The 124,315-nt window shown below is 41.2% G+C and overlaps 4 protein-coding genes across 6 annotated transcripts; 2 read left to right on the top strand and 2 right to left on the bottom strand.

Moving 5' to 3' along the window:
- Positions 1–4,291: 4,291 nt before the first annotated feature.
- On the top strand, positions 4,292–14,180 carry parp9 (poly(ADP-ribose) polymerase family member 9). Its single transcript, XM_042336264.1, has 12 exons — positions 4,292–4,338; positions 5,019–5,261; positions 5,535–5,677; positions 6,375–6,399; positions 7,041–7,927; positions 8,079–8,309; positions 8,417–8,632; positions 9,080–9,167; positions 9,423–9,977; positions 10,747–10,898; positions 11,467–11,644; positions 13,329–14,180. The coding sequence occupies exons 2-12, from the start codon at positions 5,069–5,071 to the stop codon at positions 13,616–13,618; spliced, it is 2,958 nt and encodes a 985-aa protein (XP_042192198.1). The 5' UTR covers positions 4,292–4,338; positions 5,019–5,068; the 3' UTR covers positions 13,619–14,180.
- Positions 14,181–14,238: 58 nt separating this feature from the next.
- On the bottom strand, positions 14,239–27,491 carry faima (Fas apoptotic inhibitory molecule a). Of its 2 annotated transcripts, none has more exons than XM_007903048.2 (5): positions 27,078–27,491; positions 23,543–23,668; positions 20,605–20,833; positions 20,349–20,398; positions 14,239–15,783 (listed from the first exon to the last, which is right to left on the bottom strand). In XM_007903048.2, exons 2-5 carry the CDS (start codon positions 23,651–23,653, stop codon positions 15,634–15,636), a joined length of 540 nt encoding a protein of 179 aa, XP_007901239.1. In that variant the 5' UTR covers positions 23,654–23,668; positions 27,078–27,491; the 3' UTR covers positions 14,239–15,633. The 2 variants fall into 2 exon arrangements, with proteins under 2 accessions (XP_007901239.1, XP_042192199.1); XM_042336265.1 differs by lacking the exon at positions 27,078–27,491 and adding an exon at positions 25,219–25,237.
- Positions 27,492–28,005: 514 nt separating this feature from the next.
- Positions 28,006–53,914, top strand: cep70 (centrosomal protein 70). Of its 2 annotated transcripts, XM_007903056.2 has the most exons (18): positions 28,006–28,171; positions 29,523–29,620; positions 31,279–31,304; positions 37,437–37,533; positions 38,174–38,297; positions 38,816–38,996; positions 39,684–39,859; positions 40,720–40,764; positions 41,364–41,475; positions 45,460–45,530; positions 46,266–46,374; positions 47,132–47,230; positions 47,914–48,069; positions 50,718–50,876; positions 51,126–51,282; positions 51,721–51,835; positions 53,370–53,449; positions 53,707–53,914. In XM_007903056.2, exons 2-18 carry the CDS (start codon positions 29,593–29,595, stop codon positions 53,760–53,762), a joined length of 1,791 nt encoding a protein of 596 aa, XP_007901247.1. In that variant the 5' UTR covers positions 28,006–28,171; positions 29,523–29,592; the 3' UTR covers positions 53,763–53,914. The 2 variants fall into 2 exon arrangements, with proteins under 2 accessions (XP_007901247.1, XP_007901248.1); XM_007903057.2 differs by lacking the exons at positions 51,721–51,835; positions 53,707–53,914 and having other exon boundaries at positions 28,007–28,171; positions 53,370–53,387.
- An 857-nt stretch (positions 53,915–54,771) lies between these two features.
- LOC103184846 (extended synaptotagmin-3) lies at positions 54,772–107,928 on the bottom strand. Its single transcript, XM_007903058.1, has 23 exons — positions 107,332–107,928; positions 96,431–96,472; positions 95,564–95,698; positions 92,682–92,758; positions 86,129–86,198; positions 83,401–83,490; positions 82,354–82,409; positions 74,403–74,523; positions 72,960–73,136; positions 72,742–72,824; positions 72,045–72,093; positions 71,626–71,715; positions 71,115–71,195; positions 69,894–69,962; positions 69,084–69,158; positions 68,204–68,290; positions 67,743–67,892; positions 66,372–66,718; positions 65,552–65,650; positions 63,673–63,804; positions 60,571–60,676; positions 58,115–58,164; positions 54,772–57,459 (listed from the first exon to the last, which is right to left on the bottom strand). The coding sequence occupies exons 1-23, from the start codon at positions 107,692–107,694 to the stop codon at positions 57,408–57,410; spliced, it is 2,601 nt and encodes an 866-aa protein (XP_007901249.1). The 5' UTR covers positions 107,695–107,928; the 3' UTR covers positions 54,772–57,407.
- Between the last annotated feature and the right edge of the window lie 16,387 nt (positions 107,929–124,315).

The raw sequence follows: 124,315 nt of genomic DNA, 5'->3' as shown, positions 1-124,315 counted from the left end.
GTAGACAGTTAGCTCTCATCAGGACTCGATGTCCAACAGACATTTTGTCAGGACAGCAGAGTCGATGGTGGAGGCAGAGAGATAGAATTGGGTGTCATCCGCATACATATGTAAGTTGACCCGATGCCTGCGGATGATGTCACCAGGAGGGAGCATATAGATATTGAAGAGGAGGGGACCAAGGATACTCTGCACCCCAAGATCTCTCCACCATGCTGAGGTTATGTTGATCAAAAGACTGGGGAGGAAGTTCTTACTGTTGTGATCTGCTTCATAACTGAAATTTAGAATATATGTGAAGGTAAAAGCACTATTTTAATTGCTAGGAACACTCAGCGGATCAGGCAGCATCTATAGAGAAAGGAGAAACTGAGTCAACTTTTCGGATCCACGACACAGTTCTGACGAAGGGACATGGACCCTTTCTCCTTAGATGCTGCCTGACCTGCTGAGTGTTCATAGTGACTTGTTTTTGTTTCGGAGTTCCAACATCTGCAGTATTTTGCGTTTTGAGCACTATTTAAAAATAAACAAGGTTCAGTGCAGCTGAAGGTTGTTGAAGATGTTTTCCTATAACAGTTCTGTAGTTTTATCAGATTGTGGCCTTCATGCTCTATGTGGACTTCTTGCTTTAAGGACATGAGAACAAACCAGCCAGTAAATTACTATCAGTTGGGAGAAAGTGGGAAGATTTTGCACTTTCATCCTGACTATGGAAAGTCAATTATAAAAGACGTATGGCTGAACTATACTTTGTTCAGTCCAGGGTTGGTGCAGGTCAGGCGGGGTGCACACGAGTCATCCCTTGTGTTTAATCTGATGCAGTGAAGCAAGTGTGCTTTCTTTGGGGTAAAAAGCTGTGACTGTTCCATCAACTTTTGTTGATTCCAACAATCTCAGGAAGAAGGAAAACTGCAGAAGATACTAACAGAACGGCTGAAAGCGTTGGAAAGCAAAGGGAGGAGAGGAATAACAACAAATCACAACTACAAAATAAAGGAACACAGCTCAGCTGTTACACCATTGAAGATTTAACTTTGACTTTGTAATCAATGAACCCAAGCAAGACGTTTCTGGTCTGAAGCAAGAGACATTTCGTCTCTTGACCTGTTTGTGAATTTACAAGCTAACTTCACCAAAAAACAAAGATTGTAATGATTTGTGGACTGACTAACTACTGATTCTGTTAGTTTGATATGGACTAATCTGTTGGTTGTATTAATATAATAATAATAATAATAATCCTTGCATTTGATATAGCGCTTTTCACGTCGGGAGGACGTCCCAAAGCGCTTCACAGAACGCATTGTAAAGTGAATTGACTGTATATTTGTGGGTGAACGCGGCAGCCAATTGCGCACAGCAATGTCCCACAAAGTCGTAGATTGAAAATGACCAATTTATTATTGTTTTTGTTCTTTTGGAGGGATTATTATTAGGCTCTGTGTGGAGTAAGGAAACTTGCCCAACGTTTCGCCCTGCCTGGAATTGAACTCAGGTCTCTCACTTGCAAAGCGAGTGCTCTAACCACTGAGCTACAGGACTCCACTTATATTGTGATATAACAACAACAAAGTTACATTTGTTAAGCACCTTTCATGTCGGGAGGATGTCCCAAGGTGCTGGACAATCAATGTTTTGGACCAGAGCTGGAGGTCGGGAACAGGAAGGGTGGAGGGCAGGGGTGAAGGAGGGTGATTGAAGGCATAGTCAAAGAGGAGGGTCTTGAGATGAGTTTTGAAGGAGGCAAGGGAGGGGGCAAGGCAGAGTGACTCCCAGTTCTAGAGGATGGGGGCAGAGTGGCTGAAGACTCGCCTGCCAATAGTTGGGCGGGCGAGGGGGCGGGGGAATGTGAAGCACACTGGAGTCCGTTGAGCAGAGGGAGCGGGCAGGTTGGTAGGGGGTTAGGAGGCCATGGAGGTAAGGGCTTTGAAGGTGAGGACCTTGACCTATATCCTCTGTGTGATGGGAAGCCAGTGGAGTCGGGCAAGGATGGGGTAAGAGGGTCACAGAGCCTGGTGCGGCAGAGGACATGGGCCACAGAGTACTGGATGATCTGCAGCCTATGGAGGGAGGAGTTGGGGAGGCCAACAAGCAGGGAGTTTGCATAGTCAAGCTTGGATGTTATAAATGTGTGAATGAGGGTTTTGATGGCCTGTGGTGTGAGGCACTGGCAGAGCCAGGGGATGTTGCAGAGGTGGGGGAAGGCAGAGTGGGCCATGGCACGGATGTGGGGTAGAAAGGATAGTTAAGGTCAAACAAGGCCCCAAGCTTCTGGACTGACTCAGCAAGGTGGAGTGTGCATCCTTGGATGGTGATACTGTCAGCACCTGAGGTGAGGAGGTGCTGACGGGAGCCAATCAGGAGAGCCTTTGTCTTGTTGATGTTCAGCTGAATAAAGTTAGCTCTCATCCAGGATGTGATGTCTGATACACATTGTGTCAGGACAGCAGCGTTCCTGGAGTCGAGGGTGGAGGCAGAGAGGTACAGTTGAGTGTCATCCGCATACATATGGAATCTCCCTGTCTGTGGATGATGTCACCAACGGGGAGCATATAGATACTGAACAGGAGGGGACAAGGACAGGACCCTGAGGAATGCCACACGTGACAGTCCGGGGGCTAGAGGAGAAACTGTTTGTGGAGATGAAGTGGGGACAGTGTGAGAGGTATAATCTGAATCATTCAAGGACAGAATCATGACATTTGAAGTGAGAGGAGAGGTGGTGGAGGAGGATAGAGTGGTCAACAGTATTGAAAGCAGCAGAGAGGTCAAGGAGGATGAGGAGACAGAGGGAACCCTGGTTGCAGATGGATAAAATGTCAGTTGTCTCTTTGATAATTGAACAAACAAACTTTACATGCCTTATTAAATAAAGAAACTTTAAAGCACAAATTGCTGAGTTCCTCTGGTTCCTCTGTTCCTTAATTTAAAGTGAGTTAGAAAGAACAAACTGGCCTTATTCTGCTCATACCTCAGAACCCAACATTACTTAGGATCATGGTTGCTGGAAGGCATTAACTGGGGTTTGGGTCCATGAGCACACAATGATATTTGGGATCCAATAGCTGACTAATGTGATATGTATGTAGATGTTTCAGTAACATCTGCTGAAACATGCACCAGACTGATCACTTCTTTGTAATGGGCCTTCCATAGGTTCTCGTCAATGTGAGCAATGACTGGTTTCTAAGCGCTCTGAGACGTTAGCCTACACAAAGGGCGCTACATAAATGCAAATTGTTGTTGTTCTGGTTTTTTTAACTAAGTATTTTTAATGTGTTTACACAATACAGATGAAAAACAGGTCAACAATTACATGCAAGTGACTCACCAATAACCTTCTTCATCCATAACATTTTTTATGAATGTTTATATGGCAACAGCGATAACAATTTTCGCTGGAGAGCTGAAGGGGTGAGTGTCCCTTTAAGAAACGCTATGAGCATTCCCTTCAGTGTAATAATCACAATCGGTGACGTACAACTTCAACAAAGATCAGGTTTACAACAGTAAAAGGCGGCGGATCCCGTCACTGAGATACATCCACACAGACACCTCCATACACTTCCCAGACACCTCCCAGACACCACCATACACCTCCAGACACCACCCAGACACCACCATACACCTCCAGACACCACCCAGACACCTCCAGACACCACCCAGACACCTCCAGACACCACCAGACACCTCTAGACACCACCATACACCGCCCAGACACCACCATACACCATCCAGACACCACCATACACCTCCCAGACACCTCCCAGACACCACCAGACACCTCCATACACCATCCAGACACCTCCATACACCACCATACACCATCCACACACCACCATACACCTCCCAGACACCACCAGACACCTCCCAGACACCACCAGACACCTCCATACACCATCCAGACACCTCCCAGACACCTCCAGACACGTTTTACATTTGTAAAGGAATCGGTGCTTCACAAAAAACAACAGTTTGCGAAGTTGATCAAATCTTAAACAGATTGTCATAGAGTCACTGTTCACGGATTGTAAACTAATTGTAAATTAGAATTGTAAATTTCGAAGAATTGAGCGACGCGCGTCCCCTCGGCTCAGGTTTACGTTTTTAATAATCTTTTGCGCTAAGAAAGTAAAAGGAGAGAGAAAGTAAAGAGAGAAATAGATAAAGGAAAAGGAGAGAGAAAGTAAAGAGAGAAATAGATAAAGGAAAAGGAGAGAGAAAGTAAAGAGAGAAATAGATAAAGGAAAAGGAGAGAGAAAGTAAAGAGAGAAATAGATAAAGGAAAAGGAGAGAGAAAGTGCGGAAGAGAAAGAGGATTTCGATCTCAAAAAGGTAGAAATGGAAGCAGGAGAAGCCGGTGTGAGGCCCCGGAGCCCCGGGCTGGGGGGGGGGGGCTCGGGCTGGGGGGGGGGGGGGCTGGGGGGGGGGGGGGGCTCGGGCCGGGGGGGGGGCCTCGGGCTGGGGGGGCTCGGGCTGGGGGGGGGGGGGCTGGGGGGGGGGCTCGGGCTGGGGGGGGGGGGCTCGGGCTGGGGGGGGGGGCTCGGGCTGGGGGGGGGGGGGGGGCTCGGGCTGGGGGGGGGGGGGCTCGGGCTGGGGGGGCTGGGGGGGGGGGCTCGGGCTGGGGGGGGGGGCTGGGGGGGGGGGGCTCGGGCTGGGGGGGGGGGGGGGCTCGGGCTGGGGGGGGGGGCTCGGGCTGGGGGGGGGGCTCGGGCTGGAGGGGGCTCGGGCTGGGGGGGGGGGGCTCGGGCTGGGGGGGGGGCTGGGGGGGGGGGGCTCGGGCTGGGGGGGGGGGGGGGGGCTCGGGCTGGGGGGGGGGGCTGGGGGGGGGGGGGCTCGGGCTGGGGGGGCTCGGGCTGGGGGGGGGGCTGGGGGGGGGGGGGCTGGGGGGGGGGGGGGCTCGGGCTGGGGGGGGGGGCTCGGGGGGGGGGGGGCTGGGGGGGGGGCTCGGGCTGGGGGGGGGGACCGGGGTCCTGGGCTCCACCCTGAGCCCCAGTGGCCGCTTTGTTTTTCAGAGTAGTCTGGAGTTTGGAGAGAAGGGATCTGAGTGAGTGTCAGCGCGAACATGGCAGTGTCATTCCCTGACGGCAGACCGTCCCTGGTCGTGAGTTGGGAAGAAAATATCAAGTTTGAGGACCTGCAGTCGGCTATTGACGAGCACTTCAACCAACTGGCGTTTAACATCGGAACAACCTGCGATGTGCAGCAGCTGCAGTCCCGCCAAGCCCTGGTGTCCATGGGGTTAGCGGCCAGAGAAGGTGCAGCCCTGTACTTTCATCTCTTTCTTATCCCTTCCCTTATCGTCTTCCTTTCACCGTATTACAACTTTATATTTAAGTGAGAATGTGATGTTTTTAGTCTGTATTAATCACGAGGATGTAATGCATTGTACGCAGTTAGTTAGCCTTTTCTGATGCTTTGGGATACGTAAGTGTAAATTGTATGACCACTTGAATAGTATTGTTCTCTGATTAATACTGACTACCTTTATCATGAATGATACAATAGTGACCTTTTTTTCTGCTGTTTAGTCCTACACACCATGGTGACTCTTGGGAACACGTCAGTCCTGTTTAGAAATAAACAAATCAGACTCTTCATTGATATCCCTAATGCTGACCTGGATATTTCAGTTCCCATGGAGCAGGGTCCAGACAACTTTACAACTCCAAAGGTAAAGTTACATGATTTTGGAGGCCTGTAGCTCAATGGTTAGAGCGCTCACTTGGCAAGCGAGAGACCTGGGTTCAATTCCCGTCAGGGTGAAACCTTTGGCAAGTTTCCTTACTTTACATGCCTGATAATAATCCCTCAAAAAAAAATTGGTCATATCAAACCACGACTGTTTGTGGGAACTGCTGTGCGCAATTGGCTGCCGCGTTTCACCCACAAATATACAGTGAATTCACTTTACAGCATATTCTGTGAAGCGCTTTGAGACGTTGAGAAGACGTGAAAAGTGCTATATCAAATGCAAGGTTTATTATTATTAAAGAAAAATGAGAGAGATTACAAATGTGATGCTTGAAACCTATATGTTTCATTGTTTAATTGTCACTTCATTTTGCAAAATACATCATTTAAAATAATGTGGCTTCTGCACATCCTTAGCCCCCCCTGCTCCAGTGCTCCAAACTCTTGGGACTCCCCAATCCTTCCACCTTGCCCCCTCCTTTCCTGTCTTCAGCTCACACCTGAAGACCTTCCTCTTTTTTCTACCCAACCTCCCAGATGTAGCCTCAAGCTCCACAACTGTTCAGCTCTCCAAGACATTACCCCAAGTGAATAGTGCTGTATAAGTGCAAGTTGCTGTATATTTAAACAGTATAAATATATTATTGTAAAACTGATCTGTTTTCATTTATTCATAGGGTCCCACCACTCGAGTCCAACAAGGTAATAATTTGAAGAGATGATTCTTTTCCCACAATGCCATATGTTTACAATGGACATCACTCAAATACATTTCTATTAACTTTGTGCATATGTGAACAGCTGATAAAAAACTGGGTTGCTTATACAGTAAGGTACTTACGCAAACATGAAATGTCATTTGCTACAAGACTTGTCTCTGCACTGTCAGTCATCTTTTTATTCCGCCACCCGCTCTTCAGCTCCCCCTCACCCCTCCTCCTGCTAATGAACCCAGCCAGCTATGTAAAGAACTTTGAAATAGTCTTCTAATTTGAAAAGTGTTATATATAAATGTAAATTGTATTGTTTATACATTTTATCCTGTTGTTTTTTGGTACCAGTAACATTCTGCTTATTGTGAGTTATGCATTGCATAATAACTGTGGATAAGGTAATACCCCTCAGTAGATGATCCACTGTTTAATTTGTTAAACCAGATTCCTTATTTCAAGGATAAGAAACACCAATCTCAGATTGCTTCATACATGAGTTCAAGGCAAGACTTGACATTTGCCTTCTTGTAGGAAATGGGCTAGTGGAATCAGAAATACATTATTTGCTTGTATCATTTGTTTCTGTTTTCTTTAAGATTGCTTCATAATCGTGTGTTGTTTTTTAATCAGGTAATCTGAATTTGGAAGAAGTCTATATTGATATTTCACTTGAAGATAACGTTGCTCAGCTCCTTCAGCCTAATGAGAATATATTAAATTATATCATGGAAGCAAAATTTGGTTGCCTTGCTATACTGTGCTTAGAAAACACAGAAACAAAGACCGAAACTAGCACGGCGAATCAATCCGTTAAAGAGTCAATTTCACATGCTTTGCCTCCTGGAGTTTGGTATAGGAAGTATCTACCAGAAGGTGTTACTGTTGCTGTAGTAATAGATGATCTGACAAGGTATAAGGTAGATGCCGTAGTAAATGCTGCCAATGAAAGCTTACGACACGCTGGTGGACTTGCTAATGCTTTGGCAAGAACAGCTGGACGTCAAATTGAACTTGAATGTAATGACATTATTAAACGACAGGGGAAGGTTCAAACCGGTACTGCAGTAGTCACCACCTCTGGGCGACTTCCATGTAAGAAGGTCATTCATGCAGTTGGACCTGTTTGGAAAAATTATTCACCTGCTGAAAATGACACTCTACTCAGTAATGCCATCAGAAATAGTCTTAACCAAGCAAATATAAACAAAATGACTTCTATTGCCATACCTGCAGTGAGTTCTGGATTATTTGGCTTCCCATTAAAAAGATGTGCAGAAGTTATAGTAAGAACAATTGAAACTTTTTACAAGACCATAAAGACAACAGATACTCTGAAAGACATTCGTTTGGTAAATTTTGATGACTTAACAGTGACAGCAATGAAGAATGCGTGCATAAATATACTTGGTGAAATGAATGAACTCAAAAGTTCATCTGCTATATTTTTGACACGTGATAACGTTCGTATCTACAAACTCAATATACGAATCAAGAGAGAAAACATTGAAGACCAGCGAGTATGTACTTTTCTTTTTAAAAGAACTGCTATGTTTTGTTAATATTATTTCCTTTTTCTACCATTCATAGAAATTTACAGTACTTTGATTTTAAATAAACAACCTTTAACATGCATTTGGGTGAAAAAAATGAAACTTTTTTTTAAAACAGTGTGACGTGATTGTGAATTCCATATCCAAAAACCTAAATTTGGAATCTGGAACTATTTCTAAAGCAATTCAGAAGAAAGCTGGCCCGGAACTTGAAAAAGAAATTTCAAGAATTATAAAGACAAATTTATTGCCTTTGGGCAAAGTAGTAAAAACTCCAGGATTTCAACTTAACTGCAAGTATTTGTACCATGCAGTGTGTTATGAGCAGGCCAAGGCTTTGCCTGAAATGGTAAGTTGCACTAAAAAAAAGTCCACAGAATGTCTTTAAAACAATATTTATTGTGTAACTTGGGAATTTTTATTTGGCTCATGGTGGTTTGTTTTACTCGTTTGCAGATTTTGCAGAAAATTGTAGGCTCATGTTTGGAACTTGCAGATAGAGATGATCTTTCCTCTATTGCATTTCCTGCAATAGGTAGCTCAAGTTTACCAAAAGCAAAGGTAGCAAAGATTTTCGTGGATGAAGTTGTCAGTTTTGCTGAACAAAATCGAAACACCAAACTGAATGATGTTTTCTTTGTGCTTCAAACAACAGAAACAGAGATTTATGAGGTAAGAACAACAAATCAATGTAATATTAAATCTTCTATACGGCTCACTTTTGGATCTGCTGCAAATGACTGCAATTCATTTCAAATATAAATTCAGAGTTAAAGGTTCTTGCGAGCAAGGGTTCTTTCCACTTAGCTCCTTTAAACCCTGCAAGCCAAAGCCCTAAAGGGTACGGCTAGATAAAGTACAAATCCAGCAGTTGGAATTGTGCTCTCAATGATAAGTTGACCTTGGGAAAGCAAAAGGCTTTGAGACAAACTCAAGCAAAGGATCATTACATTCCAGCTAACTGCATTACTTTTGATGACCTTTTTCTGAGCAGTTTTTCTCTGAATCATACTTAAAATATATTGGTTTGAAAGTTCTAAGTTAAAAGCTTGCATTACATTTAGTATTCCACAACATTTGCTGACTTATTTTGTAACTTTGATGAACTTGTTTGTTTAGGCTTTTCTACAGGAGATAAGTATCGTAAAACGCTTAACTCAAGGAATTTCAGAGCCCTCAACAGCTGCAGAAACCTTAGGTGGTCCGAGTAAGTAGATCCATACATAACCCAGTGGGTATTCTAATAAACACATGCTCGAAGTTGGAAATGAGATTAGCAACTGATAAATGAAAAATGGCAGTGATCAAATTTCCAAAATATGCTCTGTGGTATTTTGTAACTCTAGTTTGCCTAACAATGAATATTAACTGTGTTATCATTTGATTTTTTTTAATAGATTAGGTCCCTAATTGCTTGAATAAAATGTTTCAATCAATACTGAAATTGATTTTCTCTCTATAGATTTAAAAACTACCAAACGTAATGAGAATAAAACATACCTTTCACTTCGTGCCAAAGATTATCCAACTTTGGAATGTGCCAAACATTGGTTTACGAAAAACATTCTGGAACCTCAAGGCCATTTTATCATAAATAATCAGAACATCTGTTACATTACAGTACAGGAATATGCAGCCTTATCAAACATTAAAACTGAGTATGCGATAGACATCGCAGGAAAAATAACTGACTCTGGGGTACAGATTGTTTTAAATGGGCCTCGCTTGATGGTACTGAATGCAATACTCAATATAGAAAAAATGCTTTGCGAAGTACAGGAAAAAAATACAAAGAAACGAGAAGCTGAGCTATTGCAGTCCCTAGTCTATTGGGTCTTCAAAGATGGGGGTAACATAATTGAGTATGATGCTGAAGTGAACTTTGCCTTAGAAAAGGCTTTCCTGGATAAAGAGCCAATTGTAAGCGTTGAAATGAATGGTACTAAGCACACAGTAAATTTACTACAGGGGACAGCATCGAGAGACAAAAAACGTTCAGTGAAGGTTGAAAGACACTGTGAGTAAAGTTTTTTTTCATTCCATAAGATTTAACAGAATTATTCACGATAAAAAACATAATTTCCTTCTGCAACAAAGTCTCACTGTATTCTATAAAATTCTATGGCTGAATGCCCTACATTTTAACCAGAAATATTTCTTAATGACCGTAAGATTGACAACATGTTCAGGAATTATAACTTTAAAGAACATAAAGATACAGATTTATTTTGTAATAACGGAAAAGCTACAAAAACGCGAGTGTCAAGTGTTATGATTAAAGTGGATTGGATGCTTTACGTTATTACAATAAACATATCAATCTACTGACCGGGGAAACTAATCTCACTAGTTTTAGCAATGCTGTTATGAAATGACAAACCTAGAGCTTGGGTTTTACTTCAGCTTCTGAAGGCAAGTACAAGACAATGGTCCAAACCATCCTGAAGATGTTTCTGAAGTGAAATCCTGAATAACATGCTATATAATTTGTCAATACAAAACCAGATCCAGAACTCTAAACCCCTATTAGTGTTTAATAACATACATGTTTTCTTTACTTTTTCATCTTAAAAAATTTAAGTAGGAGCCCAATTAATATATTTTATTCTATTTTGCTTCTCCATTCTAACTTGTAAAAGCATTCTGCTAAGGAGTGTAAATGTATTGCAAGGATAATTGTAAGAAGAAGGTTGTGTACATTGTAATTATTCTCACGAATGATCATTACGTTTTTATGTTATCATTAAATATTTTATAAAAATACCTACTTTTTCTCTGTTTTTCAGATAAAGGTCATGAAGATTATGTGAACAGTGTTCCAAGTAACTGGGTTACAATCACTGGCCTAAATTTTCAGAATGTATTAATAGATCCAAGCACCCATGAATTCAACAAAACGAAAAAGGAATTTTCAAATGCGGGTTTTAACATTGTGGAGGTATTATTAGTTTCTATCCATTCTTGCAAGTAGATATAATTTACAAGAACAAAATTACATGAATTATTTTCCTTTTACTCCTGCATGATCATAAAAGATGTGAAGTATGGCAATAATTTATAAATAGGAAACGGGCATTGAAAAAGTATATCAGTTACTTTAAAAATCCCAATTTATCATGCAAATTAAATTTACCTGCTCATTTTATTGTTATTCATGAACTGTTTCTGGCTCAGATTAGCTGCCACATTTGTCGATATAAAATCATTAATTTCTAATAATAATAATCCTTGCATTTGATATTGTGCCTTATCATGTCTTCAAGATGTCTCAAAGCGCTTCACAGAATATACTGTAAAGTGAATTGATTGTATATTTTGTGGGAGAAATACTTGTGGATTGAGTGACCAATTTATTATTATTATTTATTATAATCAATTATATGTGATAAAGCATTATGAGAGCTTTTAAAGAAATATAAAATATGCTATATAAAGGCAAACTATTATTATTGTTGTTGGTAAAGTGGCATTCTATAAGATTTATTCAGAAAATTGTTCAAACACAGATTGAAAGCATACAGAATCCGGTTTTGTGGAATTGCTACATACGTAAAAAAGAAATTGGACAGACGAAACCTCCAGGGAATGATACCAGAGTTGTTTCACTGTACCATAGATCACCAGCCCATTTATGGAGAGTGATATGTAGAAATGGATTTCAGAGAATATACTCAAAGCAATCTGGTAAGTATTTTTTGTTATTAAAATACTCATTACAAACTTGTTACATTAGACCACATTTTAATTATTTTAATTGAACCATAATGGTTTCAAACATTTGTCCAAGCCATTTCAATATTGATAAACAAACTGATATGAAAAACATTGTTTGTGAAATGGCTTTTGCTTATTTGGAGGAAGAGGTATATTCTACCTCTTCACTTTTTCTCAAAATACTGCAGTATAACTCACACTAAGGTGTGTGCAAGAAGAATCTGGAAATGAATATTTTTCTTTTAATATACAAGTGAAAAACTCAACATCAACAAATTGCACTTAGGTTGTGCCTTTCACGTCAGGAGGAAGTTCCAAGGTGCTGGCCAGTCAAGGATTTACATCCAAACTGGGAGTCGGAATAAAAGGGGTTGGGGGTTGGAGAATAACCGAAGGCAGAGTCAAAGAGGAATGTCTTCAGATGGGCCTTGAAGGATGCAAGGGAGTGTGCAAGGCAAAAGTACTCCAGGATGGAGTTTCAGAGGGTGGGAGCATAAAAGCTGATGGCCTCACTGCCGATGGTGGAACGGGCAGGCTGGGGAACATGGAACTGGCTAGTGCCCTCTGATCGGAGGTAGAGGGGAGGTTTATAAGGTTTTTTGTAGGTTGTAGAGGTTGGGAGGAGCAAGACCATGGAGGGCTTTAAAAATGAGGACGAGGATCTTAAACTCAATTCTCTGTGATATGGGGAGCCAGTGTAGCCGGGCGATGATGGGGGTGATTGGCTGCTGGAACTTGGTACGGGATCAATGTTTTGTAATAGATTCAATATATTTAAAATTGTTATAAAATCTCACATTTCCATCTATCCCTAAAAGGGATAAACCCCTAACTGACATAAACCCCTAACTGTAGCCCCATAGTTGAACTCAAAATTGATTCAAAGATGCTTGCCACCTGCTTAATTCTTGTTCTTGACCAACAGCCAACATTTCAGTGCCCCTTTAATAATCCCTCCAAAAAAAATAAAACAAATAATAATTTGGTCAATGCATGACTGTTTGTTGGATACTACTGTTGGCTGCCCACAAAATATACAGTCAATTCAATTCAGTGTATTCTGTGAAGTGCTTTGAGACATCTCAAAGACGTGATAAGGTGCTATATCAAATGCAAGGATTATAATTATTTTAATGGTTGTGCCCTCTAAAAATCATTACTGATTGCAGCGTGTCAGTGCTCATTCAGTAACTGCCCTGAAATAGCGCCTTTAGAGTCGAGAACTAAAAATTTAAGCCATTGGCAGGAAACCATGTTGACAACATTTAAGTTCTTGGTACTGGCTTCAGGCAAAACCATTGGGGTGGAGGTGGGGGAAGTTTCCCACTAAAAACAATCGTTAGAAATTTATGGGAAAATGCAAATTTTCATTACATAATGCTCCATACATATTATATATGTGTATCCTGTTATATCACTTCGTAATAGTGAAGAACCTAGCATGACTGATTATTGAGAATACTGTTTGGAATCACATCCATATAGAGTAGTCAATTTAGTTTCCTGAGCTGCTTGTCACTGTAGTGTTAATTGAATTTGAGGCATTAAGCAAATGGAAGATTTCACCAGGTGAGCGGGTGGAAAAAGGCTTTTCTTTCAGAAGTTAAAAGATCCAATGAAGAGGAAAACCCTTATTTTTATTTTTATTTTGTAGAGAGGAAGTACGGTGAAGGGATCTACTTCAGTACCAATGTGAGAAATGTATTGAGAGGCCATAGTGAAATCAGTGATGAAGAGAAAATTATTTACATCTTTGAAGCAGATGTTTTTGTCGGCAAATACGCACAAGGGAGTCAATCACTTCTTTTACCCCCCACCAGAAAATCTGAAACTTTTGAATTATTTGATAGTGTCGTGGATGACAAACGTCTACCCAAAACGTACGTTATTTTCAACAGTTCTCAAGCTTATCCAAAGTATCTTATAAAATGTGAGAGAAAATAAGTACATTGATTTATCATGTTAATGTGGTAAAGGCAAAAATTATAGACTTCTTGATGATGTGCAAATGCTTAGTATTGTAACATACATCTGGTCAACTTCACTTATAAATGGCATAAACTTATGGGCCTTCTGATAGAGAAGTAATGGAATACAATGTACTTTCTTGCACACGTTTGACATATTCAATTTATTTTCTATCTATAATGGCTTAAGTGACAAACTGTTTTGCACCTTTTTAAATGACTGAAAAGAGTTTTTAGTTTTATTTTGCTCCAAATTTTTTGGAGTGCAGCCATCATTTACAATGAATTACTTGAATTAACAAACTTAAAAAACTTATTCTTCAGGTGAAAATGGGGTTTAAGATTATTAAATCTGAATTGCTGTGTTAATTATGACTTCTAGTTTTGAACTATAGGATTGTGAAATTTACCTGTGGGAATGAATTCCAATAAAAGTCAGCTATCAAAACACTGGCTGAAATTACTGAAGTGAGTGGTTTTGATGTGGATGGGTCTGACTGATTTTTTTTACCAAAAAGGATTAAATAATCCTAGATGGTTGATAAATAATTACTGAAATAGATTTGGATTTCATTCTCAGCAAAAAAAAACACAAACTTGCAATTTATTTGACATTTATTTGTATTAAATATTCTATAAAAAAATCAGTCTGCATCATAAAATTCAATTGGAAACAAAACGTGCATTATGCATGCTTAGACATAGATACCAACCAAGTATATTACATAAAACCTCCACAAACATTTACACAAGTTAGATTATCATTCTGTTTTAAAGAGCTGAATTTTCCCTGGCAAAACTATGTCTGGATCACTACAAATATATAATTTGTTTTGAATTGGGATATTTGATAAGTGACAAATATTGAAATTAAAAACTGCAAATATTGGAAATTCAGAGGTTCATCACTTTCTGATGCATTCATAATTCAAGCATCTTCATCATGGAAGGGTCTTATCTGAAACTAATTTATTTTTCTCTACCACATGCTGATTGTTGGGCTCTGAATTTCTTTAATGTTTCTCTATACCTATCAATGTAAATGTTAGATGATCAGCCTAAAAGGCTTTGCTCGTTTCCCTACTTTATTTTTTTTGTGTCTTCATTTAAGAAATTAGGAATTCAGTATACTGTTAACTTCAGTACAAAGTAATAAATAGTATTTAATATTACAATATAATTATGAACTTTTAAAGTAAAAAAACCCTGATTTTTTTAAAGCTTTATCAGCTTCTATTCTGGCTGATTGATGTACTAATTGTAATCTTGCAGATGAAATCTTAAGCCTGCAACAGTACACACATGTACAAATGCACAGGATTGTGTGTACATAACATGCTTCAGGACAAGTATGTTATTTTGTGACACAATGGCTTGCATTTGTTGATTGTGATCTGAGAGTGAGGAGCTTTTGACTTATGCTTCGAAAAATGCTAGGTTCCATGTCTTCCCTTCTATTTTTTTTCCTGATTTGGGTTCTTGTGTGCATAAAAATCACTGTAATGGTGCTTACAAATAGCACAAAGATTTTGACTGAGACCCACATAGAAAGTCAAAATGGGTTTTGATTCATTTCCAGGTTTTAATTATGAAACACTTTGAGAAGATGTGATAAAGTGCTATATCAAATGCAAGTATTATTAAAAAATATCTGAAAGCTGCAGGACACCATTTATTTTTCAAACATATCCAATTCATAATGCATCATTTCTTTCATTTACAACTTAATACCACAGGTCATGACTAAAGGAACTAGCAAATTTAGAAACGAGATTCATTAAAAAAAAGCTAATTTTGAATGATTTGGAATAGCATCACAGAGCTACCATTTCTAAAGGTCACAGAGACGCCTAATAGTTTTTGCACTGAATTTGCATTTCCTCATTTGTTTTTCCTCACATGCTAATTTCCTTTGTTACAATAAGTTTCACCATGGGCCATATAATGTTCAAATGTATTGTTTGCAAGTGTGCGCAGCTGGAACACAGGAAGTTACTCTGTAGTTTCTGGGATTTCCTGGTCATCTACAATAAGAGTATGAATAATTCCTTCTCTTCGCTTCCCACTGCTGACTGCTTTGATGCAGCATTCATGGTTACCAACAGTGAAGTGGGTTTCTGTGCCATCTTCCACAAATTCACCCTACAAAAATAAGATAAGTGATTACAGTGCAGGCAATTGATAAACTTAATCTCACTGTTTCCATTACTACTGAATTAATGGAAGTTCCACATTTCATACCATCTTGCATTTGATGTAGCACCGTATCATGTTGTTGAGACATCTCAAAGTGCTTCACAGGATACTGTAAAGTGGTATGACTGTATTTTCTGAGCAAATGTAGCAGCTAATTTACACACAGCAATGCCCCACAAACATCCATGGAGTGAGTGACCAATTTTATCTGGAGGTTTGCTGGCTAGGAGAAACTCCCTTCTCTTTATGAACAGTGCAATGGGATCTTTAACGTTCAGCTGAACAGGTAATCATGACCTTGGTTTAACATCTCATCTGAAAGATGGCACCTCTGACGATGTAGCACACCCCTAAAACTGTATTGGAATGACAGCATAGACTATGATGGGTTCCAATTCCCAACATGGGACTGAGGCCTACAACCTTCTGACTCAGTTGAGAGGGTTACAAACTGAGCCAGGCTGACACACCTACAACCACTAGTTATGTTTTTAGACAACCAGGAAATCTAGTACTCTTTTTGTGGTTTATCAGCAACAACAAATTGCACTTATTGAGCTCCTTTCATGTAGGCAAATATATATATATGTGCCTTACCAAGTGGGGGTGTGGAAGGTAGGAGGCAAAAGGTGTATTCAAAGGCTATTTAGATGGATTATTGTGAGTGATGGAGAGAATAGGATGGAAGGATTTCAGAAGAGGGTTTCAGAAGGTGGGCACACAGTGGTTGAAAGCTCATCTGTTGACAGTGGGGTGGAGGGGTTAGGAAACATGAAGCAAACCAATCTATCAAAAGGAATACAGGAAGTGAGTAGTGTGCAGGACATCACTGAGGTCAAGTGGGGCAACGATATAGAGGCCTATGAAAGGATATGGATCTTAAAGTTGATTTGTTGAGCGATAGGAATCCTGGCAAGAATTGGGTTAATGGGCTTGCAAAGCCTTGTGCAGCTGAGTAACTAAATCATACAGATGAAGGCCCCAGATGATACCTGGTCCATGCTAAATCATCTTCACAAGCCTGATTCCGATCTAACTCCCACTGCTGGATCATCTGGAGAGTGAAATATTCTACCAGCACTAAATAGTGACCCCTTGAGTGAGATACTGAAGTAAACCAGCATTTACAGAAGTGCAAATCTGAGAAATAAGGAATCATGACTTCAGGAAGGAGGGGAGGAAATTGGCAAAGAAAACACAAAATTGATTCATAAACACCACCACCAACAACATGCACTTATAGAGTGCCCTCCACGCAGGGTAGCGTCTCAGAACACTTAACAGTGGCGGAGCCTGACTCCTGAGCCAGTGGGTGGGGGGGGATCAGGGAGATGGCCATAAGATGGTCAAAGAGGAAGACTTTCGGGCAGGACTTGAAAAAGGGGAGGGAGGGGGCAAGGCGGAGGAATTGAAGGAGAGTATTCAAGAGTTTCAGGGCGCAGTGGCTGAAAGAGTGACCTCCAATGGTGGGGCTGAGAGTTCGAGGGATGAGCAGGAGGCCGGTGCCAGTCTAGCGGAAGCACCAGGTAGTGAATTGGGAAGTGAGGAGGTTGGAGAGGTAGGGAGGTGCAGAGAGTGAAGGGATTTGAACACGAGTGTGAGGATCTTGAAGTCGATCCGTTCGGTGATTGGGAGCCAGTGGAGTCTGGCCAGAACTGGTGTGTACGGAGTTTGGTCCGGGTCAGTATGCAGGCGGCAGAGTTCTGAATGAGCTGGATCTTTTGAATAGTGGAGCTGGGGAGACCGGTGAGGAGTGCGTTTGTGTAATCCAGGTGGGAGGTGACAAACGCATGCACGAGGGTTTTGGCTGCATTTGGGGTAAGGTACGGTCGGAGATGGGCAATATGGCGGATGTGGAAGAAGGCGGCCCTGATCAGGGACTGGATAAGGGGGAGGACGGACAGCTGTGGGTTGAACTGGATGCCTAGATTGCACACTGGTTCGGTGAATCTGAGGGAGAGCCCAGGGTTGTTGAGGAGTTCAGATCCACAGGAGTGAAGAGGTTGACGGGAGCCAAGGAGTATGGTTTCTGTCTTGTCCACATTCAGCTGCAGGAAGTTTACACTCATCCAGGCCCTGATATCTGCCAGACAAGCTGATAGAACATCGGCAGACCTGGAGTTGGTACTGGAGGAGACAAAGTAGATTTGTGTATTATTCGCACGCATGTGGAAGTTTACACCGTGATGATATCGCTCAGAGGGAGCATATAGAAAAGGAAAAGAAGAGGGCCAAGGATGGAGGGAGAGGAGATGACCGTTGTACCAGGGTTGGCGGGTGGATATGGAAACAACCCAGGATTTCAGGGGAGCCAGGGAATTGAAAGTTGTGGAGAGACAGTCATTCAGCAGCTTGATGGCTGCATCAGGATTGCTGTAGGTGTAGGGCCAGAAGGAGAGGAAGTCCGAGGAAGAGAGGGCATTCGTGAGGGACTCAGGGGGAAGCTTTTTTCAGGGACGGAAAAAAAATGATGGAGGGTTTGGAAGAGGGGAGGGATTGGAAGAGGGTAGGGCGATGTGGGAGGAGAGGGAGATGAGGAAATTGTCCGAGATGGCCTCGTCTGTGATAGACAGGTCGGAAATGTCAAGGCCATGTGTGGTGATGAGGTCGAGGGAGTGACCACGGTTGTGGGTTGGCAAGTTGATGTGGAGGGTGAGGTTTAGGGAGGAGGGGGGCAGTGAAATCCGAGGAAGGGGCGTTTAGGTGGCAGTTGAAATCACCAACAAGCAGGTGTTCAGTGCAAAGGGACAGGGATTAGAGGAGATATCAGTGAGGAAGGAGCCAGGAGGCTTGGGGTATTATTTCTAAAGAGGTATTATTTCTGAAATGAAATGTAAACGTTTATACTTTTTGCCCAAATCTATTGCAGCAAAAAGCAAAATCTGGAAGCATTGCTGGTGCAGCTGAAGCTGTAAATCAATCCAATTCATTCATTCAGTTGCAATAAAAACTGCTGAATGCTAAATACCTACTACAACACAATTTACATTTATATAGTGATTTTCACATCGGGAGGACAGCTCAAAGTGAAACAAGTAACAGGATACACTTTACACTATTTTATGCTGGCAGATGGGCAAGGTTATACTCCTTTGTGCAATCAAAAACACAAGTTCAAATCCTGGTGACATGGAGTCCTTCCAGGATTATTTTTTCTTAAATAATTAGATTAAGAAATACATATTCCCCTTTCCCACACTTGCTATCCCAACAGCAACTTAATCTCCCCAAAGAAAATGGTGGACATGAGACAAAAACACAGAAGAGCACAAGATGGAGCCCATTTAAAATTTCATATGATGGTATCCTGAAATTTTGGCGCTCAGAAGCTGTACAATATTTGATGCAATCTAAGTAAGATCTGTGCATTTTTAACAGCAGAATAACTAATTTAATGAGATATTAAAATTGCATAACATTTAACTCATGTTCTCTTAATAGCTGTTGGTCTGTAATTCTTTCTATTATAGGCAGAATTCAAGGAGTGATTTAAACACATATACTTCAAATATAAATGAGGTGGGTTTCCCTTACACTGTGTGAGCTTCTCTGTAAAAACTCTCAGGCTGTCCCTTAGATTCTTTCAAACATTTACATACAATTACTTACACCTAATTTGGGTATCCTGTGTTTGTGCAAAAACAATTCTCCCCTGAATTTACAGCTATGTAGAGCAATAGTTTAAATTGAGCTCCCTGTTTTACATTATTATATTGCCAAAGTATCTGCAGCAGGTAAATTAAATTGGTGTAAATCTTAAATGCTGCACAGAATAGAAGATACAAAGGACAAAACTATTTGGGTTGACTTCAGTACCCAACCCAAAGCAAAGCTAACATTATGAAGATGACATTTAAGAAGCCGTTAATGAAAAAAGGAATAGAGTGGTTACTTTGGTGACATACCCTTGTCTTGGGTTAAGATTAACATATTACTAGAACTGGGGTTTGTGAAGTTGCCATCAATTGAGCAACTCGTGAAATAAGGCACAAAAGGCAAGTTTTATATTCAACCTCAAGACAACACAGTGGATTATGGACTTTAAGGGGTTTGTAATCTTAACGTTTCCTGAGCAAATGAGTGAATAAATTATTTCTGGATTACTGTTGTAATGCAAATTTACACTGATGAGCAACATTTAAATTCTTGATGAAAGGTTTTTCCTGATCCAGGAATTTAGCCTCTCCAAAATCTCAAAAGCAGTGAACATATATGTCTATTATAACATAGAATCATACAGCACAGAAGGAGGCCATTCGGCCCATCGTGTCTGGATAGCTCTTTGAAAAGAGCTATCCAATTCAATCCCGTTGCCTTGCTCTCTCCCTATAGCCCTGAAAACGTGTCCTCCCCAAATAATTATCTACTTCTTTCTTAAGTTACTTCTTTAAATAAAATATTAATTCTGACTTCCCCATAAGAAAGCTTAGCAAAAGTATCTTTGATGATCAACATATACAAGGAGAGACTTGGCTACCAAACAAAATAATGTATAAATTTTAAAAACTCACAGCTGTCTCCATTTTGTTCCCATTGCACCAAACATCCATGGTGTCTTTCTCTGAAAAGAAACAAAATTATCAAATCTAATATTCAGAATGTGAAGTTTAAACTCTACATTGATTTCTACCATTACTGGCAAGTTACCCTATCTAACTTTCTACTCTCCAGTTTATACAGCAGCAAAATCTCAAAGCCTACATTAACTAAATATTTTAATAATAAATAGTAGTACCAAAAATTATACCTACCATAAGGCGAACTCACCCAACACTACTCGAGAATCCACTCCATCCAGATTTAACAACCATGTATTTGTGGTCTTTGACCTGTTCTCCATGTATTTTTTAAGGCTCTTCCCATTGATCTCCAATGTGTATTCATAAGCAAACCCACTAACTGCATCAATATTGATTGTTGCTTTTGTTTTAGTGGCCCCAACATTAAACGTTTCTTTCCCAACTAGTTTAAACATCCAGTCCTTACGCATCACTTCCTGAAAATAAAATATAATCCACATAAATAATCCAGATAAATTAAGAACATCAGAACATAACAAATGCTATCGAAAAATTATCCCACGATTTTATTTTCTAAAAGAAAACTATCAAACCTGTGTTTGAAAGAATCAACACTTCCTGCTTCAACCGTCTCCCTAGAGAGCCTATTCCAAAGGTTCACTATTTGTTCACTGAAATAGTCTTTGCATAGATTTGTTCTGACATTACCCCCCTTCAATCGCAGGCCGTGTCCTCTGGTCTTACTAATCTGGACAAGTTGAAACAGTCTGTCATGATCTATATTGTCTAGCCCCTTTAGAATCTTAAAGCAGCAATCATGTCACCTCTCAATCGTCTCTTTCTCTTTGACCGTGCCTTCAGCTCCCCTCTCGACTCTCTTCCCCCTCCTCGCTCCCTCCCTTCCCTCCCCTCACCCTGACCATTTCCCCCCTCCTTGCTCCCTCCCTTCCCTCCCCTCACCCTGACCATTTCCCCCCTCCTCACTCCCTCCCTTCCCTCCCCTCACCATTTCCCCCCTGCTCGGGTCATGACTCAACTGTGCAGCGCCTTGGGACGTCCTCCTGATGTGAAAGGCGCTTTATAAATGGAATCTTGTTGTTGTTGTTGTTGTCTCTTTTCCAGCGTGAACATGCCAAATTTACTTAATCGTTCTTCAGCTCAGTCCTTTCATTCCCTCAATCATTTTGGTTGCCCTCCTCTGTATCTTCTCGATTTCTCTAATATCCTTTTTGTATCTTAAGTATGGTCTCACCAATGATTTATACAGTGGCAGTCGGTAAGTGTGCATCAGTGATGGCTCAACAACAACTTGGATTAATATAGCGCCCTCCGGCATCTCAGAGTGCTGCACAGTAACGGATCCCGGGGCCGAGCCAGGGGGAGGGGGAGGAAGGTGACCAAAGGCACGGTCGAAAAGAAAGGTCTGACGAAGGGAGTTCCAGAGCCTCAGGGCATAGTGGCTGAAGGCACGGCCACCGATGATGCAGTGGAGGACTCGGGGACAAGGAGGAGGCCCAGACCCTGTGCAACAAAGGCAACGAGCACTGTTTTGAGGAGAGAGGTCAGAAAGGTAGGGGGGTGCAGAGGAGTGGAGGGATTTGACGACGAGGGTGAGAATCTTGAAATCGATCCTCTCTGGAACAGGCAGCCAGTCTGGCAAGGACTGGGGTAATCAGGGAAGCGGAGTTTGGTGCGGGTAAGAATGTGGGCGGCAGAGTTTTGTATGACCTGGATTTTATGGGTGGTAGTGGAGGAGAGACCGGAGAGGAGGGCATTTGAATAGTCCAGCCGAGAGGTGACAAAGGCATTGACCAGCATTTCTGACTAAGTTTCCCATGATTCAATAAGTCTTGACCGGTGCCGCATTCTCACTGTTGGAATCGCAGGTAATCATACAGATCAGAAAAAGGCCATTCGGCCCATCGTTCTTAAAAGTTGTTATTGAATCGGCTTTTAGGTAATGCTTTCCAGATCCAAACAACTCGCTGGGTGAAAAATGTTTTCTAACCTCCCCTCTGCTTCTTTTAACAATTATCTTAAATCGGTGTCCTTGGGTTACTGACCCACATGCCAGTGGAAACAGTTTTTCCCGGTTCAACCTATCAAATCCTCTCATGATCTTGAACACCTCTATTAAATCCCCTCTTAATCTTCTCTGCTCTAGGGAGAATAATCCTAGTTTTGCTAACCTCTCCACATAACTAAGGTCCTTCATTCCTGGTACCATCCCGGTAAACCTCCTTTGCACTCTCTCCTAAATTAAGTTCTTCTGCGCATAAATCAACAGATGAAAATTACGTTTCCCATGATTCAGTGCAGCCGGCCAGTAAATGTGCATGCGTTGACAGATCAAGATATCATTTCACGTGATTCAATGCAGCCGGTAAATGCGGGAATAATGGAAGAAAGGGGAGCGGCGTTTCAAGTTAGGAGATGATTAATATGACTAATGCAAAGAAATGCAAGTCGTTTTGAAAAGAAACTGAATGGGTGGATGTACGACTTAGGTGATCATACAATATGATTCATAAAGATAAGACTTATGTGAGTTTTTGTTAAACAGAAACCTGAAGTTACAGTAAATCATGCGATACATTGAAAGACTATACAATAAAATGAAAGGACTGAGCTATAAATCAACTGATTTTGTACATTTCAGGCATCAGAAATCCAGTACAGGAAGCGGTGTCTGTTCCTTCCAAATATCTCAAAACAATACAATGGGATCTTTAACTGGCAGCTAGGATTTTGACTTAATATCTCATCTAAAAGGAAGTTACTTTCACAAATGCTGCCTCAACACTGCACTGCAGTTGCAAAAAAAACATAATTCTTTTCAAGTTAAACATTATTCTATGTTTAAACGAAGCATTTTATATCTGAAAACAAAAACAAAAAAACCCAAAATAATAAGAATTTGGTCACTCAATCCACGACTATTTGTGGGACACTGCTGTGCACAATTGGCTGCCACGTTTCATCCACAAATATACAGTCAATCCACTTTACAGTATATTATATGAAGCGCTTTGAGACATCTAGAAGACGTGGAAAGCGCTATATCAAATGCAAGGATTATTATTACATTATTATGAACACAACTCACTGCAGTAATTTGCTGGTTTTATTGAAACAAGCTTTAAAAATAATTAAATATGAACTCTAATAGTGACTGATTATTTTACCTTTCCGTCTATATATATCACTCGTTTGCCTGAAGTAGTGCCATGCTCGAATTCTATTTTGTGCACACCGTCACTCAGCGCTACTTCCCAGACAGCCACAAGATCAGTCATTTTCTTCAATTGGGCCTTAGAAAAAAACAAAGAGCATATTTTCTATATGCTGTAGCATGATAGGGTAAAAGGGTACAGAGAAAGAGCAGGAAATTGGGATTAGGATGGGTGTCTAATTGGGGGAGAGAACCACCAAATTGAAAACATGGTTCAAATAGATTTCTAATGTGTCGTACATTTCTATGGTTTATGATGCAAAAGCCTTCCAATAACTTTCCAACAAACCAGAAATCCAATTGTTTGCTGTACTGTGAAAGTAATCATCATACTCCTCCCAAAAAAGTTTTGTATAATTTCTATAATTTGGAGTCCTGTAGCTCAGTGGTTAGAGCACTCGCTTTGCAAGCGAGAGACCTGAGTTCAATTCCAGGCAGAGTGCGAAACCTTGGGCAAGTTTCCTTACTCCACACAGAGCCTAATAATAATCCCTCCAAAACCAAAAACAATAATAAATTGGTCATTTTCAATCTACGACTGTTTGTGGGACATTGCTGTGCGCAATTGGCTGCCGCGTTCACCCACAAATATACAGTCAATTCACTTTACAGTGTGTTCTGTGAAGCGCTTTGGGACGTCCTCCCGACGTGAAAAACGCTATATCAAATGCAAGGATTATTATTATAACAGCATTACGTACTGCACTGTAAATCAGAAAATTCATTCATTAGCATCGTGCACACTGTATATGATGATAACACCTTTCAGCAATGGAAGATAATTATTGTACAGTACATCTTCATATCTAGTAATCGCCTTCCATAACACCACAGTAAACATTTTATCAGGTTCTAATCCAATTAGCAAGCAGAATAGATAAAAGCTGAACACAATAAATAAAACATCAGTAAGAAAATAGGTGTTTTCATTCAAAGAAATTTCAATGTGTCTTCATAAAATGAGTTACTGACAAATACATTTCTACAGAATAAGTATTTTCCTACAATTCGTAAAATTCTTAGATGCCAAAGAGCATTCAAATGACCAATAAAAGTTTATTTGCAGACAAAACACATTTGTTACCAAAAACAGTGACATTCAAGATTCTCAGGGTAAAATGTCAGTTTAATTATAAGTAGAACTTTGGAAATATTTTGTTTCACCTTCTTTAATACAGCGTTGATCAGTCATAATATAGAATATCTTAAAGTTTGCTAATACCCAACTAAGTTTTTCTGATTTAATGGCCTATTAAATTCAGTTAAATTCAGTTAAATTCAGTATCTAAAGGCAATAGATACATTTGTGTAATTACAGTTTAAAAACTCACAATAAATGCTCATGATTACATTATACTGTAAATTTACTAGAATATTACTGCATGGATCATTGATTTGTTCAGCAGAGAAATGGCATTGGATAAAATGCTTTCAGAGGACCAATCACATTTTACGTGAGTATCAGAACCATGCTTTCAAATTCTTTTCAAAGCTTTTGGCGTCATACATCACTTCTGTGCATTAAGCAAAACTATGTATCCAGTTTGTACCAATAGCAGGATAATGGCATAAAGGACTGCCTACTATAGAAATAAACTACTTTAAAATAAATGTACAGTACTGAATTACCTTCAAACTCTGAAACAAAAAAACAGAACTGGGAACACTCAGCATCTATGGAGAAAGGAAAGTGAGTCAACATTTCAGGTCCACGTTTAACTCTGGTCCACGTCCACTCCGTTTAGCTCTGACGAAAGTTCAATGTCTAAAACGTTGACTCATTTTACTTTCGCCATAGATGCTGCCTGTCTATCTTCAAATGCTGTTTTGATCACTGCTAGCTGGATTAAATAAGACACAAACTGAAAATACAACTTTGTTTATATTACTGAATCTTGTTTAGAAATATAAAGCAAGAATTCGTTCATTCACACTGTGTGAAATTTCTATGACACTATTGAAACTGGGAAGTGAGTTTCTCTCGATATCCTGATCAACAATCCTCCAAATTAACTGGCACGGGGTCGGATTATAGTATCTTGTGATGTAATAGCTGAGGCTTTGTCTATAAAAAGACGTGGGAATTGACAGTCATTACTTATGAAACGCTCTAGAACTCTACTTGACAATAAAAATCAAGGTCTTTCTTTCACAACAAAAAGTGTAAACTTTTCTGCTGATGGCTGTGACATCAAGAGATTCTGGTTTCTTCAACATAAAGATCAATATGTTGAGTGAGACATTTCTTAAACACTGGTTTAAATAAACTATGTCCTAAAGTGCTGATATGTTTGTGTGTATTTAAAGATTATGAATTATTTTAAATCAATTACTTAAACCTGTCTAATGAATACTGAAGTCAGAAACATACGTTATACCTTGATAAATTATATTTGCTGTCTTTAATTGGATATACTATACGGTATGTAAGAAGCAATTTTGACATGGTCAAGAAATCTCTAGTTTGAATTTCCCAGGTGAAGAAGTTGGCATTGAGGAATTAAAAGTAGGAGCTTTCATTTGGATGTTGCTGCTTGGAATAGTTCAAGAATTTTCACTTAGCAGTAAAAATACTATAAATATTGGGAAATGTCTCTAAAACTTGCAGGACTTAAATTTTTCTACATAGTGTTTCAATTAGTGTAGTTGTCTGGATTGAAGAGGGCAAATTCAGTAGGTCATAGAATCATACAGCACAGAAGGAGGCCATTCGGCCCATCATGTCTGTGTCGGCTCTTTTAAAAGAGTTATCCAAGTCAATCCCACTCCCCTGCTTTCTCCCATTAACTCTGCAAATGTGTCCTCCCCAAATAATTATCTAACAAATAAATTGCAAATACATGTATTTGTGTCATTATATTATGCATAATTGAATCTTTATATATTACACAACAACAACTTTAGATTTCACATCAGGAGGACATCCCAAGGAGCTGAAATACCAATACTACATACTATATGGTGTACAAAATCTAAACAACATTGTTTGTCCATATATTTGTTTTGATATTAATATATAAAACAACATTTAGGTTATTTGTTTATCCAGAACTTTGGCTCCAAGTAATTCGAGTCTGATGAGAAACGTCATTATAGGATATCAGTGAAGCCAATCAGCCCAATGCTCACTGGTTCCACTGACTCCCCATCCCCCAGAGATCGAGTTCATTCTTTCATTCTCACTTTCAAATTCTTCCCTTCCCCAAGTAACACGAGTTTGCTTCATGTTCCCCATCCTTCTGCCTCACCATAGTCAGGTGGGCTTTCAGCCTTCCCTGAAACTCCATCATTATGTCTCTCTGACGTCCCACCTCCTTTCAAGGGATATACTTTTTTCACTGCACTTCTGGTCATCGTTCCCCTCCCCAACCCCCTCAGGTTCCACCCCATCAGCTCCCCCCCAGCACTGTGAGCGCACGTTGCCAACGTGAAGGCGCTATACAAGAACAGGTATCATTTTTTTAAATAAGAAAACCAGAACACCTTACATTTTAAACCTTACAAAAGAATCAAATGATCAGCTTTGTAAAAAGGTGAATTCTGCTCCGGGACTTCCGAGGTTCCCGTAAAAAACTCAGTTCACGTATACAAGAAACACACCGCCCGTTTCTCCGCTTCCAAATAAGAATGAACACGGAGCTTCTCCAGGACCCGCGCCACCGCCGGGCCGGGCCGGGCCGCCCCCGGGCTACAGGTCAGTCAGGTCAGCAGGTAACTATGGAAACGCCCAGCTTCTGGCTTGGGAGCTGTATAGGCCGTGTTCTTCACAGGCCAAACCGAGATAACCAGCCACTTGTTGCCTTATATCCCACTTGTTCGTTGGTAACGTTATGAAAATGTTCCCGAGAAAAGCGGTCACAACAACAACCGCCGAGAGAAGCCCGGCCAATCTCGCGAGATCACAGCCAGACCAGCTCGGGTAGGCTGTTTGTATCAGGGCCAGAGCGTAGGAGGTCTCTGATTGGATGGTTTGTCGGAGCATTGACGGCCTCTGATTGGATGGCTTGTCGGAGCATTAACGGCCTGTGATTGGATGGTTTGTCGGAGCATTAACGGCCTGTGATTGGATGGTTCGTCGGAGCATTAACGGCCTCTGATTGGATGATTTGTCGGAGCATTATCGGCCTCTGATTCGATGGTTTGTCGGAGCATTAACGGCCTGTGATTGGCTGTGTTCGATCTCGGCGCCCTCGAAAGAGACCCGGCTCTGGGAGGGGGGAATGCGTTCGGGGGGGAAGCGCTCACTACCAATGACTTAAAAGCAAACAATCACAAAACGTTGTTCCTAAATATAATATTGTGATGGCAGTACAAAAATAATCAATATAAACTTAGTCCCGACTCTTCATTCCGGTATGATATTTAACTTAAGATGTTCTTATTTAGGCGGCGTTCCCCTACCCTGTTGCCCGATGGTAGGCTCCTCCACAAAGGCAACTGTCGCTGCTCGGCGCGCGGTCCCTCGCGCTGTTAGAGTAACAGTCATCGGGTTGTGGTTCGCACTGGTCTTCAGGGTCGAGCTCAGTAACTGTCAGTCGCTGACTCGCCTGTGAAATCACTACTGGCTGCTGTTAGTTAATTGGTGAGTATTGGAGCAGCGAGAACACAAGAGTCGGGTTGTTTGGCATTTCATCAGTTCCTGTCAGATCCTGATATCATAATCTCTGCTTCTGTCTCCACATCAGTCTGTATTTGAGCCCTCCTGTACCCGCCCCCTATACTCCTCATTGATTGTGCATTTATGGTCTTCTGGGCACATTCTCGCACCTCTTTGTGCAGTAGTACTGTACTTAATCCTGTCTTGTTAAACGATCGAAGATGGCTATTCAGCATGGAAGGCCTTATATATATATATATACACACAAGTTGTTGGTCCATTTGCAATAAGATTCAGCACCAATTCAATCTTTTTATAATATTTCCATTTGATGTAGCATCATATCATGTCTCATCATATCATGTCTCAAAGGATTTTAGAGGGTTTGCTGTAAAGCATTGTGTCTGTATTTTGTAGGTGAACCCAACAGCCAATCTGTGCTCAGTAATGTTCCATAAACAACCATTAAGTGAATGATCAATTTTATTGGCAGGATTCTTGGCCACGAGAAACTCTTCCCTTTTTAAAGAGTGTCGTGAAATCTTAAAACGCTCACCTGAACAGGTAGACAGGACCTCGATTTAACGTCACATCCAAGCTTTTTGATTGCTTTCTCCACCTACAAACTAATTTAGAATGTTTAGAAAAGGACTGTGGGATGGAGGGAAGAGAGGCTGAAAGCCCGACCACCGATGGTAGGGCGGGTCGGGCGGGAGACTTGGAGCAGACCGGAGCCCACTGAATGGAGGGAGTGGGCAGGTTGGTAGGGAGTCAGCAGGTCAGAGAGGTAGGAGGGGGCAAGGCCATGGATGGCCTTGAAAGTGAGGACGAGGATTTTGAACTCGATCCTCTGGGGGAATGGGGAGCCAGTGGAGTCGGTGAGGGTGATGGGGTCACGGAGCCTGAGAGTACACGAGCTGCAGAGTTTTGGATGATCTGCAGCTTGTGAAGGGAAGAGTTAGGAAGGCCAATGAGGAGGGAGTTTCCATAATCGAGCCTTGATGTGACAAATGCATGAATAAGTGTTTCGGCAGCCTGAGGGGTGAGATAGTGGCAGAGTCTGGCAATGTTGCGGAGGAGTGGGTGGGCAGTGCCGGTCATGGTGTGGATGTGGGGGAGAAAGGGCAGTTCAGGGTCAAACAAGACAACCAGGTTCCTGACTGACTTAGTGAGGTTGAGTGTGCAGCCGTGGATGCTGATGCTACCAGCGCCCGAGGTGCGGAGGCGCTGGCGCGAGCCAATCAGGAGGGCTAATTGTTGATTTCAGCTTTAGAGTTGTAAATATCATCTTGAATATACTGACATAACATGCATATTGTTTATTTTGCTCAACAAGGAAATAAAGCAGGAAAAATCAACAAAGAGTTTATAATCAGAGATGAGATGATCTTTCATCAGATTATGAGATGACTTCCATTTGCCATTTGCTCTCAGGTATACATTTACTTTTTGCTAAGGAAAATAATGAATACAACCCAACTAATTAAAACTTCAAAACTGTTCAAAGGTAATGAGTCAAAATTTACTTATTATATTGTCTGGACTTGGGTATAGCAAGTAGCATTTCCAAGTTTGCGGACAACACAAAGTTAGGTAGGGTGGTAAACAGTGAGAAGGATAGTAGCCAACTGCAGGAAGACATAGACAGAATGGTAAAATGGGCAGATACACGGCAGATGAATTTCAATGTGGAGAAATGCGAGGTAATGCATTTTGGAAGAAAGAATGAGGGGAGGCAATATAGGCTGGTAATACAATCTTAAGGAGGGGTAAAAGAACAGAGAGACCTGAGGGTGCAGGTAAATGAATCATTGAAGGTGGCAGGACAGGTAGATACTAATCCTTAATAATCCTTGCATTTGATATAGCACTTTTCACGTCGGGAGGACGTCCCAAAGCGCTTCACAGAACACACTGTAAAGTGAATTGACTGTATATTTGTGGGCGAATGCGGCAGCCAATTGCGCACAGCAATGTCCCACAAACAGTCGTAGATTGAAAATGACCAATTTATTAGGGGCATAGAGTACAAGAGTCAGGAGGTTATGATTAACTTATATAAAACGCTGGTTAGGCCTCAGTTAGAATACTGTGCCCAGTTCTGGGCACCACACTATAGGAAGGATGTTAAGGCATTGGAAAGGGTGCAGAAGAGATGTACAAGAATGGTACCAGGAATGTGGGACCTTGATTATGAGGAAAGGCTAGTGAGGCTGGGATTATTCTCATTGGAGCAGAGAAGGTTACGATGAGACCTAATAGAGGTCTTCAAAATCATGAGGGGATTTGATATATATAATATAATAATCCTTGCATTTGATGTAGCGCTTTTCAAGTCTTCTCGACGCCTTAAAGAGCTTCACAGAATAGACTGTAAAGTGAATTGACCGTATATTTGTGGGCGAAACGTGGCAGCCAATTGCGCACAGCAGTGTCCCACAAACAGTCGTGGATTGAAAATGACCAATTTATTATTGTTTTGTTTGGAGGGATTATTATTAGGCGTGTGGAGTAAGGAAACTTGCCCAAGGTTTCGCCCTGACCTGGAATTAAACCCAGGTGTCTCGCTTGCAACGCGAGTCTCTGACCACTGAGCTACTGGACTCCACACTCCTGATAGGTTAGAAAGGGAAAAACTGTTTCCACTGGTGGGTGTGTCGGTGACTCGAGACACAGATTTAAAATAGTCTCTAAAAGAAGCAGAGGGAAGGTGAGGAGAAATTTTTTCACGCAGCGAATTGTTCGAATCTGGAACGCATTGCCTGAAAGGGTGGTGAAGGCCGATTCGATTACAACTTTTAAAAACGCGGTGGATGGGTATTTGAGGATGACGGGTTTTCAGGGTTATGGGGAAAGGGCTGGGGAGTGGGATTGACATTACATTGCTTTTTTCAAAGAGCCGGCACAGACTCGATGGGCCGAATGGTCTCTTTTTGTGCTTTACAATTCTATGATTCTATGATTGTCGGTTCTGTGTAAGTAATTCTTTCAAATTGGGTTTAAGTAGGCTTCAGCCAAACACAATTGCCAATTCTACATTTGGTCTTGGGATACCTTGTATGTAACTATTTGCTATTTGTTTCTTATTTCAGGAGAGGATGAAGATTATTTTGTACAGGTATGAACTCTTTATGTATTCATAATAATTATTATATCCTCATCCACACCAAACTCTGCCCACCTATATCCTCATTCCTCACCAGGCAATAATGTTTCCCTGTCTACCAACAAATTGACTTCAAGATCTTGCCTCTAAGTCTCTTCACTTCATAGTGCTCCCAATATCGGTGATCTCCTGCTTCTCCACTTCTATGTTTGCCCTCTCCACTCAGCTAATTTTGACCAGTACCTCTGGAACTCCCTCCCGCTACACCTTGGGTTTGACTTTCTTTGTCTATCTTCAAATCCTGCCTTAAAACCTTTCTCTTTGTCTGTGCTTTGTCTCCCCCTGCTTTGTGTTCAACCCATTATTATGTCTAATTCATGGCCCTATATAAATACAGGAAATATCCCTTCCTCTCTTCCAAGCCCTCCACTATCTTTTTCCAACATTGGAAAAAGCTTCCACTTGAGCCCCTCACAAACTTCTCTTCTTTGGATCTCTTCTCCCTCTGGACTTCCACCAGCAGCGATCCTGATGCAGCCTTCAAACTGCTGAACGATTGCCTCTCTGCAACCCTCAACTCCCTTGCCCCCCTGAAGTCCATGTCTGTCTCCAAATCTACTCACTCCCCCTGTTATAACAGTCACCTCTGTTCCCGCAAAACAAAAACCTGGACGCTCAAGCGCAGATGGCACAAATCCGGCCTCACAATCCACCACCAGCTGTGGCTTGAGAATCTCTGCAATTATCGCCTCTCTCTCTCGAAGGCCAAAACTGCTTTTTACTCCTAAACCATTCTGGAGACTAAAAACACAGTTCTCCACCATCACTTCCTCCATCACTTCTTCCGCACAGCCTTGCAAACTGCCTCCATCCTCACTTCAAATGCCAAGTGCGAAGAGGTCCTAGACTTCTTTGTGTCAAATATTGAAAATGTCCTTTGTACTTTGCAACTGTCTTCACAAAAGAAGATGATGCCACAATGCCACAATATCGCAGGTGTGTGAACAGAAATTGGATATGATAAAAATTTACAGAGAGGAGGTACTAAAAAGGCTATCGGTGCTCAACATAGATAAGTCACCTGGTCCGGACGGGATGCATCCTAGTTTACTGAGGGAAGAAAGGGTGGAAATAGCGGAGGCTCTGGCCACAAACTCTTTGGACACTGGAGTGTTGCCAGAGGACTGGAAGGTTGCAAATACTACTACCCTGTACTAAAAGGGGCAGAAGGATAAACCTGAGAACTACAGGCCAATCAGCCTAACGTCAGTAGTAAGGAAACTTCTGGAGACTATAATCCGGGACAAAATAAATTCTCACTTAGAAAATTATGGTTTAATAAAGGACAGTCAACACGGATTTGTTAAAGGCAGATCGTGTCTGACAAACCTAATAGAATTTTTTGATGAAGTGACTGAAAGGGTGGATGAAGGTAGTGCAGTAGATGTAGTTTATCTAGATTTTCAAAAGGCATTTGACAAAGTGCCACATAAGAGACTTATAAACAAAATAGAAGCCCATGGGACTGTGGCAACATGGCAACATAAAGGGACTGTGGCAACATGGATCCAGAACTGGCTAGGAGACAGAAAGCAGAGAATGGTAGTAAACGGTTGCTTTTCTGACTGGAGAGGGTGTGTAGTGGTGTCCCTCAGGGGTCGGTATTGGGACCACTGCTCTTTTTGATATATATTAATCTGGACCTGGATATAGGGAGCACAATTTCCAAATTTGCAGACGATACTAAGCTAGAAAAAGTAGATAATGGTGAGGAGGAGAACACCAGACTCCCAAGAGGACTTAGACAGATTGATAAAATGGATAGAAACGTGGCAGATGAAGTTTAATGTGGAGAAATGCGAAGTGTTGCATTTGGTAGGAAGAATGAGGAGAGGCAGTATAAGCTGATGGTACAAACTTAAAGGGAGCAAATGAACAGAGTGACCTGGGGGTCCACATAAGCAAACCTCTGAAGGTGGCAGGACAGGTAGATAAAGCTGTTAAAAAAGTATACGGGATACTAGGTTTTATAAATAGGGGCATAGAATTCAAAAGTCAAGAGATTATATTGAATATTTATAAAATGCTGGTTAGGCCTCAGTTGGAGTACTGCGTTCAGTTCTGGGCACTGCACTTTAGGAAAGATGTTAGCGCATTGGGGAGGGTGCAAGGATGGTACTAAGAATGAAGGACCTTAGTTATGAGGAGAGGTTAGCGAAACTAGGATTATTCTCCCTAGAGCAGAGAAGATTAAGAGGGGTTTTAATAGAGGTTTTCAAGATCATGAGAGGATTTGATAGGTTGAACCGGGAAAAACTGCTTCCACTGGCATGTGGGTCAGTAACCCGAGGACACCGATTTAAGATAATTGTTAAAAGAAACAGAGTGGAGGCTGGAAACAATTTTTCCACAGCGAGTTGTTTGCTGAAAGGGTAGTGGAAGCCGATTCAATAACAACTTTTAAGAAAGAGGTAGATTGGTATTTGGGGAGGACAGGATTGCAGGGCTATGGAGAGAAAGCGGGCCAGTGGGATTAAGTTGGATTGCTCTTTTCGGACCCGCCGCAGACGCGATGGGCCGAAGGGCTTCTTTCTGTGCTGTATGATTGTATGATTCTATGATCCGCTTGACTGCATCCGCCTCCCCTATATCCCCTTCCTCGCCCTCCAGACCTTCTACACTACCTTCCTCTCAACCACCATCTTCCAGATGAAGTCCACCACCTGCTTCCTTGACCAATCATCCCACCTAGTTGCTGGTCATCCAACTGCCCCTTCTCTCCCCGTTGCTGGCTGACATAGTCAACCAGTCCCTCTCCTCAGGTACTTTTCCTCTCAAAAAAAACACTCTTGACCCCTCAAAAATTACCATCCCATCTCCAACCTGTCTTTCCTTGCCAAAGTTCTGGAATGCTAACTAGCTTTGCTCTCACCTCGCCCTCCAGTCCCTCCTCGAGCCCCTCCAAGCCACCCTGCCCATAACACAGAGATGATGCTCGTCAAAGTCACGAAGGACATCCTCTCTCTCTGTTTCCGGGGCTCCCTCCCTCCATGTCCTCCTGGACTTCTCTACTGTGTTTGACACAGTCACCCATGGCATCCACCACCTCTCCCCCCTCATCCACCTTAGTGGGACCACATTCGCCTGGTTCCAGTTCCTACCTACCAAACCGCCTTCACTTTATCTCTTTAAACGGTGTCTACTCCCGCCTCCGCCCAGTCACCTGTGGCATTCCTCAGGGCTCCATCCTTGGCCCCCTCCTCTTCCTCAACTGCATGCTCCCTCTGGTGATGTCATCGGCAAACACAAGGTAAACTTCCACATGTATGCAGATAGACACACAAATCTACTTCTGCTCCTCCAGCTGCGTCTCCAGTACCACCTGTCGACTCTGTCGACTTTTTTTAGCAGACATCAGGGCCTAGGTGAGAGCAAACTTCTTACGAATTTTGAAGTGGTGACAAGACGGATGCCATACTCCTTGGCTCCCGTCAATGTCTTCTATCCTGCGGCTTTGACCTTCTCAACCACCCCGGCCTATCCCTCAGACTCACCGAACTGGTGCACAACCTAGGCATCAGGTTCAACACACAGCGTCCTTCCTTCCCACATGTGGTCCCTGACCAGGACCACTTTCCTCCACCTATGCCACATTGCCCGCCTCCGACCGTACTTTACCCCAGACGCAGCAAAAATACATGTCCATGCATTTGTCACCTCCCGACTCGACTTTTCAAATACCCTCTTCGCCAGTCTCCCCAGCTCCACTATGCACAGGAGCCAGTTGATCCAAAACTCCGGCGCCCGCATACTCAAACACACTAAACTCCATACACCCATCACGCCAGTTCTAGCCAGGCTCTACTGACTCCTGAATGGATCGATATCAAGATCCTCACACTTGTTTTCAAATCCCTTCCTGCCCTTCCTCTCTGACCTGCTTACACCCCCAACTCACAACCCGCTGCCTCTGTTCAACTGGCTTCGGCCTTATGCCTATCCTATGCCGCGCTTTCAGCCACTCTGCCCTGAAGCTCTGTAACACTCTTCCCAAATGCCTCCGTTTATCCCCTTCCTTCCCCATCTTCAGGTCACGCCTGAAGATCTTCCTCTTCGACTGTGCATACAGGCAGCTCCCACTCCGCTCGGCTCAGCGTCATACTCTGCCACTATCAAGTGCTCTGGGATACTAGCCTGCGTGAAGGGCCCTTTGTAAATTCAAGTTGTCATTGTATAGAACTGTCGGAAGCATAATTTGAAGTGTATAAGCTGTTCATTTTCTATATGTAAAATTACCTCCCAAAATAGTTATTGAAGCATTATTTTTTAGGTTTAGTTGAGTTTTCGCAATGTTGACTTATTCATTTTAACTTTTACAGTGCAACATGAAGCAAACTGAATATTGCTATTGACAATCCAAAAATGCAATATTTATCTATTTCACTTGTGATTCTAGGTCATTGAAAATATGTATATACTGTAATGTGATATACTGTGGAGTCCTGTAGCTCAGTGGTTAGAGCACTCGCTTTGCAAGTGAGAGACCTGAGTTCAATTCCAGGCAGGGCGAAACCTTGGGCAAGTTTCCTTACTCCACACGCCTAATAATAATCCCTCCAAAACCAAAAACAATAATAAATTGGTCATTTTCAATCTATGTTTGTGGGACATTGCTGTGCGCAATTGGCTGCCGCGTTCGCCCACAAATATACAGTCAATTCACTTTACAGTGTGTTCTGTGAAGCGCTTTGGGACGTCCTCCCGACGTGAAAAGCGCTATATCAAATGCAAGGATTATTATTATTATTATTATAATGGAAAAGGAATCATCATGAGCTATTTCTTTCGGGACGTCCTCCTGACGTGAAAGGGGCTTTACAAATATAATTTTGATGTTAAATGGTGAAAGAATTGTAAACCACTCAAATTGTTAACTTGATGATTGTGCTACAGTATGGAATACTGTACCAGCCATCTGCTGCGCTGTAATAGGATCAGAGGATTTGAAACCTTAGGAGTTGAGCATTCTAAAATGACTCACTGCAGGTTACTTGACATAGTCTGCTGAATGGTCTTCTATTCTGTAAATTCCTGATTGGTGGGATTCCAGCTTTTTGAACTATTGTTTACTAAAAATCGTCAGTCGAAGTGTGAACCAGACGTCAAATGCTATAGGGTCAATTTCGGGATTAGAAAATTCACCCCATTTTAAAGTACAGTAAACCTTGCATACGTCTTTATAAATCATATAATCTCCTAAATTGTACATTCACCCTTGTCCCATTCAGTTTCCTATCAAAATCACTTAGATACCTTTGCACTATTAATTATCTCCTTACTCGTAACGCTGCTCTCCTATCCTCCATTACTCCCGCACTTACCAGCTGTCTTGAATCATGGGAAGTGATATCCTGACCAGTCGATGTATGCGCAAAAGAACTTCCTTTCTGTGATTCAATCCGATTCCAATGTTTGCAAGTGTGCATGCAACCACGGGTCAAGATGCATTGAATCGTGGGAAATGTAGTCTTGAGCTGTCACCGAATGTACACATACTGCTGCAGACAACCTACCCCGTGGGCATTTATAGGCTGCATTGACTTACGTATGTATAACGTAGATTATTGATGAAATTGGATTTTATACAATTTATACAGTTTGCTTGCAAGTCGGATTTCATGTAAGTCATATTAAATGTTATAGTCGTGACTTATGTGAGCTTTACTGTAATGTATATTACTTTAATATTGATTTAATATCTTGATTTAACGCATTTTGTTTAACAAAAATACTTTTAACAAGTTCCAATATTGACCAATTCAATATTGTCATATTATTTTCGAACAACTTTTCCAATTTGGGGAAAAAGCAATTTGGTTGATCAATCTCACTTCTTCCACATTGTCAGCCTTTCATAGATTTCTTTGTCTCCTTTGTTAATCCTTTAATTTCAAGTATTCTACACCTTTAAATTTTTTAAATGATCTGTAAGCCATTACACTTCCCACAGCCTTCAATTCCTTTTCTCAATAGATATTGATTTCCTTTTTTTTAAAGGTGTCAATTGACAGACAGTTAACTAACTGTTCTTTTTTCATTCTATTTTGATGTTTACTTGTGGACCATTATTCTGTTCCTTTGTAGCATGAACAAGTGGAATGGGAGATTCTAAATAAACTCCTTCAGCACCATGGATTCAACCCAATTCATCTTGCAGATCCACAAACCAAAGATTTAACAGGTAAATAAATCATGGAAAAAGACAGACAGTATTCCTAATCCTGATCAGAATCTATCGACTTGTGCAGAAAATGCTCACATGTGGAAGTAAAGTGGCTTTGTTATTGTCTTTTTTTAGATATTGATTTGTTCAAATGTTATCTAATGATACCTGAGGATATTTTCATACAAAACATAGAATTGCTTAAAACATCTAGTTTGAAAATGCTGAGTCAGAATCTGATTATACAGTATGAGAATTGTCATTTTCTGTCATTATCAGTAATCTTGTAGAAAGTTTTGAAGCTTGTGAACATTTACAAAGTTTGGAGCATACCAATAGTTTGCTGACATAACATAATAATCCTTGCATTTGATATAGCGCCTTATCACGTCTTCGAGATGTCTCAAAGCGCTTCACAGAATATACTGTAAAGTGAATGTTTTGTGGACCAGGTGACACGGAATTCGCACACGGAATATATATTCTAATTAGCAATAATTATACAATTTATTTCATTCAAAGTTGTAGTCTTCTTTCAAGATTTAGACAGCTATTTTAAATTATTCATGCTCCTGAGGTTTAACATCCAGTGAATCAACATGAATATTTCCTTATTTTGAAAGTTATGCTAACTATGGCTTTTTTTTAATGATTCTAGCTGTGGTTCTTCTGGGCAAACAATCAGGAATTGAAATCAGACATGTGGTGGCAACTCTAATAAAAGACACTGAACGACGTCAGGCATTGATCCGGGATCTTATCCAGTCCAACAATGAATTGAAGTAAATCAACTATCTGACCATTTGTTTCATTATACACATGAATGAGCCATTTATTTTGAGCTGAAGGTGAGAGTGTTGGTGCTGAGAAAAGAAATGCTTCCCCACTTAGAGGCATTAACATCAAGCACTCTCAGGTCAGGTACAATTAGAAGAAGGCTTCCTTCTAATCTGCTTCAGTCCTCAAACTCTAAAGAACATCTCTGATGATGAGAATCTAGTATTTTCCAGTTCTCATATCAGGTATGCTGATCTGTCGATAGCAATAAGGAGCAGGAATCCTGGCTGATTTTCTTTCTTTCCTCTTTGTAAACTAGGAATGCTGAGGTAGCTATCGTAGCACATCACAAATTGGATGTGCCCAAATTCGATAGATGGAAAATGGAGGGGCACATTAACCAAAAAAAAGTTAGATTAAGAAAAAAAAGCATTCATTTTACCACAAGGCAACAAAATACAATCTTACCTGTTGTATCTTAGTGTATATTGTAAGTCAAGAACTATGTTTCTTACTGTTTCAGGAATGATTTGCGTCAGCAGCAAAGTAAAGCCTCTCGGTATGAACAGCGAGCATCAGACCTGGAACATATCGTTGAAGATGTTAAGGGCAAGATTCAGGATTTGGAGAGTGACTTCTTAGCCAAGGATTCACAGCAGAAAAATCTAATTGAACAGCTAGAGCGAGAAAAACAAGACAGCCAGGTAAGTAAAATTGATGCAAACAGCTTACTTATATATTCAGTTTCGTTATTAAAGTCATAAATGTTTCTGCTGAAGAACATGGATAATTCATTTGGGTCTCATAATAAGCAAGTCTTCCAACCTTTATTTTCATGATTAGTTTAGGAAACAGAATTCTCAAGACAGTTTCTCATTACAATGAGGAAACTACTATATCCACCTTAGCAGGGCAACATTTATAAACTGGATCTACACACTGTTTAAATGTATTTTAACAATGGCACCCTAAATTGAACTAGAAGTTACAGTCATATTTTTGTTTTTATGGGGGATTTATATTTGTACCATGTTATTGACTTAACACCCTCTGAAATGGTCCAGCAAGCCATTCAGTCAGGGCAACCAGGGATGGGCAAGACATGCTGCCCTGCCAGTTTTCCCCACAACCTGAGATAAGAAAAGAAAAATGTGCTTTGTTGTGAATTGCTGCACATTCCTTGTACCCACTTAATTAAAGGTAACTCAGCAATTAATAGATTTTTTTTGATAATTTTTATCTAAAACTTATATTTTGAATAGGTGAGGAAAAAGAAAACAAGATTGGTCACATACTGTATTTGGCTGACTCAATATTTTGCGTCTGATTAATTTGCTACATCCTCTCCAAAAAGTATATAAATGTTGAAGAAGCTCATCTTGTAATCTTAGGTTCATCACCAACAATTGAAACAAAAGTTGCATGAACAAGAAGAAACTATTTTGCGATTGCAGAAAAAGTTGTACATGGTAGTGACAGAGGAAGAGCAACGCATTGAAAGACGGAACAAAATATTTCACAAGTTTCATAAGCGAGTTCCCAAAACACATTCTGCATTTGATCAACAGTAAGCAAAACAGTTTGTCTGAACAACAACAACAAATTACATTTGTAAAGCACCTTTCATGTTGGGAGGATGTCCCAAGACGTTGGACAGTCAGGAATTTGGACCCGAGCAAGGAGTTGAGATTAGGCAGGGTGGAGGGCAGGGAGGGTAGGGTTAGGAGGGTGACTGGAGGCGCAGTCGAAGAGGAGGATCTTGAGATATGCCTTGAAGGAGCCGAGGGAGCAAGGTGAAGGGAGTTCCAAAGAGTGGGGGCAGTGAGACCGCTGAATGTAGGAAGGAGCAAGGCCGTGGAGGACTTTGTAGGAGAGGCGAGAATATTGAGCTCTATCCTCTGGGGGATGGGGAGCTAGCGGAGACGGGCGAGGGTGTTGATGATAGGGTCGTGGAGCCGGGTGTGGGAGATGACACAAACTTCAGAGTTTTGGACGATCTGCAGCTTGTTGAGGGAAGAGTTGGGAAGGCCGACAAGCAGAGAGTTGACGTAGTCGAGCCTAGATGTAACAAATGCATGGATGAGGATCTCAGTGGCCTGAGGGGAGAGGCAGTGGCGGAGCCGAGCGATGTTGCAGAGGTGGGGGAAGGCAGAACCGATCATGGCATGGATGTGGGGCTGGAAGGACAGTTGAGGGTTAAACAAGACGGCAAGGTTCCAGACTGGCTCAGTGAGGCATAGAGTGCATCGATGGATGGTGATGCTGTCAGCGCCCGAAAGTTAGCTCTCATCCAGGACTTAATGTCTGACACATATTCCATCAGGACAACAGTAGACTAGATCTGTAGAGTAATTAGTGTATAGTATGTTGAACTACTGATATGATCTGAAAGCATTAGAAAGTAATAAACCATTCTAATTTCTGCAGGTTACTTGACGAAACGCAGAATCATCGCACCCAACAGGATTGGAGGTTAACTCAGGGAATCTTACATAGCTTTAAATTTTATGTTTTTATTCACATGTAAATAAATGCTTTGCTTATGCTCTTGAAAATGATTTGAAGAATAATTATGCACAGTAGAGATGGCATTACACAAAATAAGGTTGCTGTGAAGAATTTAAAGATTGATGTCTGTGAAGCATAAGGATAATCACTTCCTTAATTAAAATTTAGTTAAATTCATAAGATACAGTAAATGTGTCATAAAAGTAGCAAACATAATTTTTACATGTTGTCAATTTTCTGTAACCTCCAACCCAGAATATGAAATTGAAATGTTTTCCAAATTTGTGGTGGGGGGTGGGGGGGATTTTCTCAATGGAATTCAATTTGAGGCAAAGTCTGTTACCCGGAGAGCAGTATGATAACATCACCTGATGTATTGTTTGACTGCTATCAAACTGTACATGGTCATACTTTATACTAATGTTGTTCCTCTCTTGATCATTTTGTTTTAAATCAATTAAACTACAAAATGAATAAACATAAAGTTAAACAAGTATTTGTAACAAAGGATAATACTGTCTCATGCAATACCCTTGGGAATTGAATTGATAACTGTTTGGCAGGAAAGATGAGGTTGATGAAACTGTTAGAAAAAGAAGAGAACACTCAAGAAACAAAGGCAAGAACAAGTATTCAGTTCCAGATACAATTTCCAATCGCAAGACATTGGTGAAGGTATGATATTTTGTGCAATTAAATTTGCGAGATTTCTCAATATATGTTTACTATTTTTTTTTCCACACTCCAAAGTTGTATTACCTTTATAACTCTTTATAATGCTATTTCAAAATTATTTTAAATTCTCTATCTCCTTGTTTTTCCCAATTTGGAACATTTGTGCTATGGTTATGTCATCTACTTTTCAACAACAACAACAACAAGATTTCATATAGAGCGTCTTTCACGTCGGGAGGACATCCCAAGGCGCTGGACAGTTGGGTCAGGACCCGAGCAGGGGTGAAATGGTCAGGGTGAGGCGAGGGAAGGGAGGGAGCGAGGAGGGGGTAGAGAGTCGAGAGGGGAGCTGAAGGCTCGGTCGAAGAGAGGCCTTGAAGGAGGAAAGGGAGGAAGCGGCGAAGGCACTGGGGGATGGAGTTCCAGAGCCTAGGGGCTGAGAGGCTGAAGGCCCGGCCACCGATGGTAGGGCGGTTGGGGCGGGGGATGTGGAGCAGACCGGAGTCAGAGGAATGGAGGGTACGGGCAGGTACATAGGGGGATAGTAGGTCGGAGTGGTAGGAGGGAGCAAGGCCGTGAATGGCCTTGTAGGTGAGGATGAGGATCTTGAATTCGATCCTGTGGGGGATGGGGAGCCAGTGGAGGCGAGCGAGGGTGGGAGTGATGTGGTCGCGAAGCCTGGTGCGGGACAGTACACGAGCTGCAGAGTTCTGAATGACCTGCAGCTTGTGGAGGGAGGTGCCGGGAAGGCCGACGAGGAGAGAGTTCCCATAGTCCAGCCTTGAGGTGATAAAGGCGTGGACCAGAGTTTCAGCAGGGAGTGCCGTAGTCTGGCGATGTTTCGGAGGTGATGGAAGGCGGTGCCAGTTGTGGTGCGGATATGAGGAAGAAAGGACAGCTCAGGGTCGAACAGAACACCGATTTCCTGACTGGCTTTGAGAGGTGGAGAGTGCAGCCTTGGATGCTGATGCTGTCAGCGCCTGAGGTGCGGAGGCGCTGATGTGAGCCAATCAGGAGGGCCTCAGTTTTGCGCACGTTGAGCTGAAGAAAGTTGTCTCTCGTCCAGGACTCGATGTCAGACAGGCAGCTGTCAGGACATCGGTGGTTGTGGAGTTGAGGGTAGAGGAGGAAAGGTAGAGTTGGGTGTCATCGGCATACATGTGGAAGTTAACCCCATGTCTGTGGATGATGTCACCAAGGGGGAGCATGTAGAGGGTGAAGAGGAGGGGACCGAGGACAGAGCCCTGAGGGACACCACACCTGCGGGGGCCGGAGGAAAAACCGTGTGTGGAAACAAAATGAAGACGGTGGGAGAGGTACGACCTAAACCACTCAAGGACAGGGCCTTGAAGGTTGAGGTGGGAGGACAAACAGTGGAGGAGGATAGTGTGGTCGACCGTATCGAATGCTGCCGATAGGTCGAGGAGGCAGAGGGAGCCCTGGTCGCAAATGGTCAAGATGTCATTGGTGACCTTGACCAGGGCGGTTTCTGTACTATGGACAGCACGGAAACCCGACTGAAGGGGTTTGAATAATGCATGGGTGAAGAGGAAAGAGCGCAGCTGGGAGGCGCCCACTCTTTCAACGACCTTGGACAGGAAGGGGAGGTTGGAGATGCGCCGGTAGCTTGATAGCTGCGACGCATCAAGGGAGGGTTTTTTCAAAATGGGAGTGATGGTGGCAGTTTTTAGAGGAATGGGAACAGAGCCAGAGGAGAGGGACAGGTTGATGATGTCTGTGATAAGTGGGGCAAGGAGGTGGAGCTGAGAGATAAGGAGTGGAGTGGGGATGGGGTCAAGGGAGCAGGTGGTGGGTTTCAGGGACATGATGAGTTTGGTGACAGAGGGTGGGGAAATGGGTTTGAAGGTGTGTAGGGGAGGATGGGTAGGAGTCGGAGTGTGGGAGGGAAGGGGTGGGGGGTGGGTGGAATTTGGAGGGGGAGTGACCGCGGAGCGGATTCCCTTGATTTTGGATTCAAGGAAATCCAGCATCTCCTCGCAGTGAAGGTTGGAGGAGATGACCTGCGCGGGGTGGCGGGGGGACAGAGGAGTCAGGATGTGGTAGAAAACAGAAGCCTGGGTTGTTCTTCGCCTCCAGGATTATCCTGGAGTAGAAGGACGACTTGGCCGAGGCGAGAGTTTGAGGAGGTGCAGCCAGATTTGTCCGTGGACCGTTAGGCCAGATTTGAGGCAGGTGCGTTCAGCGGCCTGCACCTGGCTCTTCAGTGAGCGGAGGTGGGTGGTGAACCAGGGGGAGGAGCGAGAGTAGGAGACAGTACGGGAGGTGATGGGGGCAAGAGTGTCGAGTGTGGAGGAGAGGGTGTTGTGGAGGAGGGTGAGAGCAGAAGAGGGGTCAGTGAGGGATGAAGGCCAGAGGGAGAGGACTCCAAGGCAGCGGTTAGGGATTGTGGGGGTAACTTCTTCCAGGGGTGGTAGAAGATGGTGGTGGAGGTGGGGAGGGGGGTGGAGGTGGTGAAGGAGATGAAGTGGTGATCGGAGACGGCCTTGTCGGTAATGGTGATCCGAGACACTGAGGCCCCGGGTGATCACCAAATCGAGTGGGTGGCCGTGACTGTGAGTGGCGGAGTTGATGTAGAGGGAGAGGTTGAGCGAGGAGAGCAGAGAGAAGTTCGAGGAGATGGAGTAGGAGGGGGTGAAGTGCAGGTTGAAGTCGCCCAGGATGATGAGGCGATCAGAGCAGAGGCAGAGAGATGTTAGTAGGGTAGAAATATCGGAGATGAAGGTGGGGGAGGTTTTAAGGGGCCGGTTAGAGGAGGAGGATTTTGAGTGAGAGAAAGGAGGGGTGGGAGCTCAAAAGAGGGGAAAGAGCCAGAGGAGTAGGGGGATAGGCAAGTGGTGTCCTTGAGATAAGGGCTGCACCACCGCCACGGCAGTTGGGGCGAGGGATGTGGTAGGAGGTGTAGCCGGGTGGCGTGGCCTCCATGAGGGGGAAGGTGTCGCTTGGGGTGAGCCAGGTTTCCATTAAGGCCATGATGTCAACTCTCTCATCAAGGGCCTTGTTACAGAGGGAGCGGACGTTTTGGACTCTGATGTGGAGGGAGCGGTTGACAGAAGGGTGTGTGGGGAGGGAGGGGGGTCCAGGTTGTGAGGCAGGGGTGGGGATAATGGGAATGGGGATAATAATAATAATAATAATAATAATCCTTGCATTTGATATAGCGCTTTTCACGTCGGGAGGACGTCCCAAAGCGCTTCACAGAACACACTGTAAAGTGAATTGACTGTATATTTGTGGGCGAACGCGGCAGCCAATTGCGCACAGCAATGTCCCACAAACAGTCGTAGATTGAAAATGACCAATTTAATTATTGTTTTTGGTTTTGGAGGGATTATTATTAGGCTCTGTGTGGAGTAAGGAAACTTGCCCAAGGTTTCGCCCTCTGCCTGGAATTGAACTCAGGTCTCTCGCTTGCAAAGCGAGTGCTCTAACCACTGAGCTACAGGACTCCACACATAAGGGAGGAGAAGTTGGCTCCCCGGGTCTGTGTCTGGGGTGGCTGGCGAGTGTGGTGGGGAATGGGGCAGTCGGTGTGGCTGCTGCTGGACAGCCAACGCCGAGTGCCACGGTGAGCCCGGTGGCAGATTCCCAGGCTGGAACAGAGGGAGAGTGTGGGAGGGTCAAGTGGGGATAGAAGGCGAGGGGGATGGAGAGAGAGGAGGACAGAGCGGGAGAGATGCAGAGGGGGAAGGGTTTGGGGGGAGAGAGGAGGGGGGAGGGAGTAGGGGGTGAGGGGCTCGGGTCAGAGCGGCAGCCATAATGCGCATGCAGGGACCGGGAGTGAGGGGAAAGAGGGGTGCATTTTCATGCACAAATTTAAGGAATATATTGCAAGATGACTCGCAAAAGCTATTTATGAATGTTCTTATAAGTGCTGCAAAAGTGAGTAATGGAGCTGATACTGGGATTTGGGAAATTAATATAGGAGGTGGGCCTGCTGAAAGGCTTACTTTGGTTTTTTTTCAGGTATATGAAGACTATTTACAAGAATCGAGAGCTAAGAATGAGAAGATTTTTCAGAAACAATGGAATTATAAGTAAGTTCTGGAAATGAGATGGGAACGATAAAATGTTCAATATTTCCACAGCTGTACCTTCATCTGTATTCAGGGTGCAACAATTAATAATAATAATAATCCTTGCATTTGATATAGCGCCTTATCATGTCTTCAAGATGTCTCAAAGTGCTTCACAGAATATACTTTAAACAAAGATTTGCTCTAATTTAGCTTAAAATGTTCTGTTTCACTCCTTGAATGATTTGGTTGGTAAATGTACTATATAGATCAGAAATGTTCCCGATCAATTGATGCAAATCTGGACAGAAGTAATGATAAATAATTTCTTCAACCTTGAATTCCCACTGTTTTACATTAATTTTCTACATGTGCAGTTTTTTAAATACATATCCAACAACAAATTACACTTGTATAGTGCCCTTCATGTCAGAAAGACATTCCAGGGCACCAAACAATCAGGGGTTTTGATCCTGAGCTGGGAGTTAGGGTCAGGAGGGATGGAGGGCAAGGAGGTTTGGGGTTGGAGGTTGGCCGAAGGCACGGTTGAAGAGGAAGGTCTTTAGAGGTGCTGATGGGAGCCGAGCAGGAGGGCCTCTGCCTTGCCAACATTGAGCTGGAGGAAGTTGGCTGTCATTCAGGACTTGATGTCTAATGAACAATTAGCCAGGATAGCAGTGATTACCTTTGTGCCTTCCATATGTTTTAGTTAAACAAATTCATTTTCTTTTGTTGTTTGTGATAATTTGACCCTAGGTTTTTAGGTAATGGTGATGGAAAAGATGAAAAGGAAGGAAAATGGGATAGTATGAAAATTGAAGACATAGATTACATGCAGGGAAGTGATTGCAAACGGTTCCTGAAGGTATCGCTACATATTTATTCTTGTGAAAATCTGCAAGGACACATGCTTTCACTTAACAGAGTATTGCAGTAGGCTTATTATATGAGAATATTATCTTAATTTCTTTATTCTGTACAGTTCAGACAATGAGTGCCGTTTTAAAAGATTCTAAGTATGAGCAGTTTTTTTTTAGTGAAATGAAAAGTTAAAAAGCTATTTAAAATAATTGCTACAAATAGTCACGCGAGACATGCAAGATATGGCTTTAATTGACAAAATAGTTGGCTACTGGAATGTTTATATCATCCCTTTTTCTAATGTCTGATAGCTTTTGCAAAGAATAATATTATTACTTAATCTTGTGAGTACTAAAGATGGTTATAGAGAAAGGACTGGGTACCATGATGGAATAGAGTGGTATTCTTTCAGCACTAGAGCTTTGAATCCAGCTCAGACTAAGAAGACCAAGATCTGCTAATCGAAAGCTATCTTGTGAAATGCTTTTATGCTTGACTGAATGCAGTTCTTAGTAATTATTTGTTACTGTACTAAACTGCTCAGAACATTCATTACATATTTAAATCTCATTGAATTTCATTCTTGAGAAGCTATAAGGACAGTAAGTGTGCGAAATGGAAACATTTATAATGGTATGGAAATACAATCGCAATTTTCAAGTGAATAATGCTTTTTTTCACGTGTCAGACAAGTAGTGAACCTTTAGCAGGAGTGTCATGTTTTGTGAACCTATTTGTTTTTTTTCCCACACTTTTTCTAGAATCTTTGCAAAGAGATACAAATCCAGGATGTAAATAATCTTATACCAGCTGTCCGTGAAAGATCGAAATTAGCAGCAGCATGTCCCAAACTGCAGAAGGTAAACAAACAACTATTTTAAAGAACCCTCTTCAATTTTGTGTTCTAATTTTCTTTCCTTCTTCTCCCAAATGACGTAATGCACAAAAGTAAACCTCACAGTGAATGAATAAATAAATATTCCTTCATAAAAATAAATAAAAATACAATGACTAAGAATTATAGTACAAACAATTGCAAGCGAGAGGACCTGGGTTCAATTCCCAGCAGGGTGAAATATTAGGCAAGTTTCTTTACTCCGCACATGTCTGTTTACCTAGCAGTAAGTAGGAACCTGGTTGTTAGTTGATTGGCGGAAGGCTTTTCCAGGTTTAATCCTTAAAAAAAATGAAAGTGGGACACTGCTGTGTGCAATTGGCTGCCATGTTTTGCCCACAAAATATAGTCAATTCACTTTACAGTAGATTGTGTAAAGTGCTTTGAGGCATCTCGAAGATGTGATAAGGCACAAGGATTATTAATATTATAACTTACATTTATATAGTGAGCTTTTAATAGGTTTAATTTTTGTGTTTATTAGAAACACAAAAAGAAAAGCTTCCAGTGTCAACAAATAACCATGTGTTGGACTTCATTGTGTATGATTCTTTAAAAAATTCACAGGAGTGGAAAATTAGTTATTGTTTTTCTGTGCTATTTTAAAAACAATATTACAAATGGTTTTATTATAACTTTTCTCTTCAGATTCTGAATGATATTAATTCAGTTGTAAGCAATGGAACCAAAAGTCAGAAGTTGTTCTTGCAGTCTCATGCAGAACTTGGTGTAGGAAATATATTGATGTATGAAAATCTTGTCTCTACGGTAGAGAAATGGGCTGAACAGTTAATGGCACTGAAGGTATGGTGATTTTTCTGTTGTATGTAATGTAAGGCAAAACTAGTGATTATAGTTTTATGTTTTTAGGAATATCTATTGTATTCAAGTATAGAAGTTGTATGAAAAGATAAGGTATTATTTGGGATGGAATGAGGTGGGAAATGGCAGATATATCCTGTTTCGTATCTATTATCTACTTTTTTATGTATTCAGAGATGCTATTTAGTCATCCTATGGACGCTTTCATTAACTGGGTTTACCAGTCTGACTGTCTGTATTCAGCGTTCATCCTACAAAGCAGTTTTAAACACTTTATATGAGCTTCATTCACGCATAAGAAGGAAGTGTGCATGTGTGGAACACACACACACATTAAAACTGCTTATTTGGAAGTGGAGACTGTCATTAATTTGGTTATTGCAGCTTCTATATTGGTGGCAGCTCTATATCAGATGTTTTTGGAATAGATAAATCTATCACAGGGGGATTTTGTAATTCCATAGGGATTCATGTTTTTCCAAAACAGACTTAAATATTTTCAAATGAAGTGGGAATATTAAACCACATCTTACAAGGTTTGAATAAATTGTTACCAGTGGAACCCAATTATTTTTTTTCATAGAACTATAGGCTAGAAATTTACAGTGGAGCAGGCGGCAATTCAGCCAGCTCTTTGAAAGAGCGATCCAATCCCCATCTTACCCACACACCTCAATGTTCGGTACATTCCCTTTTTTGTGTTTTGACATCATCAACCTCTCCTTGTCCACTGGCACTGCTCCCCCTTAAAAACAGCTATCACCACCTCCATCGTCAAACAGCCTTCCCTGGACTCATCCCAGCTCTCGAGCTCCTGCCCCATCTCCAACCTCCCTTTCCTTTTCAGGGTCCTGGAATGAGTCATTGCTTCCCAGTTTGCTTCTGCCACTCCATCTACGAATCTCTCCAATCCTATTTCCGCGCTGCCCACAGCACAGAACCAGCCTTGGTCAAAGTAACAAATGATATCTTGTCCATCTATGACCAGGGCTCCCTCTGTCTCCTCCTCCTCCTTGACCTCTCTGCCACCTTCGACACTTTCAACCATTCAATCCTCCTTCGCCTCCTCTCTTCTCAGCTCAATCTCCACAGTTCTGGCCTTGCTGGTTCAAATCTTAACTTTTGCACCGTCTCCACTTTGTCTCCACGAACAGCTTCTCCTCCAGCCCCCACACTATCTCATGCCTCTTGGGGCTCTGTCCTTGGTCCCCTCCTCTTCAATATCTACAAACTCCCTCTTGGTGATATCATCCGTAGACATGGGGTCAACTACCAATGAATGCGGATGAGATCCAACTCTATCTCTCTGCCTGCACCCTCGACTCCAGGACCACTGCTGTCCTGACAGAATGTCTGTCATACAGCAAGTCCTTGATGAGAGCTAACTTTCTTCAGTTGAATATGGACAAGACCGAGGCTCTCCTGATTGGCTCCTGTCAGAGTCTCCACACCTCAGGCACTGACAGCATCACTATCCAGAGATGCACACTCCACCTCATCGAGCCAGTCCGGAATCTTGGCGTCTTGTTTGACCCTCAACTGTCCTTTCTACCCCATGTCGTGCCATGACCCACTTTGCCTTCCCCCACCTCTGCAATATCACCTGTCTCCGGCACTGCCCTCTTCCCTCAGGCTGCCGAAATCCTCATTGAAGCATTCATCACATTCAGGCCCGACCATACTATCTCCCTGCTTCTACCTTTGTGGCCTGCTAACTCCTTATCGACTTGTCCGCTCAGGGGCTCTGGCCTGCTCCACATCCCCTGCCTAGGCCGCTCCACCTCTCTGCTGCCATCCTTTGGGACACCATACCACAGCCTCTTTGCTTTGTTGCCTCCCTTGCTTCCTTCAAGGCTTGTCTCAAGGTCTTCCTCTTCGACGGCGCCTTCGGTCACCCTCCTAACCTTACCCTCCACCACTCCCGATCATGATTCATAGATTCATAGAATGTTACGGCACAGAAGGAGGCCATTCGACCCATCGAGTCTGTGCCGGCTCTTTGACAGAGCAAGTCACTTTCACTAACCCCAATCACCAGCTTTCTCCCCATAACCCTGCAAACCCGTCTTCCCCAGATACCTATCCAGTTCTCTCTTAAAAGCTGTTATTGAATCGGACTTCACTATCCTTTCAGGCAGATCATTCCAAATTCGAACAACTCGCTGAGTGAAAACATTTCTTCTAACCTCCCCTCTGCTTCTTTTGGTTAGTTGGGCACGTTTTCACACGCCTCTGTTTACCTAGTAGTAAGTAGGAACCCGGTTGTTAGTTGATTGGCGATCGCTTTTCCGGGGGTAATTATTCCTACAAAAAAGAATAATAAATTGGTCACTTCAATCTATGACTGTTTGTAGGACACTGCCATGTGCAATTGGCAGCCGCTTTTCGCCCAATATATATAGTCAATATACAGTCAATTCACTTTATAGTATATTCTGTGAAACACTTTGAGACGTCTCGAAGACGTGATAAGGTGCTACATCAAATGCAAGGATTATTATTATAATACAAATGTAATTTGTTGTTGTTGTCGTCAGCAAATTTAGAAATTGTACACCAGAATCCAGATCACTTATATAAATGTGTTTTTGTTTTTACAATTCTACTCATTAGTTCCAACTCGTTTCCAGGACTTGCACAGATCTTTGAAGAAGTTATCAAAGTTGGGACCCTGGAAACTTGTGGATTTATCTGACCCAAGTCATGAAATCTGTGTTCAAGACTTACAGTTGATAGTAGACGAAATATTGAACAATCTCATGAATAAAAAGAACATGACTGGATTACAAGTATGTCTAGTATTAAAAATCTAGAAAACACAATCCAATCTTAGTGTGGATTTTAGTGATTTGTTGGCTTACCATAAGATTAATACATCAAATCTGGATTTTATTGCTGTTACCACTTCAGTGTCTCCAGAGTGATATGTGCATCATTCAGATGTATTGCCATTGTATAATATTCACACTGTGGAAATATATTAACATGCACTGGGACTAAGCAGATACAAACCACCCTATTATGTTTTATCATTCCAGGAAAGTAAACAGCCACTGGAAGCTATTGTATCTCATTTCCAGAAATTGTTTGATGTCACTTCTCTTAGTGGCGTTTATCCACGGATGAATGAGGTGTACAGCAAACTTGGTGAAATTAGCAATGTTATGAGAAGTCTTAAACAACTTTTAGGGCTAGGTAAGGAACTACAGGCTCTAGCACCTCCCTATTTTTGTGATCTGCTTTTGCCCCTCTACTCCGCGTTTCCCCTCCACTTGGCTAACTTGAGTCTGCTGTGGATCCCCAATCCTCCTCGCCACTAAATTGATAATTCGTTTCATAGCTGTTTGTGAGATAATATTGTTGCACGCAATTAGGCTCCCGCCTTCATCTACAAATAAACAGGCACTCCAGTTTACACTATATCCTATGAAGCTGCTTTGGAATGTCCTCCTGAAATGAAAGGTGCTACACCGAATGCAAAGATTATTATCATCTTTAAATATCTTTTCTTTCTAAAGAAGAGATTCAGATGTTCTCAGTGTTTTCAATTTTAGTTGTTTCAGTTACAATGTTTTTAAATATTTTTCTTTCAAAGATAAATTTTTGACTGAATTGTTGGACTTCCCTTTTTAGATGACTCCATCTCTCCCCATGTATTGGTGAATAAGATTGAGAAATTGTGCAGCTCTATCAATGAAGATGCCTGCAGACAGGTGCAGCATCTTCTGGGAACACAGGACATCGACAGGTAGCTGACAGTCACCCTCAATAGATTAGACCAAAACAGTATACATCAACATAATCTGAATTTACAGCATGTTACACAGGAGAGCCAATAATTATACAGCTCAAAATGCAAAAATACTGTAGATGCTGGAAATCTGCAACAAAAAGAGAAGTCGCTGGGAACACTCAGCAGGTCAGGCAGCATCTATTCTCCATAGATGCTGCCTGCCATTATACAACTCATGTAGATTTAGACCTGCACAAATCATTGAAAACTTGGAGTGAAAGAGTGTGCAGCAATATTGTGAATAAATAGTAAAATTACTACCCAAATACTGTATGAAATATATTAGCAGTAAAATATTTACTTTCATAACAATATTATTCTTCCCAATAAATATTCACCCTTATTCTTTCATGTAATGAAAATGGAAGAAATAAAAATTAATTAAAAGGTTTTTATTTTAACTTAAAATAGATTATTTATTTTCTACATAAATTCTTCTGGGTTAATGGAGTGGATCTGGAACCAGGTGGAATTTTAACCCAGTTGTGCTTTGGGGGAGCCAAAGTGGTATACTTGCTGCAAATAATTGTTGTTGGCTTAATATATCCTGATACAATAGTGTTATCAACCTTATAGCTCCCTTATCACCACCACCTCCACAATATTGCCAGACTCCGCCTCTGCCTCACCCCTCAGGCTGCCGAAACCCTCATCCACGCATTTGTCACCTCAAGGCTTGATTATGGAAACTCCCTCATCTGCCTTCCAAATTCTTCCCTTCACAAGCTGCAGATCATCCAAAACTCTGCAGCTCGTGTTCTCTCACGCACCAGGCTCCGTGACCCCATCACTCCCACCCTCGCCCAACTCCACTGGCTCTCCATCCCCCAGAGGATCGAGTTCAAGATTCTCGTCGTCATTTTCAAGGCATTCATGGCCTTGCCCCCTCCTAGCTCTCTGACCTGCTGACTCCCTACCAACTTGCCCACTCCCTCCGTTCATCGGACTCTGGTCTGCTCCATATCTCCCGCCTGACCCGCCCTACCATCGGTGGCCGGGATTTCAGCCTCTCTGCCCCCACACTCTGGAACTCCATCCCACAGTCCCTTTGCCTCACTTCCTCCTTTGCCTCCTTCAAGGCCGGTCTCAAGACCTTTCTCTTCGACCGTGCCTTCAGTCACCCTCCCACCTCTCTGCCTTACCTCAACCTTATCCCACCCCTCCCCCATGCTTGGGTCCTGACCCCTAACTGTCCAGCACCTTGGGACGTCTCTCTGTAGGTAGGTGTTTGATCCACTATAGTTGACCAATTGTTTCTCTGAATTTCCAAAATGTTTAACAAGCTAAATAATGTATTGAAAATAACAAAGAGTACAATAGATGTTCACACACAGGACATAGATCATTGGAGTATATTACGGCTAAAGTAAATAAACTTACTTGCTTTTAACAGGCATCTGTTCTTGGAGAAGTAATCTTAAGAAACATTTAGTATTACTGTGTCCTGTTCAGTAAAAAAATTCTAATGTTTCATTTCCTCAACTTCCAGCATAATCAACAAGTTGAAAGAACATGAAGAGTTTTTCCCTGCATTTTATGCTCTCATGCAGGAACTGCTCCAGATATTGGGTAAAAAGAGTCTCCTGAATTTAATTTACTTTTACACCAGCATTTCTGAATAGGAATTACATAAATTAATTAGCTAACAGTAATACAATATACATTTTAATTTTACACCTAGCTTTGCTGTTGCTCTGAATTTAGTATAACTATATTAGATACTATTATTATCTTATAGTTTTGTTTTCAAGGAATAATCTATTCATATTAATTTCTCTAATAAGTCCCACTCTTCTATTAATTGTAAACCTATTCTCTTGTTACAGAGATAGATAGCCTGGATTATGTTCTTCCAACAGTTCGTGCTCTAAAACTGCAATGAGGTGAATTCCAAGTGGTGGTTATGTGATGTACTTGTGGAATAATATGGATTTGTACGATTGGTAGTGGTTTATATGAATTTCTATTTTTTAAGATATGCCTTGATTAAATCATTTTTAAAGATTAGTCTTTTATTAATAAATCCATTCATTTGCCAACAGTGTTGTACTTAGTTCTTTATTACAAATGAATGCTTACAAAAATCTGCTTTTCCAACACATTAATTTGCATTTACAGTAAGCAGAATCACTGGCCATTTCAGACACCTTGCATCAGCAGGAAAATAACTTACTAGTATCTGATGTTCTCAATTTATATTGTAAATCATTAGAGGATGTGGTCAGGAGCTGTGAATAGACTGTTGAATTAGCACAAAAAAGCCCCTTGAAATGCTAAATTTGACTTTTTTAAAAAAACACTTGACGTAAAGCAAGGTCTTTATTTAAATACCTCAAGCTTTGTGTGGATTGTTGGATTACCTCAAACAATATACTTTATCATTCATGCTTATTTACCAAACAGTCTGAAGTTTTGCAAAATAATAAAATAAGTTCTCTCTTTGGAGCTGAATTACAGCAGTAAGAGCTCCCAAGGTAAGCACTTTTTTACATTTCTTTCCAAAAATTGCTGCAGCTTTTTAAGATTATCAATCAGTATTTACTCACTGTTAATAGTTCCATTAAGCTTGTGATGTCTCTGTAATTGCTCATGTGAATCCACCAATTACATTACCAGTGGGGTGCTAGATTTTAATCTAAGGTTATGCTTTGTTATTCAGTGAAACTCTGATAACTAGCCAACCCCACATAACTAGTCATCACTCACTATCCTGGCTATTCGAATTCTTTGTACTTGCTAGATACTGTACTTTGCATAACTAGTCAACTCTGATAAATAGTCATTTGAGCTATTTCCTTGGGGTATTGTTATCAGAGTTTCACTGTTTACACACTATTTGTTTTTCATTAATCCTTTTTCTCAGTAATTTGTGCTCCAACCTTCCTTTCATGTCCGTTCTGTTATTAGCTCTGCCATTTCAACATCTTGGTGTTTCTTCTTAGATTCCCTCACTCCCTTCCTCTATCCAGTCAGTTTTTTTATTTATGTGTCTGATTTACTAGATCTGGAGACAAGTACAGAACTAAGAATTTAATTTCATTATTGCTCCAAATCCTTCTCTCATCCCATGCCTCTAATGCCTCTCGTGTCTTACCCATTCAGACTCCATAAATGATACTGCTTTGTGACAGTTTCGGCTGGAACATAGAGGAACACTCTCCACAGAATGTCCTGTAGATTAGTGCAAACAAAATCAATACAGGCAAATCTGACAGAATTGGAAGTGATCCATTCCAATTTTAATGGATCCATTTCAGACTTCCATTTTTCAAAAGATTCATTATGATGTTTCCTATTCATTTAACTGTTTGGGAATCACATCTGATCTAAATTGTGGGAAAGATGGCTTAAAATCCTAGACAAAGCATAGGAGTGTGTGTTGCTGTTGACAACATCTGTTTGTTTGGAGCATGTATCCATTCACTGATACAATACAAATGATCTATAATTCTTTCCATTAATAAATTACAGAATTAAAAGCCCCTGTAAGTCTTTCTGTGCAGATTGTTTTTTACAATACATTGCACAACTTGTAATGATAGACCCCATTTATTTATCATATAGGTTTTATACAAACAAACATAATTAGTAAATAGAACAGTTACAACATTTCTATTTACAGCTGCTAATAAATTGTAAATCATACTTTCAGTAGTCTGTCCACAAACATTTTTAGCAAGAGATCAAGAAACACCAACAGCATCCATGTCACTTACAAATGTAAACATTGATTTGACTCAAAAATAGACCTGTTTTCTTAAATATAAATGTTAACTGACAAAATTTGGGGTATTTCATACAACACTGAAATGTGATTTTTTAAAAATGATTTACCATGATTTTAAATGATTCAAATAATTTAAAGTGAATTGTACTATGAAAAGACTTAACGTACTGTACTATGAGAATACTAAAATGCTGATACACAGATCAGCAGCATTTTAAGTATCAGTCTTTAAGTCTTTAATAAACCTGGAATAAGAGATGAGGACCTTGAACAATATTTGAAAGAGAGCAATTAACATTTTATGACCCAACGTTTCACCAGCCAGTTCATCTGAAATCAAAGCCTCTACCGTTCAGAAGCTTTCTTTCTTTAGTATATTTCCAGCATTTTGCACTTCAGATTTTGCACACGATTTTTCTTTTTAATCTGTGCTCTTTTTTCACAATGTTGGCTTTTGTTTGACAAAAGCTCCATTTGTATGTTTTGTGCATAAAAAATGAAACTGAATATACAAAGAGATTTTCTATACAAAAAGCAAGAGGAAATTTACATTAAAACTAGCACACACCAAACCTTTTTCACATACAAAATAAAGCATAGTGAACTTGCATATTCCAATCAAAATTTCTTTGCCCTAAGTAAATACTTCAAGCTGAGAATTTTTCATAATAGACATTCAATTTTTTGCCACAATGAAAATACAGATAAACCCTGGCTAGCCGGACTAATGGAGGAGATCTGGTCCGGTGAGTCGGAATCTCCAGCTGTGCAATTACAATACCAACATTGCAACACTTGCATCTGCTGTGTTGGGAAATGCTGATAATGCATAGGCATTTCTACTGCTGTGTTCAAAAAAAGTAGTTTCTGAACACCAGACGAAGACCAGTGAGGTGGAAAGTTGTGGGGCTCACATGGGCTGCTCACCACGTGATGAGTCGGATCAGTGGGAGTCTATACCAATGCCCACAGAAAATTGTGACGGAAGAAAAACATTGATTTCGGTCCTGGAGTCAAATTCTGGAGTCCGGTAAGCTATGGGTTTACTGTTTAATTGATATTTAAAATGAAGAGGAAAATCTGAGCAGTATTGACATGCTGGGTAATACACATTGAATTGCAGAGCAAGAATGTTTTCAGCAATATCCTTCATCTAAATGCAAATTAGTTTTCATTTTGTTCAATCGCACAGTCGAACAAAGGTTGGCTTCATATGTTGTAACGGTGCCTTTAATGGACTTTAGGATTTTTTTAATAGAGGACAATTGCTCATATTTTAAGATGTGTAAATATGTATGAATATATTTTAAGATGATCCAGTAAATGGTATTTAACCAAATGAATCTAAAAAGTGGTAACAAATTCTAACACATGTTGGCAATGATATTTTGATCCTGCCAATTGATAACCCACAATTGACACGATCAACAAGAAGATTATATTTGTATAGCGCTACTTAGGAAGCATTTGTAAATCACAAGTGCCTAGGTGTCAAGAATTTTACACCTCATGTTTGTAAAGTGAGTTGACATGTGTTCAATTTGTTTTGCACAACTTCCTTTCATGTAAATATTTGGCTTAATGATACAACAATTTGTAATATTATTTGGGCACTTATGACTTAAGACATTTTAGGCACACATGCAGTTCTATTTGGTTTTTCTTCCAACTTGGTCCCTTGATACCAAAAGAAAGGTAACAGCACACAAGGCAATAAGAGTAAATCAAAAATATACAAATTTCTTTTCTTAGACTGTACATCATAAAATCAAGTAAGGCCCAAGGGAACTCATGTTAATATTAAAAGTTTCTTGTTGCTTTGCTTGGCAATCCATCAGGTGTCAGTTGATACCTGGGAAAATTATAAACAGAATATATCACAAACACTGAATGACAGATTGAACACAAAGATTGACATATGAATAAACCTTAAGACTTTTCAGCTATCATGGCCTGGAAACTACAACTTTTATTGACTTCAGTAAACACACACTCCAATTGGATCATTCACCTGTCCATCAACCCATCTGTTGAATCCATTATGCTCTTATTGGGCCATCCACTTGTCGGGAGGATGGTTCAATGAGAGTATAGGTGAGATTGATGGACAGGAGGTTGGTGGTTAGGAGCATGTATTCACTGTAATCATTACAAGTTGCAAAAAGTTGTGGTCATGATTTTCTTACAGATTTAGTTATTGCTATTTCCAGAATAATTTAATAACTGTGCAAAACATGGCCAAAGTATTGTATAACGATTCTCAGAAATTAGAATTCTGTACGTTTGCAATGAATGGGGGTTATTCTCTGCAAACAACAAAGGCAGAATTCTACCTCCTGTATAAAGATGGGATACAATTTTTCAATATTATTTAGAGCTTAATGTTCACATTTCTCCATAGTCTGTAAAGTTACCAAAATTGTTGATGCGTGCTTTTAATAATATGTTCTCATAAAAAATATTAATGGCTTAAGTTTGGACAAAATCTAAGAAGGGATACAACTTACCATCCTGTAAAGCCTAGGGTCAAATTACTTCTTGGAATCTCAAGCAATACCTTCAAAAAATAAAAAAAAATTAAAACTACGGTAATCTGCAATCCCTTTGTTAAACAAGAAAAGCTGGTCAGACCTACATTGTCTCCACTTACACTAGTTTGTATATATGAGAGAGAACATGAGTGAGAGAGGGAGAAGGGAGACATGAATACATCCTGTGAGGACAGGATCAGGGTTGAGTGTGGTACTCCCCACAGTTACATTTTCTGCCCAAATTCATTATCTAGTTCATGGTGGTCCAACCTTTTGGCTACCGAATGCTGGATTCCCTCTTTGAGAATGGACCATTAGCCTTGAAAGCAATATTTTGTGTTTCCCTTCCAGAAACAAAACAACATTTACGCAGCATCTTTTTCACGTTGGAAGGACATCTCAAACCGCTTGACCCTGCTGGCTGGGCACCTGAGCTGGGGGTGGGAGCTGAGGTGGGATGGGGAAAGAGTTTTTTTGTGAGGAAACTGCACGGCACGTATCTCATTGTCTGTCCTTGGTCCCCCCACCTCCACCCGCAGCAGCTGAGGGAGGCTCTGATTATCTGTCGTGACAGTGAACCACAAAATGCTGCCCTCACTTCTCTCTCTGCTCTCTTTTTGTTATGCTCTCCACCCCTCTCCCTCGTGTTCTCTCTCTCTCCCTCAAAATCATTCTCCCTTCTCTCATGCACTCTGTCCCACACACTCTTTCTCCCTCTTTCACACACTCTCCCCTCTCACACACTCAATCATTCTCTCACTCTGCTCCTCCCCCCCCAGTTCTTTCCCCACTCTCTCTCCCTCTCTTTCAATCACTCTCTCAATCTCCCCCCATCTCTCCCACTCTCTCTCCTCTCACACACAGACACACTCTCTCCCCTCTCAATCATTCTCTTCCCCCTCACACTCACTCTCCTCTCACACTCAATCTTTCTCTGTTCTCCCCCTCTCAATCACTCTCTCTCCCCCTCTCAATCACTCGCTCTCCCCTTCTCTCAATCTCTCAATGTCCCCTCCCTCCCCGTATCCTCTTCCCCCCACCCCCCCATCCTCTTCCCCTCTCACCTCTCTCCCTACTCTCAATTCCCCTCTCCCCTCCCTGTGTTCCCTGCTCCCCCCCTCTCTGTCCCCTTCTACCCTCCCCTCTGCTCCCCCTCTCCGCTCCCCCTCTTTTTACCCTTCTGCTCCCTCTCTCCCCTCCCTCTCTTTCCCCCTCTCAAATCCCTCAATAACACTCTCTCTCCCCACCCTCCCCTCTGTCATTCCCTCTCTCTCTCTCTCTCCTCCTCAATCCCTTTCTCTTTCTCCCTCTCAATCCCCCTCTCCCCTCCTTCTCTCTCACTCTCTGTCCCATTCAGCTGCGTGGGTTGCTGGGTCGCTTAACAATGGCGGAGCCCGATGCCGAGATGGGGGAAGGGGGAAGGTGCAGTCGAAGAGGTAGGTATTCAGGTGCAACCTGAAAATAGGGAAAGAGAGGGCAAGGCAAAGGGTTTGAGGGAGGGTGTTCCATAGCTTCGGGGCGTAGTGGTTGAAGTTGGCACGGCTGCCAATGATGGAGCAGAGGATTCGAGGGACAAGGAGGAGGCTGGAGCCAGTAGAGCCGAGGCAGTGGGTACTACCGTGGGGAGAGAGGAGGTCAGTGAGATAGGGGGGGTGCCGAGGAATAGAAGGATTTAAACACTAGAGTGAGGATCTTGAAGTCGATCTGCTCTGTGACAGGGAGCCAGTGAAGTTTGGCAAAGACTGGAGTAATCGGGGTGTGGAGTTTAGTACGGGTGAGAGTGCGGGTGGCAGAGTTTTGGATGAGTTTTGAAGACGCGCTTCCCTTCCTCTCAGCTCCAGTAATCACTGCAGTAACAACAACAACAAGTTACACTTATATAGTGCCCTTCAAGTTGGAAAGATGGCCCAGGTGCTGGACAGTCAGGGGGTGTTGGACCTGAGCTGGGAGTTGAGGTTAGGAGGGATGGAGGGCAGGGGCTGGTATTATTAAACGACCGGTATTATCTCCACTATCCGCGTTGAGTCCCCCCAACCATTAACTCCTGCTGCTGCCCTGGGAGGATGTTCGCCAGGGAGGGAGGGAGTGGAAGTTGGAATCTTGGAAATGGTCTCGGGCCGGATAAAATCACCGCCAGGCCACAATGCCGCCCACAGGCCGCCTGTTGGACCATGCTGAGCTAATTCACAAATGAATGAGCTGCTTGCTGGCAAGTTACCAGCCCCAGTGGAACCATAACCCAGGCATAAGATATCAATTTCTGGTTAGGAAAGAGAACATGGAAGGTGGGGGGAGGAAAATACAATATTTACAGAAATATAAGGCAATGATCTTAATGTTACATATTTGTCCTTTCAAACAGCAAAGGGATATTGCAATTCCAATAGCTGGTATATTCAGGCTAATTTCATGCTTTGAGAGGCAAAAGTTACCTTTCCAAGTTCCTTTCTCTCATGAGATCCAAATGACCTGTTATTCTTTACAGCAATGTCTAATTTCCGTTTATGAACTTCGTCTGAAGAAACTGAGAATTCAAATCTGAAAAAGATGAAATGTATCTTGCCATAATAAATTATTGTGAGTTGTTTTAATATTCACTCATGAATAATTTTTGCATTTTGATACAATCACATTGGGATTGTGTCAGCCGGGTGTAGTGGTAGCACTCTTGTCTCTGAATCACAAGATTGTGGGTTCAAACCTCACATCGGGACTTGTCTGAGTTGACACTCCAATGCAGTGCTGGGAGGTGTTGCAATGTCAGAGGTGTCGTTCTTCAGATGAGATATTAAACCAAGGTCCCTGTTCAAGTGGACGTTAAAGATCCTAAACACTTACCATCCAAGACCTCATTGTTGATCCGCTCAGCTGCCTCTGCCCTTCTGTCTACTACACCCTCCCCATCTCCTCTCACACCGGCCCCTACCCATCCCTCCCTCCACACCTTCAAACCTGTCTCCCACACCTCTCTCACCACTATATGAAACCGGTCACCTACTCCCTCGACCCCATCCCTGCCCCTCTCCTTATCTCACATCTCCACCTCTTTGCCCCATCTACTCACAAACATCATAAACCTCTCCCTGTCCACTGGTACTGTTTCCACCCCTTTAAAAATGGCTGTCATCACTCCTATCCTTAAAAAAACCCACCCTGGACCCATCCCTGCTCTCAAACTACCGCCCCATCTCCAACATCCCTTTCCGCTCCAAGGTCCTGGAACTAGTCATTGCTTCCTAGCTTCATTCCTTCCTCTCCCACCACTCCCTTCACGAATCCCTCCAATCAGGTTTCCGTGCCATCTATAGCACAGAAAGAGCCCTTGTCAAAGTGCCAAATGACATTCAATCCATCTGCAACCAGGACTCCTACTGCCTCTTCTCTGCTGCCTTTGACATCTTTGGCCACTCTATCCTCATCCACCACCTCCTCTTAACTTTCACGGTTGTGTTCTTGAATGGTTTAGATCGTACCTCTCACACCGCCTCCACTTCCTCTCCACAATCGGCTTCTCCTCTAGCCTCCGCACCGTCTTGTGCGGCTTTACTCAGGGCTCTGTCCTTGGTTCCCTCCTCTTCAACACCCTCTTGGTGACATCATCTGCAGACATGGGGTCAACTTCCACATGTATGTGGATGGCACCCAACTGTACCTCTCTGCCTTCACTCTTGACTCCAGGACCACTGCTGTCCTGACTGAATGTCTGTCAGACATCAAGTCCTGGATGAGAGTTAACTTGCTTCAGTTGAACGTCAACAAAACTGAGGCTCTCCTGATTGGCTCCCGTCAGCACCTCCTCACTTCAGGCGCTGACAGCATCACCATCCATGGCTGCACACTCCACCTTGCTAAGCCAGTCCAGAAACTTGGGGCCTTGTTTGACCCTCAACTATTCTTTCTACCCCACATCCGTGCCATGACCCGCTCTGCCTTCCCCCACCTCCGCAATGTCACCCGGCTCCGACACTGTCTCACACTGCAGGCTTCTGAAACCCTCATACATCGAGGCTTGATTATGCAAATCCTTGCTTGTCGGCCTCCACAACTCCTCCCTCCATAGGCTGCAGATCATCCAGAACTCTGCAGCCCATGTCCTCTCCTGCACCAGGCTCCGTGACGCTATCACCCCCATCCTCGCCCGACTCCACTGGCTTCCCATCATACAGAGGATACAGTTCAAGATCCTGGTCCTCACCTTCAAAGCCCTCTTTCGTCTTGCTCCCACCTACCTCTGCGACCTCCTAGCTCCCTTCCATCCTGCCCACTCCCTCCCCTCAGCGGGCTCCGGCCTGCTTCACGTCCCCTGCCTCGCCCGGCCCACCTTTGGCGGGAGGCCTTCTGCACACTGCCCCCACCCTCTGGTACTCCACCCTGCTGTCCCACCGCCTCACCCCCTCCCTTGCCTCCTTCAAGACCCATCTCAAGACCCTCTTCTTTGACCGTGCTTTTGGTCACGCTGCTTCCTCCCTACCCTCCACCCTCCTCAATCCCAACCCCCAGCTCAGATCCGAAGCACTGACTGTCCAGCGCCTAGGGATGTCCTCCCGACGTGAAAGGTGCTATACAAATGTAATTTTGTTGTTGTTGTATGGAAAGAAAAGGGAGTTCCTAGACAACAAATTCTCCAAATAAAATTTGTCACTGTGGCTGCTGGGTTTCACACCACAAACTACACAGGCACCCCAAGTTACAGTATATCCTGTGAAGATCTTTGAGAAGCCTCGATGACATGATAAGGTGGTAAAACAAATGCAAGGATGATTATTATTACAAGATGTGTTAAAACGCTTCACAGGATTTATTGTAAAGTGGAGTCCTGTAGCTCAGTGGTTAGAGCACTCGCCTTGCAAGCGAGACTTTCAATTCCAGTCAGGGTGAAACCTTGGGCAAGTTTCCTTACTCTACACGCCTAATAATAATCCCTCCAAAACAAAACAATAATAAATTGGTCATTTTCAATCCACGACTGTTTGTGGGACACTGCTGTGCGCAAGTGGCTGCCGCGTTTCGCCCACAAGTTTACAGTCAATTCACTTTACAGTCTATTCTGTGAAGCTCTTGAGACGTCGAGAAGACGTGAAAAGCATTATATCAAACGCAGGGATTTATAAAGTGTATTTTGTTGGCAATGTTACGAGATGTCCATTGTTACAAATCTATTCTGGGAATAACTCAGTTAATTTTCGAGGTCCTCCTGATGTGAAAGTTGCTATACAAATATAATTTTGTTGTTGTTACATTCAAACTAGTGAGTTATATTTACTTGTCTAGTTCCCAAGTCCTCATGTCTGAACTGCGATCTCCCAGGTTCATAAAAACTAAAAGATATTACCATCCTCATCCCAAAACACAATCTGATTCAACAATTAGCCATAAGAAACTCAAAATTATTTTAAATCTCAAATTTATCACCTTCAGCAAAGATTAACTATCAATAATTGCCATTGATTTCTCTATTGGATTAAAATGCACCTCTATTTACTTAGATCTCAAAGAACAAGCTCAACTGTTTGTATATCCTTACCAACACTTACTTTTCATTGTACTGTGGATTAAGTGTCCTCTTTTTAACTTGTGTTTTTTTCCGTCCTGACCAACTTTTGTCAGGAAGAAGGTAAGCTCGGACATACGGATCTGCACCATCATTCGAGCAAGGAATCAGGTTTCTGTAATATAAATGCCAAAGCATTCACAGCCTTCAGTGAAAACACTGAATTCCAATGATTGACTGCATATGTCCATCTTTCTTATTATGAGTACCATAATGGTATACCACCACGCAAGAGAAGTAGAGTAACAAGATAAGTCATGAAGTGATTATGTGATGCCAAGCTTGAGTTTTAAAAGCAGAATACATTTTTAAGAAAGGGAGAAGAGCACTTAGAATGGTATATTTAAAGTTTTGGAGGAAAGATCAGAAGAATGACGATGATAGTACAATTGATAATATTAAGAGATTTCAGTGGAGCAAGAGAGAGTAAGAGAAAGATCACTGATGTTATCAAGTGTTTTTCTCATATCCTGTCCAGAAACAATCAGTTTAAATGTGAGGTGAATTAAGCAAATGCTTTCAGTATCTTCATGGAAGAAGAGAAAAGCACACTGAAAAAAAACAGCAGGAGTTTGAACAGCAGGATGGATATTTTAAAATGAACTTGCTAAAGTGGAAACCTTAAAAATACAAGGGCTTAGATTTGCCTGTGGGCAAGTAACAATAGCAAACAAATTTAATGTTGCAAACATTTTCCACTCCTGGTGGCCAGTCCTGGTTTTACATATTTATATATTCCTTTGTGGCACTTCATCAGCACAAAAGGGAATAGATGGCACCTAACAGTCAAAAAGAACAGGAAACATTTAAAGGGCATTTGATTCCTCTCACCCCACCGCAAAAAAAGTCAGCTTCAGTACTGCCTTGCTGAACAAATAACTTCAGTTCTATGTAGAAGAGGTGAATAAAAGATGCTAAAAATAAATTAATGAGATTAAGGTAATTCGGCTCTGACAACAATTATGCTACTCTGCTCCCACATTGTTGTGTGTGCATCATTGAGAGGATTGTAATATGGGATAACAGCAGCAGGTAAAACCCTGCGGACAAAATCAACCAGTTCCCATCACATCTGTTGAAATATCCCCGATTAAAATCAGAGAGGGTGATGGCCGATTTGCATACATATGGTTAACACAATCATTTTTAAAATGTCAGAATGTTTTTAAATGTCAGAATGATGACCCATTCAGTAAAGAGATTAAGGCTGGAAATGAAATAGTGTGATCACATTTAAATGCATTTCTGTTTTGCATTTAAAAAAATCTTTTGATGCCTTGCTGCCATTTTCTAAAGAAAAGTAATAATGCTGCAACTTTAAAACAACATGCACAAGTTATTAAGGAATTAACTTGTGTTAGAACACTTAAGTGTCCTGTTGAACCAGGACCAGTTAGAGCAAAAAGAGAGGTTGTAATTTCTGAGATGTATACTTCTCTACAAAGAAAGTCACTCAGAAGATTCCCCAATTGATTCGGTTGCCTAGATTCTTGGCATTGTTGTTTTTTAAATCAGGTACAAGATCCGTATTACAGTACTATTAAGGAAAGTAGTACAGCTCATTAGATAAAAACACAAACACACAAAAGCACGAAAATTATAACATGGTTTAAACTCAACTCCATTATTTTTGTTATTTGGGAAAAAAAAACAACAAAATCTGACCACAGTATGATAGTTTGTCTACAGAAATTGTTAGATGTAACAAATCATGTCATTGTGGACATACAAACATGCAACTAACCGACTGAACTGACTTATTAGTGAGCACACTGGATTAAATCCCTATGTTTTTATCTATAAAATTTGTGTTTTAATAAAGGCTGCAATTGTACATATTTTAACACCAATAACAAATTTACCTGCAACACTGAATTAATACTACCAGACTGTGTCGTGGAGTGGAATAATGCACTGAAAGCTGGATCTCTCCCAGACTGTCTTCAGTCAGAGCCATCCCACTAGAAAAAAAGTGAAGACAAGGGTTTATTCACTGAATTACATGGAAATAATTCACCATGGTATTAATGACTTGTTTATTAGTAAAAAATAAATTAATAACTTCCAACTACAATAACATTTACATTTAAAAATAGAAACAATATATCTGTGTAAATTCTGTGAGACTCTAGTGGATAAAGGTCAAGAATATGACCTTGTTATATCTTTTCTATTAACTCAAAACAAATTTTTTAAAAAAAATTGAAAGGCAGAGAAATAGAGAAGTACAACTATATTTCCATTACTCCAAAGTAGCCCTAGCATCCAGCGAATTGCTTATAGAAACTTACTGAACATTGGCAAACATGGTGAACTTTTAGAGACAATCAATTATGTGGACTTTATGATTGGTGCTAATTAGATATGACTAAGTGCATCAAAAAACAAACAATCTTTAACATTCACGACACTGGTTAAAGTAATTTCTATCACAGAGATCAGATCTAACTGGATGCTTCAGTGGTGGGTTTATTAGTTCAGGTCTATCAGTTAGTCATCTTATGACAAAAATGTTTGCCAATATTTTCATCTGAGATGTCCATTCAGATTCACTTAAATTTTTACATCACAATGTTACTCTCATTTAAGAATTTCACTTTTGCATGTCAAGATTCAAAATGTGCACAAATATTAACTGATAGGTTTATTTAGTTTATTGTACAAGGGGAAAAATGTTTGTACTTTTGTAGCTGTAACTCTTGATCATTAAGCTCATGGATCGAATTGATGAATGAAAATTCAGAAGTAGTGTCTCTCTTTACAGAAGTTTCTGAGGAACTGGATTGTGCTGGTACTTTTGATTTGATTTCATTAGCAAGCTGTGAACTCCTGTTACTTTCTTCTCTCTCCAGTTGCTCATCAATTATACCATTAAATGGCATTGCTGCAACATCAGACGATCTGAGTGCCAATGGTGGAGTTTCCTGCTTGCTTCCAGATCTTTTCTTCTTTATTGATATTGGCACTTTCTTAAGGGCATTTATCCCTTGGTAGATACTGTCAGGATTTGGTTCTTCAATACTTAAGACCTGTGTGTGTCGAATACAGATCAAATATCAACCAGCAACTCATAGCTCACAGAGCTTCTAATATTGATCATCTTAGAAAAAAATATTTTCTTTATCTTAGACTTTGAGTAAATAGTCTAGGCTGACAGACACTACAGTATAGTGTAGGCGCAGTGCTGCAATGTAAGAGGTGCATTCTTCAGATGAGACAGAGACAAAGATCCCATGGCATGACTTGAAAAGAAAGGGGAGTTTCTTTCAAGTGTCCTGGCCAACATCCATCCCCAGATAAAACTGGTCATTCATTTCATGGCTGTTTGTGGGACATTTTGACATGAACAGAACTCCTCTCCTTACTGTAGATTACACCGGGGTCCATTTTACAGGATAAGTTAAAGCTTTGGCACCCTCCCAAAACACAGCTCAGGAACCCATCCCATTTCCAACTTACGTGAAGTTATATTGTAGCCAAAGTTGGTGCCCATCGGAGAGAGAAATGAAGAAGAATTTGGTCACTCAATCCACAACTGTTTGTGGGACATTGCTGTGCGCAATTGGCTGCTCCGTTTCGCCCACAAAATATACAGTCAATTCACTTTACAGTATATTCTGTGAAACACTTTGAGACGTCTCAAAGACGTGATAAGGCGCTATATCAAATGCAAGAATTATTATTATTATTACTGTGTGCAAATTTGCTGCGGCATTCACCAACAAATACAGTCACTACACTTTATAATAATTCCTGTGAACCTTTTTGAGACACTTCAATGACATGATAAAGCAAGGATATATCAATACAAGGATTATTATTATTTGTTATTATTTTGGTAATGAGTTTCTAATGCTTCAAAGTCATTGCTTTAGAAAAAAGATGGATTGATAAGCATGTTGGATACCATTATGTGGCTTCAGAGTTTTTGACTGACCCTATAAATCAACATAGCCCTCTTATATTTTGAGCTACAACACTCCAAATATACTGTTTCACAGCTAAGGAAAACATAATACAGAAAACACAATTCCCCTGGTATGTGTAACCTACCCGAAGCACTAACTTCATCTTTATAAGACTGTTTGGTCCTGAATGTTCCAACTGAAACCTTTGGTTAAGGGTCATATCGGGGGCAGCCAAAACCTGGTACAAGGGTATATCCAGTGTTCCCAGGACACACTCCTTGCCTTTGTCTTTGATCTAAATTAAAAATATAAACCGACATATATTAATAATTCTCAAATTACTGTAGCAATGATATTTGACAACCAGAAAGCAAAGCAATAATCTTTCCCTACAACTTATGGTAGATCTTGTTTAGTAGATACATCTTTGAACAGGCTACAAAATCTTCTTGTATCTAAACCATCACTATTTCAAAGTGTTTTCAAACTGTACATTTCTTCAAACTGCTTAAGGAAAGCAAACTGACCTTCATTCTTCACGATTAAGTAGCTATGGCTTTAAAATACTGGTATTCGATACGTTTTGGGTATGCCTTGGTATTTTACCTCAATGTTAAGTTCCTGGGAGTGAATATTCTTGATGAAGAATGTAAATGCTTGCTCCCAGACAGGTGCACTGGAATTGTAGCAAATCTGTGAATACAACATTGGATTTCAGGTTTCGTAACATTGTTTTGAAAGATTATACAAACAAGATATTAAATTTAAGTTTATGGTTACGAGAAGGAAGGGAAAACTGGTGGAGAAAAATTACATGAATAAATATAAGATTAGCCAGAAAAAACTTTAACCCCCTGACATTTGATTAGCTGAAAGTAGCCTATGGAGTAGTTTTTCAGGTAATTGGAATCCACAGATTATTGATAATAAGAACCCAACATAAGAATGACGTGGAATAGGGTCCATCAACAACAACAAGATTACATAACGCCTTTCACGTCGGGAGGATGTCCAAAGGCGCTGGACAGAGTACAGCATTTCAGACCCGAGCTGGGGTTGGGGGGGTAAGGGAGGGGAGGGGAAGGGGAGTGGCCGATGGCATGGTTGAAGAGGAGGGTCTTGAGGTGGGACTTGAAGGAGCCTAAGGAGTTAGCTAAGCTAACAACAACAACTTGCATTCATATAGCACCCTTCATGCCAAACAGCTCTTGGAGAGCATCACAGTGGGATTTGGAACTAGAGCTGCCCATTCTATAATGGGAATCACAACAAAACTAGTGTTATATATAGTATTTTGAGGAACTTCTGGAAACTGAATATTTAATGTTGATGAGGTTCTGCCCAAAAGCATACAATTGTCTTTAATGGCTCCAGCAATAGAATATTTTTATACCAAGGATAAATGCCCTCCCATTTTCAATTTTCCTGCAAAATCAGACAGTAAAAAATGTGGCATAGCACAGTCATGAATATGGATCATTTGTACCTTGCTTTCTTGCTTCTTGTTGTCTACTGCAAGCTGTACAGAAGAACTAGGATCTAAGGTGGATTTCTTTATTGACTGATGATGCAAAAACAGCACATATCTGCATTTAAAATCCACTTCTACAATTGTATGAACAATATTTCAATATTAAAGGCAGGCCTAATGACTAACTGCTACTAATCACATGGCTTATAAGAAACTGATTTGTTTAGATGCTATTGTGTCTGATTCTGATTCAAAAAGCCTCCATCAAAAAGCCTTCTCTTAAAAGGAAATAAGCCATTGAAATTTCCAGCAGGCCTGATCTGGGTGAACTCAATCCGAAAGTGCTGAATTTGTGAGAATTAAGATCAATTTTGTCTCTTTCACAGATAATGCTAAAAACCTTCCTCAATATGCCGTATGTTACAACACATTTTATGAACACTGTACATATAGTCCATCTAGCAACTATGCAAAATACATCAATAGCTTTGTAGTTTAAGTAAAACTTCAAATAATTCCATCAAATCTCAAATAATTTCATCAACACTTTTAATTATCTGCATCTCCCATTATCTAAACCTTTAGAGATTGACAGGACAAGTAAAGGTATTTAAACCTTTTCAACACTGAAATAAATTGTTTCAACAATGTTTTCCACCTTTCTAAAGTAAGTTAATAATGAAAATACATTTGTGGAACAATGCTTAATTTCAGATTTATACAATTCCTAAGTTTATAATAGCCCAAATTGGCTTCCTTATAAGAAGACCAGACCAGTTTAACGTAATTAGCAGTTAGATTTAATACTAAAATACTACAAATTACCTTGATATACTTTTGTTTGTTCTTTTTCTTCATACTATATTCATTGTTGGTGTATTCATAATGATTTCTCTTTTATGCGGAGAAGAATGGATTGTTACTTTTAATAACGGTTACTCAAAAGAAATAGAAGAAAAAATTAGCTTACACTGTACAATAAGATAAATGACTCTTTCCAGGCTAAAAAAGAAAGCTTTATAAACTATCCCGAGTTCCACAACATTCTTCAGAATAATCATAAAACCAAATTAGATCATATTTTAAATATTTTATATCATATTTTACTTAGGAACAGGGTGGAATTAAATGACTCATTAACAAGCATTATGACTTCAAATAGTAAGTCACTGAGTTGCACAACAATGTAATAGAAGAGACAGAATATCATTCTAACTGAACTATGTTAAACTTCCAATGCACAAAAGTTAAGAGCAGTGGACTGGAAAACAGGATGTGGTGTGCTGAGCAGTTTACATCACAGAAACAATTCCATAACTTCCTTGAAGTGGAATATTGGCTTGTACTACTGACAGTTTTGTTCTTGCTCATGGTCTATTAAGAACATAAGAATTTACTAGGCAAAAGAAGACTAAGGTCCATCCAATTTGCCTTCAACCATACTGGCAGTTGCATTACATGTCGTGTTCCAAACTATATACTGTATCCATAGATATTATTTCCTAATAGAAATCTATCTAATTTGTTCTTGAATGAATCAACACTTCCACAGTCTCCCTAGGGAGCCTGTTCCATACGTTTACTACTCACTGAAGTAGTGTTTCTGCAGATTTGTTCTAAATTTAGCCTTCAATTGTAGTCCATTTTCTCTGGTTCTACTGTTCAGAACAAGGTAAACCAGCTCATGAGGGTTTACATTATCTATTCCCTTTAGAATCTTAAAGACCATAATCATATTGCCCCTCAGCCTTCTCTTCAGCGCGTACATGCCCAGTTTATCTAATCCAATACTAAATACATACACGGTGTGTTGAATGTCTTCAATTCAGTTGACCCTCTACATTTCTACTTTGAATTGTTACTAAGGTGAATTTCAGGAATTTAAAGAATGTGTTTAAAGAATTTAAAGTACACATCATACTCCACAGTATTTTATGAATTAAATTCATAATTTGTTTGGGAATATATTTCAAGAGTTAAAACACTAGTATCAATTAATTTATGGAATAAGTAATATTTATAGAATACAAATAAACATTTACTTACAGGCAGGTTGTAGGCACTGTCCAAATAAACAATCAGTAAGGCGTTTGACAGAGCAGGATTTATACGCCTTGCAGTTTCTTCCTAAACAACGAAGAGAAAAAGTTTCCCTTTCATAATTCTGAGTTATTTTTATTACACGTTTATAAATAATAATAATCTTTATATTTGATATAGAGCCTTATCACGTCTTCGAGACGACTCAAAACCGCTTCACAGAATATATGGTAAAGTGAATTGACAACATTTTATGGGTGAAACGTGGCATCAATGTCCCACAAACAGTGAGCAACTGAAGTGAACAATTTATTATTTTTTTTGAAGGAATTATTACTCCCGGGAAAGCGATCCACTAATTGACTAACAACCGGTTTCTACGTACTGCTGGGTAAACAGAGGCAGATGGAGTAAGAAAATCTGCCCAACATTTTGCCCTGCCAGGAATCGAACCCAGGTCTCCAACATATAGCATGTTAATATACAACCATACCCTGTATCATTCTGGTATTCATACCGTATATATTTTGTCTTGATCTGTAAGCAAGGACAGCCACTCAAGTTTCAGATGTATTTTCCCATGGTCTACATCATTCAGAGGGAACCACTGTTTAAAGACAGAATGCTTAAATGAATCATGGCCATTGGGGTAGGAGAGAGCACTATACAATCATTTGCTTTAGAACTACATTATTTTTTAAATGGCTTGTACATGAAGCAATCTTAAAATCATTCACGATGATACACAAGAGTACTGATTCTCTGATTATATCTATTAATACCAAGTAGAACAGACAGGTTTATTAATAACAATCCATTCTTTTACTATTCATTGTAGAGAAAGAAGATTCATATTTAAATCCTAATTTCAAGATGTACAAAGAAGTGTACATTCGGTCTAAATTGTACTGATAAGGTCAATATTGGTCTTCTCACCTCTTCCACAACTCTGTCTTTCCTCACTTCACCAAGATCTATTAGTAAACTGTAAATAAGAAATGTTTAATAAATCACTGAAGTCTACAACATGGTCGAAATAGACAGGATAGGAATTGGATTTTCGATCACTCCCATTAAATTGTATACATCTTCCTCCATCTGATACCTCAGCAACTTTAATCAATGAGTAAATGCAAGGATTACTATTATCACTGGAGGGGAACTTTACCCCAGCAAAAGATAAAACATCATCAAATGCTTTCAGGAGAGGGGGGATTGGAAAAAAAACATATTTGGCTTTGCAGAAAATGAATCTTTCAGAGCAATTGTTATGTATACTTGTGAAAATATTTGCAGATATCTTTACCAACAGTTCACTGTGTAAATTCACTGCTGGTGTCTAAGTCATATACAGAAAAAGGCCTGTTTGTGCTTGATAGGGAAAGGACTATTGGGTTTAGTGTGCTGGGACTAAGAAAGAGAAAACAAAATAAAGCAAAATAAAATTCCTGGTCACTGATGGAAGTGAGCGCATATAAAGGATAGATGTGAGATCAGCAGTGTACAATAGGCTGCCAACACTCACTGTCACACGCAAATAATTGACATTTAGTTGTCATACTGGAGAGAAAACTGGGAACATGTTGAGATAAATGCTGAAAGATATACATTAAAGGGATTGCTGGCACTTTACCTGCCAAGGAAGTCATCCTTATCTGGGTCTTCATCATAAAGTTCCACTTCCAAATCCTGACCAGGTGCCTCATGGACAACAGCCTGAAAAAGATGAACACCAATGGTGTCTTAGAGCATTTGCCCTTTCAACTTTATGATTCCAGAGAGCAAATCAAACCTAAACAGCGATCAGAAATGTGCTGATTCGTGTGAGAAATATTGCTTAGAAAAGCTGACCTCATAGATTTCATTCCATGCAGGATTTAAATTCCCTTTTATTGTTTTGCTGCGAAAGGTCTGGGTGCCAATTCGAACAACGGCATATGGATCAGATTTCCCTTGCACCATACCCATCAGATAAGTGTCTTTCCTTATTAAGTCTGCAGCTTGCTTTACATAAATTCTCACAACTCCCTGAAACACAGTGAGGAGACTCAATGTTAATTGATGCACAATATACAATTCAGGCACACAATATTTTCATAATATAGCTGTAATTCCACAGATGTTGAATCCAAGGTCACATTTATGTTGCTTATGGTGTATCCACTGTGAATGAACAATTTCCTTCAGTTGCATAACATGATAAAATCTAAATGATTCAGCCATACAGTAGGGTGTTAAGATCCACTGCATGTGCATTAACCAAGTAAAGAGTTTAAACCAAATCTGCATGGACAACGTCATTTTCAATTTTGAAAAGAACCTGGAAACTAATGTTGGAACAGGAGTTAGCTTTCAAGTTTTAGAAATCCAAGGCTTGAAGTTTCACCTAGCCTAAACATGAAAGACCATTTCTTCTTACAATTTGCAGAATCTCTGAATTTAAGAATTTTCCACAGTTTCATGCAACCTTAAATACTTTAACCTTAAATGGAAGTTACTGAAATGGAAATGTACTGCAAAAGGGGAGGATTGACATGACTTAGAATGTGTATATGAAACTCTTTACATTCAGAAAGCTGCATATTGGAATAATCAATTCAATCCACCAGAGTTCGTCCATCAGTGAATAAAAAGCACACTTCAAACATTTTTAAGATTTCAAAAACTAAATACATGTAATTCAAATATATGTAGTTAAAAAATTAAGTTTAATACAGATAAATAAATGTAAGGTGCTACATACAGGAAGTAAGAATAGGAAGCATGTACTTCAAGAATGAGACAGAACTTGCCAAGCAGGAACCTGAGAAAGATTTAGGGTGTTAGTTGACTCATTAGGGTTAAGAGTTTAAGGCAGGGATTCTTCCCACTCAACTCTTGTAAACTCTGCAAGCCAAAGCCCTAACTCATAAAGTGGTCCTAACTGGACAAGAAATGGCAGACAGTGCTTTCAATGGCAAGCTATGCAGTTTTAGCTGGTTAAACTCAAGCAGTTTCCCAAGGCACACTCTAGGATCCCCAAACCTTGGCTCTTGCCAACCTGTACCTAATATTCTCCAGAACTTAAGCGGAATGCAGGAAGATGGTTGAGGCCAGGACATTAAACTCCTTTAAAAACAATTTGATGCTGTGATTGGAAAGTAGGGTGGGTATTATGGAAGGATGAGATCAAATGGGGCGAAGGGTCATGCTCAGTTGAACTATTCTTATAATCTTGTGAACTGCAATTATACAAATTATACACTGAAAGCACATTCCATATTTCTAAATTATTTGTCAATATAAACTACTTACATGTGGTAAAGGAAACCTTAGATGTGAAACATTGATCTTACTGGTCAGTGGACAGGTGAACCTATTCGGTAAAACCATGTATGAAGCAATGGCATCAAGAATCTTTGTGTCTGACATTTCACTGGGAAGAAAACAAATAATTGTCAGTGAACTGCAGTCCAGCAAAACAACAAAACATAATACCTTACACTTTCATTGTTCTCACTGTGAGGAGAATACCGGGGAGAGTTTGGCACTAATACTGTCTTTGCAGCATTCGGTATGCCATAGCTTTCCCCTAAAATTAGAATAGAATAATAGTTGCTCAGAATTACTCATCCCTCCAACTAAATAAAACTCCAGGACATGAATCTAATATTATTGAACACTCATTAGTGGAGAAATGATATCCCCAGAATACCAACTTCAACAATTTAATTATGCACACCTATATAAATTATTTTATTCTCAAAGTCAATCCCAATCTGTTGGAAATGAAAGCAAACTCTGCAGTAATCTTCAAGAGCAACCAGCACAACTGAAAATAAGCATTTGCAATCACATGGTCATTCTACTCCTACTCCTACACTTTCCAGCCTAGCTGGAAAGTGAGCACAGTTAAACCCTAGATTTTGTTAGACTCATCACAATAACCTTGAGAGCATCTCTATGTTTCCCCTCAAATTCACTGTGAAGCTTCAAGTCAAATTAGAGGGTAAGTATCAAAATTGGGGGATAATAATAATAATCCTTGCCTTTGATATAGAGCCTTATCACATCTTTGAGAAGTCTCAAAGGGCTTCACAGGATATACCGTAAAGTGAATTGACTGTATTTTGTGGGAGAAACGTTTTGTGGATGTTGGCAACATTTTGTGGATGTTCACAACAACGACGACAAAATTACATTTGTACAGCGCCTTTCACATCGGGACGACATCCCAAGGCGCTGGACAGACAGAGTTTCGGACTCAAGCTGGGCGTCTGGATCGGGGAGGGTGGAGGGCAGGGGGGGGAAGCAGGGAGATTGAAAGCACGGTTGAAGAGGAGGTTGAGATGGGTTTTGCAACATTTTGTGGATGTTGGCAACTCACACAATTCAGGCTGCCTGAGGTAACTATTATAAAAAAACATTTTCAGTTCAGATGAAAAATCTAATAAATAGCACTTATATCACCTAATAAAACCTTATTTTTTGGAAAAGTATTTAATCACTTTATACATAAAATGGTCACATTTTATTTGTATTGATGGCCCTGCACATAAATGGCTCAGTAGACCCTTATTTAACCAGGGTCAGAAAAAGGTTAAGAACCAGCTGGATTAGGGATACTTGCAACTCACGGAAATTATTGAGAGCACGTGCTCCTGTTGATTCAAAGAATACATGTGTTTCAATTAGATTTAATTCTTATCTGTTGTTTCTTAATTTTCATTTAACAATGGTTGTGAATTTTGTCACAATATTGTAGCACTGATCTGAAAATGTACTGTACTTAGTGGATTATCTCACTCATATATTACACAATTTACATTTATATAATATTAACATTTTTTAAAAAATTTGGCTCCTAGTGATACACAAAAGTGCATACACTTTTCACAGTACACAAATTTAGATTATAACCACTTAGCAAACAGTGCTGCAGTATATAGCAATGTATGTTCAATGCGATCATTGTTGTTGCTATAACCAAATTAGGCATCTGCTTTGTGCAGTTGAACAAAATAAAGAGGGAAGTACAGGTGGCTGTCTTTATGTAATTAATGAAAATGATTACAGAAATTTACAACTTCTTTGCTGCTGGTGTAGCAAACAAATAACTCAGCTAAATGTAACCACATTTGAAGGTAATTCTCTCAACCAAAATGTCACCAAGGATGCTCCATCATGTAAATTAGATTTGCAATACCATTTACAAACATTTGCAATATCAAACATTCATCTCAAATATTAATCTCTGTGTATCCAAAAAGCAAGAGCTTTTGGATACACAGAGATTAAGACAAGCTTATTGGATGCATCTTTTAAAACTAGTATTGTATAGCACAATAGATACTACACATTTGTGAGCTTGCAACTATATCTAAATCATAGTTTTTTTTGTAATCTTAAGCTTCAAGTAAGCTTCTTGTAAGTCTCATTAACAACTATTCTCCAGTATGCACCTAACATGAGCTCTTAAACTGTGCAACAATGGAAACTGTCCACATCGACTGAGTTTTCGAAAAGAGGAAAATGAAAAGCAAATAAGGATAACACAGAAACACTGCAATAATAAAATGCAGTGCAATGCCCAACCAATGTGACATTGACATATCAACTATGTAAACACCTTGAAGGCTATCGAAGAATTTCTGCCACAAACTTCAAAACATTTAAAATTTAATATTAGCAATTATCATCTTTTTCTTTAAAATTATTTTCTATCCTCTCATATTTTAACTCTTTCCTTACTGTACACACAATCCCTAGTTGAGGCATTAATATCTAGGTGGTCCTGAGTTGGCCCCCTTTTTAGAAGAGCTATCCATAGACCCTGCTCATCCTTGAGATGGCTACTGGTGTACCATTACGATAGGTTTAGGTGGACAGGAAAAGGCAATGGACTTGGAAGATGATAAAGTTACGTTTAATAATTTAGAATTTTTAACTCACAACACGTTTAATTTATAAATAATAATTTCCAGAAGGGAGACCAGATACATGCAGATGAAAGGCCATTTGGTACTTAAACGCTGCACAATTTCAGCCTGAGTCATGCTTGTAAACAACATGAGGCACCAGGCACTTTCAATTAGATCACTTAAAAAAAATATGAAAAACATCAGTGAGGGACCCAGGCTAAAAATAAAAACGTGCACTTCAGACAAAATAAAATGCTCAAACCAGTCACCAGGAGATGAACAGGAACAGATAGGAGTAAGTGCAACCGCTTTTTCTTCCCTCTCCATGGGAACTGCTTAGCTTCCCATTAACTGCTGAATGGAAAACCTTTGGCTCACGCTACCGGGGTCAAATATGTGGATTGTGCTAAGCATGTGTAAACTCCTGTAAAGAAGGAAGTACAGGTGGCTGTCTTTATGTAATTAATGAAAATTATTACAGAAATTTACAAAAGATTATTTACATGATGAAGAGCATCTGTAGTGCGCACACACACACACGTGATTAGCACAACCCACAACTTCCACTCCAGTATAAACAGTACTTTTGTCAGGTTGTTACAATATTCAAACTGCCAAAATGCTCAAAGGATGCTGCTCCATTCAGAAAATAAGAAACATTGGTTAGAAAATAACGATGGTAAGTTATGGGTAGTACTGTGTAGAGTTTTAGTGTTTTGTGTTATGACTTGTGTGTCTTTATAAATTTGTATCAAGTATGTGATTTTATGCAGGGAAAATAAAACTGAATGCAAATGTTGGTATTGCTACATCAATTAGTACTTAAGTATTAAATGGATTATTTACAACTGCAATGGATACTTTTGCATGCTAACAATTATGTCTAATACAACGCTTCCCAATTAAATTTACTCACAGTGCAGTATTTTCATGTACAATAGTGGGCTTGGCAGAGTGATTTCTACAGTAACCTTTGCTGCATTTTTAGTACAACGTTCAGCAAAACACAATACACATTTGTTGCAAATCCTTTCCAGATATTTTTGTGGCCATTAAGGTGGGGAATATTTGTGCTGAGGCATTGAAGTTCAACGTCAGGCACTCTTTCAGCACTGAACACTCCCAGGTCACATACAGCATGATTAAATAGATGATCACAAAAAGTTCCTATAATCTGGCCCACTAAAATATTCAACTACATCTTGAAAACACTACACGTTACTGCAACAGTGTGGCTTTCCATTTGCCACATCAGTCTCCTATTTAGAGCTACCAGTTGTGATGAATTATTTGACAGGTTTGTTCCATTAACCTTCACCTATAAGAATTGGGTAGATACTGCACTAAATTCCTTTGAAATAGGACCAGACAAAGGTGACATCTATTGAGCACTACGCTCAAACCATGATTGACTTTGCAATATACCGACATCAAATTAAAATTATGTTTCTTATATTATTTCGTGGTTTTTATAAAAATAAATTGTACACTTATTGAGACATTGCTGAATATTACCAAATAAACATTGAGTTTTTAATGGTTCTCACACTACCATCCCATCTCCAACCTATCCTTCTTTGCCAAAGTTCTGGAACGCATTGTTGCAGGTCAACTTTGGTCACACCTCTCCCTCCACTCTCTCCTCAAGCCCGTGCAGTCTGGTTTTCGCCCTGCCACAGCACGGAGACAGCGCTTGTTAAAGACACAAATGATGTCCTCTCTATCTGTGACCAGGGCTCTCTCTGCCGCCTTGTCCTCCTGGATCTCTCTGCCACGTACGACCTCCTCCATCGGCTCTCCTCCTTCATCTTCTTCAGTGGGACCGCACTCGCATGATTCGAGTCCTACTTAACGAACCGCCACCACTTCACCTCTGCAAATGTTTCACTCCCGCCCAGTCACCTGTGGTGTACCCCAGGGCTCCATCCTGTGTGCGGATGATACACAAATCTACTTTGCCACCACCTGCGACTCCAGGTCTGCCAATGTTCTATCAGCTTGTCTGGCAGACATCAGGGGCTGGATGAGTGTAAACTTCCTGCAGCTGAATGAGGACAAGACGGAAGACATACTCCTTGGCTCCCGTCAATGTCTTCACTCCTGCGGATCTGACCTCCTAAAACCTCCCAGCCTCTCCCTCAGACTCACCGAACCAGTGCACAATCTAGGCGTCCGGTTCGACCCCCAGCCGTCCATCCGTCTGTCTGTCCCTCCCTCCCCTCTTCTGGTCCCTGACCAGGGCCGCCTTCTTCCACCTCCGCCACATTGCCCGCCTCCGACCGTACCTTACCCCACATGCAGCCAAAACCTTTCATACATGCGTTTGTCACCTCCCACCTGGATTACTCAAATGCACTCTCACCGGTCTCCCCAGCTCCACTATTCAAAAAATCCAGCTCATTCAGAACCCTGCCGCCCGCATACTGACCCAGACCAAACTCCGTACACACATCTCATCCGTTCTGGCCAGGCTCCACTGGCTCCCAATCACCGAACTGATCGACTTCAAGATCCTCACACTCGTTTTCAAATCTCTTTACTCCCAGGCACCTTCCTACCTCTCCAACCTCCTCACTCCCCAATCCACCACCTCCACTCTACGGGCAACAAACCTCCTGCTTTGTCCCTCGCGCCCTCCGTGCCACCATTGGAGGTAACGCTTTTAGCCACTATGCCCTGAAACTCTGGAACACTCTCCCTCAATCCCTCCACCTTGTACCCCCTCTCTCCCCTTTTTTAAGTCCCGCCTGAAAACCATCCTTTTCGACCGAGCTTGCAGTCACCTCACCCAACCCCCCCCCACCCCACCCTGGTTCGGAGTCAGGATCCACCACAGTTAAGCGCTCTGAGACGCTACTCTGCGTGGAGGGCGCTATGTAAGTGCAAGTCGTTGTTGTTGACTGAATGTCTGTCAGAAATCAAGTCCTGGATGAGAGCTAACTTTCTTCAGTTGAACGTCATCAAGACCAAGGCTCTCCTGATTGGCTCCCAACAGCGCCTCCTCACCTCAGGCACTGACAGCATCACCATCCATGGTTGCACACTCCACCTTGCTAAGCCAGTCCGGAACCTTGGGGTCTTGTTTGACCCTCAACTATCCTTTCTACCCCACATCCATGCCATGACCTGCTCTGCCTTCCCCACCTCCGCAACGTCGCCCGGCTCCAACACTGTCTCACACTGCAGGCTGCCGAAACCCTCATACATGTTTTCATTACATCGAAGCTCGATTATGCAAACTCCCTGCTTGTTGGCCTCCCCAACTCCTCCCTCCATAGGCTGCAGATCATCCATAACTCTGCAGCCCGTGTCCTCTCATGCACTAGCCTCCGCGACCCTATCACCCCCATTCTCACCAACTCCATTGGCTTCCCGTCACACAGAGGATACAGTTCAAGATCCTGGTCCTCACCTTCCAAGCCCTCCTCGGTCTTGCTCCCCCCTACCTCTGCGACCACCAAACGTCCTACCATCCTGCTCGCTCCCTCTGCTCAGTGGGCTCCAGCCCATTTCACTTCCCAGCCTCGCTCGTCCCACTATTGGCGGGTAGGCCTTCTGCCACTCTGCCCCCACCCTCTGGAACTCCATCCTGCAGTCCCTCCACCTCACCCCCTCCCTTGCCATCTTTAAGACCCATCTCAAGAACCTCCTCTTCGACCATGCTTTCGATCTCTCTGCTCTCCATAACTCTGTCTGTCCAGCACCTTGGGATATCGTCCCAACCTGAAAGGTGCTTTACAAATATAATTTTGTTGTTGTTGTTGTTGTAATGGGCTGAGTTTCAATTTGCATTATCTTGCCCATGATATTCCAAACAACATACACAACCAGCAAGTTTAATTTAACATCAAGCAAATTATCACAGTAAACATCAATGCAAACATAAGTAAGGAAGGAGCATAATACATTGCCAGAAAGAGTGGTTGAGGCCAGCACACTGCATTTATTTAGTAAAAAGCGATGGGAACATGATAAGAATGGGTATTTGGTAAGGATGAGATCAGACAGGACAAAGGGCCTTCTTCATTGAAACAAATCTTGTGACCACAGTATGAACAACAACAATTTGATTTAAAGGCCAGGTAGTGTCTTGGAGCCTACTATCTAACATACTTATGAACATATTGTACCAATAGAACAATCAAGTTATCTATTAGCAAGACAATTGAAATGAAACTTTCTTTAGCGTAATGTTAGCAGATAATTGCCCTGGACTACCAGGAGTAACTGAAGTACTTGGATGAAATGCAGGCCAATTATTTGTATTGGTATACTTCTGAGACAGTGCATTTGATATCTGGCAGTCTAGGGGTTAAGCAAACATTTTATTTCCTTATTAACTAAGGAACCAGAGGATTAAAATATAATCCTAGTTTTAATTTTACTCTTGTGACATATGTGGATGATGTAATACATTCTTCCTCTAACTACCCATTTTTTCATGGTTTATTTATATACAGAACAACAGATTTTTCACAGTTTATTTATATATAGAACAACAGGGATGTGGCAGCAGATTGCAGGGTGTAATTCAGCTGATGAGTTTTACCAAGATCATAAAAATCACTAGCAAAGCTTGAACAGACCATAAAACAGTAGCTTTACAACACCCCATCCCAACTACCTCACTCGATGATTTCTTTTGGAAAATGTTGCCATATGTGTGGGAATCATGTGACAATAAGAAGATGATATATGAATAATGCTCTTCATCCTCATTGGGTGGATGGCAATGCAGAGACATTACTTGTGAAATTTTTCCGGATCTAAATCAATAACTTGTTCATTTGCTTCACTGTAAAACCGGCACTTGAAACTATTTTACTCCCACCTCAATCAAAACAAAGTTATGTTTACTGCTGGAGCAATTTGAAATCACTTTTCAGTGAAGAGCAATTGGGGGCAGGAAAAGTAATTTATATTTCCCATCCACTCTTCTGTGTTGTCTGGGGAGAACTTTTCACCTACACTGTGTAGCGCCATGTGCCAATTAACTTATAATACTATTTAAAGAGCTAAGAGTGCAATTGTCTCTTACACAACCCAAGAACTTCTTAGTGTAATTCAAGTTTAAAAGTTTGTTTGAAATTGAATGCAGTAAAATCAGATTAATACCAGAACCTAAATCATCAGTTTGAGTAGGACTCACAATCTAATCATGACCTTAGCCCAAAATTTATGCTGCATTGTTAGTGTTGACTGAAAAATGTAATGAATAGAGATGTTATATACTATAGAATGTTTGTACATGCAATATGTGTAAAATACGTATACGACACAGAACACAGATAAAGATGCAAAATATATGCATGATGAAGAATGTGTAAATGATATAGAATAGTTACTTGACTCCAGGAATGTCCAGTATGTTGGTGAGACCTGTCCAGTTGATTTCCAAGGTCTGACATGGAAACAGATAAAAACATCAGCAAGCTATAGGTTTATTTTGTAACTTACAATTATGTTTCACCTGGAGCGTATAACATCAGGACATCTCAAAGCATGTCACAAATAATTTCTCTAAAGTGTATGCAAATGGAGCAGCCAGTCTGCACACAGCAAGTCATGAAGCGAGTAATCAATTTATTTAGAGGACTGTTGCCAGATACCATAGCAGTCAATCTGGAGACTTTGGGCCCAGATTGCCTAATTATTGGCCTATGCCCTCCTCAGGAACACTTCACTGTAAAGGGGGAGCTGAACTGCCTGCCAGAATATCATCCTTGGGAAAGCAAAATTGATTAGAAAAAAAATCTAGGGCCCCAAAAATTTACATTTAGCAATTAGTCATGCTACATTTGAAACTTCTAAGATGATGACTAAACATTAATTTGCTAACCTAGCAGAAGACAAAGTTTAGCTATCCTAAACAGAGAGGACGAGGGAAGGAGACAATCAGAGGTGAAGAAACTCAGGGGCACAAAGACAATGTTCTAGAGAGAGATAGAAACTGAGATGTGTCAAGCTGAGGGCAGAGAGAAAACATCCCGTGATAAAGAAAGTCTACTTTAAAAAAAAAGCCTTGTTCTGAAATCACCTTCAGAAGCTTGGTTGGTTGAGAACAGGTATCTTTTATCTTTCTTTTACATAATTCTTTACAGTGTGGGAAATCCCTGGGAGAGAATATTAAGTAAAAACTAACCGAGACCCAACATCAAGCCTAAAATTTACAAAACAAAATTATAAATTCTGGGTAAAACAAAATGGTGGTGCAAATGACTGACGTGGAGAGGGTTTCCTGAAAAGTACTTCTTAAATAAAGAATGAAACACTATTAGGCCAGTGTTTTTAGTGGTATTCACTGCTGCTTGCATCAGGAACAACTTCAAAACTCCAAGCTTATCTGGCCCACTTTTGCTAGAAATTTTAAAAAAAGGTTTGAGTAGACTTACCGGGGGGCGAATGAAGAACAAGGTCACAGCTCCAACCAGAGGCATCTGACCAATGAGTGGCTCTAGGATCACTCGGAGTGTGCCATGTAGCTGCAATGTAATTATTAATAAAGGTCACTTTTAATTATTGACACAAACAAAAGATAATACCTCAGTGTCAAGTGAAACGTTTTCAGTGGATTCATATTTAGAAATAGGAGTTTGAGCACCAGGTTAAGAGGACTTCACCCATAAAATGCTCACTTCACCTTAATGTTCAGAGTTTGAAGGGAATCCATTTGAACAGGGTGGGTTGCTCATTCTCGACAAAAATGCCAATTTCAATATTTCTATAAATCTAAATAATAATCCTTGCATTTGATAAATTTCGCATTAACCTTTAATTTATAAAAGTAATCCTTATTTTGAGTGAATGTCCCCTCTTTGTAACCTACAATCTATTAGCCGTGGTCCTTGGACAATAGCTTAGCAGCTTCCGAGTCACAGTTCACAATCAGCTGTCACAACATTACTCTGGGCACATTAAAGACATGAATTTTTATATCTGTTTTAAATACTTAATAGCTATAATGACCTCAATAAAGTTATTGGTGGAGAAAGACGAAGAATAGAAATGACTAATTATTCAAATCACAATCGACAAAAGTTAAAAAAACAATTATCCAAATGAATTCTATTAACACAAATGAATTTCCTCAATGTGCACAAACTGGCATTAAATTACTTATTCATGACTGCTGGAAGTGACTGTGATTTCAACAGTTTCAGCAAAATGGCATCAGCTTTGTTATGGTCCTTACAAAATCACATGGAGGGAATAGCAAATTGTTTATTTTTTTCCATACAATTCAACTAGACTATATTATTATTATTTCAGAAGGAAATATAGCACTGATATAAAACGACACAGACTTGACCTTCACAAATAGACAAACCATCTGCGCAAATACCGCTGAAGAGCGTCGGGGGACACAGGCGGAGAGCGTCGGGGGACACAGGCGGAGAGCGTCGGGGGACACAGGCGGAGAGCGTCGGGGGACACAGGCGGAGAGCGTCGGGGGACACAGGCGGAGAGCGTCGGGGGACACAGGCGGAGAGCGTCGGGGGACACAGGCGGAGAGCGTCGGGGGACACAGGCGGAGAGCGTCGGGGGACACAGGCGGAGAGCGTCGGGGGACACAGGCGGAGAGCGTCGGGGGACACAGGCGGAGAGCGTCGGGGGACACAGGCGGAGAGCGTCGGGGGACACAGGCGGAGAGCGTCGGGGGACACAGGCGGAGAGCGTCGGGGGACACAGACAAAGAGTGTTAGAGGATATAGGGAAAGAACCGGGGAGTAGAGATTAAGACAAATAATGTCTCGGAGGAGTGGATACCAACACAAAAAGGGCCGAATGGTCTCCTACTGTGGTTCTGTGGCCATTCCACAATAAAAAGTCCCCATACAGAAGTTAAGCAATTCCCCATATAAAGGAAAACATGGGACCTGGCACACTCCCCTCATCAAAGCCAACACGCCTCCTGAATATGAGCGAGAACAACAACAACAAAATTACATTTGTACAGTGCCTTTCACGTCGGGAGGATGTGTCAGAGTTTTGGACCCGAGCTGGGGGTCGGGATCGGGAAGGATGGAGAGCAGGGGGGAAGCAGGGTGAGTGACAGCATGGTTGAAGAGGAGGGTCTTGAGATGGGTCTTGAAGGAGGCAAGGGAGGGGGCGAGGAGGAGGAACTGCGGAGGGAGTTCCAGAGGGTGGGAGCTGAGTGGCAGAAGGCCCGCCCGCCAAAAGTGGGGCGAGTGAGGTGGAGGACTTGAAGCAGGCTGGAGCCCGCTGAGCGGTGGGAGCCAGCAGGATGGTAGGTGGTTAGGAGGGTGCAGAAGTAGAGGGGAACAAGACCATGAAGTGCTTTGAAGGTGAGGACCAGGAGCTTGAACTGAATCCGCTGTGTGATGGGAAGCCAGTGGAGTCGGGCGAGGATGGGGGTGATAGGGACACGAAGCCTGGTCAGGAGAGGACACGGGCTGCAGAGTTCTGGATGATCCGCAGCCTATGGAGGGAGGAGTTGGGGAGGCTGACAAGCAAGAAGTTTGCATAGTCAAGCCTCGATGTAGTGAAGGCGTGTATCAGGGTTTCAGCGGCCTGCGGTGTGAGACAGTGGTGGAGCCGGACAATGTTGCGGAGGTGGGGGAAGGCGGCGCGGGTCATGGAACAGATATGGGGTAGAAAGGATAGTTGAGGGTCAAACAAGACCCCAAGGTTCCAGACTGGCTTAGCAAGGTGGAGTGTGCAACTATGGATGGTGATGCTGTCAGTGCCTGAGGTGAGGAGGCACTGTCGGGAGCCAATCAGGAGAGCCTCGGTCTTGTTGACGTTCAACTGTAAAAAGTTAGTTCTCATCCAGGATTTGATGTCTGACAGATATTTTGTCAGGACCGCAGTGGGAGCTACTGCTTCTTTTGATTAGCTCTCAGGAGACATACAGTACAATGTAGTGAAAAACAGATCCCACAACAGTATGCTGAGATCAGTGGAACTGGGGCACTAAATACAATTCTATTCACTGAAGATAACAATTCTTGCACTAAGATCATTGTGCTCGAGTCGAACTGTCAAGTTTACTGCAGCTGGTTTCTAAATCCTCATTGGTAATTCTAGTAAAATGTACATTGCAATTTTTACCCAATTACTTACAAACACTAAGGATCACAATCCGAAGGTTTTACTTACCAGAACTCCTTTCAAACCAGCTTTGCAGACTTTTTTTATCTCCACATTAATTTCACAATCCCCTATGTAGCTGAGAGAAAAATAAGAACATTTTAAAAAATGTCCATGTCAGCTAAGCAGGGTTTGGTTTGCCACCAACAAAGTGTGCGTGGTAACACTGAGCTAGATGCGGGATTTAATACAATATTTTCCTTCAAATAGCTGTTTATTAAACACAGTCTTCTGCATGTGCAAATGAGAAAAGGCCCTAAATCCAGAGATAACATACAATGAATTAGATGAGTTTTAGAAAACACTTTCCATAATGTTTCCCTAAACTAATTAGTACTCCAGTACCAATTTAACAGTGTGTATTTCCAGGTAAAAAGTAGATGGGCTTTTGAAAGCAGGGCATGTGCTTTTCCTAGTTTTGCAATGACTGTGACTCAAGCATAGTTACCTGAAGAACCGACGAGGTTTCTGTAAATAGACACTCCTCCTGCCTATGTATTCACCAGAATGGGTCTCTAAGAGAAATTTGAACCTATATTCCCAGAAAATTTCTTATAAAAACAATGGTATTTGTATTTGTATTTTGTATTTTTGTGGCTGTAAATATAATTTTCGTTCAATTCAGAGCTTCCCTGTACAAGATAAATCCATGAGGTGCATTTTCTGATGAACTGCTCTGTTCAAACTTTAACAATGAATGCCTCCCAGCCCATAATGTTCTAGCTAACTGTAGAAGCAATTCAGGACCTTGTACAAGGAGCCCATTATTAAAATATAATAAAAGCATTGGTATTTTTAGTAATTGGTTGATGATGAATCTAATTAAGTTCCATAATCAGAAAGTTTTCACAGACTCACAGAAATGTATTTGTGATTTTTCCCTGCAGACGGCCTACAAGAAAAGCAACAGCATCAGAATAGGCACCCGAAAGCCAGAGAAAAGAGAGCCTTTCACCAGACCAATAAACAATACTGTGGCCAGATTCAAAATCCGCGTCCTAGAGTTAAAAAAGTGTGGATTTACCACTACATACTCTTTATTTCTCTCTCTCTTTCTCTCACTTTTACTTACTCCTTCTCTCCCCTCCCTGACTAATTGACCCAGCTTGCCCCAAAGGTGAGGTGGGTCAAGCCAATATCTGATGTCCTTTAAGTAAATGAAAGACCGTGTTAAAGTTTAATTTTGCACTGATAATAAAAACTGACTATATGTAGTCAGTTTCAGCCATACTGTTCGGTACAATCTGCAATTGGTTGAATAGAACCATTTACCCCAGAGCAATTTAGCTAAATGAAGTCAATTGCAACAGTATGAGAAATGTGGTCCAACAAGTTTTAAGATAATTCAATGCTAATGACACTGCACACCTTACTTTAAGGCCGTTCAATGTTTGGTGGTTCTTTTTCACAGGCTCAGAAATGCTAATCTATTAATCAGTGTTAATAGTCTATGTTGAATCCAAAGCAAGGCCTTAATAAAGTTACACAACTCAACGCATCTATAATGTTTAAGTATGATCCTATATTTGGCAAAACAAATTAAATCCTTTTGAATTAGGAATCAAACTGGTTTGGTGAACGACTTAAGGTGTATTATAACAAAGCTGTACAGAAACTCATAACTTGTTGTGGCCACAGTTTCATCCCCAAGTAGCTGCAAGCCCTGACATGCCTGTGACATTGCAGGGCCACCTCACTGCAGCACTGTATTTAGCTGTATAAGGAACATGTTATTGTGCTATTTGTAGTTCTGTAATATTTTAGTCCTGAGGAAAATCCAACGCACAATTTAGAATACCACAATTTAGATTTGGATTTTTCATCAACACCAATAATATTAGTATTGTGTGTTCCACCAATGTTCCAAGAGAAAGCTCAGGAGCAAAAATCAATCTGCCTTCCCTTTCTTCATTTTTTGGGATATGTATACCAATAATATACATGTGTATTATGTATTCTTGGATCTTGTATCATTGGAGTATTTTTACCATCAGTTTTATTGTGTTGTTTTTGTCTAAGTTTCTCCTGATCATTTGGATTCACCTGCTTTGTAATTAGTGCCTCACCAAGGTTGAAAAAGATTCCTGATCAAGTTGATAAGGTTAACTGACATCTCAACAAATTATTCATTATCACAATACTGTCAGCAGTCAAAATGAAAGCTAAAGAGCAAACAGGACAGAAAAAGGGAGGGAAAAGAGCTGCAGGTGCAGACTTGAAGAGGTGCCAATAGCAGGTTCTGACATGTTCTGACTGCTGTATTCAGGGAGTGTCTAATGTTTTAAATCTGGCAGGTTGATTACAACAATCCTTTCTAATGTTGGATCCTGTGAAGGAGGATAAACCCTATCACTGCTTTTTATGGTTGTTGGCACTCAACTTATGTGTAAAAAAATGTTTTTTTTAATATATGACTCCTAAAAGGATGCCACATCAAGAGAGCTAACAAGGGCGTGTTTGGAGTTCCAGCCCTAAGTGATAATTGGGCACCAGTCCTAATTGCTAATTGAGCACTACTATAAAACTGAAGGCAAGTGAGAAGTAAAGGGAGTCTGGGGATGATGCATATATAAAAAAAGGTTGAACTATATTTTCAATATAGACCTTCTCTTTTTAAATAGTTAAAACTGTTGTACAAGTTTTGTTTTCTGGGAGTCACCCACTCCTGCAGATCCTTTTTGCACTGAGAATTTGCTGATAATTGACATATCAGAGAATCATACAGGAAAGAACGAGGCCATTTGGCCCATTGTGTCTGTGCCGGCTCTTTTAAAAGAGCTATCCAAATCAATCCCACTCCCCCACTCTCTTCCCATAGCCCTGCAAACTTGTCCTCCACAAATAATTATCTTCTCTCTTAAAAGTTATTATCGAATTGGCTTCCACCAACCTTTCAGGCAATGCATTCCAGATCCGGACAACTCGCTGTGTGAAGAAACTTCTCTTCACCTCCCCACTGTTTCTTTTAACAGCTATTTTAAATCGGTGTCCCCGGGTTACCGACCAACCCTCTAGTGGAAATAGTTTCTTCCTGTTCATCCTATCGAATACCCTCATCATTTTGAAAACATCACTTTATTAAGTCTGCTCTTAACCTTCTCTGCTCCAAGGAGAATAATCCCAGCTTCTCCAGCCTCTCCTCATAACCAAAGCCCCTCATTCCTGGTACCATCCTGGTAAATCTCCTTTGCACCCTTTCCAATGCCTTGACATCCTTCCTAAAGTGTGGTGCCCAGAGCTGAACACAGTTCTCTAGTTAAGGCCTAACCAGTGTTTTATAAAGGTTCATCATAACTTCCTAACTTTTGTATTCTATGCCCCTATTTATAAAGCTTAGTATCCTGTATGCTTTTTTTGAACCTGTCGTGCCACCTTCAAAGATTTACTTGTATGAACCCCAGGTCTCTCTGTTCCTTCACCCCCTTTAAGACTGTACCATCAGCTTATATTACCTCTCCTCATTCTTCCTCCCAAAATGCATCACTTCGCATTTCTCCACATTAAGTTTAATTTTCCACATTTCTGCCCATTTTACCAGTCTGTCTATGTCCATTTGCCGTCTGCTACTATCCTCCTTTCCGTTTACTACTTTTCCTAGCTTTGTAACATCTGCAAACTTGGAAACTGTACTCCTTATACCCATGTCCAGGTCATTTATATGGATCAAAAAGAGCAGTGATCCGAATACCGACCCCTGGGGATCCACTGCACACTTTCCTCCATTCAGAAAAACAACTGTTCACCACCATTCTCTGCTTTCTGTCTCCCAGCCAGTTCTGTATCCATGCTGCCACTGTCCCTTTAATACAGTGGGCTTCTATTTTGCTTACAAGTCTCTTATGTGGCACTTCATCAAACGGCTTTTGAAAATCTATATAAACTACCTTCATCCAACCTGCACTACTGCACTAGCTTCATCCAACCTCTCTGTTACTTCATCAAAAACTATCAGGTTTGTGAGAAACAATTTGCCTTTAACAAACCCATGTTGGCTGTCCTTTATTAACCCATATTTTTCTAAGTGAAAATTTATTTTGTCCCGGATTATAGTCTCCAGAAGTTTCCCCACTACTGGTTCCCGGGTTTATCCTTCTGCCCCTTTTTGTACAGGGGAGTAACATTTGGAACCCTCCAATCCTCTGGCACCATCCTGGTGTCCAAGCAGGATTGAAAGATTGTGGCCAGAGCCCCTGCTATTTCAAACCATTACAAATTGATGAGTTTTCATTAGTTGTAGAGCATTACAGATTGTAGCATTTAATTTGGATTATACAGCATTTACAATGTACCTTTAACAAGGATTGGACAATAAATTCGGTGGTACTAGTTTTGGGCAATAAAATCAAAGCTTTACTCTTGGGCCTTGTTGTGAACTCCAAGGGAGAAGCTAACCATAGGAAGGTCAAAGGAAGGTCTTCAGGCATGACCTGAAGATGGGGAAGGGGCAAAACGAAGGCATTGAGGAAGATTGTTCCAGAGTTTCAGCGCATAGTGCCTGAAAGTGCGTCCACCAATGGTGGAACGGAGGGTACGAGGGATAAGCAGAAGGCTGGAGCCTGTTGAGCAGAGGCAGCAGGTTGTGAGTTGGGGGGTAAGAAGGTTGGAGAGGTTAGGTAGGTGCTAGAGTATGAAGGGATTTGAAAACAATTGTGAGGATCTTGAAATCAATCAGTTTAGTGGTAGGGAGTCAGTAGAGCCTGGCTAGAACTGGTGTGAAGGAGGTACGGAGATCGGCAGCAGAGTTTTGGATCATCTGGTTCCTGTGCATGGTGGACCTGGGGAGATCGGCTAAGAGGGTATTTGAAAGGTCGAGTCGGGAGGTGACGAACACATGGACGAGTGTTTCAGCTGCATCTGAGGTAAAGTACAGTCAGAGGCGGGCACTGTGGTGGAGGAAGGCAGACCTAGTCAGGGACCAGATGTGGGGAAGGACGGACTCCTGTGGGTTGAACCTAACGCCTAGTTTGTGCACTGGTTTGGTAAGTCGAGGGATAGGTTGAGGAGGTCAGAGCCGCAAGATAGAAGACGTTACGGGAGCCATGAGTATGGCTTCCTTCCTGCCAGCATTGGTAGGAAATTTTTGCTCATCCAGGCCCTGATGTCCACTAGACAAGCCAAGAGAACATGAACAGGAGAAGTAGATTTGTGTGTCATCTGCATACATGTGGAAGCTTACCTTATGTCTGCGGATGACATTGCCAATAGGGAGCACATAGATGAGGAAGAGGAGTGGGGCCTAGGATGGAGCCTTGTGGTACACCACAGGTGACCAGGTGGGGGTAGGAGAAGCCTTGAATAGATAAAGTGAAGGTGGTTTGTTAGGTAGGATTCAAAACAGTCTAGTGCGGTCCCACTAAGGGGGATGAGGGAGGAGAAGTGGTGCAGGACTGTGTCGAACACGATGGAGAGGTCCAGGAGGACGAGGAGGCAGTGGGTACCCTGATCACAGAGAGAGAGAGGATATTGTTTATGACCTTGACAAGCCCCATCTCTGTGTTATGGGTAGGGCGGAAACCAGACTGGAGGGACTTGAGGAAGGAGTGGAGGGAGAGGCGAGAGCAAAACTGGTTAGCAACAACGCACTCCAGAACTTTGGCAATAAAGGGCAGGTTGGAGATGGGTCAGTAATTTGTGAGGTTGGAGGGGTCAACTTTGGGTTTTTTGAGGAGGGGAAATGGTGACAGTGGTTTTAAATGGGAGAGGCGATAATTGCAGAGATCCTCAAGCCACAGTTGGTGGTGGATTGTGAGACCGGATTTGTGCCTTGAGCGTCCAGGTTTTTGTTTGCGGGAGCGGAGGTGACTGTTATAGCAGGGGGAGCGAGTAGATTTGGAGATAGACGTATATTTCAGGGGGGCAAGGGAGTTGAGGGTTTCAGAGAGGCAATCGTTTAGCAGCTTGAAGGCTGCATCAGGATCATTGCTGATGGAAGTCCAGAGGGAGCAGAGATCCGAGGAAGAGAAGTTTGTGAAGGATCCGGGTGGAATCTGTTTCAAAGGTTGGAAAAAGATGGTGGAGGACACGGGAGAGGGGTGCGGGAGGAGAGGGAGATGAAAAAATGGTCTGAGATGGCCTTGTCTGTGATGGACAGATCGGAGATGTCTAGGCCATGTGTGATAATGAGGTCAATAGGGAGGCCATAGTTGTGGGTAGGGGAGTTTATGTAGAGGGTGGGGTTTAGTGTGGAGAGGAGGTCAGTGAAGTCAGAGCAGATGGGACTAGTGGAGTTTAGGTGATCAGGTGTTCAGTGCAGCGGCAGAGGGATGAGAGCTGGGAGGAGATGTCAGGGATGAAGGAACCAGACAGTTTGGGAGGATGATAAATAATGAGGATTTTGAAGAACAAGGAGGGATGGTTCAGGGTTAAGTGTTCAAAAGAGGGGACGGTCCTGGAGGAATAGGGGTGGTTAATATTGATTGTTCACACACAGGTTTGAACATTTTCCAATACTCAGAATCTTATCGGAGAAAAAACAAAGAACGTGGGATCTAAATAAAAATGCAACCTTTTACTTAGATTAGAAAATGTCTTAAAAATGCAACTTTTCGGAAAGTGAAATTACCTAATTTGCAAATCAATGATCACTTGTCGTTTGTCCACCTCATCTGTGTACACTTTAACCCCAGCAATTTTAGGTGACTGTAAAGAAAAACATTCTATCAGCAGACTCTCACACATAGAACTAAACAAAAATGTATAGTCAAGAGATTGATACATTGGTTATGAATTAAAACACGTTTTTAAAAGAAGGCTTGAACAGTACTTTGTACAAAGCTAGCTTTAAAACATCTCATTATTTGTTATTTCTCCTTAAAATTACTTCTGAGAAAAAGTTCTGAATAACTAACCTCGTCATACTCAATATTTACAATTAAATGATTCTTTTGAAATGATTATTATTTATTTTGAGACGTCTTGACGACGTGATAATTTTGTCACTCAATTCATGACTGTTTGTAGGACATTGCTGTGCGCAATTGGCTACCATGTTTTGCCCACAAAATAAACAGTCAATATACTTCACAGTATATTCTGTGAAATGCTTTGAGAAGTCTCAACAATGTGATAAGGCGCAATATCAAATGCAATGATTATTATTGTAATATCAAATGCAATGATTATCGTTAAGATAAACTCCATGACTTGTGTCTCTTTGCTCTGTTAGCAACATCAGCCTCAAACAGACTGGAATGATGATGCTGAAGATTCCTTGTCTGCAGAGAATTAGATTACAAAACCCTCAGATGGACTATTTAATTTGCATTTTGAGCTATTAATACTGCCGGATTTCACAAGTGCAGTTTTAATGAATAACAGTTTAATGTAGGTTAATCAAACTTATTTTTCTTCTGTACAATATCTTCTATAAATATGCTGTGACCAGATGAGCAATGCAGGATTGCAGTGCCTTTCCAGATCTCTAGCTAATAGAAATCTTAGTTCACAGGAAAAGGATCATATTAAATATTCACAACAGATGTCAGGAATTTTAATATTTTGTCTCCCCCCCCCCACCTCAATCGTTCACCTAAACTACACTCTGAAAATAGGAGCATAAAGAAAATATTGTCCAACTCTGGAAACAAGCATTTGTTTCAGATGATGTACTTATCAATGTGCCAGATTGTTTCTTTGTGTTTCAAACAATTTGAAGTGACTGGATTATCACCAAATGGGCTAGTGTGACAATTATAATAACTAAACAAGAGCATTACTGTATTTGCAAGAAATAATTAGATGCTTAAATTAAAATACACTTTAAAATACAAGATTGAGTCACTGAATTTGATGTTCAATAGATTTTTTTGCCATTGGTCATAGAGGTCACGTTGGGAAGCTACTCTGCTGACGGGACAGTGAGTCTGTGCTTCAGAAAAGTTTTGAATTAGCATTTAATAAAAGACTAAAATCTTAAAAAGTTGAAATCAAGAACAAAAGCTAGACGAATAAGAAAAAATTGTAAAAACGGACAGTTAACTGTTTTAAGTTATTTAATTGGTATGTTAGTGGCTGGTACATACGCTATTGTAGATTCATACAAATACAGAACCATAGAAATATATAGCACAACAGAAGGACTTTCAGCCCATCATATCTGTGCTGTCTCCTTTTAGAGCAATCATTTCAGTCCGATTCACCTTCCTTTGTCCCTATACCCCTGTGGCTCCGGGCAGGGTATTCCATATCCTAACTACTCTGTGTGTACCTAACTACTCTCTATGTAAGAAAAAAATTCTCCTAACCCCTCCATTTACTTATTACTATCCTTCTTAAATTGATGCCCTCTAGTTACTGAGTCACCACCCAATGGAAATAATGTTTCCCTGTTGTCTCTATCAAAACCCTTCATAATTCTAAAGACCTCCATGAAGTCACCCCTCAAACCTGCTTTCAACAAAAAAAAGTTTCCAGTTCCTCCAGTACTCAGTACAGATACATTCTGGAAGGAAATCCAGACTACACTCTGTGACCGCATTGTGTAGAAAATGTATCAGGAAAGCTGATAACATAGAAATAAATGAGGCAGAGATTTTGACACATCTATCAATTTTTTTTATATATAAAAAATACATATGCTGATAAACTGAATGATTACAGAATGTGCGAGATAGGTATTGAATTGAAGAAGTAGGTCAGCCACAGTTTGGTGCAATTATTGCACATACTGTTTGCTACTTTCATTCTGAGTTGAAAAAACATTGGTAAAAACTATGACATTTAAATATGAAGACAACAAAATTCTTAAAGTGATCAGGGAGCATTGTCTGTGTCGAATGACAGGAAGTCAGATCTCAAGTTTAGTTATATTATGAATATATCAATGCATTACTGAACTTGGATGAATAGATGAACAGACTATTTATTTCTCCTCCATTTTCAGTGGACCAGCAGCCAATCCACACAGAATGCTTACAGCTGAGTCGGCAATCAATGCATTTAGTTCAAAACTCTAAATACCAAGAATTTCATTCATAACTTCTCTATCTTTTAATCACGTTACCCAGTTTTGTCGATATTATCCCTCTTCATCCATATAACTTGCAAATTTTAAAAATTTGGATCATACATCCCCAAAAGATTATAGAGATTTAGCTACTTTGGCATCTCTTTGTAGTTCAGTGAATTCTTTTGTTGCCCTTTCCTGAATCTTTCTACGTTTCCATGGCTTTTCAGTCGCAAAGTGATTTCAAATGAACATATTGTAATCCCTTACATCTTAGTATTGCCCTCCTTGTTAATCAAATGTAAAATTTATGCAAACATAACAGAATTAGCACAGGCAGAGTTACACAGATAACATCCATCAGGCCTGACCAAAGGGCTGGTTCACTAGCAAAGCTGCAGTTCTCTTGACTATGCTGAGAACCCTTCCTCTATCAAACAGTTTCAGAATAGCTGGTACATTCAGAAGGAATATCAGCTGCAAAAGATCATTGTTTTTACCTTTTCTCCAAAATGAAGTTTTGAAAATATGAAAGTTTTCAGGTAGACATTTGATCCACATATTGAAGGCTCAATGCGGTCTTTAAATAATTTCTCCAGATATATCCCAATGTATGGCCAGGCTTGACTCACAATCTGGTCAGAAAAGCACAACATTAGGGAGAAGTTGCAGATATTGAGAAAATGAAGCTCCGAACAAAGTTTAATCAAACCGACATCTATTGCACTCGAATGGCCTGCTTCTGCTCCAATGACCCAGAAGATGCTATTTTTTAATTTATATTTTTGTCACCATGACAAACAAGAACACAAATAGACTGCTTGTGTTTACTTTCAATTAAACCAGAATTAAATTGATTTAAAATCTTTTCCTTGCAAATTTCTGGAACTGATAGTGGGTGATTCGGTCATGGTTTCTGGTTGCAGATGTGAACCAGCTCTTTTGAAGATCACACTGCAAAGAACTAATGGAAACAGTGCATAGGATACAAGATCCCAAGATTTGTTCTGATGAAGAAGGCCTTTCAGCCCATCTGATCTCATCTTTCCTGAATAACTTACTGTACCCCTATCATACCATGAAGCTTTTTTTGTTTAATTGAGTCCAGTGCTTTTTGTTTTAAATAAGGCTTCAACCAGCCTTCCTGGAAAAAATGTTACAGTTGTTAATTACCCACTGGATAAAGAAAAACCTCCTGGTGTCTGTCCTGAAATTTCGCTTTGTGATTCTTTAGCACTGGTTAAAGTAGATTGGGTCTTTAAGCACCCACAAGTTGCTGGTGCTCTGATCTTGCCAGAGTTAATCTGCGGTTACCCTGCAGGCCATGAGAGCTTTAAATGTGATCATTGGAGTTTTGTTCTTTTTACCTTGTTCAACCATTCAACTCTTTCTACATCTGGAAAATGGACCTGAAAATAAGGGGGAAAAAACACGTCAGGAAAAATGACAGAATAAATCAGAATTGATCTGAGCTTCAACAACCCAAATGGTCGTTCTTATTTAGTGACTAACTTTCAAACGAATGAGGGCAACACCACAAAACATTTACATTGTTGCTGTTGTATCATCAGCAGTCAAACTGCCTCCATTCTCATTCAGTGCATCCCTGGAAACAGAATCAAGGATATACATATAAGAGACCAAAGCAGATTCTGGATATGTGCAGATTTGGATATATGCAGCATTTTAAAGTCAAGATTTCTCAGGTGAACATTTAATATCTCATTTAACATGCCCAGAAGACATCAGATTTAAATGCTAATGCTGTGAAACTCAAACCTCATTTGGACTGCTAAATATATTGAATTCCTCACATCTGAATTGGTTGCCACTTTATTTGAGAACTGAACCAACTGGACTCCTGCTCAGATCCCTGCTCCTCACCACTCTAAATTTTCAATACCAGCTCTTATTCCAGTGCACCGAGATAGACTCTATGCACCTTGACCACTGTGAGCTGAATGACCAAAGAATCCTATATCCTTTTTAAGGCTCTCACCTCAGTATAGGTGCATTACCATTGCTTGAAGTGACACTTTTAAGTTAGAACTAGATTTTGTTAAACTGATTTGCAAGCATATGCATGCACAAACACACAAAGTAATTAAGAATAAAATGTATCCCTACTCAAACAAGGATGTGAGGACTATGAAAGAACAAGAATAATCAGGGATAAGTAGTATTAGGACCACTGCTCTTTTAAAATCAATATAAATGACCTGGACCAGGGTTTAGGGAGCAAAATTTCCAAGTTTGCAGATGATACAAGGCTAGGAAAAGTAGTAAAGGGTAAGGAGGATAGTAGCAAACTGCAGGAAGACTTAAGACAGACTTGTGAAATGGGCAGACACGTGGCACATGAAATTTAATGCAGAGAAATGCGAAGTGATGTATGTTGGGAAGAAGAATGAGAGGCAATATAAGTTAGATAATAATGGTACAATCTTAAAGGGTGTGCAGGAGCAGAGACCTGGGATTCCACATAAGCAAATCTTTGAAGGTTGCAGAACTGGTAGATGAAGCTGCTAAAAAAGCCTAGAGGATCCTTGGCTTTATAAATAGGGATATAGAATACAAAAGTCAGGAGGTTATGATGAACCTTTATAAAACACTGTGGTTAGGCTTCAGCTAGAGTACCGTGTTCAGTTCTGGGTACCACACTTCAGGACTTTGACTTTCAAGGCTTTGGAGAAGGTGCAAAGGAGATTTACCAGGATGGTTCCTTGAATGAGGGACTTCAGTTTTGTGGAGAGACCAGAGAAACTAGGACTGTTCTCCTTGGAGCAGAGAAGGTTAGGTGGAGATTTAATAGAGGTGTTCAAAATTATGAGGGGATTTGAAAGAGTGAACAGGGAGAAACTGTTTCCACTGGCAGTTCAGTCAGTAGCCAGAGGACACAGATTTAAGATAATTGTCAAAAGAACCAGAGGGGAGATGAGGAGAATTTTTTTCACACAACGAGTTGTTCAGATCTGGAATGACTGCCTGAAAAGGTGGTGGAAGAAGATTCAATAAAAACTTTCAAGAGAGGAGAGATAAATATTTGGGGAAGACAAATGTGCAAGGCTATCGGGAGAGAGCGGGGGAGTGGGATTAATTTGGATAGCTCTTTCCAAGAGCCGGGATGGACACGATGGGCTGAATAGTGTCCTTCTGTGCTGTATAATTCTATTCTATGATAGCATCCTTATTGCTCCACGTTTGCTAGATCTAAAAGAACATCCTTGGATGTCCAAGGTCTGCCCATGGTTTTCCAGTGTGCTAGAAACACTGGCCTTATAATTTATATGACCATCGATGAGACAGAGAATTTTTAAATCAAAATGCAGCGTGAAGCGGTATGCTGAATGATGCTTATTTATTGGACTTTCTTAAACTCATTCAACTTGACATTACCCAGTGACTCCACATTAGTAACATGCAGTGTTTTGTAAATGTCCAAAATTTGCATATAGCAGTTTCCATAAAATAAACTTTAATGAGGTGGAAAAACTATGTTTGCTTTCATTTTATGATAGACTATGCATGCATCTGATTTGCACACAAGTGAATTTGGCTGTACAGTGGATTATTTATCTATACAAAAAGCAACATGGTGTGGGATTTTCAAGTAGATGATAGCATTATTGGCTTTCATCCAGGAAGCTATTTTGAACTGTGCACCTACGCAAACAGTAATAGTTTGTCACTGGTATTGAGCTGAATCTTGGGAAGAGTGGCAGTAACTGCTGATGACTTCAATTTTATAATTTAAAACCACTTGTGCATAGTCCTACAATTGGCATCAGCACTCTGAGGAAAAGAGAAGGAATTCAGCCAAGTTTTCCTTTTTGTACCTGTTAAGATTCATGGTACATTTTTGAACCTTACTGCTATCACAGCCCCTTTCAAAGCACAGAATCTCAGTACAGTAATAATAAATCTTACATTTGGTATAGTGCCTTTTACATCTGGATGATGTCTCAAAGCACTTCACAGGATAGTGACTGTGAAGAGCTTTGAGACATCGTCTTTGAGTAAGTGAAACGTGGCAGCCTATTTGCATACAGCAGTGGCCCACGAGCAGCAATGAAGTCAATGACCAATTTTATTTTGGGGGATTGCTTGGGCAGGACTCCAGGAGAAACCCCCTTCTTTTTTCAAACCATATACTCATGCATAGGTCTACAGCAATTCTGTTTAACATTTCATCTGCAGGACAGCACCTCCAACAATTCAATGCACCTAGGACTGTATTGGAGAGTTAGTCGGTAGTGCAATGAAAATATGTTATTTGAAGAGGTTACAGTATTTGCCTTCTGATTTGCACATCTGCATAAAAGAGTCTATTATGTTTTAATTGGAGTCCTGTAATTCAGTGGTTAGAGCGCTCGCCTCGCAAGTGAGAGATCTGGGTTTGATTTCCAGCAGGACGAAATGTTGGGCAAGTTTCCTTACTCCACACACCTCTGTTCACCTAGTAGTAAGGAGGAACCTGGTTGTAAGTCTTGAGCTCTGGTCAACATGAGGTTCATGGTTATTAATTATTATTATTCTGGGATATTTTTGTCTGGTGAAGAAAATTTTGAAGGTTTAAGATTTAGATGGTTGTGATTCCTGGGAGACTTCCATTCTGATGACAATGGAAGTTATAATGGGTGGAGAATATGCTCAGCTACAAGATCATTAATAGTTATTGCCTTCACTCAGTCTTTAAATACGACTCAATAGTTTTATTGTTCCAAAGTACAGGAGAGCAATGACTCATCATAACACTTTTCCAATGGTAGTTTTCCTACATTTTTCCTTTGGACAGATCCAAGTGAGAATGGACGAAACAACTGTGAAAATAGTTGGGGTATTTTGAGCTAAAGTTCACATTACCACCTGTAACTTGCTCCTCATGTTTTCCTTTTCTTCTCTTTCTGTTTTTTTTATTGCATTATCAGCTCTCACCCTCTGACAAATGCACATAAGTGAATAAAAATTATCCTTACGTTTGCTAATAGTGCCTTTCATGTTGGACGTCTCAAAGCACTTTGTGAGATATAATATGCGGATTATACTGTAAACTTATGATGGTATGTCTTGATTGCAAACATCTCTGCCAATATTTACACAACAATGCCCTACAAACAGCCATAAAGTGAATGGCCAATGTTATTTGATAGGTTGTTGGCCAGGAAACCAGGAGAATGGCACCATGGGATTTTTAACATCCATCTGAACAGGCAGATGGAACCTTGTTTTAACATCTCATTTGAAGGTCAGATCAACACTTCTCAAACATACCTCAAGAAGTCTTGTGAGAATGGCAGTATGACACGTGGACATGACATTGCTGCTGAAGAAGAAGGCTGTTATTACCTATTCTCACTCCACCTCTCCTCTACAAGTTAAGCTAGTTTCCTTTTTAAAGTGAGCAAAAATGGGCATAGCTGCCAGGAAAGCCAAGCGAAAACCATGAAATCAGATGAAACTAAACCATTATTCATGTCCAAACCTGTTCAACCTGTTTCAATCAAAATGCTATTAGAACTTTATGTAGTAACCCAGAAGTATTTATTTACGAAATAATTAATGAAAATCTAGAACTGATTACCAGGAAGAGTGATTTTTTTAAAAAAAGCTGGATGTTATGATGGGAAGATAGATTTGCTAATCTGTAAAAGTGAGATCAAATCTTCATTATGATTTAATCTTAAAATAATTTAGCAATTTAGTGCAATTCTATGAAAGACATGCTGCATGTTGTATCATGAGCTATGTGCCAATGGGACAGGTCAGTGCTGCAAAATGAAGACTGGCCATTGAACAATGATCACAGGATTCTATGCCCAACACTGGACCACAGCAGGAATCACACAGAAAGTTGAAGTGGTTGATGCTTATCAAGTGAACCACAGAATAGATTGCTCCACAAGCATCTGTCATTGTAAAAGAAGACATTGATTGAATGGGCTAGAGTTTTTCCAGTTCTGATTTTTAAAAAAAAAATTGGTCAGCATTTGTCAGTGGACTTTAATCTATGGTGGAGGATTCTCTGACTGTAAATTGATAGGATTTAGTAGTGTTTATTTGCAGCGGAAATTTTTTAAATTTATTGTATTCATGAATATTCCTGGTTGAGTTTCAATATTTGAAGTTTCCATTTTTCGTTGATATTATTAGTCACAAAGGGAGTATAACAATAATACAGTAAGGATAACCAGAATCATATAGTAGCGGGTTCCTCCAATGTTCAACAGGTCAGAGACACTATGTAGAACTATATTTGGTCATACAATGCAGGAGTGGCCTGTTTACTGTCATAACAATGCCACGGTCTCAAATGTCTTGGTTGCTATCACTATGTGTCTATCAAAGTTAATTAATTATTTGACAAGCTTTTTTTGTGTATACACAAAAAGGCATTTACAAACATCTGCACTCTCACCAGGTCTGACAAATTAGTATGGAAATACTTTGCAAAATAATCCTTCTAAAGAACCCTCAGCATATGTAAAAAGCATATTTTAAGATCCACCTTTTACAATGTTTTATTTTACAGCATGGCACAGGTAATAAAGGATGTGGTAGTGCGGTATTTAGGGGAGCACAATATAATTAGGCCAAGTCAACATGACTTTACAAAAGGGAAGTCATGTTTGACAAATCTCATAGAGTTTTTTGAGGATATTTCCAGTAAACTAGATAAGGGTGAATCTGTGGATGTGGTCTATTTGGACTTCCTGAAGGCATTCGATAAGGTGCCGCATAAAAGGTTAGTCCAATAGATAAGGGACCATGGAATTGGGGGGAGAATGTTAACATGGATTGGGGAATGGTTAACGGGTAGGAAACAAAAGAGTAGGGATAAACTTTTCGGATTGGTGGGATGTACCTAGTGGAGTGCCACAAGGATCAGTCCTTGGACCTCAGCTATTTACCATCTACATCAACGATCTAGATAAGGACATCGAAGCTAATATATCTAAATTCGCGGATGACACAAAATTAGGAGGAAATGTCAACACAGAGGACGACATTAAAAAATGCAGCGAGACATAGATAGGTTAGGTGATTGGGCAGGTAGGTGGCAGATGAAGTATAATGTAGGGAAGTGCGAAGTCATCCACCTGGGTAGCAAAAACAGTAGAGCGAGTTATTTTTTTTAGAAGGGGAGAGATTGGAATGTGTTAGCGTCCAGAGGGACTTGGGTGTCCTTGTACACCAATCACAGAAAGTTAGTCTGCAGGTGCAGCAGCAATTAGGAAGGCGAACGGTATGTTAGTATTCATTATGAAAAGATTAGAGTATAAGAGTAGGAAAGTCTTGCTGCAACTGTATAGGGCCCTGGTGAGACCACACCTGGAATACTGTGTCCAGTTTTGGTCTCCTCATTTAAGGAAGGATGTACTTGCCTTGGAGGGGATGCAGCGTAGATTTACTAGGCTAGTGCCAGGGATGAAGGGGATGAGTTACAAGGATAGGCTGACCAATTTGGACCTATATTCTCTAGAATATAGAAGAATTAGAGGGGATCTTATAGAAACCTATAAGATCATCAAAGGGCATGATAGAGTAGATAGTGGGAGATTGTTTCCCTTGGTTGGAGAAACTAAAACCAGGGGTCACAACCTTAAAATCAGAGGCCAGCCCTTTCACACTGAGTTGAGGAAGAACTTCTTCACTCAAAGGGTGGTGAATGTATGGAACTCACTACCCCAAAGGGCTGTTGACGCTCAGTCCTTGAACATATTCAAGACTGAGATAGATATATTTCTTATTGCAAAAGGGATTAAGGGATTTGGGGATAAGGCAGGGTCAGGTTATTAGCTGCAGTTAGATTAGAAGATCAGCCATGATTGAATGGCGGGGCAGGCTCGAAGGGCCAAATGACCTCCTCCTGCTCCTACATGTTATGTTATAAATAGAATTAAAAAGTTGTACACAGCAAATTGGAAGAAAATTATTTGATATAGCATGTCACACTGATGCAATATCCAATTACTGTACCTGGATTTAGTAAAAGAACACTCAAATACCTGCCATATAAAGAATCAGTCTTTCAGTTAATTAATCAAATAAATATCCTGATCAGTTCCATCAAGGCCTCTTTAGTTGCCAGACCTTTCAACCTGCATCTGTCTCGTGGAGATTTCCTTTACAAAACTAGTTTATACATATTGGTGAGGGAATCCAGAACGAAGGGGCGTAATCTTAAAATGAGAGCTAGGCCACTCAAGAGTGAAATCAGGAAGCATTTTTTCATGCAAAGGGTAGTGGAATTCTGGATCACTCTCTCCCAAAAGGCTGGATCTATTCAAATTTTCAAGATGGAAGTGATAGATTTTTTGTTGGGTATGTATGTATCAAGGGATATGGAGCAAAGGTGGGTAATTGGAGTTGAGGTACAGATCAGCCATGATCTAATAAAATGGTGGAATAGGCTTGAGGGGCTGAATGGCCTACTCCTGTTCCTATGTTTCCATTGGCTTCTAAATGTTAATATCTATAATGGAGAAAAATGTTTGGAATTCTTCTCAACATATGCCATAATTAGAAAACTACATTTTATATTTCCCAAGCTGCTAGTCCTCTTCTCCAGCATGGCCTATTTGGGCCAAATACAATACAAAATTACATTTGTAAAGTGCCTTTCACGTCGGAAAGACGTCCCAAGGTGCTGCTTCGGGCCCGTATCACTCTATGTAACTTTCCACAAGCAGATACTGCGCTTAGACATCATCACTGTATGTAAACCTGGCTCAATTGGTGGAACTCACGTTTCTGTGTATGTAGACAGTGGATTCAAGCCCATTTCCGGAGTCACTGCTTGTGGAAAGTTATGTAGAATGATCCTTACCTTCAAATGCCTCCCCAGCTTTGCCCCACCCTACCTCTGTGATCCTACTTCTCCACCCTCCCCGCTCTCCCAACTCTGGCCTACTTCATATTCCCTGTGTACTCTGCCCCACAGTTGGCTGGTGAACTTTCGTCTACATTGATTTAATTTTCTCTTTCTTTAACTTCTTTCACTTTGTTTAGATTGTGCAGCAAAAGAAACCTCAGTTTTTGCAACATTCAATTGGAGTCAGTGAGAGACTCTGGGCTCGATTCCCAGGCAGGGTGAAACTTTAGGCAAGTTTCCTTACTCCACACACCTCTGTTTATTGAGTAAGAACCCGGCTGTTAGTCAATTGGCAGACTGCTTTCTGGGGGTAATAATGCCTTCAAAAAATAATAATAATTTGGTCACTCAATCCATGACTGTTTCACAGACACTGCTGTGCGCAATTGACTGCTGCATTTTCTTACACAAAATACACAATCATTCACTTCACAGTATATTCTACGACCCACTTTGAGACATCTCAATGATGTGATAAGGCGCTTTAGGCAAGCATTATTATTAAATATCTAGTTTCTGTAATTTTAAACATTAATGTTACATGAAAGCATACAGAACCAACAATAACACTGACACTTCAATATATACATTCGATAGGGTGAACAAGGAGAAACTGTTTCCACTGGCTGGTGGGTCGGTAACCTGAGGACACCGATTTAAAATATTTGTTAAAAGAAACAGAGGGGGGGTAAGGAGAATTTTTTTTCACATAGCGAGTTGTTTGCATCTGGAATGCATTGCCTGAAAAGATGGTGGAAGCCGATTCGATAACAACGTTTAAGAGAGAAACAAATAAGAAGAAGTTTGCAGGGCTACGGGGGTGGAGCGGGGCAGTGGGATTGGATTGGATAGCTCTTTCAAAAGAGCCGGTACAGACACAATGGGCTGAATGGCCTCCTTCTGTGCTGTATAATTCTATGATTCTATATAGTACTAAGTCTCTTCCTTCTAGCAAGTAATAGACACTAAGGAGGTAAATTACAACTATTGGAATATCCTAAGCAGTAAAAGCAATTCAGAAGCATAATTTATTAAAAACATGCCATTGGCCTGTACGTTATACATATCAGAATGTTTGAGATCTGATTCATTGTAGCATTCTAACCAGTGATTTGAAGCAGGATGTTATAATTTGCCTTAATGTCTCTGAGTAGATAAAATAGAAAACAGCCACCGGTTCTTGATCCTGCTATCCATGAAAACCCTGCTGCAACGTGTGGGTGTGAATGTCAACGAGAACTGGACCCGGCATTGCTCTAATAGCCTGCAATATCCGCAATGATAAAGTTGACACAAAGAACAGGGCAGAGATCTGGTAGTGCCTATGGAACCATACTCCAGGAAGCATCCATGCCTTCAGGTGGATGGGAACTTAGTAAAATATGTATCTGGTTTATGGATTAAACTGCGTAAAAAAGGAAACTCACCTCAAATGGCTTGTTTAACAGTGCCTCTAAGGTTCTATTTATATTACAGTTAATTTTGGTATTGTTTAAAGTGCAGTATAAATCTGATTTTGAAGGATATCCATTGGATTCTCATTCCCACCTTGCTGTGTTTGCACATAGTTCTCCTCAGTTCTCACCTGATTGAGCAGTTTGGTTAGGGGAAATACAAATCTTGGGTTCTGACGAAGGTTCGTGGACCTGCAACGTTGACTCACTTTCCTTTCTCCATAGTTGCTGCCTGACCTGCTGAGTGTTCCCAGTAACTTCTGTTTTTGTTTCAGATTTCCAGCATCTGCAGTATTTTGCATTTTGAAAATACAAACCTAGTTTGCCACTTCAATTGCTTTGTTATTGGAAGCAATATAAAATCACTCCACAAGGATTGAAGGGGCATTACCCAATTTCACTGGTATTGTACATCATTTTACCATACTTAACTAATCCAAAATGGTATGCTCTCAAATGTTTTACTGCTTTGAAGCTCCAGTGTTTGAATATCACATCACTTTGCTTCCAGCAGTATATATCTATAATTGAACCATTTTCTCTTGGTTCGATTATAGATTTAGTCCCTATAATGTCACAAAAATGCATCACAACATAAAGTGTGCACTTCAGTGCTGCTACAAAAATGCACAATGAAGCAAAGTGTACACTGCAGTGCTACCAATCTGACCAGACATGCAGCTGGATTTAACCACCCATTAAGAGTTGGCTCACATTACTGGTATTGCACATTCTGCAATCTCTTTACTATGTGCATTTCCTTTTAAAAAAATTTCCCCAGTTTCCCACTGCCACACCATTCAAGAACTAATGACTGAAAAGATGTTTTACAAGCTGTTTACAGTCATTAGAAATCATACAGGCAGCCAGAAGCTAGTAATCAGAATGTTGACTGAGTTCAGGAATGGTGCTCTCACTTTCTTCACTAAGAGTGGCATGGGCTGCAATAGGAACACAGCTCCTGATGAGCACTGACTGCTGTTAAACATGCAATGGGAACAGCACTGATTGATTAGTATAAGAGTAACCTGGTGGGGAGGAGGTCTCAAATAGCTTTCAGTATAAGAGCACATAACTACATCCCTATTTGTATTAAACTCAATTTCACAGATCAGTAGTCTATGAAGATACGTATCAAATAGTCTAACACTAGATTAAACTGTGTACATTGCTTAACCTCTTTCTTGAACCTCCAATTTTTATTGTACAGTATTTACTTCACTTGCTTAGCAGTGTTGACACTATTTTAACTCAACCTTTTTACTACGTTTTGTTTGATTGCACAGTATAGACTTAGCTTGTGAGAGTAACTTTTTCCGTCAAAACAAAGCTATTGCTGTAATCCACAAAATCTGGAATGCAGAAAACAATGCTACCAGTTTGGTATAACCCAAGAAAAAGCACCATCTTCTTGTGAGTGTAAAAGCTCTGTATCACCTTACCATTTAACATTCCAGGGCTAAGCTCGACATTCTGGTCATGGGTGGGTACAACCAGTCAAAGTAACAATCATTACAATCATGTATCCAGGGATCGCACAGGTGCTGTTCAGCCCCTGCAGTGGTGGTTGAACTCCCAAGGGATCATTATGGCAAAAGTGACTCACTTCAATATCCTAAAATGATGTTGCCGCATGTTAGTGGCCAACTTTTTTTTACATACATAAATAATTAAATGTTGCATGCGCACATTTTATAATAAACCTTGCAATTGATATAGTGCCTTATCGCATCTTCGAGGTGTCTCAAAGCGTTTCACAGAATATATTGTGCAGCAGTGTCCCCCAAACAGTCGTGGATTGGCCAATTTATTATTTATTTAATTTTTTTGAAAGAAATATTACCCCTGGAAAAGTGATCCGCCACTTGACTAACAACTGGGTTCCTACTTAGCTGTGTAGGGTAAGGAAACCTGCCCAACGTACACATACATACACACGTACCCATGGAGGCAGCTCCTGTTTGATTTCATTAGTAATCACCAATCTTTCCTCGTCCACCAATCTGAACGCCGCCTGTAACCGAGACAGCTTCGCGCTCCTGTTCTTCTTCCACCACATCCACACGAAAAGCCCGAACACAATCCAGGCGATGCTCAGTCCGAAGTAACCCGTCAGGTACACGGGGAAAAGGTAGAAAAATGCCTTCGCAAAGTGCGTTAACAGGTCCATTAATCCCGGGACCCGATGGTTGGTTTTCCCTCTCACTTCCTCATTAGTAATCTCAGAAGATTGCGATGTTCGCTGCTCAGGCGGCGCCGCTCCTCCCGACACTTCATACTCCTTTACCTCTGCGGCGGGAGTCATTTTGTACTCGGTTTTGTTTGCAGCCTCAGCCTGACCGGGTCTGAGCTAAATACCCGTGGGATCAAAACTTATTTGATCAACGATTTAAAAGCAGCTCCGCCTCTGGCGTTACATTGCGGACAACAACTGTGCCGTCTTCTCGCCGCCCCGCGTGTTGCCGTCTCAGCCTCTCGGGGGATCCCGGGCTCCACACTCACCGGTTTGTCCGCTCTGTTTTCACTGCGCACTAACCCCGGACCGAGTCACTGAGTGGCTGTGAGTGGCTGTGCTCCGGCCTCTCCCCTGGCGGGGGCGGGGGGTGGGGGCGGGGCGGGGGCGCTGCTCTGGTGCTTTCATTGCTCTCCACTGTGCGAAATCAAAACCAATATCAGATTGGAACTTGTGAGGGGGTAGAAAGCACTGGTTGTTTTATTTCACACGTGTCATTGTCCTGTAATTTCAGCGGTGGTTGGGAATTCTTAACATTTTACATCAAATCACATGTTTTGGTTATACAGAAACCCATCATTGTGCTCAAGAGAGTGCAAAGCAAACTGAGGTTTCCATATATCCCAATCACACATGGAAACGCCCCCTCTGTAACACATTATATACCTCCAGTCCTGACCCTGTATTGGGAGGTTTGTAGGTTGATACCGGAGTGGGAGAAGCACTGGAGATAAGAGCTTTGCTGAACCGAGCGATCTTTTCTCAGCTCTGCCTGTTCTGTCCTTATTTCACTTAAATTCCTACCAGCGATGTTTCTCAATAGTAATCTGAAACAAATAAGATTAGAGATGTAGTAAAATATTACTCACGATCCCTGTTATACGTGTCGCGCTGTCCACCTCACAGAAAGCAGTCAGTCTGCGTGTCCTGTGGTGCTGACATCACGGGATAAACAAACGCCAGTCTGCCCCCAAACAGCAGTCTGTCTCCCTACGGAAACCCCCAATATTAATGATGAATTACAAATACAAAACAGTTCAACATTACTTCACATTTAAAAAACTTGAACGATAGCAATACTTTTCTAATACGTGTGTCACATTGAACCCCCCCCCCCCCCCCCCCCCCCCCCCCCCCCGTCACCTCTTTTATCCCTTATGTTTGACACTGAGGGAGAGGGATGTCTATCACTATCTCTGTTTATCATTGTCTATCACGATCCAGTGGTCCTCTCCGGAGATTCGCTCGTGAGGAAAGATTCAACTCACCGCGATGATCCCCCGATTAAGCCTTAATGGTGCGATTATTTAAAAATCACAAACTGTATCGTTAAAATTCTGCAAACTATCCTCAGTCAACAATGTAGATCTCTGCCAAAGTATTCGTGGACTGCGTCAAATGTGCTAAGTGAGCGTGTTTGTAGGGCATTGCCGGCAAAATTAGCTGCCGAGTTTGTCTAAATAACGTTCAATTCATTTCTAATTAATCGAATTTTTCTAAGGTCCTTCGGGATGTTTATTTACACGAAAGGAGCTATATAAAGACAAGTTATTTTTGACAAGTTGAGTCAGTGTTAATGAAGCATATTGAAATGTTAACGAAGCATGTCAAGGTTTTTTGCTCAGTTTGTCAAAGTGTTCCCAGATCTCTGTATTCGGTTATCTCTTTTCCCACCTAAAAATCTGTCCAGTGCTTCAAAATTTAATTCTTCAAAAACTAAAAAATTTTCAGCCAAATTCTAAACTGAAAATCTGCATTGATCCATGGCATTTATCAAACCTGTTTGAGTTTGTTCAGTATGTTTATTGCAATAAAGACAACCTAGTCACTATTTACCAGGGTTGTTGCTACATATAAACATTTCACTGGATGCGCAGCATAGCCCCGAGATGCAGTTGCTTGTGTTCTTTGGTGTCCATGTATATCAGTTTGTTGTCAAATATTCTGCAAATAGTTACACACATGAAACTGTAATATTTAAGTGTTTGCCCATAAAATACAGTCACTCCACTTTACATATATCCTGTGAAGTGATTTGAGACATTGAAACAACTTGATAAGAGGCTGTATCAAAAGCAAGGATTATTATTACTATAACTATTATTTCATAAAATATAGGGAATCCCATGACAATTGGTTTATTGTACAACTCAAAATATAATAAAATACAAGTGCCAATCAATATAAAGATAATTCAACCCATTTCTGTCTCATCAAATGCACAGTAAATGCACCATTTTAGTTTATCTGGCAGTTAGATTCTTCCTTAGACTGTTAGAATTTAACAAGATAAGGAATGATAGATAAGAATTGTTAATATTATTGACTAATATTGATATTACAGAAGGGCTTTAGAGGAAATGTTCTCATATTCTCATGCAGTGCCTCTGTGAGCCATAATTATTTACAGTGTGACCTCACTTTAAAAGATTAAGAGGACAAGGCTAATGGGATATAGATTGGAGGCAATTACAAAGACCTAAAAGGATTATGATAGCTGTAAGAATATGTATAATCTGTCATAGCCCATGTTGCATAGAATCATAGAATATTACAGCACAGAAGGAGGCCATTCGGCCCATCAAGCTTGTGCCAACTCTTTGGAAGATCTACCCAATGAGTCTCACTCGCCCGCTATTTTCACATATCCTCGCAAATTTTTCCTTTTCAAGTACCTATCCAAATCCCTTTTAAAAGTTGTTATTGAATCAGTTTCCACCACCCTTTCAGGCAGAGCATTTCAGACCTCTGTGTAAAAAAAGAACTCTGTTGACCGCGTCCGTTCCCGCACCAGGCTCCGTGACTCTATCAACTCCATCCTCGCCTGACTCCACTGGCTTCCATAATACAAAATAATACATAATACAAAGGATCCTGGTCCTAACCTTCAAAGTCCTCCATGGTCTTGCTCCCCCTACCTCTGTGACCTCCTAACCCCCTATTATCCTGCCCGTTCTCTCCGCTCAGTGGACTCTGGCCTGCTTCATGTCCCCCTCCTTGCCCGCCCCACCATTGGCAGACTCTGCCAATCTGCCTCCTCACCCTCCATTCCACAGTCCCTCCATCTCGCCCCCACCCCTCCCCTGTCGCCTTCAAGACCCATCTCAAGACCCTCCTCTTCAACCGTGCTTTTGATCACCCTACTTCACCCCTGCCCTCCACCATCCCCAATCACGACCCCCAGTTCGGGTGCGAAACTCTGACTATCCAGCGCCTTTGGACGTCCTCCAGACGTGAAAGGCGCTATACAAATGTAATTTTGTTGTTAACAGCTCTATCAACCTGTCCTGCCTCCAGGTGAACACCCAGGTCTCTCTGTTCCTGAACCCCTTTAAAACTGTACCATTTATTGTATATTGATTCTCATTCTTCCTTCCAAAATGCATCACTTCACACTTCTCTGCATTAAAGTTCATCTGCCATGTGTCTGCCCATTTCACCAGCCTGTCTAAGTCCTCCTGCAGTCTGCTACCATCCACCTCACTGTTTACTATCTTTGTGTCATCTGCAAACTTTAAAATTTTGCTCCCTGTACCCAAACCCACGTCATTCACAAATATCAAAAAGAGCAGTGGACCTAATACTGACCCCTAGGGGGCACCACTGTATACTTCCCTCCAGTCTGAAAAACAACCACTACTGCCCTCTGCTGTCTGTCTCACAGCCAATTTCATATCCATGCTGCCATTGTCGCTTTTATCCCATGGGCTTCAATTTTGCTAAATATGTGGTACATTGTCAACACCTTCTGAAAGTCGGTATACACTACATCAACTGCACTACCTGGAATATGGTCTCTTGAAGTTTCCCAACCACAGATGTTAGGCTGACTGGCCTTCAGTTACCAAGTTTATCCCTCTCCCCTTTTTTGAACAGGGGTTGTAAGCTGATGAAACAATGCAGCTGAAACCCCCCCTACACCCACCTCATCTAGGGCTGGTTTCTGTGTAACATAGACTTTGTTGCAAACAAAGAATCAGCATGAACTGTGCTAGAGCCATCTGGGGAAGGGATAACACGGGCGCAGTGGCAAAGTCAGGGCGGCTGCATGGCAAGAAAAGGAGTGAGACGAACGCCATTTTATACCGAAACGGAGATAGAAAATCCCTTAGACTGTCTACGTAAGATACTCAGAGACACAGAGAGGGAAGGACTGTCTGTTTAAAAGACTCGGACACCAAGGCAAAGGAGAAGGAGGGCAGATCAACAAGATCAACAACAAACACAAAGAAGTTGCCATTCTCTTCTAGAGGAAGGATTGGATCACTGCCTTTGAATCTGAACTGTCCCTGGTTGTATGTATTGACTTTGGTTATTAAAACATTAACTCTTGTATTATTACATCATGAGGAACCCATTTATTACAGGGTTTAACATTAGCAACCCTCCAGGCCTTAGGCACCACTCCTATATCGAAGGAGGATTGAAAGATTGTGGCCAGATGGCTATTTCCATCCTAACTTCCCTCAGCAACCTAGGATGCATCCCATTTGAACCCGGTGACTTTTCTACTTTGAGCACTACTAACCTTTTAAGTTCTTTATCTATTTTTAGCTTATCCAATTTTTCTGTCTGCTCCTCCTACACTGTCACATTGGCAGCACCTTCTTTTGTGAAGACAGATGCAAATTACACATTCAGTACGTCAGCCTCTGCCTCCACAAGAAGTTTTCCTTTTTGGTCCCTAATCGACCCCACGCTTCCTTTGACCATCCTTTTACTCTTTATATGTTTATCCCTGCTCTCAAAAAACCACCCCATCTCCAACCTCCCTTTCCTTTCCAAGATCCTGGAACGAGTCATTGTTTCCCAGCTTCGCTCTTTCCTCTCCTGACACTCCCTTCACAAACCCCTCCAATTGGGTTTCCGTGCTGCCCACAGCACATAAACAGCTTTGGTCAAAGTGACAAATGACATTCTGTCCATCTGCAAACAGGGCTCCCTCTGCCTCCTCATCCTCCTTGACCTCTCTGCTGCTTTCGATAATATTGACCAATCTATCCTCCTCCACTGTCTCTCCTATCACCTCAACCTTATGCGGATGACACCCAACTCTATCCCTCTGCCTCCACTCTCGACTCCAGGACCACTGCAGTCCAGACAGAATGTTTTATTAGATGTCAAGTCCTGGATGAGAGCTAACTTTCTACAGTTCTGCATCAACAAGATAGAGGCCCTCCTCATTGGCTCCCGTCAGCGTCTCCACACCTCAGACGCATCACCATTCAAAGATGCACACTCCACCTTACTAAACGAGTCCGGAACCTTGGGTCTTGTTTGACCCACAAATATCCTTTCTACCCCACATCCATGCCATGAACTGCTCTGCCTTCCCCCACCTCTGCAACATTACCATTGTCTCACACCGCAGGCCGCTGAAATTCTCATACACGCTTTCATAACATCCAGGTTTGATTATGCAAACTCCCTGCTTCAAGACCCATCTCAAGACCCTCCTCTTCGACTGTGCCTTAGATCACCCTCCTTCCCCCCCTGCCCTCCACCCTCCCCGATCCCGACCCTCAGCTCGGGTCCGAAACACTGACTGTCCGGTGCCTTGGGAAGTCCTCCCGACATGAAAGGTGCTATACAAATGTAATTTTGTTACATTTTGTTGTTTATAGAAGTTGATAGAAGACTAGTGTTCCTTTTTAGCTAATCCTTTGTCATATGCTCTTTTTGCCCCTCTAATTTCCCTTTTCAGTTCTCCTCTGCACTTCCTGTATTCTGCTTGGTTCTCTATTTTGAACCTGACATCTATACTAATAAAGACAAAATGTTGGTGTGTGTGTGTCCACCAAGAAAGCAATAACCGACTGATGTAGAGACATGATTTTTACCTCATAGGAATGGTCTTGCCTGGAGAAGTGTCATGGGCATATTTTTTGGGGGGAACTATCGTTGATGAGCTATATTAAAAAATATATTAACAAATGCTTTAATTAAGCCCCAAAAAGGTATGCATGGTATTCTGCAACAAAGTTGCAGAATATTACACCCTTCTAGAGAGATATATCTATACTAATAAAAACGGAATGTATGTCTGTGTGTCTGTCTAACCGATTGATGTAGAGACACCAACAGGAGTCCTCCCACTGAGGTCTCCCAGTGAATCCTCCCAACAAGAGTCCCCCCACAGGAGTCCTCCCAAAAGATATGTGTGGAAATATGTGAACAAGGGATGCTAACGAGTTCAATAGCACATTTTCTTAATCTGAATGGATAAAGATGCCTAAGAAGCAAAGATCAAGCCTTTCAAGGACAAATGAAAATGCCAGCCAAAAGACAGAAGGCCGATTAAATGAAACTGGTTGCAAGCATAGCTGCAATGGGTACAGCTAGTTTATCAAAAACCTCCTTTTTCTGTTTTTCCTTTTAATCCCAATTTCCTTTGTCATCCAGGGAGCTCTAGGTTTGGAATCGCTACTTTTCCTCCTCATGGGAATGTGGTTGGTCTGTATCCTAACTATCTCTTTCTAGAAGACCTCCCATTGCTTGTTTACCATTCTACCCATCATTCTGGGTTTCCAATCCACCTGGACCAGATCCCTTTTCAACTCAATGAAATCAGCTCTTCCAGTTGAGTATCTTCACATTTGATTGTTCCTCTCCCTTTCCATAAGTACTCTAAACCTAATGATATTGTGATCACTGTTATCAAGATGCTCTCCCACTGAAGCCTGCTCCACTTGCCCCACTTCATTCCCCAGGACCAAATCCATCACTGCTTTTTTCCTTGTTGGGCTGGAAACATACTGATCAAGAAAGTTGATTAAGGAAATAAGTGAGGCAAAGAGATTGTATGAGAAAGATTAGCGGGAAACATAAAAGCGAACCCTAAAGTATTTTATAAGCATATAAAGAATAAAAGGTTAGTCAAAAGTAGGGTGCTGCCAATTAGGGACAAAAATGAAATCTTCTTGTGGGGGCAGAGGGGATGGTTGACATACTGAATGATTACTTTGCATCTGTCTTTGTAAAAGAAAAGGATGCAGCCGATGCCACAGTATTGGAGGAGAGTGTAAAAAAATTAGAAAGGATAAGAATAAACAGAGAGGAAGTACTACAAAGATTGACGGTGCTCAAGGTAGATAAGTCACCCGGTCATGACGGGATGAGGTTACTGAGGAAAGTAAGGGTGGAAATAGCGGAGGCTCTGGCCACAATCTTTCAATCCTCCTTGAATACCCGGGTGGTGCCAGAGGACTGGAGGGATGGAACTGTTACTCCCCTGTACAAAAAGGGCCAAAGGATAAACCCGGGAACGACAGGCCAGGCAGCCTAATGTCAGTAGTGGAGAAACGTTTAGAGTCTATAATCCAGGTCAAAATAAATTTTAACTTAGAAAAATATGGGTCAATAAAGGACAGCCAACTCAGATTTGTTAAAGGCAAATCATGACTAACAAATCTGAGTTTTTTGATGAAGTAACAGAGAGGGTGGGTGAATGTAGTGTAGTTGATGTAGTTGATGATGGATTTTGAAAAGGCTTTCGATAAAGTGCCGCATAATAGACTTGTTAGAAAAATTGAAGCCCATGGTATGAAAGGGATAGTGGCAGCATGGATGCAAAACTGGCTGGGGGACAGAAAGCAGACAGTAGTGGTGAAGGGTTGTTTCTCTGATTGGAGGGAAGTGTGCAGTGGTGTCCCCCAGGGGTCAGTATTGGGATCACTGCTCTTTTTGATCTACATAAATGACCTGGTCTTGGGTATAGGGGGTACAATTTCCAAGTCTGCAGATGATACAAAGCTAGGAAAAGTAGTAAACAGTGAGGAGGATAGTAGCAGACTGCAAGAGGACACAGACAGACTGGTAAAATGGGCAGACATGTAACAAATTAAGCTTAACGTGGAGAAATGCGAAGTGATTCATTTTGGGAGGAAGAATGAGGAGAAGCAATATAATCTAGATGGTACAATCTTAAAGAAGTACAAGAACGGAGAGACCTGCGTGTCCACATAAGCAAATCTTTGAAGGTGGCAGGACAAGTAGATAAAGCTGTTAAAAAAGCATACAGGATACTCAGCTTTATAAATAGGGGCATAGAATTCAAAAGTAAGGGGAGATTTAATAGAAGTTTTCAAAATTATGAGGGGTTTCGATAGGGTGATCTGGGAGAAACTGTTTCCACTGGCGGATGGGTCGGTAACAAGAGGACACAGATTTAAAATAGTTGTCAAAGGAACCAGAGGGGAGGTGAGGAGAAATGTTTTCACACAGTGAATTGTTCGAATCTAGAATGCATTGCCTGGAAGGGTGGTGGAAGCCGATTCAACAACAAAATTCAAGAGGGAAGTAGATAGAAATTTAGGGAAGACAAATTTGCAGGGCTATGGGGAGAGAGTGGGGTAGTGGGATTAATTTGGACAGCTCTTTCAAAGAATTGGCATGAACACGATGGGCCGAATGACCTCCTTCTGTGCTGTATAATTCTATGGATTCTATGAAAGTTCTCCTGTACACATTTTAGGAATTGAGAGAAACACTGTGAGATCTGAGAGAATCACTGTGAGATCAGAGAGAATCACTGATATCAGAGAGAATCATTGAGATCAGAGAGAATCACTGAGAGATCAGAGAGAATCATTGAGATCAGAGAGAATCATTGAGATCAGAGAGAATCACTGTGAGATCAGAGAGAATCATTGAGATCAGAGAGAATCATTGAGATCAGAGAGAATCACTGTGAGATCAGAGAGAATCATTGAGATCGGAGAGAATCACTGTGAGATCAGAGAGAATCATTGAGATCGGAGAGAATCACTGTGAGATCAGAGAATAGTATAGTTCAGGGAAACCATCAGGGTTTTCTAAAGTGAAAACTAACCCTCTCATTTTGTTCATTTTTTCCCTCTTTATTCTCTCTCTTGAAGTCAATGACTTTACAGTTCAACAGATGTTAAACAAATCTTTTCCAATTCACTGCTCTTCATGGATGAAGCTTGTAAGTGAGCGTGAGCATCATGGCCAAGCCCAATTTTGTCCTTACACTTGTATTCTCCAGAAAAGAGATAATTCAACATGAAACAGGAACTGAAATCCCGCTGATCTTTGCCCTTGTTGAACTATAAGTACAGTGTGATGCTTCTACTAACACTCTAGCACAGACCTACTATTTATGAAGGTAACATTCTACTTTTCACTGCAAACAGCAGCATTATGTAAATCAGAAATAAGGTTCTCACTTTCTTTCACAATCTTTTATACCTAATACTTTCAATTTAATAATTTCACTGGAGTTTCTATTTACAAAACCACAAACATTTATGTATTGGCTAAAACTCTGTCTCCAACACAATTTGAACTCTTGGACTAGGTTTCTTGCAGCTGTTTTCTAGAAGGTTCCTATCACTAAAATTATTTTTACAACAAATTTTGTGCCATTTTACTCTTGTACTTTTAACTTTTTATGGACAGAATTCCCAGTAAAAAAAACCCTACAATAACCTACAACCTATACTTTGAAATAAGGAACGGAGAGGGAACAGCATCAAATCTCAGCTGTGAAAAGCTCCCAGAATCTTATGGAGCTGCAAGTCTGTGAAGTGCCACAGGTGCCAAGATGATAGGTCACAAATACAGCCAGGACCAAAGTCTGAGCACCATTATCTGGATGAAGCCAGAGTGTGAATAGCAGCAAGGAATGAATTGGGGTCTCTGACCTTGGGTGTGTTGCTTTTCTTTTATGTCTATCAAGTTACAGTGTTTTTTTTGATATTATGCATTTAACTAAGTGAACACAATATCTACATTTCAAAAAATTAAAAAAAATAATTTGGTCACTCAATCCATGACTGCTGTGCCACATTTTGTCCACAAATATACAGAATATTCTGTTTCTGAGAAGTGCTTTGAGACATTTCGAAGACGTGATAAGGCGCTATGTCAAATGCAAGGATTATTATATAGATGATCCAATCAATCGGATAACTAGCTGTTCCTGTTAAGTATTTTTTCTAAATGTATTGAAGCAGAAACTCAAAGTTTCAAAAATATAAAATGGAACTATAGTACTTTACAGTAGTGATACTCATTGTCTCAGCAAGTTTCATACAGGAACTAGTTTCTTGTATTTAAATAACCTTAGCACATTGACTGAATACATTGGAGCATCCATCAGTAGATTTTCCAAATTTTTCAATTTTCAATTTTCTTCAATTTTCCAAGTATGCCAGATACATTCATAGAATGGATTTGAAGTGTACCTCATAACTTCTATTATTGGTTGATTTAAATATCCTATGCAACCAATGTAAAGGTTATTTAAATTTCACGACCCTGCGATGAAGTCTGAACTGACACAAATTTCCTTTTAAGTAGTAGAAATTTAATAAAAGATTAGCAAGGTTATACAAAATAAAAATTATATTTCGTGAAATCAAATTATTTTTTACGACGGGTTGGTGAAGTTCACTGCAATAGGTTTATCAGACCAATATAGTGGCTTTGATGTAGGAACCGACTTGTTAACATGCGTTAAAAATGTTGATTGTAGTATATCCTCCTTTCCTCTAGTTTAGTTGCAGGTAGCTAGTCCATTCTCTCTTTTCCGATATAACCAAAAACATCTCTGGTTTTTTATACCTTTTTGGTCACAAACGCCAGCCTGTTTAAAGTGTTGTTAGAAACACCAGCTGCAAACCAGGGGCAAACTTTATCAAATTTCTAACAGCTTGTTTCAATCAAGTCTTTGTCTGCCCATGATGTTGTTGAATAAAACTAATTTATCTTATTTATCTGCTAGGGACCTTACTTCAATATTTCCAAATTTTATTTATAAAAAATGAAAAAAATTATCTGGACACTCAAACGTCAAGTGCAAAGAGATCCTAGACTTGTTCGCCTCAAAAATTGAAAACATCCGCTTGACTGCATCGTCCTCCCACCCCATATCCCCTTCCACCCCACCCAGACCATCCACACCAACTTCTCTCTTTGCTCCTTTGCCCCCATTTCTCCCTCCTCCCTCTCAACACACCCGGATGAAGTTCACCAACTGCTACCTCGACCCTCTACCCACCCAGTCACTCAACTCCCCCTTCTCTCCCCACTGCTGGCCGACACGGTCAACCAGTCCCTCTCCTCAGGCTTTGTTCCACTCCCCATAAAAGCTACTGTCCTGCTGAGTGTTACCAGTGATCTCTGTTTTGTTTCAGATTACCAGCATCTGTAGTATTTGTTTTTTTTAAGAACACTTTGTTCCATAACCATTCTTCCACTGTCCTTGGCCTTCATGCATTTGCAGCTTTTCTGAAGTAAATAGGTCCATGAGTCTGTGATTTTCCTTTGGTCAAGTCAAGAGTCCTATAGGAGTCCTGTAGCTCAGTGGTTAGAGCACTCGCCTTGCAAGTGAGAGACCTGGGTTCGATTTCCAGCAGGGTGAAACCTTGGGCAAGTTTCCTTACTCCACATGCCTGATAACAACAACAACAAAATTACATTTGTATAACACCTTTCACGTCAGGAGGACGTCCCAAGGCATTGGACAGACAAAGTTATGGGGGTCGGGGTGGGGGAGGGTGGAGGGCAGGTGGGGAAGCAGGGAGATCGAAGGCACGGTCGAAGAGGAGGGTCTTGAGATGAGTCTTGAAGGTGCTGAGGGAGGGGGAAAGATGGAGGGACTGCAGGATGGAGTCCCAGAGGGTGGGTGCAGAGTGGTGGAAGGCCCGTCCGCCAATAGTGGGGCGAGCAAGGCAGGGATCATGAAGCAGGCCGGAGCCCACTGAGTGGAGGGAGTAAACAGGGTGGTAGGGGGTTAGGAGGTTGCAGAGGTAGGGGGAGCAAGACCGTGGAGGGCTTTGAAGGTGAGGACCAGGATCGTGAATTGTATCCTCTGTGTGTTGGGAAGCCAGTGGAGTTGGGCAAGATAGGGGTGATAGAGTCGCGGAGCCGAGTGTGGGAGAGGATATGGGCCGCAGAGTTCTAGATGATCTGCAGCCTGCAGAGGGAAGGGTTGGGGAGGCCGACAAGCAGTGAGTTTGCATAGTTGAGCCTCAATGTAATGAAGGCGTGTATGAGGGCTTCGGTTGTCTGAGGCGTGAGACAATGTCGGAGTTGGGCGACATTGCAGAGGTGGGGGAAGGCAGAGCGGGTCATGGCGCAGATGTGGGGTAGAAAGGATAGTTGAGGATCAAACAAGACCCCAAGGTTCCGGACTGGCTTAGCAAGGTGGAGTGTGCAGCCATGGATGGTGATGCTGCCAGTGCCTGAGGTGTGGAGGCGCTGTCGGGAGCCAATCAGGAGAGCCTCGGTCTTGTTGATGTTCAATTGAAGAAAGTTATCTCTCATCCAGGACTTGATGCCTGACAGATATTCTATCAGGATATCAGTGGTCCTGGAGTCGAGTGTGGAGGCAGAGAGATAGAGTTGGGTGTCATCTGCATACATGTGGAAGTTGACCCCACGTCTGCGGATGATGTCACCAAGAGGGAGCATATAGATGTTGAAGAGGAGGGGACCAAGGACAGAGCCCTGAGGAATGCTGCCGAGATGGTCCGGGGGCTAGAGGAGATGCCGTTTGAGGAGATGAAGCGCAGGTGGTGTGAGAGGTACGAGCTGAACCAATCAAAATTAGCGCAGTGGAGGTTGAGGTGAAAGGAGAGGCAGTGGATGAGGATAGAGTGGTCAACGGTGTTGAAAGCAGCTGAAAGGTCAAGAGGATGAGGAGGGAGAGGGAGTCCTGGTCGCAGACGGACAGAATGTCATTTGTCACTTTGACCAGGGCGGTTTCTGTGCTGTCGGTGGCACGGAAGCCTGATTGGAGGGTTTGGAGAAGGGACTGGCGGGAGCGGAAGGAGTGAATTTGAGAAGCAACAACTCATTTCAGGACATAACATAACATGTAGGAACAGGAGTAGGCCATTTGGCCCTTCGAGCCTGCCCCGCCATTCAATCATTGCTGATCTTCTAATCTAACTGCAGCTAATAGCCTGACCCTGCCTTATCCCCATATCCATTAATCCCTTTTGCAATAAGAAATATATCTATCTCAGTCTTGAATATGTTCAAGGACTGAGTGTCAACAACCCTTTGGGGTAGTGAGTTCCATACATTCACCACCCTTTTGAGTGAAGAAATTCTTCCTCAACTCAGTGCGAAAGGGCTGGCCTCTGATTTTAAGGTTGTCACCCCTGGTTTTAGTTTCTCCAACCAGGGGAAACAATCTCCCACTATCTACTCTATCATGCCCTTTGATGATCTTATAGGTTTCTATAAGATCCCCTCTAATTCTTCTATATTCTAGAGAATATAGGTCCAAATTGGTCAGCCTATCCTTGTGACTCATCCCCTTCATTCCTGGCACTAGCCTAGTAAATCTACGCTGCATCCCCTCCAAGGCAAGTACATCCTTCCTTAAATGAGACGACCAAAACTGGACACAGTATTCCAGGTGTGGTCTCACCAGGGCCCTATACAGTTGCAGCAAGACTTTCCTACTCTTATACTCTAATCCTTTCATAATGAATGGTAACATACCGTTCGCCTTCCTAATTGCTGCTGCACCTGCAGACTAACTTTCTGTGATTGGTGTACAAGGACTCCCGAGTCCCTCTGGACGCTAACACATTCCAATCTCTCCCCTTCTAAAAAATAACCCGCTCTACTGTTTTTGCTACCGAGGTGGATGACTTTGCACTTCCCTACATTATACTTCATCTGCCACCTACCTGCCCAATCACCTAACCTATCTATGTCGCGCTGCATTTTTTTAATGTCGTCCTCTGTGTTGACATTTCCTCCTAATTTTGTGTCATCTGCGAACTTAGATATATTAGCTTCGATGTCCTCATCTAGATCGTTGATGTAGATGGTAAATAGCTGAGGCCCAAGGACTCATCCTTGTGGCACTCCACTAGTCACATCCTGCCAATCTGAAAAGGAACCTTTTATCCCTATTCTAGACTACATCCACTGTTTCACCCTTATCTAGTTTATTGGAAATGTCCTCAAAAAACTCTATGAGATTTGTCAAACATGACTTCCCTTTTGTAAAGCCATGTTGACTTGGCCTAATATTGTGCTTCCCTAAATACCGCACTACCTCATCCTTAATCAATGATTCTAAAGTTTTTCCTATCACTGATGTGAGACTAACAGGCCTATAGTTCCCCATCTTTTCCTTTCCACCTTTTTTAAATAGTGGTGTGACTATTCCAGAACAGGAGGACTGTTCCAGAATCCAAGGAATTTTGGAAGATCAGACATAAGGTCTCCACTATCTCATAAGCTCCCTCTTTTAAAACCCTGGGATGCAAGCCATCCAGACCAGGGGATTTGTCACTTTTTAGTGCTAACAGTTTCTCAGCACCAATTCTCTACTAATGAAAATTTCCCTAAGTTGCTCCCTGTCCTTATCCCTTTGGTGCATCTCTATTGTTGGCAGACTTGTTGTGTCTTCTAGGGTGAAGACAGATGCAAAGTACCCATTTAGGGACTCTGCCATGTCCTTATCCCCCATTACAACTTCTCCCGTCTCTGACTGAAGTGGACCAACATTTACCCTCACTAGCCTATTCCTCTTAATATATTTGTAAAAACTTTTACAATCAGATTTAATGTTCCTAGCTGGCTTACCCTCATACTCCTTTTTTTTGCTCTTAATGAGTTTTTTAGTTTTTTATGCTGGTTTCTAAAACTCTCCCAATCTTCAGATTTGCTGCTTTTCTTGGCAGTTTTATAAGCTTTTTCTTTTAATTTGATGCTTTCCCTAACTGCTCTAGTTAGCCACGGATGAATTGCTTTCCCTGTGGTACTCTTATTCCGCAAGGGAATATGCGACCGCTGAGAATTTTGCACTACATCCTTAAATATTTGCCACTGTTGGTCTACATTTTTACCTCTTAATCTTATTCTCCAGTCTATTTTACCTAAATCTTTCCTCATACCTACAAAATTAGCCCTATTTAAATTCAGAATACTTGCCTCGGATTTAACTATATCCCTCTCTAACTTAATGCAGAATTCAATCATATTGTGATCACTCTGCCCTAGAGGATTCTTAATACCTACACTGCCAACTAGCCCTGTTTCGTTACACAAAACAAGGTCTAGGATGGCCTGTCCCCTAGTTGGTTCCTCGGCATGCTGCTCTAGAAAGTTATCTCTCATACACTCAATGAACTCTTCTTCTGACCTACTTTTGCCGATTTGGTTTTCCCAATCTATGTGGAGATTGAAATCACCCACTATTATCGCTTTACCTTTCCTACATGCTCCACTGATTTCTTGATTAATACCCTGTGCTATATTGTGATCACTGTTTGGGGGTCTATAAACCACTCCCATTAATATTTTCTGCCCTTTATTATTTTTTATTTCCACCCATATTGTCTCGACCTCCTGGTCATCGGATTTCAGATCCTTCCTCTCCACTGCTTTTATTTCATCCCTAATTAACAGGGCTACTACCCCCCCCTACCTCTTTTCCCACTGTGCCTATCTTTCCTGTAAACTGAGAACCCTGGAATATTTAACTCCCACCCTAGATCTCCTTGTAACCATGTTTCAGTGATGGCTACTAGATCATACTCATATGTGTCTACCTGTGCTTTTAATTCATCAGTTTTATTCCAAATGCTTTGCGCATTCAGATATAACATTTTTATATTTGCTCTACTCTTTTTATATTTCCACTTCTCTCTGATTCCATATCTATTTTGCCAAGCTTCTTACCCCAAGTTAACATATTCCTGCTATCTGACATGCTATTCTGCACTGTCATCTTTACTTTTTCTAATGCTAACTTATGTTTTCTCTTATCTATATATTCCCCCCACCCCTTTACTAGTTTAAATTCCTATTTATTTCCTTGTTAATTTGTTCAGCTAGGACATTTGTCCCAGCATGATTTAAATTCAGCCCTTTTCTCTGAAAGAGCTCTCTTTTCCTCCAATACTCATGCCAATGGCCCATAAAAAGACACCCCTGAGTTCCCCACCACTCTTTTAGCCATGCGCTCAAGTCCTTAATTTGTTTGTTTCTGTACCAATTGTCGTATGGTACAGGCAGTAGTCCTGATATTACCACCTTCGATGATCTCGACTTCAATTTGGACCCCAGCTCTTCAAATTCCCTTCTCAAGTCATCTTGGCCAACTCTACCGATGTCGTTGGTACCTATGTGAAGTACCACCAATGGATCCTTACCCTCGTATTTTAAATTATCTTCTAGCCCTGCCGAGACATCCTTCACCCCGGCTCCAGGGAGGCAACAAAGCCTTCGGGTCTTCTGGTTGGTGTTGCAGATGATTGTGTCTGTCTGCCTAATAGTCTCATCCCCAATGACGACAACCATCCGCTCTTTTGCCCCAGTGTTAGAGGTAGTTTTTCCTTCCACCTCACCAGCTTTCTTGTCGATACAAGTTCCAAGGATCTGTTGTTCTCGGTTAATGCCGGATTTACTGCCACTTTCCCAATTTGCTTTAATTTAAATAGCAATTGGTAGCACCTGTCATCATGGAAGAACTCATTAGTCAAGTTACACCTCGTTATAGGGACTTGCATTGGTTAGTGAGGATTGAACACAGAGGCCACCCAGTACACTACAAGGGAGAGCGAGCCATATCATGGGTGTAAGGGATATAGAACCATCTCACTGTGAATGACATTTATTATTCAAGTTTATTAAATAAAGGTCTCTCTCATATGCAGAATTATCTTTTCTCATTGCAGTGTTGAATATTCTTAACTTT

The sequence above is a fragment of the Callorhinchus milii genome, unplaced genomic scaffold (assembly GCF_018977255.1).
Source record: "Callorhinchus milii isolate IMCB2004 unplaced genomic scaffold, IMCB_Cmil_1.0 Scaffold6, whole genome shotgun sequence".
NCBI classification, from domain to species: Eukaryota; Metazoa; Chordata; class Chondrichthyes; order Chimaeriformes; family Callorhinchidae; genus Callorhinchus; species Callorhinchus milii.
The sequence above is the reverse complement of the archived record's forward strand: the minus strand, read 5'-3'. Positions and strand labels throughout refer to the sequence as shown.

What these genes read in the sequence shown, in the direction of transcription:
- cep70 (XM_007903056.2), top strand. Translation starts at nt 29,593, where the DNA reads ATGACTTCCATTTGCCATTTGCTCTCAG. An exon ending in CATTTGCCATTTGCTCTCAG is followed by an intron (nt 29,621 to 31,278) that starts GTATACATTTAC and finishes TTCTTATTTCAG; the next exon opens with GAGAGGATGAAGATTATTTT. An exon ending in ATCGCAAGACATTGGTGAAG is followed by an intron (nt 41,476 to 45,459) that starts GTATGATATTTT and finishes GTTTTTTTTCAG; the next exon opens with GTATATGAAGACTATTTACA.
- LOC103184846 (XM_007903058.1), bottom strand. Translation starts at nt 107,694, where the DNA reads ATGACTCCCGCCGCAGAGGTAAAGGAGTATGAAGTGTCGGGAGGAGCG. An exon ending in CATGGAATGAAATCTATGAG is followed by an intron (nt 72,825 to 72,959) that starts GTCAGCTTTTCT and finishes CATCTTTTTCAG; the next exon opens with GCTGTTGTCCATGAGGCACC. An exon ending in CAAGAGTTACAGCTACAAAA is followed by an intron (nt 65,651 to 66,371) that starts GTACAAACATTT and finishes CTTTTTTTCTAG; the next exon opens with TGGGATGGCTCTGACTGAAG.
- parp9 (XM_042336264.1), top strand. Translation starts at nt 5,069, where the DNA reads ATGGCAGTGTCATTCCCTGACGGCAGACCGTCCCTGGTCGTGAGTTGG. An exon ending in CACCACTCGAGTCCAACAAG is followed by an intron (nt 6,400 to 7,040) that starts GTAATAATTTGA and finishes TTTTTTAATCAG; the next exon opens with GTAATCTGAATTTGGAAGAA. An exon ending in CAGAAACAGAGATTTATGAG is followed by an intron (nt 8,633 to 9,079) that starts GTAAGAACAACA and finishes TTGTTTGTTTAG; the next exon opens with GCTTTTCTACAGGAGATAAG.
- faima (XM_007903048.2), bottom strand. Translation starts at nt 23,653, where the DNA reads ATGACTGATCTTGTGGCTGTCTGGGAAGTAGCGCTGAGTGACGGTGTG. An exon ending in TGATATATATAGACGGAAAG is followed by an intron (nt 20,834 to 23,542) that starts GTAAAATAATCA and finishes TTTTATTTTCAG; the next exon opens with GAAGTGATGCGTAAGGACTG. An exon ending in GGATTCTCGAGTAGTGTTGG is followed by an intron (nt 20,399 to 20,604) that starts GTGAGTTCGCCT and finishes GTTTCTTTTCAG; the next exon opens with AGAAAGACACCATGGATGTT.